Source organism: Hippoglossus hippoglossus, chromosome 1 (assembly GCF_009819705.1).
Source record: "Hippoglossus hippoglossus isolate fHipHip1 chromosome 1, fHipHip1.pri, whole genome shotgun sequence".
NCBI lineage: Eukaryota > Metazoa > Chordata > Actinopteri > Pleuronectiformes > Pleuronectidae > Hippoglossus > Hippoglossus hippoglossus.
In genome coordinates this window covers 706,818-850,996 of record NC_047151.1, presented here as the reverse complement: position 1 = coordinate 850,996, position 144,179 = coordinate 706,818, and the positions used below count along the sequence as shown (strand labels likewise).

The 144,179-nt window shown below is 39.4% G+C and overlaps 2 protein-coding genes and 1 long non-coding RNA gene across 7 annotated transcripts; 1 reads left to right on the top strand and 2 right to left on the bottom strand.

Annotated features, from left to right (window-relative positions):
* The first annotated feature begins 55,879 nt into the window (after nucleotides 1–55,879).
* hand2 (heart and neural crest derivatives expressed 2) lies at nucleotides 55,880–63,727 on the top strand. The gene is made up of 2 exons (XM_034608184.1): nucleotides 55,880–56,967; nucleotides 62,372–63,727. Exons 1-2 carry the CDS (start codon nucleotides 56,347–56,349, stop codon nucleotides 62,513–62,515), a joined length of 765 nt encoding a protein of 254 aa, XP_034464075.1. The 5' UTR covers nucleotides 55,880–56,346; the 3' UTR covers nucleotides 62,516–63,727.
* A 21,803-nt stretch (nucleotides 63,728–85,530) lies between these two features.
* On the bottom strand, nucleotides 85,531–143,934 carry LOC117772311 (glutamate receptor 2-like). Of its 5 annotated transcripts, none has more exons than XM_034603368.1 (20): nucleotides 143,679–143,931; nucleotides 122,052–122,192; nucleotides 119,607–119,846; nucleotides 118,494–118,615; nucleotides 117,665–117,739; nucleotides 114,902–114,955; nucleotides 114,436–114,594; nucleotides 113,859–114,026; nucleotides 113,213–113,317; nucleotides 112,941–113,048; nucleotides 110,945–111,008; nucleotides 110,610–110,752; nucleotides 109,309–109,524; nucleotides 108,387–108,541; nucleotides 106,953–107,151; nucleotides 106,358–106,605; nucleotides 100,762–100,876; nucleotides 97,383–97,517; nucleotides 95,160–95,335; nucleotides 85,531–86,711 (listed from the first exon to the last, which is right to left on the bottom strand). In XM_034603368.1, exons 1-19 carry the CDS (start codon nucleotides 143,746–143,748, stop codon nucleotides 95,165–95,167), a joined length of 2,688 nt encoding a protein of 895 aa, XP_034459259.1. In that variant the 5' UTR covers nucleotides 143,749–143,931; the 3' UTR covers nucleotides 85,531–86,711; nucleotides 95,160–95,164. The 5 variants fall into 5 exon arrangements, 4 of the variants coding, with proteins under 4 accessions (XP_034459259.1, XP_034459422.1, XP_034459510.1 ...); XM_034603447.1 differs by lacking the exon at nucleotides 100,762–100,876 and adding an exon at nucleotides 99,897–100,011 and having other exon boundaries at nucleotides 86,540–86,711; nucleotides 143,679–143,933; XM_034603531.1 differs by lacking the exon at nucleotides 95,160–95,335 and having other exon boundaries at nucleotides 143,679–143,932.
* Nucleotides 95,739–97,077, bottom strand: LOC117776745. The gene is made up of 2 exons (XR_004616490.1): nucleotides 96,925–97,077; nucleotides 95,739–96,849 (listed from the first exon to the last, which is right to left on the bottom strand). It is a non-coding gene; the product is annotated as an uncharacterized LOC117776745 (long non-coding RNA).
* Nucleotides 143,935–144,179: the final 245 nt, after the last annotated feature.

Sequence of the window (144,179 nt, the reverse complement as noted above, 5' to 3'; positions counted from 1 at the left end):
TTACTAAATGACCTTTGCCAGATTATCAAATTCAGGCAGAATTTTCTTTTCTGGCACAAAGAATACAAATAGCTGTGTCATGTCTCCTCTGAGAAAGATATCTCCATTCTTTCTTCTGGTGTAGTTAGAAAACATCTTAAGGTTTACAGAAAGGTACAATATGTTGATCTAATGTGTAAACAGATATTGGAATAAATTGCAGAATTCAAAATTGAAAATGTCCCTGATAACCGTAATTCTCCCAATATCACTTGAATTGTTCAATGTAATTCACTAAATTTTAGTAATCCTTTCCAGAATACCATCAATGTAATGTAATGACATTCGCGATGGGTGTTCATGATTTATCACGTTCATAAGAACATGAGGTTTCTTTGGTGTTTCTCCGTCAACTTTAAGGAAGGTTAATTGGCTCTCAGATGGGAGCCGACGACCATTATTCATATATAAAGAAGCCAGCTGAATCATAGAGCCGAATAGTTCACGACCAACACGTGAATACTCTCCATCATTGCCATTATGCAATATTTAGGAAGAAGCATCAAATAGTTGGGCTATAGCTGCTGGACATCAATGTGTAGCATTATGATGAATTAGCATTTTGCATTAATCAGTCTCAAACTAGAAGTCATTAATTACCAATTCAATGGATCTCCGTTCTCTTTGTCAAAAGAACACAAACAATGATGTAAAAAAAAATACATTTATTGACTAATATCTACTAGGAAGGGAATTTTTACAAGAATGATAACACATGAAATATGCAAATAGGTATAAATGAACCATATGGATTTATGGCAATAGAAGAGAAAGGTGGTAATTTGGGTGATGGTGGGATTGTGTAGTAATAACGTTAAATTCAACTCATCTATAAGTGAATGAGTGAATGAATGATCAAATCTATAAAAGTTCATTTATAGATTATAATTCTGGTAACAACATCAACCCAGTCATTAATACTGTAGTAGAATGGAAACATTGGACCAAGCCTTCTTGAGTGAGTGGCGCTGTGGTGAGGACCTCTTCGGTTGGAACTGTCAGTGGCTTGGTGGCTGGTAACCTCACATCTGGTCTCTCCTAGCCGGAGTTCTGTCAGCAGTCCCAGCTGTTCAGGGTGAGGCCTCATCTGCAGGCTCTCTCCTCCAGTACTGGATCGCTGACACTGTCAGTGCAGGCGATTGGTTGGCATATTTGATCATATGACACCAAATCTCAAAAAATAGATTGAAAAAGAGGATCATTAAATGCACTAGTTTTCTGATCAGCTGGCTGTTTATTTGGCTCGAAGAAAATAAAATATCAAACAGGAAAGTTACTTAAACATGTGGATAAGATGTAGTAATACTAGAGACAAACTTGAATGGTAAGACACAAGGAAAGATGTTAAGACCTAACTAACGCCTGGGACAGACTGGCTGCATGTGCACCCTGTGACGGCTGTGCCACTGTTATGTTGCATCTCATGGACATCTGTTTACACAGGGAGTGTGTCTGCTGCGTTTCTGCAACGGAGCTGCTACATGAGGTGCCTGCTATGACCTTAAGTCTCTGATATGACTGTATTTTCTTAAATAAAGTTAGGGCTGTGTACTCAATTGAATGCCCGGACAGTACGGTATGAAGCCATGCATCTTCTGGTCCTGCAATCCATTCAATCAAAACATTGTTAAAACAAATGACTGGATTTTTTTTCATCCCAGGGGGTCGGATGGATCTCTGGGGGCGGTCACAGTAAAGACTATGCACGTTTGGATGACAAGTAATGATTTTGTAATGTTTAATTGTGTAACCTAGGGGAAGGTCGCATATTCTATCTTCACCATGAACATTTGCCTTATGAAAACCCAAGCAATAAAAAATGTGAGGCAGAAGGTGAATTAAACACATTTGGGTTACAAATATAGGGAATCATTAAAGGATAAATATAAAACAACATTATAAATTGTGGAAATTGAGAATGGGCCTTATTGGAAAACTCTATTGAGTGGAGTGATTTGTATCAGCCCTCTCAGAAGAATGGGACAAAGTAGAACAATTCAAATTAGAAAAGAAAAAAACTAACTGGATGCAGAGAATGCTAAAACATCTTTCACAGATAAATACAACAAAATTTCATTGAACTTAATCAATTACTATTACGAAAGAAAATTAATGGAGTCCTAACATTTTTGTGTTTGGACAAAACTAGAATTACTGCACTGCAGTTGTATGACTCTGCCAACCAGTGCAGTTTCCGTGTATATATTTCTACATACTTTTTTTCCAGATTCATATAAAGGTCAGTTAACCTTTACCTTTGACAACTGAAACATAATCACTTTATCTTTGAGTCCAAGTAACAACTGATCAAAAGTTGAAGAAATTCCCTCAAGCAGTCTTGAGACATCACATTCAAGAGGCCAAAAACAAGTTTTTTTAAGCCACTGTGACCTTGACCCTTGATCACTGAAATTTTATAAATGTATTAGTGAATTGAAGTGAAATGTGCCAGATGTATTGAAATTCCCTACGGGCCATCCTAATGTGTTACATTCACAGTAACATAAGGTCACTGTGAGCTTGACCTTTGACCTCAAGGCATCAAAATGTAATCAGTTCATCTTTGAGTCCAAGTGAAAGTTTGTACCAAATTTGAAGACATTCCCTCAAGCTGATCTAAAGATATAACTTTCAAGAAAAACCTAAACTTTGTGAGGCCACCGTGACCTTGACCTTTGACATTGGGCTACCAAGATGAAATCCAAGTTCAAGTGAAGGTTTGTGCCAAATGTGAAAGAATTCCTTCAAGCAGAGATATCGCATTCAAACTTTATTTAGGAGGGCTTAATGAGCTGCACAGGTACAGTGGAATGACACCTTCGATGATGTAACGGCTGTTAGCAGGGCAGCTTTGGTGCTTTATCTGTGGATGTAGCTCAGAAATTCTGTGCGCTCTTTCAATTATCATGTGAGAGAGTAGCAGCTCCATGTCCAGAGTCTCAGGAAGCCACTGTTTGAGGAATGAGCAGCCGTTGTTTCCTTCAGTGCCCTCTGCGAGGTGTACCAGTCTTTAGTTCAATCTACTGCTGCGGCCCTCTAACTCGAATATAGAGGTTAGCGATTTTACCTTTATTTCAAGAGCAGTGGATATAGCCTTCCGGGATGATATTATCTTTGGCTTCTGAAAAGCGAACCTCGGCCTGCGAGATTCACCCTGTACATTCTCTTCATTCTCTTATTTAGCATTGTTCACTGCAGAATAGTTTGGCAGACTATTCAGCATCTGTCTTTTTGGCCATGAGGATATAATCAGAGCTCATCGCACAGGTCACACTAATTTTACATGTATATATTTCTGTATATCTACATTTATTTATTTATGTTTTTCTGTGACCATATGTTAATTTGGTAGGCAGGTTTAAAGCGCTGTGATCATCGGATCTACTGACTGTTTTGCATCCATATCTTTAAAGAAGCCTGTCTCCACCCACAGGGGGAGGGCACGGCTGTGCTTACATCTGGGGCGCTTGGTGCTCAATTACAGTTGATGGACAATGCTTCACAGATACAGTCAATATATTAGTTGGTCATTAGCCAGAGAGTGGATCGCAGTTCATAACGCTAGGCTTTACTAAAGTTTAAAAAAAATTTTGGGCAATTTAAGGTAAACTGAACTTCACTCCGTAACATGTGATACATGCTAGATATTGCAAATGGTTTAAGATCATAAGCAAACAATTTTTACAACAATGAACCCACCCACTGACACAGTTTTGTGTGGGAAAACTAATGGAGGATATAGTTCATTTTTGTGCTGATATGGATGTTGAAGACAACTTTAAATCATCACAGAGACAGAGGAAGAGACGTTTGGATATCCATCATAAAGTTTTTCAAATAACAAAAAAAAAAGTTCTTAACGTTAACTGGTACAGTATGTTATGGAGAACTTAGTTAAGCCTATATGAGCACAGAAGTATATAAATAACTAGAAATACAGAAATAGCCTTTTTCTTTGCAACCAATGCACACAGACACACACACACACACACACACACACACACACACACACACACACACACACACACACACACACACACACACACACACACACACACACACACACACACACACACACACACACACACACACACACACACATATATTTGTTTAAATGAACAGAAGCACATAACATGTATTGTCATTTTTTCGAAATGATGCTTCATAATACAAATATTTGAAAGAGAAAAAAAAACTATGGAGACATCCAAACATGGATTATTCACAAATCTATAGGCTTTAATGAAATAAATACACAATTTATACACAAAAAAATAATGATATTAGCAGTTTTTAGATGTGTAGCAGCTCTGACTACCTTTTTGTTAACTCTCTATATTGGTTGTGTGTGGTGTGTGGTGTGTGTGTGTGTGTGTGCGTGTGTGTGTGTGTGTGTGTGTGTGTGTGTGTGTGTGTGTGTGTGTGTGTGTGTGTGTGTGTGTGTGTGTGTGTGTATACAATGGATAAGAAACGATATCTTAACTCTTTCCACAATGAGGTCACCGAAGCACAAGCCCTGTGAAATGTTATTGTGTGGTGGAATAATTTCACACACAGTGGAACCCACAGTCTGGTTCCCATGGTAGTAGTAGTAGTAGTGTAGTGCAGGAGATATATATATGTGTGTGTGAGTGTGTGTGTGTGGTGCCAGTGTTATCAGCAAAGTTGTAGGAACAGGAATGTCTCTCATCAGTCCTGACACAGTCCAGCTGTCTTTTTTCCCCCTCTCTCTCTCTCTCTCTCTCTCTCTCTCTCTCTCTCTCTCTCTCTCTCTCTCTCACACACACACACACATTCAAACATAGGTACATTTTGGCTCTACAATGACTGTTAAATGAAAATTAATCCATAGATTTTTCAATTTGCCTCAGAAATACCATTGAAATCATTGATTCTGAGTCAGTTGTCTCGGACTCTAGTTGCTAGTTACAAATATACCGGGCTGTTTATGTGCAATGAATATAAATGTTGACAATATTTGTATTTGGGATTTATAAAAAGTGCAGTGGTGGAATGTAATGAAATACATTTACTCAAGTACCTTACTTAAAGGGATAGTTCACCCAAAAATGAAAATTCACTTATTATCTAATCAAATTCAAATTGGACTGGAAACGGTGTCATTTACACAATGTTTTTAGCCTAAATGTCCTCTGATATCCTCTGATATCCTCCTCTGTGGCCCCGTTCGCACGTGGATCACAGCGGACATTTAGGCTGAAAACATTGTGTAAATGACACAGTTTCGAGTCCAATTTGAACGCCGGGGCTTACGGAAACTTTGATTACCCCACAGGAGCAGTATGGAGGCATTTTATGGCTGCAATGCTGTTTACACCTGACATTCCAAAAATGTTTTGTGGCCATTTCTTCCACCCCTCCATCAGCATAGTTGTGAGTAGATAATGAGTGAATTTTCCCTTTTGGGTGAACTATCACTTTAAGTACTTGATATTGGTACTTCTCTAAGTCACACGATCGTGTTGTGAGTAACGGTAATTTTAGTCATGTTGTCTAGAATGTGACAGCTTGTGCAGAGGCACTTCCTCACATTGTATATAAATAATCCTAATTTTTTTGTTCTGAATGTTGAGCAATACATATATATATATATATATACATATACAAGCATGATTTATTTGACAGTCTGAGAAATAAAAAGGCTCATAAAGACACAGATGTTGGAAGAACAACTTCACAACTTGGAAAATGGAACCTTCCCGAGCCCCTTAATGCCATCAGGTTACTTTTGATAGAAACACATTAGTGAGAGCCCTCCGGGAACCCGTAAGAATTGCCATACAGTGCCTGCAGTTCAGAAAAAAATGCTTGAACATGAATGTCTATCAGAGTTATCTGGTTGATCTTTCAATTGATCTTTCATGATGATGATAATTATTAATTTGATCATATATTTATAAAACATTTTCTTTTCTGCCTGAAGGAGGGTGGCAACCTATTGCTCTGTATTAGCCAGCCGTCCTTGTTCAAACAACCCCCTGTTCCAAATTTTCAGATGACCTGCTATTGTTGTGATGGTCACTTTATGTAGAAAACATGTATTTTCAGATGTAGCTGGTTTCAGATCATTCACACCCACCCACTAGTTTTACACATGGAATCATTAATCCAACCCACTGCCACTACATCACTAGAGTTACAAATTGACATAACCTGTATGTATTTGAATGGAGGAAGAAACCAAAGGTACCCAGACAAGACTATGAAAACTCGACTCACAGCACTGGACTGCTGTGGGATTCAAACTCAGAAACTTCTTATTGCGAGTTGACAGTGCTAACCGCAAAGTAATGATCTATATCTTCACTCAAATTTAGGTCACATGGAATAAGAACTCTGGACATTATAGGAAAGGATAACTTCACAGAAGAAGGGATTGAATACCAACAAATACAACTCTATTCATTAGAACTTATTGTATTCTTATTTTTATATTTCTAGTATATTATTTACATTTCTTTAATTTAAAGGAAATAATCAGTAAAGAAAACAATTAAACATGTGTTAAGATGACCAGCAGTATGCTGTTACAGCTGAGCAGAAATATACCTTAGGTACTAAGTGCTGCACAGGCAAATGCTTCAATATTTACTGCAATTAGTGGAAATATGCCAACATCCGATCAGAACCAAGTATCGCTATATGGCATACAATAACTGCTCCAAATATGGTCACTTAACAGAGCAAGATTGAATAATTGATTTAGTAATAATGTGAAAAGAATCAGGATCACCAATTCAAAACCACTTTTAATACATTGGCATTTAGCCAAATCACTATTATAACCTACATTTGAACAGTTATATCCAATCCACATCTTCTCAGGGGGTTAAGGGACTATGCTTTGCTAAGTGTGTCCAGCTTGGATGGAGGTAGTTGTTGTAAACTTACCTGTTTTCGATCCATGAAGATGATGGCATCCATCAAACCAAACACAGGAAGCTGATTTGGCTTAACAGCATAATCACTGGCGCCAGACGTGCCACCAATGGCATGCGTCTGTGTCTTTGAGCGTGTGTGGAACCTCCAGATAGAACATTCAGAGAAGCATTTATTTCATTTGTTTTTTCTTATCCTGCCATATAAGATGCTTATCAAATACAATATGGTGTAAGTAAACCTTTCCCCCCAAAAATCCAAAATGGGTCATTGTTAATCCAGTAGCCTGTACATTTGTTGTCAATGCAATTCTTAAAAAGCACTGAAACGTTTGCAAATGTACGTTTTTTTGGTAAATTAAATTCCTCTTACTCTACCTTGTTTTTATAAGTAAAATGTGTGAAATGGAAGTCAATATTTCATCATGACTTTCTCTCAAATAACCTGATAAATAAATCAGTAAAAACATAAAAAAGGGAGAATTTGTAGTCAGTGTTTAAAAGGGCCATTAAGATGTTGCCCTTAGCAATGACCTTCTTAGTATGGGTCATGTGACCTATTGTCGTCCATTATCTAATAACAGGCAAGATAACAGACTTGTTTAGACTACACAGACAAAGAGACAGACAGAGGGAGAGGAATGTGTATGTGTGTGTGTGTGTGTGTGCGTGAGTGCGTGTGCGTGTGTTTAACATATGGTTTCTGATGACAACCGTTTAAAGGTGTCAGACTGGAGCCACAGCAAATTATCAAAATCAAAGGCACATAAAGACGCGCGCACACACACACACACACACACACACACACACACACACACACACACACACACACACACACACACACACACACACACCTTTCAGCAGGCATTTGTCCACAGCTAAATCCTCTTCACTTTGAATAGTCTAAGACCCCAAACAGCCATAAATTGCCTGAGGTCTCTCTTTGTCATTCTAACTGAATTTTTGAAAGATGGATAATGAGTTTTTGTGATGTAAAATATTAAAGCAAAACAAATCATTTTAGAACTTCATTTTTAATCTAGTATTGTTTTACCCAAAAGTGCCTTCAACCTGAAACATTGTAATATATATATTTTATGATATATAATATAAAATAAGATAACTCTCTGGCCCAAACACAAATATTATCTTCCTCTCGCAAACAAACGCAGCATCTCTGTCTTTCTCTCTGACACACACAGGGTTTGTTAATACCCACCTGTTATGATAAGGAAATATATGAATATACAGTATATAATAATAAGGAAATCATCCACCTGAACCCAACCATAAACTGCAAGCTCTATTTCTGCCCTTGCTCTCATGAAGAGGTGCAGGATATTGAAAGTTGCAATTTTGGATATTAATTTTCAAGTATTATGAACTTATTTATACAAATATAAATAAGTGCAAAACTCAAAAATTGTGTTACAAAATAATAAATAAGACCTAACCCAACTAAAATAATTTAACACTGCTAAATACAATAAAATACCCCAGCTCCCAGTTCTTGGCTATTTCTTGGACATTTGCTGCACGTCCCTGCACTAGCTAACTGTAGACCAACGTTACATGCTGCAAGAGCCAGGTACAGAGTGTGTTGCCACCAGAGTTAAGTGTAATGTTAACTAGGCACATGCTGTGATGTTCATGTTGACTCCAGGGCAACTATTTCAGTACATAGTTCAGGTACCTAAATGAAGCACCGAAGTTTGGGATGTGATTCGGACCAGAAGGTACCGGCCTTGTAGGAACCAGTCCGGGTTTCTCATGTTTATCATAATACAACAAGATATTTAAACTTTCATGACCCCTTGCCATTTTTTAATAAAGAATAAGAATAAAGATTGAAAACAAATTTGGTCCCAAAAATAAAACAAATAGCAGAAAAATAGAGACTGAGAGTACTGGCCCATAAGCCCTGTGGTTGCATGTTTGTACATAAGTGTGTGTTTGTATGTGTTTTGAGGGTCATGGAGGCCAATCGGGGTCAAGTGTTAAAACAGGGAGACAGAAAACTTCTGATCTTTGACCCTGGCTTGTGCCGTAGTCAGAAAAGGTAGATCCTTCCTGTTTAGCACACAAACAAACCTCCCTTGTTAATGGTTATGTCGTGTGGTGCAGTTCTGGGCTGTGTCTCTGGTATAAATAGATTCACCTTTGCTCCAAGACATGGAAAATCGAATGAGTCACTGAACACACCCACCCACACACACACACACAGACACACAACACACACACACACACACACACACACACACACACACACACACACACACAACACACACACACACACACACACACACACACACACACACACACACACACACACACACACACACACACACACACACACAATCTAGCAGTAACTTCTAGTTAACAGACCCATCCAACTGACCAACCATTACGTTAACCTGGACGAAGGCGCCCACTGATCCAAGGGGGTGTAATGGAGAACATCAGAAAAAGTATGAGTATTTACAGCATTGATTAGAAGAAACAGTTTGTAGCATAATGGAAGGTAAATTAATTGGTGGATTATTGTCAGTAATGGTAGAGTATCTGAGTAGACATATTGTATATCAAGCAGTCTTGTTGTAATCATAGTCCACAGTCAGCAGCCACCACGACCAGGAGGACCAGATTTTTGAGGACCAGATTGAGAAGATGCTCAGTAATGGTGTCATAGAGCCATCCTCCTCTGCTTGGGCCTCACCAGTGGTTTAGTCCCAAGGAAGGATGGGACTCCCCACTTCTGTGTGGACTACAGAGGAGTCAATGCCAAAACACATCACTATGCATATCTAAAGCCATTGGTGCATGACATTTTGGAGTCCGAGCAGAGCGCCCAGTACTTTAGCTCACTGGACCTCCAGAGCGGTTACTGGCAGGTGGCCATGGATGAGGAGAGCAAACAGAAGACCGCCATTGATCACACATCTAGGCCTACTCCGGTTTAAGGTTATGCCCTTTGGTCTGTGGAATGCTGGTTCCACCTTTCAGCAGCTGATGGAAACTGTCCTGGGGGAGTTAAAGGGCAAAATCAGCTTTGTCTACATAGATCATATCATCGTCTTTTCCAGGACTCAACAGCAACAACTCCATGACCTTGAGGCAGTGTTCCAAAAGCTGCATCAGGTCCATCTAAATCTTCTTCAGATTTAGCTCACCTTTCTAGGGCATGTAGTCTCAGGTGAGAGTGTGGCCGTAAACCAAGCTATTATAAGATTAAAGCCATAACAACCTATCTAGCGCCCACAGACAAAAGAGTCTCCAGATGTTCCTCAGGTTAGTGGGTTGGTATCACAAGTTCATACCTAGGATGGCGGACATTGTGGCCCAACTCAATAACCTCAAGAGTAAAGAGCATTGTGGGAGTCACCTGCACAGTGTCAGGCCGCCTTTGAACACCTTAAGAGCTAGTAGCAGTCACCACCAGTCACATATTGGGGAGTTCCCAACTAACTGGTGACAGACCAGGGCCCCCAATTTCCAAACCAGCTGATGTCCAGTCTTCGGGTGTAAAAGTCACCTAAGTTTGCTTTGTTGTATTGAATATGTGATGGGGCCTGAATTTAATGATAAGGGAATGGATCTCCATCTTTATTTTATTGTTGTTTTTCCTATTCAAATTTTATAGATGTAGAAGACTGGGATCAAACCGCCAACCTTCTGGTTCGATGACATCCACTCTACCCCCCAGCCACAGCCGTGAAGGATAGACACAAGGATAAGGGGAGGAATGACAAGAGGAAAGAAGAAGATGATGGGTAGTAAACAGAAAAGAGCATATATCCAGACAGATTGGGTGCCTGTCTTTAAACGGACTGACATCTCTCATAGAGATTACATCAACTGTAGCTTCCTTAGTGCAGACATCACCTGCAGTAGCCTGAGGCATGACACACATACACAAACATATACAGAGAGAGAGAGAGAGAGAGAGAGAGAGAGAGAGAGAGAGAGAGAGAGAGATTACTATCTCAAGTGGCTTGTGGCTCAAGCACTTTCCTTTGGTTGGTTAATTCACTCTGGGTTTTGCAGTGTCTCTGCTTTTGCAGAATCCTTAAATACATGCTTATATATGCATGCATTAATAATCTATGTAAATACTTCAATGTAAAATGCTGGTATAAACCTCAGTCAGTTGCATCCTAAGATTCTACCAAAATTCTCACATTTGTAAGTATTTCAAGTCAGATTTGAAATAATCCAAAAAATAGTTAATCCTCTGTTCTTTTGAAGACTACACTGGAGTTCTCTGTATCACACACTATCTCACAAAAAGAGGAACCCCATAGAACAGACATGTCAACTCAAGGCGCGATAATATATCATATGTCTATCTTAACTGGCCTGATGGTAAATAGGATGCACACTTTTGTTTGTGAAAAAAAAAAACTCCATAGGCTGTGCCACGGTGCGCAATCACCATGTCTCTAGACTCACTAAAACGTTTGACAGGTTTGAGTGGCCCTTCCTCTTCGATTATATGGTAAAATTTATAATAGGTGCAGAAATTATTGATTGGGGGAAGCTGCTGTACCTCTCCCCTAAAGCAACTGTTATTACTAACTCCTACTGCAAAGGTCCTCTTCCATTAGAGTGAGAAACCCGGAAGGGGTGTCCACTCATATCAGGCTTTAATGTGAATTTATCAAAAACAGAAGTGATGCCTCTTGGTGCTTTGGCAAGCTCCGTCCCACCTAGTGGGTTGTAATTTCATTAGCCATCAAAGGAGATAACATATTTGGAACAAGAGTGGGTCCATCTCTGAAAAAACAGATCAAATCTAATCTCAAACAAATCATAATGTGCATTAAGGGAGATTTGCATGGATTGGAAATCCTACCAATTTCCTGGTTAGGCATGATTTTGTGCTCAAAATGAATATATTGCCTCTGTTATCGTACCCCCAACAGATGCTGACAAACTCACGCCCCAACAGCTTTTAAATCTAGACAAAATGTAAGGTTACAATGAGAATTGGAAAATTGCAGAGAGGTCCCAAACATACGGCTCTATCACTAGGCAGCACAAATGTGGTACATATATGAATGGGGGAATCCAGAGGCTACAAATACATAAATTGACATGGAGTCTTAAAAATTGTGGTATACTGGCACTAAAAGGTTGTCCTTTAGTCAATCATAAGAAGGTGAAGTTGGAGGTTCAAAACAATTTTATTGTCCTGAACACATGGAGAAAGATAACCATCGGTTACCATTAAACTTAAAGATAATTTTTCACTCCTGGCTCCTATATGGAGAAACCCAAATGTGGTCGTTCTGGCCTTCCCTGACAGGGCACCAGATTGCTACTAAAAATCTGCTCAGTGCGACAAAAAATGAATTGACGCTGCGCGGAGCTTCGGGGCCGGGTTCACACTGGCGCCAAGAAAAGCTGTCCGCCTCCTTTCCGCCCCCATGTTACTCAATTGGGCTGTGCACATCGGCTGCGATGCGCCGCGCAGCGCCGAGGGCGGCTTGCGCTCTGCCCCGATGGTTTCGGCGTCTGGTCTATTTTTTTCGCTCAAATTACATATTATATATGATATAAATGATCAAATATGCATCCCAGGATTTCCCTGCCGTTCTCCTGGAGTTTCAATTTTCCAGATTTTCCCCCACATGATTAAATTTCCCCATCTGCCCATCCACTACAAGCACACAAGCAGACAGACAGAGAGAGAAAGAGGGGTAAATGATGAAGACCATCATTTACACCCGAACCCCTACATTGAACGGAGCATACAACAACTAGCGGAGAAAAGCAGAATGGCGGGCTGACCGGCGCAGACAAATGCGCGTCCGGTGTGAACAGCCAGGCGACTAGGGTTAGGGTTAACCCTTACCTTAGGGTTATGGTATCATGGTATCAAATGCTGCACTAAGATCTAACAAGAATCGGACAAAGATGAACCCTTTATCTGAAACTATATGAAGGTCATTTGTGACTTTTGCCAAAGATGTGTCTGTGCTGTGATGAACTCTAAAAAGTCTTTATGTACATTATTGTTCTGGATAAAGTCACACAGCTGATAGGTGACAACTTTCTCAAGGATTTGGGATGTCGATGTCCATCTGTAGTTGGCTTAAACCTGTGGGTGCAGAGTGTGTTCTTTGAGAAGAGGTGTAATTGGGGCTAGTTTAAGGGATTGTGGTACATAGCCTGATAATAATGATATATTGATTGTTTTCAGAAAAGTGGTGCTCATTAAGAGCAGAATTTCTTTGAGTAGCTGTTGAGAAGTTAATAAGAGAGACGCTGTCTGGATATACAGAAAATACAACATAATCTTCAGGGTGCAGCCAGGGTCAATTAATATAGTAACATTAGATTGCTTAATTTACTAAGATACCCTTGGATGGCAGTGATCTTCTGTACATTTCTATTTTTATTGTTTAAATTAGCCAAATTCAGTTTTAATGTGGCTAATGTGCTACGGATAGTGTATTGTGTTACTTCTGGTTTCGCTGGTATTTGTGTATCAACACCTGCTCTTCTTCATCTCCTCTAACTTTGCTACTATCTTATCCACTGAGGCTGTTTTCACACTAATATATCTTTCCGTCCTTAGCGACTCATCTGCTAATTCACAGTGGTTCTTTGATGCTCTTGTCTGGTGTTGACTTAGCAACGTAACTTCAGCAGCTAACTGGGGCTTTTGTCTCTCCTTCTGACTCCCCTGCTCTCTCCTGCTTAGTGGGCTTGATGTTCAGTTACTTCTCTGCCTTGTGATATGTAGTTTATTTGATAGCATGGAGGCGAGGATTAGTCAGTTGGAAGCGTGGCTCCGCACCATGGAAACTAAATCATTAACTGAAATAATTAGCCAGTCCCCTGTAGATGATGCAAGCCAAGCAACTGTAATATTGATAAATATACAGATAATAAAAGCAATAGACAGTCACTGCAATCACCCGCATGATGTGATAGAGAATGTTTTGTGAAATGATGTTTCTATAAATACAAAACCCTCCCATGTTGTATAATAATGCAGTCCTTCTGATCCCACCATGTGTCCAAGTGTGCCACTGGTGCACCCATGGAAGGTGTTTGGGATGCACTAGACAGGGGACATCTGATATTATTATTCTGATATTAATTAATGCTACAGTTATTTTTGATTAATTGATTTTTATCCAACGATTATTCGGGCAGCAGATGCTTTTCCTGTTACATGTACTATAGCCTAATATGCTGTCATTCTTGGGCGACCTTTTAAACCTAGATTTTCAAATGTCTTCAGAAGTCTGTATTCCTCCGTCTGTCTTTGACAACTGCTGAACCACAAGACTCCTTGCTACCAATGAAATGCTTTCCTCCCCACAAACACAGCCTCTTCATGTAGATATGTGAGTATGTGATTTGTGCGTGTGATAAATCACCACTGGGATTTGGTATCCAGAATCTTATTACCAAGACTTCCTGCCACTAAACTAACTGATATACCCCCTCTGTACACACACACACACACACACACACACACACACACACACACACACACACACACACACACACACAAGAGAGAGAGAGAGAGAGAGAGAGAGAGAGAGAGAGAGAGAGAGAGAGAGTTGCAGTTCAGTTGACGAGTTTTGTGGCAGATATATGGGCTGGAATGTGGCCACAAAAAAAAGGTTTCTGAGAAAGGGGAAATTGGCTGCATGGGGTGAACAAAAAAAGAGAGAGAGGGTGTTCAAGAGCTGTTTGGGTGGTCTGTCTATCAAGGACCCAAGACTTCTTGTCACCAGCATTTATGGTAATGACTTAATAATGTAAGACATAGTCATTACATTTTCTGTGAAAACCATTAAGTGGTTAATTCACGTTTTCATTTTCATCACATTAGAGTTTGCATAATGTTTTGTGTTGAATTTCTACAACAAATATTCTTACCTGCACATGAACTGAATAAGTCAGTTTTTGTCTTTTCAAATTAGTCCACCAACTGTCTGCAAATTGATTTTCATTGTAAAATGAAGCCACCTGAAGTAGATGGCTGTGTATGAAGAATTGTAACGTAACTCAAATGTGTAAATACCTTCAAATCCATCCCAACATCACACCTCATGCATGGGAATTTATCTTCCTTTTGGTTCCAGTTGTGTTATTAACAGACATTATTGTGATTGTTATTTCAAGAAGTACTGAATCCTGGATCGTGGATCTCAATCTTGGATCATGATCGTGACGGTGGATCCAAGATGGTGAATTGTGATCATGGATTATGATTCCAACCAGATTGCTTAGATATACACTATGCCTGACAAATATGAGACAAATTGTGATTTGTAAATATGGGCTATACAAATACAATTTGATTGATTAGGTTAGGGCACTGTTACCTCATGGCAAGAAGATTCCCAGTTTGAATCCCAGTTTAAATTTAAATGATTTAAATCATATTTTTCAGATCAATTCCAATTCGTGCAAATTAATGATGAGTCATCTGTGCGCACCAAAGTTAACCACGGTGTTCCACAGGGCTCTGTGCTCGGCCCGATTTTATTCTCATTATATATGCTTCCACTAGGAAACATTATACGGACACACTCTGTAAATGTCCACTGCTATGCGGATGAAACCCAGTTATGTAATCTGAACAATGTAATCAATTAACTAAACTCCAAGCATGTCTCAAGGACATAAAAACCTGGATGAGCCGCAATTTTCTCTTATTAAACTCAGATAAAACAGAGTTTCTAATACTTGGCCCTAAACACCTTAGAGATACATTATATAATGATATAGCTGCGCTAGACTACATTGCCCTTGATCCTGATTTATCCTTTAATTCACACTTCAAACTAATTTCTAGGACCGCCTTCTTCCACCTGCATAATATCTAAAAAATCAGACATGTCCTTTCTCAAAAAGATGCAGAAAAACTAGTCCACGCCTTTGTTACATCCAGACTTGATTATTGTAATTCCTTATTATCAGGCTCCAGCAGTAAGTCGTTAAAGACTCTGCAGCTTGTCCAAAATGCTGCAGCACGTGTCCTGACAAGAACCAAGAAAAGAGACCACATTTCTCCTGTATTAGCTTCGCTACACTGGCTTCAGGTTAAATCTAGAATAGAATTTAAAATTCTCCTCCTCACCTTCAAGGCCCTTAACAATATGGCACCATTATATCTTAAAGAGCTGTTAGTACCTTATCAACCCACCAGAGCACTGCGCTCCCAGAATTCAGGCTTACTTGTCGTCCCTAAAGTCTCAAGAAGTAGAGTAGGAGCCAGAGCTTTCAGCTATCAAGCTCCTCTCCTGTGGAATCATCTCCCACTTTCAGTTCGGGAGGCAGACACCATCTGTACGTTTAAGAGTAGGCTTAAAACCTTCCTTTACGATAAAGCTTATAGTTAGAGCTGGTCCAGGCTTGTCCTAGACCTGCTCTTAGTTATGCTGCTATAGGTCTAGAATATCGGGGGACACATGACACACGGAGCTTCTCTTTCCAGCTTCTCCTTCCTCTTCTCACTCCTTATCACATCAAAGAAATTAATATCTCATCAATACATGTTACTGACTTGACTTCTTCCCCGGAGTCCCTTTGCCTTAACGTCCACATATCCAGGGCCGCAGCTGTGGCCACATCGTAGATTATGATCTGTGGATCGCGTATCAGAGATCGTGATCGTAATGGTGGATCCAGTATGGCGGATTCTGTATCGTGCTGGCTGATCGTGATAATAATGTTGGATCCTGTATCGTGTTGGCATCTGATAATGGTGGTGGACCACGATCGAGGTGGCAGCTGATGGTGGATCCTGATGGCGGCAGTGGACAATGACTGTGGACTATAGTGGCATCCGATCTTGATTGTGGATCATGATCTTGCTGGCTGCTGACCATGGACTATGATTACAACAAGACTGCTTGATATACATTATTTCTACTCAGATACTCGACCATTACTGACAATAATCCATCAATTCATTGACCTTCAGTTATGCTACAAAGTGTTTATTCTAATTAATGCTGCAAATACCCTTATCTTGCTGATGTTCTCCTTTACACTTAACATCTATTGCACTTCTGTCCGTCCTGGGAGAGGGATCCCTCACATGTGGCTCTCTCTGAGGTTTCTATGTTCTTTTTACCCTGTTAAAGGTTTTTTTAGTAGTTTTTCCTTACTCTTGTTGAGGGTTAAGGGCAGAGGATGTCACACCTTGTTAAAGCCCTATGAGACAAATTGTGATTTGGGAATATGGGCTATACAAATAAAATTTGATTGATTGATTGATTTTTGCTAATTTATTTATATTTCCCTGCATTCTCTTATGCCCCGTGCAATTTATAAACTTTTCTCCCTGCATATATCGACCATTCCCCTGTGTTGCAATTGACTTTATTCTCATCACAGCTAATTATTTTACCTGAATTATGTTACCTATTTCCCCTGTGTTACAGGCCTCGGCTGATTCCTTGTTGCCATTTAAGATGTGGGGCAGTGTCTCTTATTTCTCCACAGGTGAAGGACTCCTCCACCCTACGCACCTCCATTACTCCTGGAGCACCGACCTACACAATTTCCCCCTGGGATCGATAAAGTATTTCAGATTTCTGACCTGCACCACCCACAGGCCAATAACCCAGTGGTACCCTGTTGTAGCTGGCTCCTCCTCCAATTATGCCAGCAATCAATCCGGCTCCCTTGTCCTCGTTGCTGAAAGAATATAAGGAACCCTGTTTGATGTTGAGGGGGCAGCTGATATTTAATGTGATCTGTCCGCCTCTGTGCCTCTCCTGTGTTAACTTGGTTGTGTGTGTTAAATAAGTTCAGATTTACAGTTCAGTTTAGTTAGCCAGATTTAGGAAGAGGGCTTACCTTTTGTTTATCATATCCTTTTTTTTGTTCACTTGTTCACTTTGGTTTATGCAAAGCATTTGAGCATATATACAATAAAAGGCTGCTTTGCCAGACACCATTGGCTCTGTGATGATAATATGATGCTAATACAATAGCCATTTCCCAGTGGATGAAATAAGAGCACATAGAGAAAAGGAAGATCAGCTGGAAGGAGCTGTGGGGAATGGAAGCAAGCAGGACAAGCCTCCTGCTTAAGGCAACCTATGACGTCCTTCCCTCACCCAAGAACCCACAGCAGTGGCTGAAAAAAGATCCATCCTGCCCACTATGCTCAACTCCAGCTACCCTCAGGTGGACGTGGGCCAGCGGCTTACAGTCCTATTACATATGATCTGATCACATCACCCCAGTCCTCCATGATCTTCACTGACTCCTGGTAAAATACAGGATAAACTTCAAAATTCTACTCACTACCTACATGGCCCTGTGATGGAAATTCATCTTGAGATTTGAAATAATGAAATTCTCAGACTGGAGTTGCCTTTGAGTCTTTTTAATAGTAAGCTCTGCAGAGGTTACACAACAAGCACGGGTGCTCAAAATGGAACTGGCCGCAAGTTCACAAAAGCCAGAACTTATACAAAGAGGCGTTTCATAAAACATAATATGAAAAAAAGACATGAAAGACATGAGATCATCTGTGTCTGTCCGTCCGCTGTAGCAGTTGGAAGAAAACATCACCAAATAAGGGCATGCACCCTGTTGATCAAGGTCATAGCAGTGAGACACCGCCAAATAAGGGTTCCATCCTGTCAGGTAGACAGTATCACAGCAGTGAGACACCTGGTCAGTGGGACTTTCCATTACCTTAGACACTGGTCAGTGCAATTTTCCACTACAGCCCTCAACAACCTGGCTCCACCCTACCTCTCGGACCTCCTCCACCAACACACCCCCACCCACCCAACCTACTTCAGGTCCCCAGAACTAAGTGCCGAACCTGGGGTGAAATGGCGTTTTCAGTCGCTGCCCCCACTCTCTGGAACTCATTACGACCCAACATTAAAAACGCCCCCACGCTGCTATCTTTCAAAAAGGCCCTCAAAACCTACCTCCTCAGACTTGCCTTCCCCAACTAACCCCCCCCGCCCCATGTTTTTATTCCGTTTATTTATATATTTTGCTTAGTATACCTTACTCTTTAGCTTTTTCATTGATTTTAAAGAGTATATTGATAGTTTCACTATTTTATCCCCCACCTATGTAAAGCGTCTTTGAGAACTTTGAAAAGTGCTATATAAATGCAATGTATTATTATTATATTGTCACTACCACCCTGAGACCAGAGCTGATGCTCTGGTCCAATACTTACCCTGGGAGGATGCTGTTGATGAAGTGATTGAGAGGAAAAGGCTGTGGTATGCAGACATGCCATTTGAGGCAGAGCAACGAGGCTGGAGAGCAATAGGTTGCCCTGTGGAGGTTGGCTGCAGGGGTGTCCTTGCAACATCCACCATCAGGTTGCTCAAAGATCTGGGGATCCATGGACAGGTCCTGCGCCAGACCATAAAAGAGGGTGTCTTGTGATTAAAAGGCTGAAACACCTGATGACGCCAAGGTACACAACTGACGTGATATCCCTAACATCCGCTAGTGGCTGTTAAGACCTCTACTGGTAGTTGGTAACTTCAATTGTACAGAAGACCTTCAAACGTACATTGGATATTCACCATCTAGTATTATATAATATTATATCCCCTGCATCTCAATGACTTTACCTACATCACTGCTGATATCTCCCCCCTAGCCATTTACCTATTATGCACTTAAATGTTTAACCATACTCATTAATCCTTCATTCATAAGGAATGAATAAATCATAAATTTAGTCTGACGATCCTTAAAAGAATTCAGAAGATCTGCTTTATGCTCTGTAAGCAGTAGCCAATCAAATATTTGGGCTCTGAGCTCCATAGCTGAACAACTACTTACCAAGATATGGCAAAATCTGATGTGGATATTCACTCAAGTGAAGATAATTTAGAACATTGATGATCACCCTTTAATTTTGGTGACCTTTTTACTGTGGCGACTAAGATTTTTGCAACTTTGACATTACATTATGAGTTGGGTATATAATACCAAACTGAGTTTGGTAAATGCCCAATGTAAACTTTGGATACAAAATGTCTCATCTAATATGTTATATATATAATGTGCCAATACATTTAATGATAGCATTTATGCACCATTTTGATTGTATTGCTTTACCTCTTGCATCATCCCGGGATTGATATATACAACCACACGAAAGTTATTTGTTTTGTTCACTTGCTCATGTTCCCACTGCCTGCCTTGTTAATCAAAACCTTGGTCAAAGCCTTGCTTCCTGAATTGTTCTTAGTTGTAAACAGAAGTGCAATTTGTAGATCCTGTTCTGCTTTACAATAAGGTGCAGCAATAAACAATTATGTGAATTCTTATCTACTAGAAATCTATTTTTAAAGATTGTGCAATCAATCTGTGAAATAGAGTGTAGTAGTAGAGAAGGAGAAAATATTATGTGTGAAGAACTTCCATTGGTCATCAGCTTCCTGCATGTTTCAGTTTTAAAGCTCAAACATATTTAAGTTGTAAAAGTTGGCAAGGCATATGTGTGTGCATGCGTGTATGTGTGTGTGCGTGGGTAGGGTGGTGGGGGGCTCTGCCTGGCTCGACAGAACATAAAAGCTGGGTGGCCTTCTATTGGCCTGGTGTCTCCTCCACTCAAGATCAGGGGCTCGGTCACCTGATCCTCATAAAAACAGGTTTATTAGATACTCTGAAGATAAGTAGGTGTGTGTGTATGTGTGTGCGTATATGTGTGTGACTATTCTTTGAAGGACCATACCAGTGTTTCCTTTAATATCTTAGTCATTTTATTATTACTGTTACTGACCATTTTCTTATGTGTGCTGTTTTTGATTTATAGATGTTTATCTTTTTATTTGGATAGCCTACAGTGAGTTTCCAGACTGTTTCTAAGTCAGTGCAACATTTTCAGACATTTAAAAACACATGATAGCTATTAAGCAAGTAGCCTTTAAGTCAGCAGTGTAGCTCTGACATTGACCGTTGTGAAATAAAAATTCTAAATTATTCGCCACACGTAAACATGTATGACTACTTTATTTCCTTGAATAAAGGTATGGCTATATACGCAACTAAATGCCAGGACACTTCTGTATGAAGCTGTGCATCTTCCAGTCCTGCAATAACAATAAAAACCTTGTTAGAACAAATTCATGCATTCATTGTACTGGAGTACTGCAATGCTGGAGGGCTTTTACTTTGAAAGGAAGTGCCAGTATTTGTGACATATCCGACAGATATAGATATTGAAACTGTGGTGAAAGATCATTTTCACTGTCTATTTTGCTGTGAACCACGTATAAACTGGACTCTCCAGAAGAGCAGTGCGCCTCACACAGGCAGTGTGGCCTGGGCCTCAGTGTTGAAAGGAGTTTTAAAAAGAAGACACTGATGATACTTGGCTTAATCCCAGCAGAAGGCTATTGTTGAGGTGTGGACCAGTTACAAGTGGGCCAACTGATTCTGGGGAAGGACTGTTCAATCAATCAAAATTTATTTGTACAGCTTATATTCACATATCACAATTTGGGGTGGTTGTGGCTGAGGGGGTAGAGGGGTCGTCCTCTAACCAGTATGGATGTATGTGTGAATGGGTGAATGGCAATACAAATTTTTAAAAAACTGTACTGTAAAGCGCTTTGAGTGGGCATCAGGACGAGAAACGCTCTATATAATACAGAACATTTACTTATTACAATTTGCCTCACATAGCTTTACAAGGTGCGGTATACTTTGCGGTATACTTTGCCTTCAACCCTCAACAAGAGTGAGGGATTTTTATTTTAGAATATAGGACAAGATGTTGAATGTTCCTTGTGCTTTTAAAGGTCTTCTGCACAATTTAAGTTACCAACTACCACTAGATGTTAGCATGTGTTACCGGCCACCAGCAGATGTGGGGACATAACCTCAAATAAGCTTTAGTTTGTCAGGAAGCATGGACTGGTTGAGGTTCTTAAGGCCATTGATGACATCCTGCTTCAGTTGCTAGACCTGCTCGCAGTCTTTGAGGCTTGTATCATAGCATCGTCCAAGGCTTTTTATTGGTTTCTCAGACACTGTTGGAATGGGTTCTCCATTAATGTAGAACCTATGGTCTGATCTTTTACCTTAGCTAATCGAGATATTTCTTGATTCTGATGGATTGATCCTCATTCTGGCCCATGTGATGTTTTCTTCAAGTTTCCCTAGCAACCATCTGGTGCATGGTGCTGTTGTGGTCAGGGTTGTCATGTTGTCCATGTATGCCGTTATTGGTGTTAATCTGACCTTTGTCCACTTCGAGAGTCTGCCATATGGTGGTAAAATCTGGTGTGGTAAAGCAGAATTGCAGATCTTTGAAGTAGGCTTTAACCAAATTCATGATGGGCTCAGGTACTTTTAAGAAGTCAAAAGCAGCACAGAGGACACTCTGTGGTACTGAACCAAATGCATTAGCGAGATCGAGGAAGATGACATGTAGATCTGTCGACTCACTCTTGGCTGATTGGATTTTGTGCCAGATCATGATAGTGTTTACAAACATCCAGAGAACCCTGGAATTCCAGCTTTTTAAATCAATGTATCCCCCAGCTTGTTTTTCACCAGATAGCTTGTCAACCTTCGGGCTATGACACTAAAGAAGATCTGGCCTTCCACATTGAGGAGATTGATGGGCTGAAAATGGCTGATGTTTGAGGAATCCTCCCATTTTTGGTACTCCTCCAGCTCTGTGCCAAGCTTTGGGTATAATTTGCGTCATCCATTCTTCTCTCATTAATTTCCACAAGAAGCATAGAACATCAGGAGCCTTCTTATATACCCTATACGGGACAACGTTCGGGCTTGGGGCTGATGACAACTTTGTCCGCCTCACTGTGTTCTCCACATCTTCCCATTTCATAGGTGTAATACTGAGCCCCATGGTGGAAGAAGGAGAAATGACTCGAAATCATCACCTGGTGCTTAAATTTTATTGTTGTCACCAGTCTAGTGCAAGTACAGATGTGCAAGCGTGTAGAGTTGAGAAAAATGGTGGGAAATCATGAAACACAGGAACAGGTCAAAGACAAACATAAACACAGGGATAGACATGAAACACAAGGAGGTAATAATCAAACTGAAAATGCTCTTCATAAAAGAATAAGTAGTTCAGAGTCATAACCATGACATTAAATATCTTGCCATCCCCTCAGGAGTGGACTGGGTCAATTATTCAGGCCGGGAATTTGACTCCTTTTCAGGCCCCCCTTTTCACGCACCAGACCTCTAATTTTGTAGGCTCCTCCTATTTGTTGATGAAACGGTTAACAGACTAGTTAACAAGTAGGCCATTTTTTCAATGACGTCATAAGAATCTCCTTCTCTGTTGCCAGAACCAAAACAGTGACAATATGATAATTCCAAGGGCTTTTACTTTAAAATTCTACATCAGATTGTCCTGATATTGTCTGGGTGACAATCTGAGGTTGTGAACAATCATCGTGAGGTGAAATAAGTCTGTGGAAACAGGTAGTTTCTTAATGACAGTCTGTTATTTTGTTGCTTGAATTTAAGTTTTTCTTCATTATAAAGTTGACTAATTATTCACAGAGTGGTAATGAGAAATCAATCATTTCTTATGTCTCAATTTTCTCTGAAATAGTTTCACGTGCAATCGTTTTTACCATTAATTTTATTTATCATTTATCATTACTTCCTTCAGTTCAATTAAAGTGTGTATTTTAATCAATTAATTAATTAATTTGTTACCTACCCATTCACAGAAAGGGCGAAATCACTCTAACACACTTGTAATTTAATACATAGAAACAATATATCGTGAAATGAATGGGGGGTAGTTTGACCCTGTGTTTCAGAGTTGAGGCTGGTTTGACCGCAGTCCTGTACTGCTGCACAGTGTCACTTGACTGACCTGGTCCCTTCCTGGCAAACATGTTGCTTATTTTGCAGTATTTAGCTGTGGAAAGTGCTTTTCTTTTCTTAATTCTCTCTCTCTCTGTTCCACCTTTTCTTTACTTGTTATAATACTATCAAAAGTGGGTGCACGGCTGCTACAACGATTTCAGTTTGCAGAGCTGTAATATCTTCGGCTGCTATGTGCGTCACAGAGAGACGTCACATCAGTTGCCAGATAAATGGATTTGAAGGCTTCGTCAACTCATTCCTGCTTACTATATTATTGCTGATCGAGTTATCAGTTCGAGGCCAAAAAGACCATCAGGCCAGCGGGAAATGTCCCACTGCTCCGGATGTGCAGTCAGCCACTGCATCCACTTGATGTAATGGAACAAAAGTTGGTGCAAACAATTGTCGTTCCTACATTACATATCCTAAAGACTTTGATGATTCCCTGATTCATATTTTACATTCACCTCAGTCTCAGCTGTACTTTGTGTTGATGCAACATTAGCAGCAAATTTAGTATTTTAAAGAAAATGTGTATGTGATGTGGTCACACATCCGCAAAGGTGATCCCTACCTAACCCATTCACTAATACCAACTGACACTAACACTGACTATTTCTGTGTCCTAATTGGCTGTTAAAACACTTTTTTTGTCCAGTCAGATTTAGGGGCGGGATGCGGGTGACACACAGACAAACTGGCAGTGCAATTAAAGTAATAACAGGACGACTGCTGCTCCTGGTGTGTGTGTGTGTGTGTGTGTGTGTGTGTGTGTGTGTGTGTGTGTGTGTGTGTGTGTGTGTGTGTGTGTGTGTGTGTGTGTGTGTGTGTGTGTGTGTGTGAGAGCGCAGCTTTAAGCTATTACCAGGCTTTCTTTTAAACCCTGACCTTAGTGATGTCTCCACACTGACACACATCCTGTGTTTCTGCAAGTAACTACAGCAGCAACCATGAATTGAAAACAGTCCTTTTGGAACTCTCTATTGTATATTACCTTTCCTTACCTATTGGAATACCTACTTACTTTTTTTAATTAAATTTATCTTAGTTTTAATACATAAATATATGCTGTATGTTAACATATCCATTCAATGCATTCATAAATACAAAACTGTTCGGAGTTGTAAATAAAAGACCAACATGACATTAGTGTACCCTTTTTCAAAAAGACAGTGTCTAGCATAAATGGAGAGGTGTGAAAAGTTTAAAGCATCTACACAATAGAAATTGTCTGACAGAAATTAAAGGTCCAGTTTGTAAGATTTAGGTGATATTGGCAGAAAATGTATATAAAGTAATCCTAGTGTTTTCACTAGTGTGTTTCATCTAAATTGTAAAATTGTTGTTTTCTTTAGAATGAGCCCTTTATATTTAAATACCTTATATTTACATTGGAAGAGGGTCCACTCTATGGAGGCTGCCATGTTTTTTTACAGTAGCCCAGACTGGACAAACAAAACACCTTTTGAGGTTTTATGACAACTGAAGGTTACCACAGGTTCTCTTTCATGTTTGGAAGGGGAGGGGGAGGTGAGGGGTATTCAGCTGCAACATGACACTTCACCACTTTATGTCACTAAATTCTTCACACTGAACCTTTTAGGGAGCTGCAATGACAATTGTAATGAAGATGTTTATCATATTGTTTATCTCAACTATCTAGATGTAATCATAATCCAAAATTAGGTGCCACCCCAATCATGTTACATAGTCCACAATGTGGATCCTGGATCTGCAACGATAAAGCATAAGGACTCCGGGGAACAAGTCAAGTTAGCTTGTATTAATGAAACATTAATTTGATTAATACAGAAAAGGGAGAAAAGGTAAGAGAAGGCTTATGTGTCATGTGTCCCCCGATAATCTATAGCAGCATAACCAAGAGCTGGTCCAAGGCAGACCTGAGCCAGCCCCAAACTATAAGCATTATCAAAAAAGAAGGTTTTAAGCAAACTCTGAAACAAAGAGAGGGTGTCTGCCTCCCGCACTGAAACTGAGAGATGATTCCACAGGAGAGGAGCTTGATAGCTGCTACAGAGTGCTAGTTGCTTGATTATTCATTTTTTATTAATGTTGAACGTACCACATGTCCAAATGTCTGCACTAAACACGGCACTGCACTTCCCAAGACCACTAAGAATACACATGGCAAGTATAAAATGAACAGAAAGACAGACAGGAGTTTGTGCAATCAGTAGGTAGTACGGAATTTATCAGAATGCCAATTAACTGTTTCAGTCTCTGTATTGTAGCAAATGATCATCAGTAGTATCAAAGCTGCACTAAGATCTAACAATAGAAGGACAGAGACAAACCCTTTGTCTGTCTCCATAAAAGGTCATTTGTGACTTTTGCCAAAGCTGTCTGTGTGCTGTGATGAGCCCTAAACCCTGACGGAAATCCTTCATATGCATTATGGTTCTGGAGATAATCACAAAACAAGTAAATAACCCCACTCACTATTTTAATCACACCCAAAACGCTCTTCTGACGGACCATTTTTAAATAACATTTGAATTTACAATTTCTGACAACACTGATTCTGGACAAAACACGTATAATAGTCAGTGTTTATCATATAATACTATCAACACATTTAAGGAAATAATTCCTCTGATATTTACACCACAGCCTTGTGGAAAGTTATCAGCACTTTACCCCCTATCTGGTTGATGACTTTGTAAATGGTACAGCAACCTCATTGCAAACAACCACTGACACTGTCACCCATTTGGAAAAGAACGTAGGATGTTAGCTTTTTGGTATAACTTTCAAACACATGCTTTAAAAAACAGACATTCCCCAATTCACATGATTTTCATCTAGCCTGGAAAGATAGCCTAATTTACAAGAAACCACCCTGAAATGCCAGAACTTCCTATTATTCATCATTAATAGAAGAACAACCTCAGGTTCCCCTTCAGCACTGTAGCCAGGCTGAAAGACAATCATAGCTCTACTGATGCATCTATTCCTTTAACGCTTAGGAGCAATGATTTCATGAGCTTTATTAGAAATAGAGTTCCACCAGGAAATAATTAACCACCTCCTGCCCATGAAAAGCACAGATCACTGTTCAGTACAGAAATCTTAGAGCCAACTGTAGCACCAGATTAGACCCCTTTTCTTCAATCGATTTTTCTGAGCTGACTTCACTAGTCTCTTCTTCTAAACCAGTGGTCACCAACCTTTTCGAGCCCAAGATCACATTTTAATTCCAAACGTAAGCTGAGATCTACAACCCAGATATCTTCCAAAAAAACAAAGGAGAGTCATGTTTGTTATTTTTTGCAATTTATGTTAAAGGCTGAATGTACGAGCATAAATATACACAAAGAAAGGCAATGTACAATATTCACATTAATATCATTCATATTTACACTATCTGTTCGGTGCACAATATTTAGCTTCTCAGCTTAACAATATATTCTGCAGAGGAGCTGCTACTGCGGCCTTGAAAATGGCCATAAATATGACTATTTCCTTGTATAAAAGTAGTCCTGTGTACTCAAATAAATACCGGTACTATACAGTATGAAGCCGTGCATCTTCCGCTCCTGCAAATATTTCACTTAAAAAAAGAAGTGTTTGATCTTGGGGGGGGGGGGGGGGGGGGGGGTGTGTGCCATGACCCAGAGCAATGTAGATCCATTTGTATGTGTCTTGTTATTGTTGTTCTCCCTCCCTGACTGAGGGTGGTGCTCTTCACCTGTCTCCCAGCTGGTGGACTGAATGAGATGGCGATTGTAAATGGTAAATGTTCTGTATTTATATAGCACTTTTCTAGTCTTGATGACCACTGAAAGCGCTTCACAGTACACAGTACTTTACAGTTTGCCATTCACCCATTCACACACCCATTCATACATAGCATCTATGGGCAGCACTTTTTTCTATGAGGGGCCATTGGGGGTTCAGCATCTTGCCCAAGGACACTTCGGCATGCAGATGGGGAAGATTGGGGTCGATCCGCCTACCTTCTGGTTGGAGGACGACCGCTCTACCGCTCAGCCACAGCCGTGGATTGGACTGTATACAGATGGCGCCAAGTTGAAAAATGACATCTGCTGATGCTGGTTGTCTCTCTCGCTTCTCCTCCCCCTGAATGTCCAACCCGACCATGCCTTGTCGTTTAGAAGAGATTTCATGGCCTTTGAATAACTCATTTAATGGATCTGAGTATACTGTTCTTTTTTAGTAAATATTGTTAATAATGTAAATAGTTATGGTAAACAGTCCTGATATTTATAGGGGTGGGTAGCCTTTTGTTTGAAAAGATCTTCTTTTTCTGTTTATTGTTAGGGAAGCAAGTAAAATCATCTGGATTTTATTTCTGTTTTTCTTTTGGGTGAGTTATAGTGGATATTGATTACAGAGGTTATTTTTTTATTTTGCCTAAAAAAATGTTTTATTAATAATAAGAATGATAAGACCATATATAAATTGAATTGTTAAATCTAAAGTTTTGCAGGTTGCAATACGTAAGGTGTTCCTGTATTTCGAGTTCATGGGGAGTTTTTTGGTGAGAGTTAGGGCTATTAGTACTGTTTGTTTTATTCACGTTGATTGTTGATATATTTTCTATTAAACAGAGTGTGGGGGACATTGGGTTGTGGCAGCCCCTGAGGAAAGATAGTGAGTCTGTAATTTTTCTCCAAAAATGATTAACTGGTGTGCAGTGTCATATGCAAATGTGGTAGTCTGTATTATTTTGTGTGCAATTTCAGCAAATTTGAGATGAGAATCCTATCATATAAATCTTTCTCCAGAGTAGTGCATTCTCTAGATCATTTTTTATTATCTGATTTTACTGTCATGAAGTAAATGTTGTTGCAAATTCCAGCCAAGAAGTCAGCACCAGGAGTAAAGGATAAATCTTGTTTCCATTTTATGGATGGTATGGATAGGGGTTTGTTGGATTATGTTACTATTCTATTTATTTTGGGGATGTGTTTTTTTCCTAAAAGAGTTAATTAGCTCTGAGTTTTAGGGAGGGAGTTCCAGGTTGGGCACAATGTTGCATTAGATTTAAGTTGATATATTTAGGTATATATTATTTTAGATATTTTTTGATATTTTAATTTTTAGTTCAATGGTGTACTTCTGAACCAGGTGGTTGAATGAAATCTGTTTATTATTATGGAAGATGAGATGTGGTTTCTTGTTACTTACAAAATCAGGATTGTTCCAGATGGGAGTGAAGTTTGCTTGTGTTATATAGATTTCTTTACAAACTGTTGTGTTATCTGAATGACTGGGAAGAATGCATTTGAATATGTATTGAAGTAGTAGATAAAGGTTTGGCGGTTCAAATACGTCTTGTGGTTTTTGGTTGCAGGGTTGCTAGTTTGATTCTTGGTGGGGTTTTTTCCAATAAAATGTAGATATTGAGTTTATAGAACTGAATCAAGTGAGGGACAGTCGATTTGGAATCATTTTAATAGAGCATATTCTTCCTTTAATGGATTGTGGGAGTTAAATCCAGTGGTGGAGCTCATCTTTCACTGTTTTCAGTGGTGGGGTCTGGCAGTCTGGAGGAAATATTAATGCCTAAATACTTTATGTGACCTGTGCATAGAGGGACTGGGGATGTGTGGACTGCCAATAATAGAAGATTTATTCCAGCGAATTGAGTAGTTAGAATTGTTTGAGTATGCGACTATAAGTTTAAAGAATTAGGGTTTGGTAGGATTCTCTGAGGCTTCTTTGTGCAGAATCTGTTTCCTTGAACATGAATATATTTATTAATTTAAGTATATGGAGAATGACCAGAGACTGTGTCATAAACCTTGGGATTTTGCTTTAGTTTTGGTCTGCTGTCATGTGAAATCATGTTTTAAATCATCGTAAAAAGCAATGATCAAACTGGAGTTAAGTCCAGCATGTCATTATACACACCAAAAGGAAAGATGTCAACTGTTGGCATTGGGCCATGAGAGGGATGGCATTTGTCACATTTTTTCCTGTTTGTGACAGTCATTGATATCAAGACTCTGCAGGGCTGGAAAGTGTCCAGCTTGATAACAATAGGGTGGCATCTCTTTTGTTTATAGAAGATAACTTTATCAAACCATAAAAGGTCACACAGAAGATGGTTGGCACCTCCAAAGAGTCAGTTGTTTTAAAGTGCAGTTCAAAATAAGGTCACCACTTGATTGTTTCTTTTGTAGATATAAAACTAAACAGACTACAGTGTTAACCTTGCTGGGATTAAGAGCAGAGCGGGACTACATTTCTCTGTGCTTGGCAGGACCATTTATAGGAGGCTGCTGGCAATAACACACCTTTACAACTCTACCGTGGCCCTATACAAAACAAGAAAACTGAAACTTCAATGCATGGATCAATGAGTGTAATTGTTTGGTCCTATTTCTAGCTTCTTGGGAAGGACTATATTGCTTTGGTTTGGATTTGAGATGTTACTCTTCCACAAAAATCTTTAGATTCATGTGCTTTAATTGTATGTTGGTCTGTGGGTGGAGCTAACTTGCAATAAAGCACTGATATATTTTCCCAGGGGAAAGGCCACATACAGTGAGTGCTTGTCTATCTTTTTGTGTCTGCAGGCTACATATTAGTAAGGAACACTAACGAAGAGTAATGATCCTTTGAGTTTCAAGAGGGTTGTATCGACTATACACAGACAACCACACTTCACATGTAGCTTGTCAGTGAGTGAATGGGGAGTGATATTTTCAGTCTTTCCCTGTCAATGATATAAGTGAGTTGGACACTAATCATCGCGGCGGTGCTCTCACACGGAACAATAGGCTGCAGTGTGTGCATGTGTGTGTGCAATGGTGGTCTGGCAATTCTTTCGTGGCTTAATGAGGTAAGCAACAACATGCCTGAGGCCATGCTGGAGACAGGAGACACACACACACACGCAGAGAAGCTTGGCTAAAGATAGTTTCTTCTTCAGTTGCCAAACTTCAGTGGAGTGAATCATAGCTCAGATAGGTTCCAGCCCCCCTGCGACCCGTAAACAATAAGTGATACAGATGATAGATGGATGGAATTAAACAGAGTTAACCTTATTTGCTCAGGTTAGTGATGCACTGCTTGTCAGTATTATTACCCTTTTACTTTGTACAAATTTCTTTCATTATCGCCTGCTTTATGAGTTTTCAGGGTTTTCAGTCTAGCTAAACATCAGATTAGGTGGAGAGCAGTACTAGATAGCAGTACAGAAATGGTCTTCATTTATAGAAATTTTGCTTCTCTGTGCTGCCCATAAGCAAGAGTGCAAAGGGTTGGCTTTTTCTTCTATTTGTATCGTATGTTCAGTGATGTTGCTAAGTACTTTTCCTGAGTCCCTGATGAAATACCGTGTGCACAGTCTCGCGACATGCTAGTTTAGCCACCACCACAACAACTAGCCAGTCACCACGGATTTCATTTCTACAATTAATCAAACCAAATTCATAACAAAGAAAACAAAGCAAAGAGTGATTTGCAGCACAGCAGACACCTGTCACACCTGTCACACCTGTGGCGGGTTATGCTACCAGTAAATTGAGTTATCTCTGTGATTAACTGCAGTTTTTCAAAACGAATTCTAATGCTGTAAAACCTGCCTGAAGTCTTGATAATTAGCTAATTGATGTTTGGTACCTAGCGATCACTTTAAGTAAATAGCTTGAAGGTAAAGTGATTAAATAGTTTGAACTCTTGAATTTAGGACATAAATGCAATCACAGATCAGGAGTCAGTGAATATTTTAAAGGGAGTTTATGACAACTTGAGTTGGTTGAGATTTGGCTAGAGTTTTGAGGTTTGGATTTTAGCTTACTATTTTCCAAATTGGGCAATACTCTTCAGTTTTGCATCTGCACAAAAGTCAATTCAGCCACCAAACTGGACTTGTTTCCGTTCCCTAGGAACGAGGACTGGAAAGACAGAGTGGGTTCAGATAAATTTGTAACCAGGTCCCTTTAACGCCTGGGCCACACTGGCTGTGTGAGAGGTGCGTGTGCGATGTAGAACGTATTGCTTTTCCTTGGCGCCCATGTAATCAGGTTAGAGTGGCCTGCATGAGCAGGCTCAGATGTGCTGCTCACGCAGGCAGTGTGGCCGCTATAACCCCTTCTAGAAGAGTCCTGGTCTCGCCTATTTACTCTGTGTGCCGTGTGGTGTTCACAGAGGAATAGACTGGAAATGATCTTTTACCACAGTTTCAATGTCTATCTCTCGAATATGTCACAACATGAATATTCGCAACACTCCTTGTACGTGTTTTGGAAGTTAATGCACTCCAGTGTTTCTGTTGATTAAATTTGTTTTGACAAGGTTTTTTATAGTTATGGCAGGACCGGAAGATCCACAGCTTCATAAAAGGTGTCTTGGAATTTAATTGCGCATATAGCTATACTTTTATTCGAGGAAATACAGTAGTCGTACCAGAAACCTCCCGGAGAGGCCTTGCTGCAGACACGCAATGTGGCCCGTGCGCAATACTACAGGCCTAAGAGATATACACACTTATGCCACTTGGGTTGCACAACACTCCTGCTACATTCCAGTGCCTCTCATGCCCCTCGTTTTCATCTGTTTGGCAGGAAGGCTGTAAACTATTTTGGCAAAGGCCAGGTGTGTCTGGTATAGGCTAAAATGCAGGCAGTTATTGACTTTCCAACCCCACAGACATAAAAACCTTTCTTGGTTTTTTTAGTAATTCCCCTGATCTAGTGGCACCTCTGACAAGTAATTGGAATGGACTGTTTTCTAATCTTATCAACCATTGGTTTATTGATCATATTTTCCCATTTACACACAGATTCATGCATTGTGGCAAGCAATTGGGGGGTGGCTAAGAACTGGGGATGTAAGGGTACACATATTTAATCCACAATTTTTGGTCTGGGTTTAAATGTTTGGACATGTGTGTCAAGGTCACTTTTTTTTCATAACTCTGATGTTTGAGGTGAACAATAACTGAAGCTTTTGACTTGCATCTGCTGACCTTGTTTAAACTAGAATTGTTTGTGCAGGTTATGCTCTGTTACAGAAAGTATCAACAGTATTTGCCTAAATTCCAGTAATGCCCATCTAAACAATAAATGCAGAAGTATTTCCTTCTTAAGACTATTTGTATTTATTTAAGACAAATAAAGGTGTCCTTATTTAGTAGTCACAAACCTTTATTGAACCTTCTTCAATATTCTGTCTGTGAATGGTTTTGCAACACACTGAGTATTTTAAATGTGCTAATTTGCTTGTTTGTGAATGGGCATTTTTTTCTTTTTACCTTGTTTAAAAAAAAGAGACTAGATCACACTAGATTTTCACAGAAATGTATACATGAGCAGAAAATACCAACTAGATTTGCTTTTCATATTGTCTGCAAACGGATTTTAGTGTGGTCTTGTGGACAGGTGTTTAATGGTTACACCAATGGCTACTTTGTACAGTAGCACAAGTACCACTCAGCATAAATTATGCTGCTTTTATTGTCAATGCACATTCAGCTTATCATAATGTCAACATTAATTTTTTTACTGTTTTACTGCTGGTAAAGAAACATTTTTATGTAGTGACATATGTCAGTATAGTAGTAAGAGTTTTTTTTCTCTCATGTGCTTTTGTAAATGGCTTTAAAAAGGAGAGTTTTTAACAGTTTTTTAATTTCTACATAAAAATTTGTATTTAGTTTAGATCAAAATTATTTTACAGTAATGTGTAAATTTTGCATTTGGTCAGGCATGGAGATTAAAATCAGATTCACACTTTACACTTCTAATATTTATAGGTAATAATAATAATAATATCTGTAAATTTGTGTCTTCAACAGAACGATGACCTTCTCAATATTGACAGTACACCATTCTGCTTGAGGCTGCGGTTCTACTGGTCAAATTACGTACACACATAGACACACATACAAAGGGCTATGAGGTAATTGGGGGTCATTAAGGGTCATTAGCCATGCTGACGCTGCCCTGTGCCATGAGGTCAGACTGCTAACTACATTGGTCAGACTTTGAACAGTACAAGACACTAAAAGGCCTCATACAGTAGTACTATACAGCAGGATAAAATAGATTATGTGATTGTGATAATGACCATTAAACATCAAACATGACTTAATAGATGGGACCACCAAGGGAGAGGCATAGAAAGAAAGAAAGAAAGAAAGAAAGAAAGAAAGAAAGAAAGAAAGGAAGAAAGAAAGATTTACAGGAATGTGATTGTACAGTGTATACTGTATTTTATGTGTCATCCATACATAACCACGTAACCTTCCATGCGTACATGTTTTGATTAAGTATTCTACTGTTCTTAATGCAAATGGTAAATGGACTGCATTATATGGCGCTTTATAGTCTTAAAACCCACTTCATGGGGCGGTTGTGGCTGACACGGTAGAGCAGTCATCCTCTAACCAGAATGCCGGCAGTTTGATCCCAGTGCTTCCCCATCTGAATGCCAGAGTGTCCTTGGGCAAGATACTGAACCCCAAATTGCCCCTAATAGAAAATGTGCTGCCCATAGATGAAAAAAAAAACTGTACTGTTAAGCACTTTGAATGGTCATCAAGACTAGAAAAGCGCTATATAAATACAGATCATTTACAGACCATTACTAGTCATATTCAATGAATACAGTGCTTCTACATAAGGTGCTTCTTTATCACACATCCCATTCACACACAGAGTACAGGGGCTATTCGGGGATCGCTATCTCCCCAGGGACACTTTGACATGTGAATTGGAGGAGTGGGATGTAACTGACCTTCTGATTATTGGATGACCTGCTCTACCTCCAAAGCCGCAGCCATCTAGGTGAGTTGAAAACTAAAATTTAAAAAAAATTAATGCTGTAATGCTAATGTTTCAAGAAACTGTACATTCACACACAGGATATGCAGGATGGTATATATGTGTATACATTGTAAAATGTAGTCTCATCAATTTTGTAAATTAATTTATCAGATCAATTATCTATTGACAAAGGTATAAACACCACAGTATAAATATGTGGCAAATCTGTGACATGTTTACTGTCATTGCCAAAGCATAAAGGCAAAAGTGTGCAAAATCAAAATGATTTCAACTTAAACCTTGGGCTAAAATAAACTGGACTAGATTTGTATGCACATGATGGATTCCTTTCAGTCAAACAATATGAACTGCTTGGGCTTCCTACCTTCTCTGCATGCTGAGGGGGGTGGTTTATCATTGAGTTCTGGTATGGTGTGAACTGTGGATTTAAAAAAAATTATTTTGATCTATAGCAGACACCAACTGAGGACGCTCTTTCACTGTCTATCCCCGTAACACTCTGGAAACACTGACTGCTGTTGCACATAAGTCGGATTATGTAGAAAACTAAATGCCAGGACACTACGGTATGAAGAAGTGCATCTTCCAGTCTTGCGAGAACAGTCAAAGCCCTGTTACAACAAATTCCGAAAGTGAAACGCTGCAGTGCTTTTACTTTGAAATGGGTTTGCGAAGTATTAATATAGATATTATAGATATTAATGTGAATATTGTACATTGAATAGATACAGTTGCATAACTGCCTTTCTTTGTGTTTAATAATGCTGGTACATTGAGCCTTTAACAGAAATTGCAAAAATAATAAATATGACCCTCCTAAATTGTTTTTTTTGGAAGATATCAGGGTGGTAGATCTCAGCTTACGTTTGGAATTAAAAAGTGACAAGTGGGCTTGAAAAGGTTGGTGACCACTGATAGGTATTTTTCGATTCCATTAAAAGACAACTGATTATTTAAGAAAGTAAAATATGTGGTGCACGGTGTCACTCATTTCAGATAAGTATATATAAGTCATAATTTTGCCAACTTTCCCAGCTCATGTTATAATGTTTTCCATGCGGGTCAGAACTTTCTATGGATAGGACTAACGTTACATTGAAATAGCCGATGTTATCGTGTTGACTGACTGAATATAATGTTAGTTGGTATTGTTTGTCACTGCAATACCGTTGGTTGGCTGCTGATGTTGTAGAAAGTGGTGTCCCAATTCCAAGGGAAAGATTTTCTAGCCCTACCACGTGTCTCCGTTTTGTAGAGGACACTACCCAGCAAGGGACTCTCCATATCAAGGGGTAACCCCATGTCTGTTGCACATTTTGTTTCCATCCTGTAAGCCTTCAAAACAGTCTCAGGTTTAAGGTTCAAAGGTCATCCCTGTGGCACAGGAGCCATCCACATATGTTACTCCCTGGGTCAAGACCTTTATGATGATGTCTTCTCTTTTGTCATTCAACAAGGTTTGAATTTCACCTTGCGCAAAGCACAGGCCCTCACATGTATACTTTCTATGGTGGAACCTGGATAAAATCTATCAAACATATTTAGTGACCAAATATTTATGTTAGCCTTATACACAATCATATACTGCAATTTGGACCAGCTTCAACCCAATTTGGTCCATAAGCAACATCATTTTCCATGTGTATTTTTTCATATGAACTTAGTTTGACTGTTTATAGCCTCTATATCACCATGAAGTGTGTGAGAGAGGGGGCAGATCTAATATGGAGTGGTAAGCTGTTCCACAAGTTTGGGGCGGCTTCTGCAAAGGCTGAATCGCCTCTGGTTATGAGCTTTAGACAAATCCAGGAGCAGCTGAGTGGCTGACCTCAGCTCTCTAGCTGGAGTGTGAACATGAGAAGTTCAGCTAGGTAATCCGATGCCAGTCCTTTAAGAGATTTAAAAGTTAAGAACAAAATGATTTGAATGAAATGAAATGAATTTTGAGCAGCTAATCTCTCTCTTTTCCTTAGGAATCTGTTCTTGCCTATTTGCGCCATTGTTGCTGTGGCTATGTTGGTGAGGTCAGGCCATTGTTGATGGTCTCTGACCTTTCTCTGACCAGGGAACAGTCAATCATACCACTGTATATTACAGTGAGTTCAGACCTTGCTTCTTTGTCTCCATCCATCCAAACACTGATCAACATAGGCTTTGATGCAACTGCTTAAATATGTGTGCTCACATAGTGTTGCATGAAGTTTAACGCCTGGGACACACCAGAGGCGGAAGGGCCGCGAAGCGCCAATTCTCGTGCAAGCAGCCGTCTGGCTGTTCACACCGCTGGTGGATGTATGCTCTGTTCAAGGTAGGGGTTTGGGGGTAAATGATGATGGTCTTCACAAGTGACTGACCTACGCAAGCCTATAGTCCCCCCCCCCCCCCCCTCTGTCTGTTTGTGTACTTGTGTGTGTCTCTGTCTGTTTAGACACAACTGTCAAATGTTTGGAATAAGTACATAATAAAAAAAAACAATGACAGTGGATGGGCAAATGGGGAAATTTCATTTTGGGTGGAAGAAATCTGGGAAATTGAAACTCCAGCAGAACAGCAGGAAAATGGGATGCATATATAAAAAAATAGAACAGACGCCGAAACCATTGCTGAAGATCGCGAGCTGGCCATGACGTTTCGCTGCCGGTGTTAACAGCTCAATTGATTAACATGGGCACCGAAAGGAAGTGGACAGCATTTAGCAGCGCTTTTGCGGCACTTCCGCCTCCGGTGTGGCCCTGACGTAAGCTACACATTCTTAAACAATTTTCTTCATTTAACACATCCTAGGAAACAAACTCTATTCTGGAGGCATTAGTATATCAAATAAATATCTGTGAAGATTATCAGTCTTCTAAATCATGGTATCTTCAGAAGTCTGAAGAACTGAAGAAGCCTCTTGGATAAGAGGTGAAAAGTCTTCAGGTCCAGTTACCTATGTGCACTTCATTTCTGAATATATCAAATATACTGTATATTCCTTCATTAAACAGGGATGCATATTTTCCATTGGGTTGAACAATTCTGATACTGATACAAACCTGACTGAAGTATACGACTGCTTTGGTTTAAATCTGTGGGAATTGATGGCATGTAGCAGTCCCAGCATAACAACATATAGCATATCATAATCCATTATGACAAGGAAATTTCAAAAATCAAGAAGAACTGGAACTGCCACACTGAGATTGTATTTTTATTTTTATTTGACCTTTGACAACCGAAATCGGATCAGGTCAAGTTCACAACTACGTGAGGTAATGTGACCTTGACCTTTTGACCCTCTAATCTAATCTAATCATTTTATTATAGTGAATGTTTGTACCAACATTGACATTCCCTCAAGTTGATCTTCAGACATGTTTAAGAACAACATAAACATACTTTGTATATTAGTTTATCCTTGAGTCCAAGTGAATGTTTGTGCCAAATGTGAAAATAATTCCCTCAAAGCATTCGGGAGAAAAGAACGGACAGACAGACAATGCAAAAACATAGTGCCTCCGGCCACTGGATATAATATTAAAATGTCAAAACACTAAGTATCACAAATACATTTTCAAAAACAATTTAATGTTAAACAGTAACTGTGAGAGTAATTAACAATGTAAGAACAAGATCAACATTAACAATAACAATTTATACAAGAAACCTGAACAATGGTAAGGAGAGCCATGGCTTTAAATCCGTCTATCCAGTCAAGTGCAGATCATCGTATGACACCTTCAAGTCTCTCCATTTCATATGGCTACAAGAAATAAGAGATACTCTTAATATTTTGAATAAGTGTTGTGTAAGATTAATTTACATACAATAGGACACAGTACTACTGTTCCAAGTCGTTTTTTGAGCTTCCGAGTGTGTTCACCCAGAAGGAAATGCCAGTGTCGACAAACAATATCATTACAGAAGAAGAGTTGCCACGCTGCTGTTGATTTGCTGATTGACAGAAACGCCTCAAAAATAATGGAACCATGGGAAGTGATCAACAGTCGAGGAGAGGGACCATATGCAGTAAGGACTCTACTGGGCTGGGTGATTAATGGACCTTTACATGGAAACAGTGTTAAGCAGTGTGAGAGTGGCTACCCTACTGTTACTGTTAATCGAATTGGTGTTGACAAATTGGAAGAATTATTGATAATGCAGTACAATCATGATTTCAGTGAGAACTTCTCTAATGAAAAAGAGGAGATGTCAATAGAAGAAAGGAAATTCATTGAAATAGTGTAAAGTTCAGTACAGTTTAAAGATGGTCAATACAAGTTACCTTTCAAGACACCTCATGTAAACATGTCAAACAACTTTGCTGTTGCTAAAGGACACTTACATATTCTGAGTCACAGAAACACAGTTTATTATAGGGAATTCTTTCAATCAGTAAATTTTAGTTTCTAATGTCATGGCTCCTTATGTAAAACCTATTAAGTATTGTTTTGTCTTCTGCCAGAAACAATTAGGGGCCGGTGTGTAAGAGCCATTTTGTTATTGTTTTGTTTTGTTAAACCTCCCACCACTTGGGGGACTAGTGCCGCTGTCACTGAGGCAAGAGGTTGATATAATAAGGGCGGTTACTTGACACAGGTATTGCTGGTAAGAAGCACACAGTTTTTGACCGTGTGGTAATGGCAGTGAAAGGAAGGTTTGATTTGTTTTGTCTATGTTTTGGGGGAAATAGACTTATCACAGAGAAAGTGGTTCTGCTCTTTTTATTGTGGAAACCCTGCCGATTATAAGCCAAAAATTGCCTTTGTTTTGGAAACTGAACACTTTGTCATTTTTGTACGCATCTTAACAATGAATCAGCAACCATGGTCACTCAATCATTCAATCAATCAATCAAAATGTAATTGTATAGCCCATATTCACAAATCCCAATATGTCTCATAGTGGCTTCTTTTGATTGGCAACGGGGTCACTACATGTTGCTTGAGACCAAGGAATCATAAATCCCTTTGGACAGACAAAAGCACAGGAACATTTGAACAGAGAAACAATTACAATAAATTATGGAATGGTATGTTATAGTAATGTCCATTTTTTAAATTTAATTTTAATTGCATTATTTTGAGTAATTGCTTTCAATCTCTATAAATTAGTATAAGTAATCTGTATTGTTTGGTTTATGGCACAATAAAGTTTGCAGTAACAATCCACTGCACTGCAAATGCACCTGTGTTGTGACTCTTAACGTGTGCAGTGACTGTTTTACGGATGGGATTTTGTTAATTGGGCCCTGAGCCTTTAACTTATTCCCCTCTTAACATCTGCTATTTATGTCAAGTTAGTTGCTATTACCCTTGCTGTTGCATATTTGCAACTTTGCTACTTTGTACTTTTAATTCACCATTGGTACTGTTTAATAAGTATTTTCTAACACATGTGAGAAAGTAATAAATTGTCTATTTTTGGAGCCGTCAGCCTCCCGTTCTGTTTATTCTGGACATATGTGGTGGAGTTTAACTGTCTAATCAATTTCGACCACTACAGTAACATAACAGATTATGAAATCATAAATCCACCTCCACAACTAAAACAACATTTTGAAATATGTATATATTATTAAAGTGTATAACCTAATATGACTTGGGTACACTTTGAGGATATGTTAATGTTTCTTACTATGTGTTGCAATAATGGTAATATTAGCTTTGTATGTGCCTTTACCTTTAGCAGTCACAATTGACAAATGTTGGTCTTCACATCACTGTCACAGAAAATAAACATTTTCTAAATAATCAAATTCATGACTGTCCCATTGGACAGACCTGACTTTTGCTTTAAAAATTTATGATTTACTTAGTCTTCAATGATGAATGACCTCTGGGTAACTGGCGCTTTCTCAGTCGGTGACCTTCTCAGTCTGCAGCATTGACCCCACACACACCATCTATAGCGCTATCCTGCGACTTTTTGACTAAATAACATGTGGCCTATCTTTTCAAATTACAAGTAGATGGAAACCATTGCAATTTGCAGAAGCTTAGTTTGCAGAAGCTTAGTTTGATCTCCATGTTTTCACTTTGGTAAAGAAAAGTGAGCCAGCCTAAGTCAAACCTTACACCACAGCCCGTCCACTCGGCTTGTTGCTCCCTCACTGTGAGCTAAACACTCAACAAATTCACGACTGTTTGCTGTCCTGGCTCCTAAATGGTGGAACGAGCTCCCCAATGACATCAGGACAGCAGAAAGTCAACACATCTTGTGGTGACAGCAAAGGAAGCATCAATAACACAACCTTAAACAACAATAGAAATCTGATAAAAGTCTTTGCAAATACTAACATAAAGATCATATACATTTACTGAAAGAAGAGTGTGAAAATAAAATGCACATTTCATGCTATAAATGTTATTAAAAACACAAATAAGTTATTTCAACTTAACATAACACTGGGGGATAGTTAGTATCTATCAAGATGTTAAAATCTGAATAATCACCATCTGTATGATTCCTACTTTAGTGGGGAGGAGGAAGGGGGAATACATATTACTATGGTAGGTAACAGAAAATGAGAATGAAGCTAGCGTAAGTTCAGTCAGGAAGACCTAACCTGCATATTAATCAGCTGATGTGGGTGTTCCTAAATGTCCAATCAGGTCTGCCGCGGTCTCTTTCAGCCAATCATTCAGCACCTGTCAAACTTTAAAAATCCCTTCTCCTCTCTTCCGCAGTCAGCCGTCTTTCAGTGACGCGCATAACCCCTCCTCCACCCCAATCTCCTCCAGTCTCCAGTAGAATATCATCACCTCTTCCGGATCCCGACCTCAACTGATCGTATGCATAATCCCACATTGTGTTGGCAGCGATCATGGACCTTGATGATGGATCCCAATAGTATCAGTGGATCATGACAATGGATCGTGGATTACGGCGGCACCCGATCATGGTGGCAGCTGATCGCGGACTAAAAAATCAACAAGACTGCCTGACAATATACCTATTACACATGGCATCCATTGCACTTCTGTCCGTCCTGGAAGAGGGATCCCTCGCATGCGGCTCTTCCTAAGGTTTCTACGTTTTTCCTGTCAAAAAGGTTTTTGTAGTTTTTCCTTACTCTTGTTGAGGGTTAAGGGCAGAGGATGTCACACTTGGCAAAGTCCAATAGGACAATGCTCATGAATATGGGCCATCCAAAACAATCGATTGACTGATGAACCACCACCAGTGTCTAGACCCCAGGGGGTATTCCTGTTCGATGCTCTGCTCCACCCCCTTCTAATCCGGTCCTCCTTGGTCATGGAAAACTGCGCTCACACACGGTATACAACAGAAACTGCCTATAAATTATAATAACCTCAAATTCCTTTTTCAATCCACCATACCCATCTCACATAACACTGCCACAGTTTATTCTGGGTGCAGTGTTCCTTATCGATTGAAATATTTTTCTGCAATGCTATTAATGCTTGTATTATTTTTAATGTGTTTTCTACATCAGGTTTATAGTTCACCTTCAATGCTCTCAAGATTTTACAGAATCAAATCTGTGCTTTGAGTAGTGGTATGTATGAGCTGTAGAATTAGTGCTACCCAAAGATAGAGTTGGAGAGAAGAGCAGTGTTAACTAACGGTGGTGGACTGGAGTAATAAATCAGAGTGTCAGGCTGTTTATTGAAAAGACTGCTGCTGGAGTAAGAATTATAAACAGTGTCTGTACTGTGTGTTAACCTCAATGAAATCAATCTATTCTATTTTGCTTTATTCTCTTCTCCATAAGCAGTCAATATAAGCGGTATGATTTTACAATAAACAAACATTTGACAGAAAAGGTTGGACCATTGTTTTCTGAGATTGAGCCCAAGTAAAGCCATGGCCTAGAACTGAATAAAGTATGTTCTGCTCCAAGACTCTCATTCACATCTTTTTTATTTCACTTCATTTCAATGTCTTACAGTACAGTTCCTTTTCCTTATGATTCTTACCTTACTGTAGTCTTTTTTCTTCTTTCTTCTTTCTCTCTCTCTCAACCTCTCGCTCTCTCTTTCTCAACCTCTCAACCTCTCTTAGCAAAGGGATGAGGTTTCCACTTTTTAAAAAGCTTTGTTTATGGTGAACCGGCCCTCTGCCAGAATGTCTAACAATCACTCACCCACTGACCTTCACATACATACACACATGCTTCTCTGTGGCACTGCTTTAAAGATGGCTTCCTGTGGTTTGAGGAGAATGTAAACAGAAGGACAAGGGAAAAGCTTACAATGTACTGAGGCTGGATTTTCAATGGATGCCCCATTCAATCTATAATCAATTGATGTCCGTATCTATTGCATCCTTCCATCCATCCATCTATCCATCCAGTGTGAGGTCAGCATGGTCTTCTTTAATGAAGACTTCATAATCATCTCAGTGTCTGTTTCACACCATGCAGCTGATTCAGAACGTTAACAGTGTAGGGTGTGCTTGGCCCAAGCCAATATGTGCTCTACCTGAGGCCAAACAGATCAATTGATCAAGAGAATAATTAGTCGGTGGCTCTCCCAGACTGGGTTCTAACCAGAGGACCTACTTTATGACAACAGCCCTGTTGATTATGTGTCTGCAGGAAAGATCATGTAGTAATTGTGATCAGACCAACGATCCTGATCAGGCTAGGAAAGGACTGTGGTCAAAACAAATAAAGAGGGTTGTGGGCAAACATCAAATGCCATTTGTTACAGGACATGAATTCAGGCTTCCTGCATGAATGTCAGACATTCTACATGCTTATGCATCCTTCCTTACACAACACCTATACTTTGTGCATTACTAAAGAAAAATAAGTTATTTACTTCATGCATCGGCACTAACTGTCAAAGCCAATTCCTAAGATACTAGCGTCCAATTTGTAACTATCAGACGCTCGGATCCGATAGAACATGGATCATTGTTAGCATACTGGCTTGTTTTTAGCATAGCTGCCGTGGCTGGGCCAGCCCCAGATGCAGATCTAGGTATGGGCGTCATGGGCAGCCGCCCAGGGTGGCATCATGTCAGGGTTAGGGTCCTAGTGAAAAAAAATGGAATGTTAACATTTGCACAATCAGTTTCTGTTGCTCATTTGCACATCATGGTACATTAATGATATCCCTGTGTGTACAAGTTAACCTTGTCACAGCGGGCACCCTATTTCCAGTGTGTGAGAAGCGAGCAGAGAAGCTGAGGTCTCAAACACTCAGAAGGAGATGGGGGGGGGGTTGCCCTCAGGTCTTCCAACTGGAAGGCTGAGAAAGGGGGAGCAGGAGAATCTATTTATCTAATCCAATATTTATAATATATATATAATTTTAACCTCCTTTCTAATGTTTTAAAGAACTTTGGAAAAAACAATTTCTATTTCTGCTGTCATTTACAGAAGTTTTTAAATGTCGTTTTATTTCATTTGAACATCTTGGTTTTACAATAAATTCCCAAAACCCCAAACTGATTCTAATAATTGACAGACCGCCCAAATTACTCTAATCCAACTCTAATCTATTCATTCATTTATTTGAACACTACTTTGTTTTCGACCACCTCATTGTTGTTGTCTTACTTTCTTGTCACATTGCATCCTGCTGATTGTTATTTCCATTGTCTTTGCTTTTTTACTTTGTTGTAAAAGCATTTGGAAAATCTGTTTTTAAAGGTGTCATATAAATAAAGTGTATTATTATTATTATTATTATTATTATTATTATTATTATTATTATCTAGAGTAATGCAAATTACAATATTAATATGAAAATGATTGAATAATATATTGGTAGATAAGAACATAATTTATTTAATACATTTTGTTGGTATTTTATGTTTTATCTTACACAGAGAGTCTCCCAACTTTTTTCAGTTTAAACCAAGCATATTAGGCTCATATAGGTGCTTGTATGCACAGCTGTGCAAGTGTGCATAAGAACAGTTGCCTCTTCCTTCTCTCCAGATTATGGTGGAAACTATGTAAGAGTTTTGCCATCAGAACAGATGACCACAGAGGATGTTAGGAGCACACTGTCAAATAGTGGGTGTGCAATTTTCCTGTCCTGCTGCCAAATACCCACTAAAGCCTGACCATCAATTTTACCTTGTAAAACAGATAGAAAGTCAGATCCAAGATGGGATTTAAAATCAACTGGCTATAAGCACAAACTTACCGTGAGTACAGGATGTGAGGATGGTGGTTTGGGATTTTGCTTTTGTTAATCATACTGATGACATGGGAACTACTGACAACAGAGGACAACACAGTTTTAAAGTTAATTTAGTGTGCAAATGTTTGCGTATGTGCTGTTCAATACCACCTTTCCCAATTTATCTTGGAATCTATCTCTCTTAACATACAGATGCCTCTCTTACCCAGTTCATAATTTGCACCTATGTCATTAGAGAGAGTAATTTACATGTTTAGTTTTCTAATTAGTTGACAGGGTCCAGTTATTTCAAAAGGATTTTAATTGTGTATATTTATGAATTTTGACCCAGTGGTAACTATAAGGTAAATACATGTAACTATGTCCATGTGTGCGTGTGTGTTCTTAAACTCAGTAGAAACCGTTTTTTGGAAACTCAAAGCTTAGATTGTACTCCTTTTTAATGAGCACTTAATCTACACAAAGCTAATTTGCTCCATTAATCATGATGCTGTGGAGCATTTTCTTGATGACAGTTCTCTAGCTGTGGTGATTCGGTCCGACTAGTATTCCAGTGTAGGTACAATAATAAATGGAATAATCTCAATATTATGACTAAAATGTTGATTCAAATATTCCAGCCAACAAAAGTTAGCAAACTATTTGAATCCCATCAGTGCATCCTTGAGCAATTAAGCCATTCATCTGGAAGCTCATTTATTACCTATAGCCTGTGCTGTAATGGAAAGGTTCTGTTCTCTGTGGTCATGAGTCCTGACAGTGTATCAACTTTTCACTCACAAATGCATGGTCTGCCAAATTATATTTCTGATGACTGAATCTAATCCTGGTGGATGGGTGCTTTTACCATGGGTCGCTCATTACAAAGAAAACAATTTTGATAGGGTGTTGACAAATTCTTAGGACAAAGACCAAAGCTTATGGGGACATAGTAATTTCCATTAAGTTTTTACACTTTGAAACATGAGATTCTGTTTGTCATCAAAACACAGGGACGGATTGTTCAAAGGACACTCCAATGTAAACAATGACAACTCTGCTAGAAACTACATTCCTCAGCTGTTGTTTAGTTGTTTGTTTGGAGCAGTTATAGAGTAGCAAACAGGACTAACTAGTGCACTTATTGAGAACAATTAGGCCCAATACCATTTCACCCCTTGGCCCTAGCCCTAAACCCTTCCCCTTCATTTTCCACATTCATGTGTATGGGTAGGCTTGCATTATAATCCTGTTTTTCTCGTAATTTCATGATTTCATGACTTTGAAGATACACAATGCACTTGATTTAACCAGCGTATAGCAGCAAGGTTACTGAACTGCTCCTCTAATAACAAAGCATCCTGGCAGGGTTTTATACAGACCACTGCTAGCAGCCTGTGTGCTTTTGATTTATACATGCAGAACATTCAAGCTTTTCAATTTCAAATGTTATTGATTCACCTGCATTAGCATAGATGTTATTAGGATATTATAGGTTTGACACTTTATTTACTGCAAACAACAGCATTGTTTTATTTAAAATCGCAACAATGTTATTACAATGGCATCCCCGGCAAAACTTTTTGTCTCGTCTGTTTACATCGACGTGTCGGGTTTTCGCAACAATTCGTAGGGGAAGATTTCAACCACTACCCCTTGTGACTCCGTTTCAAGGGGCAAGATAACCCTCGAAAACAAGGGGTAGGGGTAGGACCATGGGGTGAAATGGGATCGGGCCTTAATCTGAAGTTGAGGACTTTCAGGTTCAGATCAATACACATTTGATGCAGATTTACTAGTGAGAATGCTGGGTTTCTCTTTAATATTGTAAGGTATCTACCTTACTATGTAAAGTGCTTTGAGATAATGTATGTTGTGATTTGGCACTATACAAATAAAATTGAATTGAAATCGAATTAACACTTCCAAAGATGGCAGTTCGGTAGACATTGGTGGTAGAAATATAACCTGTGGAAGAAAGACAACTTTTTACTCTTAGTTCACCAGAATCATCAAACTTTTGAAGTGTTTTTTATCATATTAGACTTGAGATTACATACTGTTTCTATTTCTGATATTTCCCAAATCGAAAATGTGCAGTTATGGCTATAATATTTTAAAAGGAGCACTAAAGACTTTAATTACACAGACAATACTTTATTGTGAGATCAATAAATGATTGGTTTTGGTCTTGCCATGTGATTTGTTGAGAAACATATAGACTACCACCCCAGCCTTGTGCTGTAGGTCACTCTTTGTTATTTTGCTCCAACAAGTGCTGCTTGCTCTTGTAACCTTGCAGTTCCTTTACATTTACTGTAATTTCCCAACAGCCGGGTTTAAACCATCCTCCACAGGAGTTGATGTTTAAGGTTTGGGCAGACATTCAAATCAACGTTCTCATTATTTACATTATATATATCCAAAAAAACTTGAGCTCTCAGAATGTAACAGACAGTAAACCACTAAGCTGACTGTTTTAATTCAAAGGCAGTGAAACTGTCAGCACTTCCAGCCATGATAGAAACAAATATTAGAGAAAAGAAATATAATAATAATATAATAACCCTCTCACAATGGACCAACTCCCACCCTCTGGTCCTTAATTTGTGGTTGCAGCCTGTGGCAAGTACACCGGTCAGACAAAGATGAGATAACTAATTGCAAGGAAAAGAAAAGAAAAGAAAGAGGATAGGCTGTATTAGCTCTATCTGCCTCTTTCAGGGAGGCACAGGAACCTCTGCAAAACCCAAGTTACTGTTATTATTATTAGTATTCTTTTATTATATAGCTATATATAATATAGCTGTATGTGTGCTTATATGTGCTCATCACATTTTTTCCACCTTTTTTATGTTAGTCAGTCTCTCAGGACATAGGTCTACCATTAACATAAACAAATCTATACCAAACTCAAAACATCCACTTATATCTATTTTTACATCTTACATCTGTTTTCTGTGCGTGAAGTCTTCCAACAATACAAGCAGCAGACATACCAGACCTTTGTAATCATGGTATAACAAAAATGAACATGCAGTTGAGGCTGTTTATCATGGATAAATCAAACACTGACAGTGTTTTCCATAAAGGTCCTATGTTTGATTGACCCATCCATTCACCCCATCATTCTACTATGGCAGATTTTATTGCTCTATATTCTGCACAGACAATCTATGTTATACATGTCTTCATTTCTTATAAGAGGGCTGTCATATTTCGTTACACCATTAAAGGAAAAAAGATAGCTCAAATTTAGTTAATATATAGTTATTAATGTTAGAAATTAAATCTTGTCAGTCAACATATTTTAGAGACTCAGTAAAACCATCCCCCTGAGACAAAGGTAACAGATATACAACTGATCCATTTCAATCTGTTAATCCAGTGTTTCTCTTTAGCTGCATTAATGAAACTGTGTGACATCTGTGTTTTGGCCGTGAGAGAGTGTGCGATACAGGTGTAGGTTCATAAATCGTATTGTTTTCTCATATAGTATGCGGGTCTCTTCTCTGCTTTCACATCTCTCGGGTTTCAGGAGTCCTTTTCAATGTTTTAATCTGAGCTCTCAGTTTTACATAGACAGTAATCCGTCAGATTAACTGTCCCTTTGGTCTCTGACCATGTGGAGAGGACCTGAGGTTATTAGTTTGAGTCATTTTTGTGGAAGAAACGTGATCCTCAACTGACATGGGAACAGCATGCAAACTACAATATTTCACAGTCGAATTCTATTTATTTTACAAAATGAAGAGTTGTCGGGTTTTTGATAAAAAAGTGGGTTTTCCATTGGTCAGTTAGGGTTGCAGTCAGTTGCAAGGGTCTTGCAAGAACAACTGTGATACAACCTGTTTGAACCTGTTTGAAACTTACTTATTAAAATGGCTGCTATTGGCTATGAAATGTAGGAGACTACGCCAGGATTGCAGTCTGTGACAGTTGGAAACAGATACCTATCATCAGGGGTTTAAAACAAAGAGAGAAAGCATGGGAGGCATTGTGATTTGTTATATTATGTTTCAAATCAGTTTGTTTTAACATTGTCTTAACACTAGTGTTACCAGCTGTGGGCGGTTTCTGGCATGTGTGACATCTTGAACAAAGCTTCAAAAAACAAGCTTTGGTAAAAAAAAAAATTGGTAAAGAAGAGAAATTAGAGAAAGTATTGCACATAGATGCGCTGTGTGAATGTGTATATGAATGGGTGAATGGCAAAAACTGTATTGTAAAGCACTTTGAGTGGTGATCAAGACGAGAGAAGCACTATATGGATAGACCATTTTAAATACAGATTATTTTCAATCATATAACTATATAATCATATAACTAGATAACACTGCAGTTTCAGTTGTTTTTCCTTTGGCAGCATTTATAACCCTCAACTGAATCATTATTTTATTAGATTTTATAATATAAAGCTGTAATACACAACATCTGTTCTTTTACATACATGGCCATACTTTGTTTGATTTGTTTTAATTGACATATATCCACCTCTCTCAAGCGAGTAAAGTTTATTTATTACTAATAATAAAGTTTTCATTCAATTTTTACAATCTTAAAACAACTATATAATATTTAAGCATAATGAGAGAAAGGAAATCCACAGCAAGTGAGATTTCTCTGCATGGTGAATAACATTTCATAGCTTTTGTCAGTGTGATTACATTTTTTTTGATAAATGACAATATTGTCAAAGCTTTTAGCTAAAAACCCAAGATATTATTAATAGTGCCTGTGGATTGAAACATTGTTTCATCTGCCCAGTACGCTGGTCATGAATGAGCAAGAGCTTATTACTAGACAGATTCATATTAATTGTGGCATGGACATTCCTAGATTCAGGATGATTTTATTTTTGTTTTGTCTATCAATCATCATTTACAAACTGTCCATATGCAGAAAACCAACAGAAACACTGTGATAAAGGGATCAAAGCACATCACAAAATGAACAGAGTCTCTGCAAAGAAACATGAGCTTGCATGGAAAAGATCTGCTTTTTGCAGAATATGAGCACATGCACACTCCCGGGGGAAGAAATCTCTTTGATTTGAATGAGCCCCATGATCTCGTTTAGGACACAGTTTGCTTTAATAATTGTAAGTCAATTGTGTGTTGTTTATTTTGACCAACACCAGCATTGTACTTTATTTTTTAAACAGTTTTTTAACTTTTGCAGAATTGAATTTAACCATTGTCACTATTGTACATAATTATATGTATTAAAATTATTGTTTTTCTGAAATGATTGTTTTGATATTAGTGGCAGCTTGTCCCATTATGATGAACATCATCCAAATGCTATACCATTCTTTTTAATAACTTTCTTGTTGAGAATTACAACTGTACAAGAATGTGATGTTTACATCCCATAAAGTCAGTTGAGCTCAGTACATGATGACCATAGAGGTGGCAATATTGCTGTAATTGAGTCCAGGCATGCAACAGCACTTCAAGCTGAAAAGAAACTTCCGCTGCACTGGAATGTACCTGCACGTCATCACATGGCCTGACACACACACGCACACACACACACACACACAAGTCTACTACTTTTGCTCCTACTCTTTTACACACACACACACACACATACTCAGCCTTTCCTCCTCTGTGTAAATAAACCTGACAGAGTAATATATATATATATATATGTATGTGTGTGTGTGTGTGTGTGTGTGTGTGTGTGTGTGTGTGTGTGTGTGTGTGCGCGCGCGCATGGAGGGGGTAGGGGTGTCAGGAGTCTGACCAACTGACCTACAGTCTAATTATGTATCATTATCAGGAGACACAAACTGATCTAAATTACTGCAACAGCTCCCATTCACATAGATGGATTACATAGAGCAGGCTGACACACATACACTCACACACGCGCACACACCACACACACACACAGAGAGAGAGAGAGAGAGAGAGAGAGAGAGAGAGAGAGAGAGAGAGAGAGAGAGAGAATGCAGCCCACCACCCAACACTTAAAACAAATATAAATCATATGCCTATCCCCACAGAAACTTCCCCTACATATCCCCCCCCCCCCCCCCCCCCCCCCCCATCCTTCTCTCTTCAGGTCTCTCATACAACCCAGGAGAAATTCAACACATAACTTTTTATAATTTGTTCATAGTGAAGTAATAATTTATAACCAATTAGTGCCTGCAAAAAACGATCTGAGGGTACAGCAACCACTTTGAACTCATTAAATTTAACTATCAATCAAACCATTTTCTGTCTCTAAGCTAACCATTCTAAATTTGGGAAAGAGAAATTACAGTGTTTGTTATAACCAGTTACATTTGTACATATATGTCTGGCACTGGTAACCCACACTCATGACCCCATACACCTAAGGCAAACCTACTACTAATTGTTTTCTGATAACAAGTAAGCACATATATTCAAATGTTTCCTTTGATCTAAGGTTAAACAATCTCATGAAAGATTGCACATCACCACAACCTACTCCTTCAGAGCTCAGGTTATATAAGTCTATTTGCTCTTAAGCATTCTCTTTATTATGAAATTGTATCTGTTGTCCATTTTCCAAATAATATTCTTCTAGTTTTCCTTGAGTGATGTCTCTTAGTCCATCTGAGTCAGTCTTAAGGAGTAATACATGTTCCATGTCCTCATGCAGCTTAGTGAACAAGTATTATACACATGCAACAGTCACAAGTCAAGGGTATATGTGCATACTACATGGCAGTACTCTTTGCCTTTCGAACACACACTCTGTGATGTCAACATGTTGATGCCAAGTACAATAGCTGAGATTTTAGGCCTAAAACACAGCTCTCCATTTGAATCTCCTCAGGTCCAATGAGCATTTTAGTGTGTTTTATCTAACTGTTATGTTTTACAACCTTGGATGGTAAAACGGTTTTGGTCCAGTCTTGCCACATTCATTAGCCTAGTTTTCAGACCGACCTCATTGGAAGCCAGCTGGTGAACATAGTGGAGCATTTATCAGTTAAAGGGTTAGATATTTCCCTCAGTAGTTCTTAAAAACCAAAAAAGAGGAAACAGGAGTGATTATAGGATTTGCAGCTATCAGATGGACACAAACACGACGCCAAGTAAATGCTAATCACCATAACTTAAAAGGTGATAATATTAGTGTCCAGGACCTATTCCGCTGCTTCAAAGTGACCAAAAACAAACAGGCAATATCTTTTCAAGGTCCTTTACCAGGAGTGAGAAATGTGGTATGCAAGATGAGGGTCTTGATAATGAAGCCTTCCTGCCAACTGGCTATGACCAGTAACACTCTTCTTTCCAGTATCAACAACCCAAAGCCACGTACTCTCCATAACTCCCAGCAAAGCAATACATGTTTCGGATTATTGCTGTTGTAAATATACATGTTTGTCATTCAGACTCAAGATCATCTAGTACTGCATTTGTAAGGTCAAAAGTAGGGATTGACACCAGCCTGGAGAGTGCATTTCTGGAAAAACAATCCTCAGCATATAGCTTCTGCTGTCTAGGCAGCAGACATTTTTACTCAGAATCAAACTCAACAGCACTTCCCTGGGTCTAAATAACAAAATAGTGTTATCATTGAGTGGAGCTGATAACTAAGAAAGTGAGATGGCTCAGTATGTTGCTTGCATGCAAACATAAACAGAGTCACTCCAATGACGTAGTGAGTTCTTGAGTTTTTTCCCCCAATTACAGTGATCCTGGAGATATGTCCATCAGGATCCCTGAATAGGTCTTCAGGGGTCTTTGGGAGGTCTTCAGAGGTCCTCAAACGCTCTTCAGTGACTATTAAAGGGTTAGTAGATGTACAGCATGTCCCTTAAACAAATTTCAATTACATTGGCCATGACCAGACCTAAAGCTCAGGTTCAAATATGTTAAGCCAACTTAGTTTTTCCCTTTTCATACTTTGATTTAAAGATACACCTTCTCAAGTTTTGGTTGCTACTGAACACAGTAAAAAAAATTAGGGGGTGTGTCTTTAAAGATATTTTCATTGCTAATGTATATCTGAACATTTTCCGACCTAAAGTGACCTACTCATTCAAATAATCCTTCCATTAGATTTCTATTAAAGTACAAACAGCATTTTATACACTAACATTTACTAAGATATAAATTGTAACAGTATTACTGTTTATTGTAATATTCCAGCATTAAACATGTGTCACACTGAGTGCTTTATCCTAAATATTTAATCAATGGTCAGAGTCATTCATCAGCAGAGCAACATGCTGCTCCAGCTGTGCTTGCTGCAATTTATTCATTTATTTTTGAAAGATTTCCACCTAGATTCATAACAGCTTGGTCAATTTCCTTTTTTCTTAGCAGGTTTTTGGAGTGGCAAGAAAGCGTATATCAACTTGTTGGAAAGCTCATAAAGGCCATGATTTGGTACAGGATATATACATATACGGTGCACAGATGTTTCCCCACTAACTGAATATTTGTGGAGAATAATATTCCTGCATGTCCTTGTGATGGAATATTTAGCAACCAATTTGACTCCCTTGGGACTGCTAACAAAAGGGATATTAGCCTTCTAATTGTTATTTTAATTAAGATCAAACTAGAAAACTTGATTTATTAAGGTAATTTATTCTTCAGTCATAACAACCACAGCTCTTTGGGAAGTAATTTGATAGCTCTCCTTTTCTCTCTCTGGGCTGAACTGGAAGTAGCTGTGAAGACAGAACCGCGCACCTAAACTACCGATTCATATTTAAGTAAAAGAAAGAACGCTATATAACTGAATAGGTTGAGATAACTGTAGATGATATGAACATAATTGCCATAGTCTATTAGACAAGTTATAAAGAATAACCTTGGCCGTTGAATAGAGACAAATGAAAAGGAAGACTTCACGTAAACCTTGGCATAGCGGCGGACTTTTTGTCATGGGGAAGTGGTCACGGGGTTTGATCACAATATGAGCTCGGATGCCAAACTTTCTGTTAAAGCTGAAATGTAAAAGTTTTACTGTATGGAATGGCAACGACTATATCTCAGTGGAGTATGTGTTTCTTAAAGCTATTATTACTATTATAATAATTATTATTATTTTTATTATTTGGAATTATAGTTATTCGTTTTAAAACGCTCATTCATAAGATTATACTGCAAATGTTTAAGCTGCAATTTCTGAGCTTGGAGATGGTCTCATAGTAGTTTGTTCTGAATAGGGGTCCTCTGGAGGCAGTAGAAATGATTCATTTAGAGGGACAGCAAAGGTTAATCCAAACGCATCATAATATTTAATAATAAACCTCTTTTATGCATTCATGTTTTTTTAGCTAAAGACTTATAACGATATTTAACAAATTATCTATTCTAATTATAGACTGCAGTCATTTGGTACAATGCAATTAACCTACATTTTATCACAAATAAATATAATAATATGCTTATCAATACAGGCATATAAACATTAACAAATGATAATTGGGATGAAATATATTAGTATAACATTTTCATTTTGATGCATTTTAGCCAACAAAAACGAAGCTGCATTGCGATTTTATTCCAAGATTTTCTTTATTGATGGTCAGTAAGGAGTTATTTGGATTAACTTTGGATAAAACATTTTCCTCTTTCCTATATACCTGTGTGAATGTGAAACTAAATATAAACACATGTTTTAGCAATTTAATAAATGTGTTTAAGTAAAAAAAGAACTGTCATTCGTTGCAAAACGTGCTTGCTCCTGTCTGTCGGCCTTCAGAGTGTAACCATTCACACAAAGTAATAACACACAATCAAACGGGGCCCATCAGAATATACCAGCAGTGGCGGTGGGGGACTTTAGACAGACCATCACACAGGACACACTTGACAAGAATCGTGTAGTAAACAGAGGATAAATGATGCTGACTTGTAGAACTATACATGGAATAGTAACGATGACACATTATATTTATATAATTTGTAATGCAATACTCTGGGTCTAATTGTTTTAATTCTCTTCCAGATTTATGATCATTTTGTAGGTTGAGAGGATATGTTCGATTGTACAGCCAATGTCAAAGTAGCTTCAGCCGAAAATTGCAGTATAATTGAATAATATGGTCGCCAACAAGTAGACTATGACAAGAAAAGGTGAACATTGACTACTTTTTACTTTCCGCTCTTTAACTAAATGTTCGCAGGTGCAGGGAGTGCGATTAGATATCAAACTGAACAGTAATAAAATAGTGATATAGAAACATTTTAAATTCAGTGACATCCTTCAGTTGATCTCGCTGCAATACAATTGTGTCGGTCTGAGCTGATCACACAGAATTTGCCGACTTTAATTAGTACATTTGAATAAGCAAAATATGACTAATCAGAATTATCCTGCTGAAAAAACTCCAACGAGCCTCCTGTTGTATGTCCCTATAGCTTATGTCGCAGGACCTGACTGGTGTTTAAAGTACACTCACTGGTAGCTGTGCTGCTGGAGCTGCGCCGCTCCTCCTCTCTGTCGTCTGCGGTTACTGCTGCCAGATCATCAACTCTTTCAAGCTTTTGGATTTTTCTGGAGTGTAACTTCTTTCCGCTGAACTTTTCAGCCACACTTTTTGTGGAAAGCGAGCGTCCAGCAATCCACCGACGACTGCTTCGGTGTTTAAATCAGCATGAACACATAACCGGTAAGTGGGCGAGACGTAGGACTGAATTGAACTTTCCCAAACATAGGTCGCCTTTTAGATGTAATTTTAAAAGACAGTCTATCAATAACACAAGAAGACATTTCAAGAGGACCAAATAGAATTGGTTCAACATATGTCTGGTAATGTGGAGAACATTCGGCCTTGCGTGAACATAAATTTGCTTCAATTATGACATTATTGTCAAACATGCATGTACCTCGTTATAACAGGAGAGCAGCATTTCAAACTGTGTGCAAAAAAAAAGAGTTGAAAACTTTTAGAATACATTAATAAATAATTAGTTTTCATTTTGTAAACATTTCGGGCAGCCTCTTGCACATAAGCTACAGAACTCCCAACTCACTTACTCTTGACCTTGTAATGGTTGCAGTGGTGCAAAGGCGATGTGTGTGTGGCAGCAGGTCTATTTAGCAGGCCCACTGAAGTTTAGGACTAGCAAACAGACCACGAAGACGGGGTCGGGGTGAGATTTGCCATTGGTTGATGAATGTTGAGAAGTCAGTTTCTCCTCCCCGGTAGTAGAGATGACGTAGTAACTCAGACACGGTCTCTCCCTCCCTCATACAGACTGTCTTTAGAGCTCAGTATCGACTAGCCAGTGGTGACCCGGTGCTTGCCAAGAAAGGTTCTGCCTTGCCAGTGGGGACTCTGAGGCATACAACTACCAACTGTTACCAGCTGACTCAGAGAAGAAAAAGATGCATTTGCCCATAGAGAAGGAAAAGGAGTAACACGAGCTGCTGTGACTTTATTACGAGAGGTGGAAGGAGAGGAACAATGTTGTAGAGGAGGAGTTGTGTGGACAGAACCGAGCAGCCCACCATTCACAGATCTAGCCCGGGTGCAGCCTCATGCTGCAGACGTGACAGTCTGCATTCCAGTCGCTCCTGTCGGACCCCGCTGAGGAGCCTCCTCAAGATGCTATCCGCTCCGGACAACCGTTAAACGGCGAAGGCGAGCCTGCAGCATCCGACAAAGACGCACGCGTGTGTGTGCGTGTGTGTGTGTGTGTGTCTCTGTGTGTGTCTCTGTGTGTGTGGCTGGGTGGTGGGGGCTCCTGAGTGCGTGTTTGTGTCACCATGAGTCTTGTCTCGGGCTTCCCTCACCACCCGGCCATGCACCATCACGACAGCCATCACTATTCCTTGCATGCTGCGACTGCTAGTCGATGTCACGAGGACTCCGGAGCTCCTCCTTACTTCACGAGCTGGCTGATAAGCCACGCGGATATGTCTCCCACTGAGTACAGCCTTGCGCCCGGCTACAGTCCAGAGTACCATGGCAACAACAGCGGCGGGTCCACTGGCGGCCTTGACCCCCACCATCATCATCACCACCACTATGGGCCCGGCAGTTTGGTTCCGGGGGCCGGGACCATTTCAGTTAACGGAGCTACGGTCGGTATGCACCTCCACCACCACACACATCCTCGGACTGTGAAGCGGAGACCTACGGCCAACCGCAAAGAGAGGCGGCGGACCCAGAGCATTAACTCGGCCTTTGCGGAGCTGAGAGAGTGTATTCCCAACGTCCCGGCAGACACCAAGCTGTCCAAGATCAAGACACTGCGGCTGGCTACCAGCTACATCTCGTACCTGATGGACATCCTGGACAAGGACGGACAGCACGGAGACACACAGGCTTTCAAGGCCGAGCTGAAAAAGTCGGAGGTTCGAGAGGAGCGGAGGAAGAGAGAGGCGGTAAGAGCATGTGCACAGGGATATAGTTTAAGAACTTGTGAACTTAAGTGACATAATGTATCCTGAAAGAGCTTTGGTAATAACATGAGAATAAACATCATCGTTAAATGTTATAGTTCCGCTTTACTTGCAGATTCAGGCCAAAACTATCGTCACTCTGCATTGCTGCGTTTAGCCTAAAAGAACATGGGCAGTTCTCAGCAGGGTCTGACGATCACAGCTCGGCTATTCATAAAGGCAATGTCTGAATCCGAAAATGTTGCAATTGAAATATGCATTTTGTTCATTATCTTAAGGACTAAATCAGTCATTATGGTTCTATTAGACAGTGCATATTGCATATATGTAGAACACACACACACACACACACACACACACACACACACACACACACACACACACATTTGCATGCAGAATGTTAGTTTTACTATGTAAATATAATGTTTAAAATGTCAAATATTATAACGCTATTTCGACGGAATTCATGTGCGATCCTGCACGGCTCTTGTCAAAGGTCTGTATACAGCTTATTTGTCATCACTTCCCGGTGGGGTTGCCGCCACATTTCTTTAAATTATTTTCTATTACTTCTCAATAGCCTATTTTCTGCACCATGATAAAACGGCGTAATTAAGTGCGTTTTAAACCAGAGCTTTGCGGCACTGATTTGGCTCATTATCCACGAATAATGTGCCGAGTGGCGACAGCCTAGTTTACTGAGGACGGGAAGACAGATGGGCCTACAATAGTTCGCTCTCAGTGAAAGACATCCATGCGATGCGAGTAATAATACGACAAGACAGTGTTGAATTCTTCAGTAAGAGTTTTAATTTTCAAGTGGTTATTTTATAACCTTTTACACAAAATTCAACTTGACTCCCCACATTAATAGACACTTTTCTCTAAATCTCCAAAATCTTTTTCTGTTAGGCTACATTTTTTTCACCGTGAGAAGGAGAGACAGCTAGAGCTAAGATAACCTACACTAGGCTAAAAACATCAGGGTGTGCAAAGTAAACACCACTCAAGGAATTACACTCGCACATAGGCTAGTGCACTTATTAGGAGGTAATCTAATAGCCCCGTGCATTGAGAGAGAAATTTAAACATTCTGCACACCAGTACCTGCTAAGGGGAGAATTAGCAGTAACATATACGTGTTTGCCCAAATGCTACTTGTAATGTCTGTTATATTATCTACATAGTTTTGATCCCTATATTCTACTGCCCACATCCTATCGCTGCAGCTTAACAAAGCCCTACAGTGTCCAAATAATGAGTATTTGGCCCATCCAAGAGATTTAAATCAAATTCAAATGCCTTTGCTTGCCTTTTTCACAGAAGTACAATTGATATACATACATTGGTATACATCAATATGCACTCTTTTCAGCACTGCAGCCAAAAGTATCATACTGCTGCTATAATCATATTTAAGTTAAAGGAGATATCCTCTTTTTTTTAATTGCTGCCTAAAGGTCATGATTTACCTTTATACACTAAGAGAACTCTAGTATGCCTTTAAGCTTTGACAAAAGCTGCATGTTGTTTCCACACACATTATCTCATGATAAATGGCTACCACATTTTACTTCGTTCAGAGCAAACGTTCAACTTAAGACCATCAAGGGAGCTTTTATGTACAACCATATATGACAATACAGAAGGTCAGAATAGAATAGAAGAGGACAGAACAGAATAATTATTTCCTGTCCGCCCTCTAACGTGCTGCCTATAGGAAGTGTTGTGCATAATGGAAGCCAGAAAGCATTTTCCCTCACATTTCAAACTGCAATCACTAATAGGAGGATGTATTTCTTTTAATAACTCATGTCAAGTCTTAAATAAATCTCTAGTCCTTGATTTAAATACACACTCTCCTGCTACAACTGAGACACATATAGTGAAATAAAATATATTTAATATGAGTCCCATATTTTACAAAGAAAAATCCTTCAAATGTTATATTAAGCTAAAAAGTTTGAGCCTCATTGTAGTATAGGTAAGCCTTTACAAGAATGATCTAAATGTTGGCTACATAAGTGAGTTTGAGTTTGTTTGAATGTTCCTCTAAACTTTCAAATAAGGGGGTAGCTGATGTTTCCAACTCAGTAATTTCAGGAAGTTTACAATAAACATTTTTGTGCAAGGGGAAATTTATAACTAAGAACTACAATTCTTAAGATGTTTGTCTTAATCCACACTGTTCCGTTTTTGTTTGTTTCAGATTTGCTTGATGTGGATTTACTCAGTTTGTTGTTCTGTAGTGGAATAATCAATTGATTTCGTCTGTGATCAATTGACTTTACAGACAGGGTCGGGATCCTGCTGGATTTTACACAATGATGTTTTTCAATCACTTTTACTTATTTTAGGCTACAATTTGCATAATTTTATGTAGGCAATTACATTGTACATTTTTTATTTAATCTTTAATCCTAATTATATTATCACATCGCTGCTGCAAACTAATTTCGAATGTAAATTTAGACCATTATCTATACTATAACTACTATCTGATACAGGCAATAGATTAAGACTTATAACAGTAAGAATACTTTAGTGACAGACCTGCTTGTTATCGCCTGAATAACGACATGACTTCAATTTGTTGGAGACAAAACCGTTTTTATCGCTACCTCCGTGCCTTACCTGACGTTTGGTTCTCTGTGAGTAAATGTGCAAGATATAGAGATCTTTAATTTGTCATGTCAATGTCAAAGACAGAATAGTTGTTTACTTTCAGTGAAACCCGTTGGGATGGAAATTGCGGTAGGAGGACATAATGTGATTCGTAGCCTAGAGTGAACCTCAGTGTTGTTACATGAGTGGGACTAAAAACTGGTGTCACAGATGTGCTGCAAGAACTTTCAAAAACCCTCCAAGGAAGTGCTCACGAATAACTAAACACTGACTAAAGCCTTGTTCGGTCATATTCACACCACACGTCTGAGATTATAGAGAAGATCGAATGGCTGTTTCGACAAGGCGATTTAGTAAGGTTTCAGTTTAAACTACGAGACACTGTGTCCTTAATTATCATTTATTTTATTCTTTATCAACAGTGACTTATTATTATAATAGATGAACATCTTAGATGTTTATCAAATGATAACGTGAAATAAATGACCTGTTAATATTACTTAAAAATCTAGTGCTAGTGTAAAATTATAATTTGTTATTCACAGATCCAGGTATTATTTTATCGACGTGCGTTGTTATTGTATTATCTTCTCTTATCTTGTTCGCTTTTTAATATATCATATTTTATATAATATTTAGGCCTACTGTTTTTTGCTATTGTTTGGTTAAAAAAAGTAGAACAGATCGCATTCAAAGAGGGACTTGCGTTAGACTGTTATTGAAAAGTACATTATACAATTCTAAATAAAAATTGCGATTGGATGTTAACTGTGCAGATGTTGTATTTTATGCAGTAATTGCCTACACACACAACATTCGCATTTCACAATCCTATGGTTTAATTAATGCAACTGGATCGAAATGGTAGATTTGGTTGGTTTGATTTTTTTTTTTTTTATGGTTTTCTTGTAGACAGAGTCACTCTGAATTTATAGATCTGGCAGTTTAAAGCAAACCTTGATCTTGTATAGCAGCTTATTAAGAGCACATTTCTGGGACGGCACCAACATCAAGGACTGCTGAGCTCTCTTCTATTGAACTCTTTCTTTGTAACGTGTTTACTTAAAATTTCATTTAGCACCATACCAAGATTTATTTTCTCGGGTAATACAAAGTATTCAGATCAGTTACGATGATAAATATCATATATAACATATAAATAGTCGCCTATAAGTATAGTGGAACTTGGAAGAGTTCAAATGTTGGCTACTGTGTTGCATTTCGTCTCTATGATGGTGGCTGGAGGAATTTAGTGTGTTTACCGTCGTCGTCATATTTTAAAATGAGAAAAATGGAGAGTCGGGACAGGTGTAAATCCTAAAGATCTCGTCTTTCAACGCAAACAGACGGACTGAATGTGGATGAGCACATTCAACACCGTTGATGACTGCAACGGGAGAAGATCAAGGGGAATTCTTTGCCACTGATTGGTTGAGAAAATCCGTCCCATAATAGGTGGTGTTGCATTGTCAAGGGTTTGGCTGGTGCAATGGAACGAGTTTGTTCATTGCAGTGTTATTCAATATGCAGCATGCTAAATAACTTGACATCCCTTATGTAGCGTGTAGAGCAGCTTGTCATGTGTGTCAACAATGCACACCCACCTGGCGCTCACAACGATCTGCTCGTTATGTGCGCTCCCGTCACGTCCAGTGTACATATACTAATATACGAATCTGTCAATTGTGTTATTACCTAAAAGAAAAGTCAAAATACGACAAAACTGATGAATGCGGCAACTTAAAACATCTTGTGGGTTTTTGCATAAGGCCCAATGTGTGGATATGGTGTGGATTTTTAAAATCAGACTTATTTTGGATCGTATGGACTTGACGCGCTTGTACGCGCACACAAAAGCCAGCTGACAGAGCTTGAGGCAGGGTGCACCTGGCCAGTCTATGGCGCAACTGAAATATAGCGACATTAGAGTCTTCAGTTAGTCTTCGATGGATGACTTGTTAGCCTTCATCACCTTTATCATTCTTTGTGGTGTAGTATTATACTATTATTAGCTTACTAGGCCGATGATGATGGCTGTTATTATTAGCGTATATCCGTAGTAGTAGTAGGCCTCGTAGTATAGTCTATGATAATGATTATTACCGCTGGAGCTTATGCTTAAAGTCGTCTGTTTTTATTTTTAAGTTTTTATATATTTTTTTGACGGATTGGGCAAAAAATACCGAAGAAGCCGTTTCCTATGTGGAGTGGCAACATGAAAACCGTTCGATTATTCACATGGGCACACACACTAACACATATGCAGGCAGGCGGATGAGAGCAATTTACTATTATAAAATAAACTGCAGACACATTTTGTTCAATAAAGTTTGTTCATTCAATCAAAGGATGGTGAAGTATGGAGCTTTGACACGCATCTTAGTTCAACGTTGCAATATAAGAGTGTGTTATGTGTATAGCAATAAGTCATTTGTGTAACTCGTATTTGTTCTGGTGCATTAACCAAACGCTGTAGCCTACACAATATGGATTCCGGCTGCAGGGAAAGTGATGCTTTAGCTGGTGTCCAAGCAGACAGGTTCCTATACTCGCTTTCATCTGTAGGCTACACGATTCAAATCTTAAATGCATAGTGAATTAAGAGAAATGAGCAAAGTGAATAAAGTTATGTGAATACGGAATGATTTCCTCATTGTCTGTGTTCATAAAATAAGAGTGATACATGTTGCAAAAATGGGATTTTGCGTTAAAAAGCGCACCATATCGTCTCCATAATCTAAATACAAAATTGTGTCTGCAGGTGGAGATCCCAAAGACAACTTCATCGTCATCATCACCATCATCATCGTCCTCGTCGCTGTTCTCCTCATCAGCGGGCGATAAGAAGAGTAAAGGACGCACAGGGTGGCCTCAACATGTCTGGGCTCTGGAACTCAAACAGTAGCACTCTTGTTTCCACCATCTCTGCCCTCAAAGAGTGTGACAGCATCGACCCGATCTGAGGAACTGTAATGCAGCCATTGTCGTCTCAGCTTCACACAGAACCGTAGACGCTGTACAAACTTGTAGCCTAAAGCTCCCTTTACTTTATATCGATGAGTCTCCGAAGATCACTGGCGTGCTTATTGGGTAGAGATCACTCCCCTACTTTCATTAGCAGAGACCTCTTGTGCTGTGTAAAGGTTTAACTTTGAACCATCATTTCCTCGACAGAGAAAACTCCCATGAATCACATATTCTTTGTTCTGTTTTTTTGACTGAAGATTTTAATAGAAAACAATAACACAAACGGGTAATTTACATCTACACTTGATGTGGAAAATGTCAACCACCCCTTTCTAGTAATTCAATATGTTTGATGTCAGTGGAAGACTAATTGAAAATACAATAAATGTCTGTGGGCTTGAGCTAAAGAGCATATGTGCATTAGAGACAGATCAGTGGGGTCGGTGGGGTTAAAATAACATACTAACTATTAATAATGTGTATATTTGGCCTCATAAATCGATAGGGTCTACTCTTACAATCGTCGCGCCGCTGGTGCGTCTAACTTAACCAGTTTTGCGACAGATATTCTCGCTGTCAGCTTCTCGAAGACCTCATTAAATAATCTACAATGGTGTGCGGCAAAGAATTTTCCTCTGAGGCAAAACAGAATGCGCTGGGGATAGGCCAAACCATCTCTCTCTCTCTCTCTCTCTCTCTCTCTCTCTCTCTCGCCAAACAGCCACACACACACACACACACACACTGGGTGTTGACGCGCTCTTTGATGTACTTGATTATATATTTTTATGTGCAATTGGACCGATGGCCACAACAGCCTCTGAGTGACAGCGGACATTTACTGTTCCTCTTATTGTACCACAAGGTAGGCTTATGTGAAATTCTCCTTCTGTGTTTCCTCTAATAACTTTGAATTGTAAATGTGGTGACGTCACAGTAATGCAAAAGTGTCCATGTTGTGCTGTGGAAAATGTGGTAGGACTCTTCTAGTGTGGGATGTAAACAGTGTCATAAATTGAATAAACCACCACCTGCTTATAGTAACTGGTGCAAACTGGGCTTCTTTCTTACGTTTAGGTGGTCAATGACTGATTCAGAAATAAAACGGGCATAGAGCTCTACTGAAGAAGTAAAAGACATCTTTCAAATTTGTTTCGTTCAGCTTGTGAAAAGGGCTCCCTTTGTTAAAGCTGAATAATAATGTTCTCACATCATAATGAAAAAGCGTGCTGTCCAAAATTATGCACAGGCTAGATGATGTTCTTCACATTCAAAAAGGTGTAAAATCGAATTAAATTGGAAGGTGAATTTGAGTAATCCCGGACATTTCTTGCATTCTGTGATTTATTCCGATATCTGTTTTAGACATTAGATCAACATATAATATATGTAATTGTAGTATATAATAATTGAGATATCATACTCAGAGGAGACATGGTACAGCTTGAAGTGTTGTTTGTGCCAAAAAAGAAAAGTCTTCCTTAATTTCATAATCTGGGAAAGGTCACTTTGTAATCTGGGACACTTGTATTAGCCTTTAAAAAAGCTTTAATCAAAAAGCATTGTAAAAAATATTACTAAGAAAAAGAATAAGAAAGTATATTATTTATAGAAATGTCATTAATTCATATTGACATATAAAAGTCATATTTCTTTCATAAAGAACCCATAGCCTAAATATATAAACTATATAATCCATTAAAAACATTCTATTAAAGGTGTAGCACAATTTTTTTTTTTTCAATTGAAATTTAATCAACAGCAAGCAAAAATAACAACAACATTTTATTCATTGAGTAATTATATTGGGGCTACTCAGTGAACAAACAGTCCTTGCAGGTGAGAGACCCATCAGCCCCCATTGTTTTCTTCACATGTTTGGTAAAACCAATCGCTGCAGACCACTGGGCAGACAATCGTCTGTGCTTTTTGGATCATCTCTGTCTTAGAGAGCTAATTATGTGCTAGTTAACTGACCAGATCAGTTTAAACAGACAGAAACACACTATACCCACCATTGCAGACCATATGCTACATCTCTTATCTTATCATTTTATTTTACTTCAGGAAGTCCCTAAATGCATATTTACCCCATTTAGAGAATTGAAATGACTGTCCCAGATTACCCGAAGCATGCTGTCACGCTCTAGCCCCTCTGTGGCTGTGGCTGAAGGGGTAGAGAGCGGGTAGAGTTCGGGTTGAGGGAGTAGGGGGTGGAGCGTAGAGCAGTCACCCTAACCAGAAGGTCGGTGGTTCGATCCCAGTCTTCCCCATCTGCATGCTGAAGTGTCCTTGGGCAAGATTGTGAACCCTGTGTGTAAGAATGGGTGAATGGCAATAAACAGTACTGTAAAGTGCTTTGAGTGCTCATCAAGACTAGAAAAGCACATTATCAATAATTTTTGATAAAGTAGGACAACAACAACAAATTTAAAAACAAATTTTCAACAACTCAATGCACATTGAGTTGCTTGAATACATCACAAACAATTTGATACCAATTAGGAACATTGTCTAATTTATGACAGATTATATCCATAACATTAATCTTGTCACAATCCTATATCATTGGGGGAGGGCTTTTGATTGACATTTCTCCCGCCCCTTTCTGTGACATCAGCCCCATGAAGTCATGTGATTTCAGACACATGATATCCATTGTAACCTGTAGTAAAAATACTGTTGACTAGATTTTGTAAAAGCCAGACTGAGGTTTAGGGGTCTCACATAACCAAATGTCCCAAATTACCCAAATTCAAACTGGTAAATTTTTTACAATGGAAATGTTTTTTTGTATAATTTAATTATATTTTATTTTTATTTTATAATAATTGTTATCATTCTTGAATCATTGACTCATCCTGATTTTCACATCTTTAAGTAACCTTTTTAACATTTGAATTTATATTATATTCACTAATAAAAATCAAAAGCTCAAACTAATTGTTTTTCTCAACTGATAATAACCGAAAAATGAATGGTTTTACCTATATGTTAGCAAATATTATTAGAGCGTGTTGAAGTAAATACTGACATTGTTAAATCCATAAAAAGTTTCATATAAAGGGCATTTAAACTAGGCTATGTCCTGTTACACATAGCTCTACTGTGGAATACATGAGGAAATCATCACAAACACAGAAACATAAAAGATAACATTAAGATTACCCAACTCTATCAGATTTAAGCTGATTTAAGAAAACTTTTTAGAGACAGTTGTGTCAATTGCCCAATTCTACCCAGATATAAACTCAATTGCCATAACCAAGAAATGTGTATTTAGAAACCTAGATACTGTTTTCATTTTGAAAACAGAAATACTATACACATTCAACTGATCCCATAGAACAATATTGACATGTTTCTTGGTCTTAACGTTGCCAAGGTATCTAATGGAGCTGACATTCACTCAACCATTGATCAGGCCTTATCTCTCATCCCAGTTGGTATGCTGATGGGAGACAGGGGAAAAAAGCTTGAGAGGATTTTTCTCATTCTGACAAAGACTAACACAAGATGTAATGGCCTGAGTCTGGCCTCGGGTGAAGACAGGAGTGCAGATAATTAGTGAGAGAGCTGGCGTCAGACAGAGTCGACCCTGCAGTGACCAGGACACACACAGACACACGCATGCACAAACACGCACACAGGTCACAGTCCCACTTAAAGGCAGATTTGGACTAAAGGAATAAATTATTTTTGAATTAATTATGAAACCAGGACAGAAAATGATTAATATCCTGCTCAATTAACTCCAACAAGCTTCCCCTTTTGTCACTCTCTGCTTTGTCTCTATATAAGACTTGCCTGGTGTATATACTGGACTTGTCTTTAGCTGTGCTACTCCTCTTCTCTGTTTTGTACGGTTACTACTCTTCAGGTTTGACTTCAGCCACACCTCTGCATTGTTTTACTTTGTTATTCATGTAAAGTGACTCACACAGCCCAGTTATCAGGAGAGGAGACAGATGGAGACAGACTGGGGCGGCTGTGGCTTAGGGGGTAGAGCGGGTCATCCACGAACCAGAGTGTCTGTGGTTCGATCCCTGGCTGCTCCATGCTGCATTCTAGCTGCACATAGATGCACTGTATGAATGTGTGGCAAAATTGAAAAAACAATATCTATTGTCACAAACAGTTGAAGAAGAAGAATATAAACCTGCACCACTGACAACTGGTGTAATCATCATGCATAGTTTAAAACATAAATACTGCCCCACACTGCTATGCATGAACTATCAGTAAATGCTTCAACCAAATACAGACATCTGCTGTAATGATGCGTGTGGACAGCAAGTGAAAGTCTTCTAACTGATCCATTAGCACAGTTTGTGTTAACAACACATCATCCTGATATCTGCAAAGAGCTGTTAACTGGTGTTAGCCGGCAATGACAGACTGAATAAAGTAGACTCCAGACAGTTTACTTCACTTACATCTTGTATAGGCAGAGATTATATCTCTTCAAGAAACACAAACAGAGCTCAGATCAGAGTATGTACAATATTTGTTCTTTGTCTATTCCTCTCATAGATGTGATCTTTAGATTAGATAGCCAGAGTCATCCTTAATCATGACTAAGCCATGTCAAGCCCACTATAGACTGTCACTATTCACATCACAATTTACAACATTGTCATGACATAAGGCAGCTCATATAACAGCACGTTTTTGTACACATTGTAATGATTTGATTTAGACATTTTAAACATCATGCAGCCCTAACTAAAGCACTCACAACAAGTACCTTCTGCATACAGATAACATGAAGCACAGATTAGGGATACTGCTTATCCTTTGAGGGTCATGGGGGGAGCTGCAGCCAATCCCAGTTGACATTAGACGAGAGGCTGTGTGTTGTATTTCAACATCAAACACTTAGTCCAAGCGACCTAGCTGGGGCTGTTCACAGGCTCTTCAAGAAAGTACTTTGTTATAATCCCATATCTATCCCTTATCAGACACAGAGCTCAATTTATGGACGTCTTTGGGTTTGAGCAGGGGGATCAGGGTCTAAGGCCATAAAGTTGTTCTGGGTGTCGGGTTGTCTGGCAGTGATCATATTCCTTTAGTTTGAACCTATAGTTGGTGAGCTCTACAGTGGTCCTCACCCATTTCCTTAAAAAAGGAGTGTCCTAGGCAGTGTCCGAGGGAGTTGCATAAATGCCTGATTTGCTCTTTCCCTTGTAACCACCTCCAGAAGGATGCTGTACTGAAGCCTTGACTCACCTTGCTATTAGCCTCAAGAAGATTTGTGGTCATTTCACTCTCAGTAGTCTATTACATCATCTGCGTAGCACGTAAGACTTAAACTCATTTCCTGCTCCGGTGGTGTCTCAACTCGGCAGTGATTTTGAAGAGCCAAGTTGTTCAAGCTTCTCAAGTAGCTAGTAAACTTCCATCAGTTCCATGATGGGTGTATGGAAAACGAGTAATAGTGACAGAACACTCTGTTGTATACCATAGTTCTACATGCAGGTACAAGGAATATACCTGCATGGAAATTATATAAACCTGCATGTAGAACCAGAGGTGAAAGCTCAACAAATCACCAAACAAAGAAAATGTTGTGTTGTTTATACGATACAGCTCCTTCTTTGGTGCAACAGCATACTACCGTTGCTACAATGATAGCTAGTTGGCTGTGTCACTGCAGACTACTGACTAGTTAAGTCATGTCTATGACCAGTTGATCAGTTTCAAAGCTTATGTAATCTTTCAAGGTAACTCTTTCCAATTCGAAGAGTCTGTGAGTGATCATGCAAATTAAGTAAAATGTTATAAATCACTGTAGACAAAACAAAACATTCGATCTCTTTTCAAAACCCTGAGCATATACTACTCGAATGCATAATTTGCTCAGCAGTGCATGTGACAACATATGCAGTTATGAATCAATTAGGACCAAACAGCTTTCTCACAGGAAACACATTGTTTGATTCATTCTTAGTTTGAGTTGTTAAATTAAATAGTACTGATTTTGATTCTTGCATATCAGTCTATAGTCTTTTTATAACCTGCACAAAGTGTTGTGAGTGTCTAAATATTACGATAAGATGCTTAAATAATGCTGCAGTCATTACACTTGAATAGTATATTTGCAACATGTCAAAAACCTAAATTAAAATCACAGTGAGACATTTCAAATAGTTTTAAAGACCATACCAATATCTACATTTACAACAACAGCCCCCCTACCCACCCCTACTCCCCCAAACACACATCACAGACACACACTTATCTCCCTTCATGTCTCCTTTCTGTCTGTCTGGCGGATTCTATGTCCAGTCAACTGGTGAACATGATAAATGACTATGGCTGGAATACAATTTTTCCTTGCGATAATACCAAAACATCTGGTAACCATTACTTCATACAGACCCCTCCCTTCCTCCTTCCTCCCAATTATATGCTGTTGTGTTTTCCCTCCACTAGGTGGCACACTTTCTTCAAAGTGACTTTTTTTCTTTAAGGGGTCGCTTAACCCCTGAAAGGTAAGGACTGCTGACAACATGCATTATTGTAAAGCTACTTTTGATGCTAAATAAGCCACTGATTGTTGCTTCAGTATTGCATTATTGGCCAGAATGAACAGATGGTGGCTATTTCATTTAATTTGTAACTTGAAAAAACTATTTTGATAGTAGAATGGAAAAAGACGAAGACGCAGAGAAGGAGACAAAACAAGAGGTGGAGAGAGAGGAAAGGAGAGAAAAGGGTGAGCCTTTGGTCAGCCTTTGAAACAACCCCCAGGAAACTCTATTCAGCCCTGCTGTACTACTATCACACTATGTGTCACACACACACACACACACACACACACACACACACACGCACGCACGCACACACACACACACACACACACACACACACGCACACACGCACACACACACACACACACACACACACACACACACACACACACACACACACACACGCAGGCCTGTATGCAGACAGATAGGGCTTTCCATCAAAGGACGATGACAAAGTGTGTTTTTTCTTCCTCTAATCAGACTTTGCCATGAAGGCGAAGTATTGGATCCATTAGCAGCCAAACCAAAGACAGCAAGCCCATTGTTCTCTTTATATAGATGGTAGGGGAAAAGAGAAAAAGAAAGAACCAGGAAATAGAGAAAAAAAGGATCTGAAGAATTTATAGCTTCTTACCATATGGAGCCTTCTTTCAATTAAGTCTGTGGAGAGCAATCAATAGCACAGCATGTCTTCAGCCCATTGCTTGGGATATAACATGGGTCACGCTACTTTTCCATCTTTGTACCAATGCAATGAAAACAAAGAAAAATGTAGTCCTTTACTCTTTCTTCTTCGTGTCTCAGTTTGATTATGTTCTTGGGTGAAGATGCAGTTCAAAATGTAATGGCTCTTAACAAGATGCCAAAGGCCACACTAAAATTAATGTTTACCTACAAACCATTTATTTAGTAATGATTTATTAATTTATTCAAATAACATCAAGATATCATTATGAAGAAATTAAGGGTTGGGCAACATAACTAGTCAATTGACCCACGGAAAAGTAAAGACATTTAGATAATTGCTTAATTGTTTGTTCCAAGAAACAAATGAAATGAATTGAATCCAGTTTCTCAAATGTAATCCGATGCTTTTCTCTTTTTTGCATCTTTGACATGTTTGTATTTAAGACTACTGGTTTGAAGAGTTATTGATTTTAAGATGCCATTTTAGGCTTATTTCTGCCAGCCTAATCCATGGCTAACTGGAGACAACAAGGATAAAAACATATTTTTTTATAGTATATGAATATTTTATTGTGTATTAATAGTTTTTATTTTCAGGCTTTGCTAAGCATATGATTTATATCTTGGTCATATAAAACATTATTGAACTTAGTGGAAGTTTGGTATACCAAAAGAAAGACTGTGGCTTCTGAGTCATTATCAATAACTCAGTCTGATTGCATTATCCATAGTTACAAAATCAATTTCTGCTTTAATCTCACTACACAAATTATTTTAAAAATCTCAGTAAAGAAAAGGACAATACAAAACATAATTGAACTATATCTGTATTATAGTCAGTTTAAGAGTAGCTGCTCTGTCAAACGTTGGTTGAGGTGGTTCGGGCATCCGATCAGGATGCCTCCTGGGCGATTTCCTTTAACAGTTTTCTGGCACATCCAATTGAAAGGAGACCCCAGTGTAGAGTCTCCCATCTGGCCTGGGAAGGCCTTGGGATCACCCAGGAAGAGCAGGGGGAAAGCATTCCTGAGGAGAAGAACATCTGGAATACCCTGCTTTTCCTGCTGCCATCATGGAAGGAAGGGTGCTTTCACATTTGTATGAATAATGATTAAGGTACATTTTCCCTTTTCAAATCAACAATAATATAAACAATTAAATATGTCTTTACAGTTTATTACTTTAAAACTACACAGTTAGTCTACTCTATTTTAGTCTATTCCACAGTTCGTCACTCTCAGCTAACAAACATTCTCTGAATGAATACAGATTTATTCAATATTATTTTCAATAAATCTTGCCAACCTGGTTTCTTCCACATCGAGTATTTTTATTCCATAAGTGAGATGCACCAGCAAATATCATAATATAAACTACATTGTATTTGATAGTGCTATTTCCTCACTCATTTTGCACTAGTCAATACATAGTCACTAAAGGGGAAATGATGACCTCTGTGTAACTGAGCTTTAGATAAAAATTAACCCAGCTTAGAATCATCAAAATATTGTAAATTATCTTTAAAAAAAAACAAATGACCTGAATTCACTACCATCTTACTCACTCTCCTCTGTTTCTCTTTTACTTTGATTGACTGTAGTGGGAGTAGGTCAGTCGGGCAGTCAATTTGTTGGCCATTAGGTGCCATGTTGGCATGTCTCACACCTCTGGATTCTGGGTGGCCGTCTCACTACCTCTGTGTCCCTCACAATCCAACCCAAGTTTGTCCAGGGAGAAAACACATCTTACTTCCTCAGTTTCAATCATTTCTAACTTGTTTTTTAATCAAAGACAAAAGCGTCAATCTCTGCTGAACAATAGTCTCAATATGCAAAGTGTAGCATTAGTGTTGTCTTGTTTACACAACTTTCATAGACTGCGTCAAAATAGTGCAATACATTCTTGATGTTATACCACTGCACTAAAATACAAGGGGCCTCCCGATGTTACAGCTTTTACAGAAGGTTGACAAACACATCAAGGGAGCCAAATTTAGCAAATTTTTGTTCTAACAATATTACTGTTATTAAGTAAAAACAGTTGTCCCCTTTTTAGATTGCAGCTCGTAAATCTTTTTCCGTTTTCTTTTCTTTCTATTTTTTACAATTCCTCCTTCTTGAACTTGCTGCTTCTTCTTGTACCAAGGCATCGTATAATAATAATAACAACAATCATAACTAACTAAGTGAATAGTTTTTAGGAATGCTCTATGATGTTTTGTTTTTTCTCTTTTCTTAATTCAGTTTTAAAATAAAACTAAGAACCAAAAATTACATTACAAGGAGTATTGAAATAAAAACAAATTTGTGTTAAACACAATAAAACTTGACCTACTCTCACCAACCCGGTTGCGATTCACAGGTCTCAAGCAAATACATTTATATATAGAATAAAATCATAAGAAGAGTACTGACCGTTCTCAGAGCCTGATGTTGCTGAGCAGACAACAGAACTTCACCACCATAAGCATTTATCCTGGTCTAACCTTGTATAGCTGTGATCAACTTACTAGAAGCAAGAAGTTCGACTAAATGTCATGTCTTGGAAAAAGCGCAATTCCAGTTGATTCACTGTCGTGCTTTCACCTGAAAGGAGATGGGATCATTGCAACGCCTTTGGATCTGTGACACCCATCAAGCACACTTCATTTGGAAATGAGACTGTTGTAAAGAGATACAAATTATCCAGCAACATTAGTAATTAACAACATACCCCAGAACACAGACACACATACACACTTGAGAGGTCTGCTTAGCGCAGACCTGTCTACCGGTGTTTTTGATCACCAGGTCTGGGAACACATATAAAACATGGTAAAAGGTGAACACACACATGTGTGGCCATAACACTGTCAAACACAGCTACACACAAGCACACACATGGACAATAATGGAGCCTGGGTTTTATGCTTTTTGTTGTGTCTGGCAGTTAGTGCAGTGTGTGTCCCTAACACCATTACAGAAGTGTGTGACATGATGAGAACTAATGGGCTAACTGGCTGGCAGAGGATGGGGATTAACATGGGGGGGACACCAGGAACACATCCTGGACTAAATAGTGTAGTTGGTACAGGCTGCGGGAGCAACAATTGCATTCAAGCTGTCATTTATGCAGCACAATAGTTAACTCAGCTCTTACTATTAGCCCCTATGTATGAATGTGTGTAAGCTATGTATTCAGACAGATAAGGAAAGACATGAGGACAGTAAAAGTAATAAAAAAAAGACAAACGGAGGGAGAGGAACGAAATGGATAATTCATTAAAAAAGGAGAATAGAATAAATAAAAAATAGCACAAGATAAAAATAAGAATACATTAAAAACTTTATCACCATGTTGCATTTACATGTATTGAGATGAGATACAGCCATCATGTACACAAAAAGTTCTGCGCATTGCTTTCAACTTCCACTCCCTTAATTGTATTTGCTCCAAAAGTTAAGAGGTTCTTCCTTGGTCCATGCCCCAACCTTCCACCAAGTTTCAAGAAATTAGGATCAGCGGTTTTTGCACAATCCTACTAACAATTCTCAGTAGATAAAGAAAAAAGGAAAACCTGTCCTGTAGCACCACCCTGTGACTTCACAGTGCAATTCCCCTGATGTTTTTCAGTAAAGAGAATTAGAGTCCTATCTTACACCCAGTGCAAAGCAGCACCAGGTATACCAAAGGAGTGTTTGCACATTACATCACTAAACTAAACCTACGAGTCAGAGCAGATCTCCAGCAGCTGAATCCCAACTCAATAATCAAGTGTCCTCAAGGACATATTATGTTGCACCTTTCACAGATTGTCGAGCTCTATGAGGCCACTTGTGTTTTGTGAATATAAGCTATACAAATAATATTTGATAGATTGATTCAAATACTCTGCTTACTCTCCCCTCATTTCACTTAGTGTGCTGCTCTGCCTCCCTCTACTCCTAGGTAATCCCCTCTGATTACCCTGCCCTATACATTCTCCTGGATATGCCCTCGAGATCAGCTACCTCTGCCTCTAGTGTTTTTGGATGTTGCATAGTTTACTTAAAGGGGACATAGCATGCAAATTCCACTTTGTTAGTGCTTCTACAGGTTAATGTGGGTATCTGGCATGTCTACCAACCCAAAAACTCTGGGGAAAAAACACTCGCGCGTTTTGTTATAGTTCCTCTAAGTCAGAAACGTCATGCTTGAGCGACTCGATTGCGCTTCCTGGGTATTGTGTCGTAACAAGGCACTGGAAGTCTCCCTACATGGTCTTGGCCCACCCCCCCCTGTCCCCCCCATCCCCCGTCCCCCCACACTCGTTACTTCCGGGTTTACACCGGAGGCAGCGCAGCGCCGTTCCCAAGCACGCAGCCGGGCTGTTCACACAGGACGAGCATTTCTCCGCTGGTCAGCCCGCGATTCACTCACATGTGGCATTTGTCTGGATCGTTGGGACTGGGAGGCTGCAGCAGCTGCTCGGGAGCGACCGCTCGCTCTCCCGTGCGTGAGCTGGAATTTGTGTCAGCGCCACACAGCCAGCAGTGTGGAAGACTTCCGCAGTGTTCAGCTCTACTGTAACCCCCGAACCCCGACATTCAACGGGTACAACAACAAGCGGAGAAAGCAGAATCGCGGGCTGACCTTATATATACAGTCTATGGGGCTGACCAGCGGAGAAATGCTCGTCCCGTGTGAACAGCCAGGCGGCTGCGTGCTTGAGAACGGCGCTGCGCTGCCGCAGACTTCCGCAGTGTTCAGCTCTACTGTATGCCGGGGTACAGTAGTTACGCCGGGGTACAGTAGTTACGCCGGGGTACACCGGACGCGGAAGCGCCGCTGCGAGGCAGCGCAGCGGCGCTGCCTCGCAGCGCCGCTGCGAGGCAGCACAGCGCCGTTCTCCAGCACGCAGCCGCCTGGCTGTTCACACGGGACGAGCATTTCTCCGCTGGTCAGCCCCATAGACTGTATATATAAGGTCAGCCCGCGATTCTGCTTTCTCCGCTTGTTGTTGTACCCGTTGAATGTCGGGGTTCGGGGGTAAATGATGGTCTTCATAGCCCCCCCCCACCTCTCTTTCTCTCTCTGTCTGTCTGCTTGTGTGCTTGTAGTGGATGGGCAGAGGGGGACATTTAATTATGTGATTGGGAAAATTAAAACTCCAGGACAACAGAAGGGGAATACAAAGTATGGGATGCATATTTGATAATTTATATCATATAAAATATGTAATTTATATCGTTTAAAATCATGGGGGGAGAGGGGGGAGGGGGGAGCTGGCTCATTAGCATTTAAAGGAACAGGCACTCAAAACAGGTCACTCTGTGGAGGGCTGTTTTATACAGGGTAAAAAGGGTGCTGTTTTAAATGATCCTTGTGGTATTTTGACCAAAGTATGTTACAGACATTTCATTAAGACCCCAAGGAACCATATCAACTTGTGGTAAAATGGGCATGCTATGTCCCCTTTAAAATTGATCAACCGTATTCCGATGTTTTCCACCCCAAAGGAACCCACAGGTAATAATGAGGTCCAAATTAAGGCAATATATTATCCTTATTCTTCTTGCAGTCAATTACTTTGTATGTTGGTTTACATCAAATACTAAACTAAGTTAAGTTGCACTTATATGTATACTTATATATGTACACTTATTGGAAGTTGCTTTATTGGAAGTTTTTGGTTGGTTAAAATACGTACAGGCAATACAACAAGTCCTCCCACATGCTGAAGATGAGAAACAATAATTTCTTTTGCCTCCAGCTTTAAATTTGACAGCTTCATTATTTCAGGCACTGTCCTCTGTCGTAGTTACTCTCACTCGGTTTAACTTCAGTAACGCAGTAGTTAACAAACCATTACTATCTAAACAATCACATGGCTGGTTAGCAACAGGTTTTTCAAGGATTTTGGAAATGAAGGGCAGGTTTGATATGGATCTATAATTAGCTAAAACATCTGGATCAAGAGTGTTACATTTTAAGCAGAGGTTTAATTACCGCTACCTAAAAGCTTGTGGTACGTAGCCGGTTAACAAAGACATATTAATCTGATTTAATATGGAACTGTCAATTAGGAGAAAAACTTCCTTAAAAAGTCCAGTTGGGACAGAGTCTAATAGACCAGTTGATGGTTTAGAGGTTGAAGCATGTGAAGTCAGTTCAGGAAGATCTATGGAAGTGGTCCAAATATATATCTGGTGCTACAGGTGGTTCTATGGTTTCTGTACTAGACAATGTATCTAGTATATAGTGGGAAGCTCATGAAATCATTGCTCCTCAGAGTTAGAGGAATAGATCAGTAGAGCTATGACTCTGTCAGCCTGGCTATAGTGCTGAAGAGGAACCTGGGGTTGTTCCTATTTTCTTCTATTAATAAAGAATAAGAGGTTCTGGCATTTCTGAGTGCTTTCTTGTAAGTTATCAGGCTATCTTTCCAGGCTAGGTGAAAATCATCTTGGCTGGAGGAACGCCGCTTCCTCTCCAGCTTCCATGATGTCTGTTTTAAAACACGTGTTTGAGGTTTACCATGGAGCTAATCTCCTCTGATTTACTTTCTTCTTTTTCAGCAGAGCGACAGTGTCAAGGGTTGTTTGTAATGAGGCTGCTGTACTATTATCAAAGATATCAACTAGTGTGAGAGTGAAGTTTTGATAACTTTCCTGTATTGTACTGACACATGGCTGTAAAGTAAATGTCAGAGGATAACAGAATTTTTGCCCAGAATCAGTGTAGTCAATAATTGTAAATTCAAATGTAATTAAAAATGGTCAGACAAAAGAGAGTTTTGAGGAAATATAATTACCTTTTCAATGTCTATGCCATATGTCAGAACAAGATTAAGAGTTTGATTTAAACAGTGAGTGGGTTTATTCACATTGAGTCTATTAATGAGTTAAATGCTGAACTAAGGCTACAATTGTCAACATCTACATGAATGTTGAAATCATCTACTCTAATGACTTTATCTGTCTGACAAAAATTCAGAGAATTCCGATAAAAAGGCAAGGAGCAGGTGGACGATATATATAATTAGATATAACTGGGTTTTCACTGTGCAGAGAAAAATGTCTCACTGCCAATAGTCACTATTACTACTAGTATACTGCCCCTGTTAGATCGACCAAGATAGGAATGCATATGTAACTGATTAAAAGGCTGGCTAAAACAGTTGGATAAAGTTATTTCTCTACAACCGCTTAATTCAAAGATACCAATAATCCCATATCACACTTGTGTGCTCTCCACAAAAGTTTAGGCATTACATTGGATACCCTGGATAACTGCAGTTCATACACATCGAGGAGCATTTCAATGGAATTTGGAGGCCCATGACAAAAATGACTTGGGGACCCAGACTGCAGCGGATCATTCGGTCAGCTGAGAAGGTCATCGGCTGTGACCTGCCGGCTCTCCTACACCTGTTCCACTCCAGGACCAGGAAGAGAGCAGGCAAGATCATTGCTGATCCTTCCCATCCCGGCCACCACCTATTCCAGAGACTCCCATCTGGAAAAAGGTTCCGGGCCATCAAGACTAAAACCTCGCGCCACCTGAACAGTTTTTTCCCCATGGCAGTGGGGCTCACAAACAAGCCCCCTGCATCACACTGACTCTGCCCCCCCCCCCCCCCCCGCACATAATTTATAACTTATATATTATTGGCACTATCCCGGAACCAATCACTGCACCTTAGCACCGCACGTGCCCATAACATAACTTAGTGTTCTTTCTGTATATATTGTTGTTTTATGTCCGATTTGTTGTTATGTCCAAATGCACCAACCACACCAAGGCAATTTCCTGTATGTGTAAATATACTTGGCAATAAAAAGAATTCTGATTCTAAAACAGAACCAAACCTAACCCTCCCCCCAAGAAACACACCCCCAACCAAAACACATGATTCCAATGTTCAAACAATTGTTTTAGTATCAAAATTAAAGACAAAGTCCAAACTTTGCATACAAATAATACTGACAAGGCTGCTGCGTATCTGCTCAAAAAGTCTGGGTCAACCGCTTGATTCAAGCTTTCAAGCAGTAGACACTAAAAGAATGTTGTCACTGGCAGGTAATCTGACATCTTACATCTGACCCCTCTCATGTGTTACTTGAGGAATATCAGCTTCTGCCATCTAACAGAAGATTCAGAGTCCCACAGGCTTGACTGCACAGACTGAAGATCTCTTTTGTTCCTCAGTCTGTGAAATTGTTAAGTCAGAGTTTGAGATACAAGTAGGCCTTAGTGTTTCGGTGTGGTCGAAGTAATGCATTTTAAAGGAATTGCAGTACAGCCACTTTAAATGTTCGATGCAATGGCATCTCTTTGTGTATAATGTTTGTAGAAATCTTTTTTGATCTGTTGTGTAATCATATGTTTGTGTTTATGTGAAGCAATCTATGCCTTGGGATGCAAGACAAATTTCAGAAGAGATTCTTACAATCAAGTCTAATCTAATCTAAAATAAATAAGTGCAAAATAAGTGCAAAACCACCAACAAGCAATCTTAAGTCATTATAGCCTTCAACCAAACCTCTGAACATATACACTTTTTGCAGAAAGTTAGTAGCATGGGGTTTCCAACAATGGTTTTGTTTCTGTCTCCTTTACATAGCTTATTGTAGAATTTAAGTGGGTTCTCCCAAGATTGTTGTTGCTGTGAAGTAACATAATCAGCTGTCGCACCCCTTTTCACATCTGGTAAACAGACAAATTAATATCAGTAGTGTTGATTTTTTTCATTATCTGAGAATGTAAAGGATCACACTGCTAGAACAGAAAAATAGTCTTCCTAAACATGTGTGTACCAAAATTAAATATGGGTATGTTTACACATTTATGCATTTGTATTCTGCAGCTTGTTCAAATTAGCACAGGCATGTTTTTTATATTTGTTTATTTATCGACCTGGTTATTGTGTACATTACAATAAGTGGGAATTACATTCCATATCTGACCACATGGACAGTAATAAGAGCCATTTGTGGTCATTGAATGCCCTCTAGTTGACGTGAGTGTAAACTACACCGACTGACATTTAAATGATACCTGTGTTTACATTATTTCTAATCATGTTTTATTAATATTTATTAAAAGCCACACTCAACCACATTTCCACCATCCACCTTTCCAACTATTGGAAACCAACCTTCGGGAGGTTTCCTAAAGCTTTGTAATAGTTTATAACTACTGCGTCTTCCAGTTATGGGATGGTCTGACTTGCCATAATTGTATGAGTGTGTGTTTCCCATGTATTTAGCTTTGCTAAAAACTTTCTTTCTGTGTCCATGTGAATCACTGCCCACATTAATCCTGTCCAAAAATGGAAATAAGCTTTTCAACCAGTATTTTTGTAACTGGGAATCAAGTCCATGTTTGTTGGTATTTATGTGTTAATCTGGGTGTGGCACAGGACGTTGCCACTGGGGGTCTCCCAACACAGCCAGACACAAACCAATCAGGTTTCAACATGCTTTAGTTCATCATCTGCCAAATCAACAAACATAAATTCAAAAATAGCAACTGAAATCACCTGGCAGCTCAACTCTCTGGCTCTGTCCCCCGTGGCAGCTCTCTTAGCCTCCTTTTAAACTAGGGAGTAATCATTCAGCCAGGTCTAATCGTGGCTAATTCTAGCCAGGCTTTAATAAGCCTTGTGTCCGCCACCTGCATGCAGCTCAGAATAATCGATTGTAGAAAAGAAGATATAATGTCCCCAAAAGAGGCCAAATCCAGTGCGGTGTGTTTTTTCTGCAGTAGAGCCTCAGATGATGTTTGAGCTAAATGAACAATTCTAACTCATATTTTCAAAGAAAGGAAACATGTCATAATCAACAAGGCAAAGGAGACATCATGGTACTTGTCAGACAGAGATACTTGCATGAGCATACTATAGAGACTCATACTGAGATATTCTAAATTGTGGAAGGGCATCGAGATTTCTCTCTAAGAGAGGTAAAATGCTTTTAACTATGAAGATGCTGCTGGCAAGGGGGACGAGACAAGGTCAATTACTAAGAAGTCATCCAAAGAGTTGAAGAGAAACCAGCTTAACACTTCTGAGAGGGTGTTGAAAAAGCAAGGGCTACTTTGGTCACCATGTGTCAATGTTATACCAAAATAAATTGTACGGGTAAAATGACATGACTTAAGGCATCTGTAATATCTAGTCTCTAATTAAATTTCTGAATGTACATGGCTAGACAACACAGCCAAAAAGAAAGGAAAAAGATAGAGATACATTAATATCATTATGATTATAATTATTCATATTATTATAACCATCATTATCATTATTGTTTGACAATATTGATAATTATCACAATTAATGTTATATTGTTAATTTTTCTTTTAAGATTAAAGAGAGATTATTCATTTATTTATCTCTCTATCCTGGGTGAAGGCTGTGGTCTTAAAATTCTCTCTATGGGCAGAGAAGGACCTTTTTTTAAAAAGAAATTTTCACAAATGTGTTGTTTCAAGGACAAGTGGCATAAAACAGAGTTTCTAATACTTGGCCCTAAACACCTTAGAGACACATTATCTAATGATATAGCTGCGCTAGACGACATTGCCCTTGCTTCCAATGAAACAGTCAGGAACTTGGGAGTGATCTTCGATCCCCATTTGTCGTTTAATTCTCACTTAAAACAAATTTCTAGGACCGCCTTCTTCCACTTGCATAATATCTCATGAATCAGACATTTCCTGTCTCAAAAAGATGCAGAAAAACTAGTCCACGCCTTTGTTACATCCAGACTTGATTATTGTAATTGACTCTGCAGCTTGTCCAAAATGCTGCAGCACGTGTCCTGACAAGAACCAAGAAAAGAGACCACATTTCTCCTGTATTAGCTTTGCTACACTGGCTTCAGGTTAAATCTAGAATAGAATAAAAAAATATCCTCCTCACCTTCAAGGCCCTTAATAATTTGGCACCATTATACCTCAAAGAGCTGTTAGTACCATATCAACCCACTAGAGCACTGCGCTCCCAGAATTCAGGCTTACTTGTCGTCCCTAAAGTCTCTAAAAGTAGAGTAGGAGTCAGAGCTTTCAGCTATCAAGCTCCTCTCCTGTGGAATCATCTCCCACTTTCAGTTCGGGAGGCAGACACCATCTGTACGTTTAAGAGTAGGCTTAAAACCTTCCTTTACGATAAAGCTTATAGTTAGAGCCGGTCCAGGCCTGTCTTGGACCTGCTCTTAGTTATTCTGCTGTAAGTCTAGAATGTCGGGGGACACAAGTCACATGGAGCTTCTCTTTCCTCTTTTCCCTCATTATCACATTAATATCTTATCAATACATATCACTGACTTGACTTCTTCCCTGGAGACCTTGTGCTTTATCGTGTGAAGATCCAGGACCGCAACTGTGGCCACATCGTGGATCATGAAGGTGGATCACGAATCAGAGATTGTGTTGGTGGATCGTGGATCGTGTTGGCAGCTGATCGTGGATAGTGGTGGTGGATCATGATCGAGGTGGCAGCTAATGGTGGATCATGATGGTGGATTGTGATAGCTGCAGTGGATCATGACAATGGATTGTGGATTATGGTGGCATCTGATTGTGGTTGTGGATCCTGACCGTTGTGGAAGCTGATCGTGGACTATTATTTTCAACAAGACTGCTTAATATACAATATGCCTACTCACATACTCTACCAATACTGACAATAACCCCTCAATTCATTTACTTTCCATTATGTTACAAAATGGCCACACTGCTGTTTGGCATATAGGGTCTTCCTTTCCTCTTAATTGTAGGAGGTAGTCTCTCTGGCCTTTTGAGTGGAGGTGCCTTGTTCCAACAAGCTCTTCTCCCTTTTGCAGTGCTTAGAAACAAAGAAATAACAAATAACCAAACAAATATATTGTTTATACAACATGGTGTTATATAGGAAATATATTTACAGGGAACATTGCACATATTGTAAGTCATTACCTCAATAGGTCAAGTGCTTATCAATCTATCAACAAATGATCAATGGTAGCTTAATCAATGGCAGCTGGATCTTGGTCTTCTCCATCACCACAGTATTGTTTAAACTAACTTGTTGGAGGTGGATGTATGCTTTGTCAATAAGGCTCCAACACTCATGCCTGACTCATGAATCCACCTGGGTTCAACGCACTCCTGACAGAGTTCAACAAAATATTCCTCATACACATGATTGCAGTCAGGCCACTGTGATAGAATTCTCCCTCCTGCTATTGACAAAAGTATTGAGCAGCATTTGTGTTGGTATAAAAAGTTCTATAATAGCAGGCAGCATTTTCATGCTTGCTCAACAAAACATATCTACTACCCGGTACTCACCACACCAGGTGTGGTGAGTACCGGGTAGTAGATATGTGAGAGGGCGTCAATTTCATAGTTTTTTAATACATTTGGTCAATGCATTAGTAAATTAAATTATTGCTGTCCATCTACTATTTTTATTTAAATAAATGGAATTTTAATATACTATGCATTTAGTCAAAAGGGTGTGTGTTTAGATTTTCTAGGACAGCCAGGCCTTCATCATTTTTGCGTACGCATAGTCTGAGGACATTCCAAATTTTTCGCAGAGTACAAACAAATTTGGGTATGAACATATTGATGAATCCCAGATCCGTGTGTCAAACGTTCGTACGCACCGCTTAAGCACAGATTTGTGCGTACGCGCTGTTAGTAAATGAGGCCCACTGTCTATTTCCCTGTGTTTTCTCCAACATTTTCCTCTTCACTACTGTGGAGCATTTGTTCCCAGTTTATCTCCTTGTCTGGTTGAGTGTCTCAGGCCTGGTGTGTCTGACCTACTTGCTACTCTCCCACCAAACCATCACTGCTTATCATCTCTCTCTGCCGCTGCCTGCCTCATCGCAGTTCTCCCACTGGGAGCTGCTCCAGCAGACGTCCTTGCCTAGCTCATTTTGAATCCAGCCCAGAATTGCAGAGAGAGCGAGAGAGAGAGACTGACTATTGGAGGGAAAAACTGACTATTGGAGAAAAAAACAAACCGACTGTGTCCGAAATCACTCACTAAATGATTTTGCAGCAACTTCTCTTAGCAGGCCAAGACTGTGGTCCTTTAATTTAAATAAGAAGTTTGCCAAGTCCTGTCCTTCAATAGCCTTCAATATTATCAGGTCCAACCGAGTCCAAAATTAAACTACACTGGGCCTCAGAAGAGCGCATACCTAGTGCAAAGACCTGACAGTCCCTTCATGAAACCACATTTAATCCTCTAGATCTGGATTTTTATTTTTAAGTCCTTGATCCACCCTCTGATTTGGATCTGCAACAAAAAGTAATGGATTCCTGATTGAATCCCTCAACAAAATTTCTGAAATAATATTCTCATCGCAAAAAACAATAGTAGTAGATTTTGCATAATCCTGCAAACAGACAAACGCATATAAAAATGGAATCTCACTGGTGGAGGTCATGAATAGCATTTTATTTTAACTTTCAAATATAATGTTCATTTGAAGATATTATATTGACAACTTAAAAGATGTTCAAAACATTCTCAATTAGAATTCCGTTCTGAGAGTGCATAACTCCACCAAGGCTAATGTTCTATCTTGCAAACAGGACTGTTTGTTGACACAGGCTATCAACAAATATGTTAAATGCAGCCTGATATCACATGTTTGAATTCCGCTCACTCCAAACAAAAACAAAAAACTCTGCACCCCCCCAATCAATTTTATCACCAGCCGCCACTGACTGGATGTATCTCCTAACTGGATTATGCATTTGAAATAATGTGTGATAAATATAGACTACATTTGCATCAATGTAGGGCAAAGACCCAACTAAAATGGTTTACACACTGTAACAAGAGTTTAAAATGTTTTATCAGAAACTACAAAATGGCTGGTGACAGCATTAGTTGAAACTAGTGTGTAATAAAACATCAACATAACGCAGCAGTGCAGAAACACTCATGGGGCAGATAAGGAAACATCTAGTAAATCAGTTATGAGTGACTTATACTAAGAGAAGCACGTTGATAATCCTTATATGTGATGTGATAAGACATTTCCAATGTGCAGTTAACAAAGAACCATAATTCTGGACATCTGGACATCTGTCTAAAATACTCATGCACTTTAATTCAAGTTTTTTATAGCTGCAGCATGTTTTCTGGAGAAATCATGCTTGAACCAATAGATGTACTGTTTTGGACATCTTTGCAACATGTCGATGTGTTTATGATCTGTGATGCCCCTTACGTGAATGAGTCGTAGCCCCTGCCGTTATAGAGCACTGTTTATTCAAAATGTAATAATACGGAACATAAGAATGCGAGTCCTAATTGGCGATTGCCAATTTCACCACTGCACTTCCTTGGGCCCCAGCAACACACCAAGTTTAACGTAGATCAGATGATTTCAATGATCATTCATACATAAATACATACATCAATATGTACAGAGATTCATCACATTATAGTAAGATGTAGAACCATGTTGTATTGGACACAACCAAGAGCACAATTTAGGCAGTTACTGTGTTCACATGGTTCATGCAATTAGCCTTAACTGGAAATCATTGGTGTAATCACTGTTGTTGTTACTGAAGATCCACTTTTGAAAAACAACTTACAAAATTTCAGTCAAAATTGATGAGTTTAATAGAAAATGAAGTTATACCAGAGGCAAAGTCAGAAGTGAAGAGTGGTCATTTTCACATTTCACTCAGTAGTTGACATGTCTGGGAGCCGTTCTGTGGTAAATCATTTTCACTTGATTATAACATGAAAATATCATAATAACCACAAGTGTTTATTGCAAAAATTATATGAATCCATGAAAAGAAATGGAAGCATATAAATTGACATTTTCAGCTTCTCCTTACCTGGTGTTTATCACGTCTTGGGCATTTATCAGGAGAAGCCTTTCAAGACACCAGCTAGCTTCTATCTAGCAGCACAAATAACAGCTTCCTTGTGAAAGAAAGTAGCAGACTTGATTTATTAAAAGCATACACTATACATAACAAGAATCACATTAATACTGCAATTAATATTGTTAATATTATTATAACTATCATCATTAAACACTAAAATGCAGCCAGGTGCAAAGCTTCAGGCTGAAAAGTTCTTCTGAAAGAAAAAACTAAAAGTGACATGCAAACACTCTCTTCATCCATTCTTCATCCTCCTCGTCTTCATCCTCCTCTTCGTTGTCATCGTCAGTGCAGTATATGTATTAAAACAAAGGATTCTGTTCACAGTTTTTTCCACCTCACAGCAGTGAGCGCTCCCTATTGGCTCAGGTTTCAGTATCAGCAGCTGCCATCGGCTGAGGAAGGAAAGCTCTGATTGGTTCTCCATCGGTTTGGCACATCTTCCAGTTGGCTTTCGAACTCAAGACAACAGTATGTGTATGTGTGTGTGCAAATAAATGTGTATAAAATATGTCTGTGTACTGATGTATTGTATAGGTGATTGGGGATGTGTATTTGTGTCTTCATTACTGTATTAGTATGTTGACCTATATACAGGGATAGGCAGTATAAACATTTAAAGGGACCCTCATGTGGCATTATCTTATCGATGACAACAAATTCATTTCACGAATCATGGTTCCACACACATGCACGCACGCACGCACGCACGCGCACACACACACACACACACACACACGTGTGTGGAACCATGATTCTTGCATGTCCTGCACGACACTGCAGGTTTACTGTACAGTCGTTTGGCGACAGCAGACTAACACTTTATAAGCAAAATTTGCTTTTGTATTTCCCGACAGCACATATTTTTCACTTCAGTCAATATCATAGTGTATTTCTCACATGTACAACTATTAACAATAGTAGATATAGTAAAAAATAAGGATTGTGATAGAAAGACTAACTAAACCTACGGTTATGTAACACAATAAGCAGGTAATATTTACCAAACAAAGATGTTCTGCTGTAGCTGTAGATGTCTGTGCTCTCCACTCTCATATTCCTAATGTTCCAGATAACATTGATACTTAGCTTAACAATTTGAGTCCAGAGCCTCGACACCGATAAATGGATGAGGTAATGCTCACAAGTTGTGGATGCACTGCCCAATAGAAGTGTTGACAATATACATACTCTTGTTTTTAGCCAATCCCTGTGTAAGGCGCATGTGTTCTTATAATGTGTGTGTGTCAGTCCATGCATTTCTCAGGTCTACTAAAAGACTCTACTAATAAGGGATTTTCAGGCAGAATTAAGGAAAACAATTAGGAATAACATCATATTATTAACTGCTCTAGCAATTACTATAATTTCATTGATGTGATTTTTCAGGACATTTGTTTTTGTTCGTAGCACATAGTCAAGATTCTGGTTTTCTGCCTATGATTCCTGATCACATCCCTGATTAATGCTGTTATTGCGTTAATGTCAGCATCACTGTCCTAATTGTCTATACAAGATTAGTCTCCATGGCAAAAAAATGTACTGAGCAATTATGCACGTTTGTTTAGAAAACTGTCCCCTGTGCTTGTTTTTCATGAAATTGTACATTTACCAGCCATCACTCGCTGATGGTCAAGTGATTTTCTCCATAGGTGGGCAGGTCTTTGCTGACGCCTGACAGCCAAGTGATGGGAGGACAACATCTGTCCAGTCTTTCTAGGCTATATGTTAAAGAGCGAGATCAAGAGTCCTCAGAGAGTTATGATTGGTTAAACTCCAGATTGAAAGTCAGGGCAGATCAGCTTTGGTGAGTGGTAATTTGTCTCAGAAGGAGATGACAAGCATTTCCATTTCAGAGGGGAAGGAATATATGTCTTGACTGGCTGTAAGGCACTGACTCGGGTGTGGTCAGGAGAGGTCAGTCATGCTGAGGCTCATGGGTAATCCTGGACGGAGGTAAGCCACCGGGACACGACCATTCTCACTGGTCGATCCTGTGATGGATAGACGAGCTTTGGAGCGCATTGCATCTGTGAATTTCATCTGTACAAGGAAAAAATGTGTTTGTTAAATTTTAATCATAATATCAAGACTAGATAGAGAGCTACTTCTGGTCAATCATGGGCTAATGCTGAGTACTAACACTGCAGAAATTGTTCATTATTATGGGAAATATGCTTATTTGCTTGTTTCCAAGTGAGATGAGAAGACTGATGTGAATCTCAGGTCTAGCCAAAATGTAAAAACAGGGAAAAATAGGGAAAGCTACATTCCTTACTTCAACTATTTTTAAAGAAAAAAAATGTGTATCCATTCATCTAGCACTTCTGACGTGTCTCCAGCCATACAGCAGTTTACAAGCCCCCGTCTGTTCACAAGATATAAGTGTTGACAACAAGGGGTTGTATTCAACATGACATGGTGGGTAAATAGAACCGTTTTTCATAATCAGTTGTAGATGCAGAAGGTGACAATATCCATCTTAATATCTCAATCTCAAAAAGAGAGCATAGAAGCTAATTTCCTAAAATGTTGAACTACTCCTTAAACACATTGTCACATCCATGTGAAAATAAACGAGTGGTGTAAAAGTTAAATGTGCAATAGAAATATAACCCACTTTAATGTTGTTTGAGAATATAGAATGAAACATGAGCATGATGAATGAAGGTATAATACACAAGTTATTATCTCTGCATCACATTTGAAATACTTACAGCTGAGTGCTGTCCCCTCTAGAAATCTAAGCAGTTCACTCCTGAATTTGTTTCATGATAGTGTTGCACACACCGTACATTTACTGGTCAAGTATCAAAAATCTGTAGTATATCCTTTGTGAAGGAGAAGGTTGATTTACAATAAATATTTATGCTATATTCAGGAGTAGGATTTCCAGATCTCCATAGACTGCTGATGTCAGGCATATTCATCTTGTAAGGAATCAGGAAACCCAACTGTATTGAATCCATATTTCCTAGGCTTAATTGAGTGCTACAACATTGTTAAAATTGAAATAATTGAATTATAACCTGACACACTTCGTTTGAAACCTTTATTTTTAAGAATGAAGATGTAATTTTGATGTAGATACCCGTGGGGTCACTATTCTGTCTTGCTCACGGAGTCTGGTATAAGAGCAATGAAGAAGACGAAGTCAAGTGATGTATTGCATAGGCAATTAGGGATGTTAATGTCTGTCTTTGTTACTGTGTAAGTGTTTACCCATATACAGGGATAGCAATGAACATATTTAAAAGACACTCCACCCATTCAGTCCCCATCAGCAAGTGAACAGAGAAGTTTATTGTCTTGTGAGGTTCTGAAGGAGTGTTGTCAAGTTACCAGGGGATGTCATAGTCATGTTGCATTGACATCCCAACAGCAAACGATGCAGGCGGGGAAGGACAGAAAACAGAAGCGGGGGAAGTGAGCTGGGCTACACACTAGGCTAAAGGCTAACTCATACAGACCAGCGATCTCTGTTCCTCAGCAACTACAGGTCTCTTAAAAACAAGATGGATGGGATCAGAATGAGAATTACGCCTCATTGTGTCACTATCATCACAAAGACCCGGCTGAACAACCCCCCCCGGAAGCGGCGATCGAAGTGTGTGTTTACAGAGCGGCCAGAACGAGGGAAGAGCAGAGGGGGAAGTGTATGTCTTTACGTGCACAGCAGGACATTGTTTACGAACACTGCTGCCTAGACCCAGAGCTCCTCATGGTTCGGTGCAGACCGTTCATTCTTCCAAGGTAACTTACAATAATAACAATTATTGCAGTATGCATTCCCCCACAAGCTGAGGCTCAGGTAGTGCTTGAAAAGCTGCATGATGTCATCAACAAACAGCTGACAGCTCACCCATAAAGTGTGATCATTGCAGCAGGGGACTTCACTTTTGCAGATCTCAAACCGGCCATGCCCAAACATCATAAAAATGTGAATTTCCCAACCAGTAAAATAATAATAGCAATCATGCAGCAACAAAAATATATTTATTACCTCAATGCTTTGAATCATGCAGATAGCTGTATCCTTGTTTCACTCCTTCCAAAAAAATCCTGGCAACAGTGCGGCTTTTGTCAACAGAGGCGCCAAAATCAACTAAAATTAAAGGTTCCTTGTAGGAGCTTTAATATGTCGGCTATTTAAAATGTGTGTTAAGCAATTGATGCAAAAGCTTTGTAATTTAGCTCGATTGTTGCCATGATGGAGACCAACATCTGTGCTGTGTGGCTGTGTCAGTCCCATATGGTGAGATAAAAAATCATCAAACCATCAAAATTATGTGGTTGTGATTTTGATACAAAGATTCACGGATTTGTTCATCAGGAAACACTAGCATGATAGATTAACAATCAGGTCTACAGTGAACAGCCTGCCTCCTCCTCCTGTAAATATAAAATCATCAAGGCCAAAGAATTATTACTAAACAAGAAGTCTTTGCTCCGAAATAAACAAGCAAAATGAAAATGACTTTGACTTCAATACATTTTTGAAAAGGGAGAAGGGGTCCCTAGTGCTGTCTATCACATGGACCTTATATATGACAATAATTGTGAATTCCCGATGATAATTTGACAATTTTTAGTTTTTTTTTGACAGGGTTGGTCAGAAGTATTAATAGTATATTTTTCAAGTGTATTATTCAGTAGAGTAAGAAAAAATAATATATTCCTGTCTGGTTATTTTACTTTAGTAAAGTCTTTTCAAATTTACTTTGATTTCCCAGAAATGTATGGGGTGCGTGTGTGTGTGTGTTAGTGTGTGTGTGTGTGTGTGTGTGTGTGTGTGTGTGTGTATGTGTGTGTGTGTGTGTGTGTGTCTGTGTGTGTGTGTGTGTGTGTCTGTGTTTGTGTGTGTATGTGTGTGTGTGTGTGTGTGTGTGTGTGTGTGTGTGTGTGTGTGTGTGTGTGTGTATGTATGTGTGTGTGTGTGTGTGTGTGTGTGTGTGTGTGTGTGTGTGTGTGTGTGTGTGTGTGTGTGTCTGTGTGTGTGTGTTTGTGTGGAGGAAGAGAGAGGGAGAAAGTGAGACACTAGGAAAATAAGTACCTACAACCCACAACAAAATTTGCTGAAGACACTGAATGGAGCAAGACTGACTGTAGCATTATGTCATGAATGAATCGAGAATGTGTGTAGAAACCATGCAACAGGTTGAATTGTAGCTTGGAGGGAAGAAACCTCTTACATTATCTCCTTGATAATAAGAATATTTATTATCATTAGAATATTTCCACGGAGGCAGATGTTACTGCAGCATCTTATGTTGAGCTTTTGTTGCACTTAATTAGTTTCATTTAGAAACCAAATATTATGACCATAACATTTGTTCCCTAAAGGAGAGAAAGTACAATACATATCCTTTCTCTGTGTGGCCCTATCTAAAGACCTATGGTGACATCCAGCATTTAATAAGGAACACCTAGAAATACCTTGGCAATCCAATCAGCCAATCATGTGGCAGCAATGCAAAGAATAACATCCTGCTGATATAGGTCAGGAGCTTCAGTTGATGTTTTGTGCTGCCAGATATGCTGGTTTGAAGATTTCACATTTACATGTAGGGTTAAAGGCAGAGGATGTCACACCTTGTTAAAGCCCTATGAGACAAATTGTGATTTGTGAATATTACAATTATTACTATTATTATTATTATTAACAATAATTCCTATTATTAAATAATTATTATATGAATTGTCGCTGCTATCATTAATTACATCTTAACAATCTTACTGTTCATTATAACTAGTCAGAGCTGAAACCCGATGGTCCACAAGTATTTCTGGTCTCTCTCTCTCCTCGCTCCCCCTCTCTTCCCCCTCCCCTATTTCTCTCTCTCCTCTCCTCTCTTTACCATTTTTCCCTGCTCACCCCAACCAGTCGAGGCAGATGATCTCCAACATTGAGTCTGGTTCTGCTAGAGGTTTCTTCCTGTGTTTTTACACTTTAAAGTTTTTTCTCTCCACAGTCGCCAAAGTGGTGCTAGTTGTGTGAACTGTTGGGTTTCTCTATACATTTTAAGGTCTTGACCTTCTATGTTAAGTGCCTTGAGATAATGTATAATATGATTTGGCGCTATACAAATAAAATTGAATTTGAATTGAATATTCCACTTCCATATTATGATTTCATAATTTTCCAATTAAAATCTAGGATATGCTGATCGTAGGAGCCTTCTTTGGACAAGTGTTAAGTGCATTCGAGTGAACAGTTTGTGACACATGACATCTTGCCTGTTTAAGGTCGCATCTGTGCTTTGAAAAAAAAAAGCAACTTGAAAACAATTTGTAAGGGGTACACATAGATGCATATTAAAAAAATGTCCACATTTCTGGATGGAGACCGAAGCACGCTTACTTTTCAAAGACATTGAAAGACTGGGATATGAACTGACTTGAAGACACCTAAAGTCAAAATGAGGGCAAAATTAGAAGGGGAAATTATTGGACAAGTTCCGGTTCTCCATCACCAGAGCAACCCTCCCATCCATTACAGGGCAGCTAGAGCCTCAGAACGATCTTCAACTACAGCCTCAAGGACACTGCTGCCATCAAGAAAACTAGTGAAGAGCTTAAGGCATGGCTCACCAAGGTGGACAGGTCAAGCCTGCCAGGGAGTTTCATGGCCTGGATTTACCAGCACTCAATACTACCCCGAATGCTGCAGCCTCTGCTGGTGTACACGGTGCCCATCATCACAGTTAAGTCTTTGAAAGAAAGATCAGCAGTTACTTTCGCAGGTGGCTAGGACTGCCACATGGCTTCAGCACTGCTGCTGTGTATAGCACCAGTAACATCTTACAGCTCCAAATTAGTGTTCTCACTGAAGAGTTCATGGGGTTATGGACACAGGAAGCCCTGCAGTACAGGGAATCCAAGGACCCAAAAGTGGTAACCATAGGCATCCAGGTTTGAACAGGCATGAAGTGGAATCTCTGGAGTTGGAAGAGAGTCTCGACAGAGGCAGAAGGCACTGGTTGGATCCATTGCAGTAGGACAAGCTCGCGTTGGCTACTTCACAGCAACCAGGGTTGACAATACCCAGGGAAAGGAGCGGCACACCTTATTCAGGAGAAAGAGCAAGCAGGTGCGGAGGAAGTTCGACTGAGCAGAATGGTGAGGTTGGGACAGCAAGTGGCATGGATGAGACATGAAAGTGCACTGTAACGAAAGATCTCATGGTCTTACATCTGGCAAGCAGACTACGATCGGAAAAGGTTCTTTGTCAAAGCTTTCTACGTAGCCCTACCCAGTCCAGCAAGCCCTGATGTCTGGGGCAAGAGCAAAGCACCTTCTTGCCCCCAGTGCTCTGGAAGAGGCTCTTTGGAACACCTTCTCAGCAGCTGCCCAAAACCTCGGAGATGGGCACTATCATTGCCACCATGACCAGGTCCTTAAGGCAATTGCTGACAGCATAGCTTTCAACAACACCAAAGGCCACCACCAGCCAAAGAAAATTGCCTACCTAAGAGCCAGAGAGAAACCCTGCCCACAGTCTGGATCAAAGGCTGGCCTCCTCACCACTGCCATTTACTGGCTCATGGATGTGGACCAGGGCAAAACACTTCAGATCCAACTCAGATAACACCACCACAACTGCGGCCTGACATGAACTTGTTTCAGACTCCACCAAGAAACTGATCATACTGGAACGAACAGCAATCGGGGAAGAGCATAAGGATAAGGCCAACAAGAGGAAGCGTGTCAAGTACCAGGAGCTGGCGGATCCATGCCAAAGGAAAGGTTGGCAACATCAAGGCCATTGTGAGCCTGTGGATGTGGGCTGCTTGGATTTTTCCGGGCATTCACTCTGCAAAGCATTTACAATGCTGGGCATTACTGGGAGGGAACATTGCCTTCAGGTGTGTGTTTTCTAAAACAGAGAATTGTCTTTTTGTGCGCACAGACATTTAGAATGAACCATGCAGACTGTTTTATATATGAGGCCCCTGCTTTCTACTTTTATAAAGAGATTTGCTACATTTGGGCACACTGGTGAGCCCATGGCACAGCCTTCATTATATTTAAAATAGAAAGTTGCTATGATTTTCTTTGTATTACATTAGTAATAAGTGTATCAGTGTATACAAGGCAATGTTATTTAGCCCCCACCTTCACATTTTATTCCTCAGTTTCATATCTGCATGTCACCAGGCCTAGGTGTGACACATGGCAGTAAAACACAAATAATATGGGACATACTTTATACTCAACCAGCACAGTGAATGACCTGGAGGCAAATCTCCAGCTGAGAACAACTGGATGCTACTGCAAGAACTGTAAAATGTCCCCATATACCATTTATCAACTCAGAATGAACCATGCACACAAAGGAGCTGGCTTCTCCGAGGTTTCCTCAACAAATACAGTGCCAGTACTTCTCCTCTCCTCTCTTCTGTTGGCTTTCTCTGGTGAAAATATATAACGCAGCAACTTGATTGTTTCAGCCAGTTTTCCTCCTCTCTTCCAGAGGAGAACAGGAGAATACTTACCGGTTGTGTTTATATACATGATTCGCACGACTAACCCAAATACAAATAAATTATCCCACCACGCGTTTATTTATATTGGGGAAATAAGGGGATGTGCTGTTGGCCATTGTGATCCTGATTTTGTTAAGCAAGGCTGTCAATGAGCACCCCGCCAGATACACCACCTAGGTTTGGAGCATGGGGACAGAACAAAGGGTCTGAACGGAGCCTTTCTGCTCCTATAAAGTTTCTGTTATGGAAATATTGGCCAGCAGACTGAACAAAACACCCCAACACCAGTTCATGAGTTAGGCCTCAGCACAGAAAAACTGTGGTTTGGCCAACTCTGCCCTGTCACAATAATCTCCACGTGGACAGGCCTTTTACTAGTTCTTTAAGTGCACAGGAAAGCCTTACTAATGGCAGGGGAGATTTAAAAAAAGTCTTGGCCCATTTGTTTAGGACTTATACAAGATAAACCTGTACGTGTAAAAGGGAACTAACCAAACAGAGGTTTAAGCAATTAAATTAGTATTTGTAACAAAGGTGCCTAAAAATCTTCGCTCCATGGGTAGCCAAGTAATCAAATAAGGCTGTTGTTGCTAAATTCCAGTTGATTCTGAGACAGATTCTTCCTTAGCTAATAAAACATGAAGCTAACTAATATCACTCTGTTGTGTCAGGTGTTCTTAGCAAGGTGAAGAGCAAAACAAACTGTAGACTGTGGTGCCAAAATTATAAATGTCCAGGTTAGGCGATCTGTGATTAAATTGTTGATAGGTCTTCAATCAGGCCATACAATATCCCATACTGTATGTGTTGTAATGAGTAAGTCAACTGAAATGCAACAGTGGTATTTACCACTCTAATTACATTGGTATTTTGTTCCACTAAGATGCATAGAGATAGATGAGGACACAAGTCACACCATTCCATCTTTTGAATGAAATTATTGTGCTGCCTAAAGAAAAGCTGGCATTAAGATATAGATGGGAGTGATGGCCAATGAGTCAGTATAATAAAGAGGATGATTGGCTCAACGGTCAGGAAGGAATAGAAGAAACCGGGAAAGGACTGAGGCATAAGGATGGAAAGAAATAAAGAAATAAAACTGGGGATGGATGAGAAGATGAAGAGAGGAGGACATAAGAGTGGGTAGGAGGAGTGTCAAAGAGGAGAGAAGAGGTCAGGAAAGGTGGGAAAAAGGAATGAAGGGAGTGAGCAAGCTGTTGGGTAATGAGTGAACAAAGGAAAGGAGTATCACAGCCATGTACAGTTTTGACCAGATACTTTGCATTTACTGTCAATCTAGACTGTCATGGGTATTTTCATCTCCATGTTTTCATTCTTTATCAAGACCAATTGCTGTATTCACACAGTAAATCCTATTGCTCCATAATACCAGTCAACCTCAATGGCAAAATTATTGGCGTTATTATTGTGATGTTAATTAAAATACAGATTCAAAGTTAATGTATTTTAATGAAATCACTCAAATCAAAATCATGATGTGACCTGTTCATTGTTATGGTTTTTCATAAAAGAACAGGTTATATCAGTGAAAAGTACTACATGTAATATCACCATTAATTTAATCTTGACTGTCATTTTGTTGTGAATGATACATAAAACATTTCATCTGCATCAACAATAACTTTTACTTTGCCATTTCTTCAGTTGTTAAGAGACTGGTGTTGAAACTAAACCCTCCCTGGATATGTTTGGCATTAACATCAAACCAGAAAAAGAGGAGAATTTAACCACTGGAAGACACGGGCGACGTTAAGTTTCACTAATGCTAAATTAACAGACACTGAAAAAAAGTTTAAAGGTAAGCTTGAAGCTCAAAGAAAGTTTTGCACATGTGCAATGTTTTAATGAGTCAAAATGCAATTTGCCACTGAAGCTGCTGTGTTCAATCATAATGTGAATCCAGTTGAATACAAATTCATTGTCTAAACATGATTTATGACTGTGAGGTGAGGGAAGTTTTAGCCATCAATCATCACTCTCCTACCCGTGTTAGATCTTGACGCTCTCAATGCCGTAAACGTTGTAGCCCTCTTTATAGGTGGCGTAGTTTGGCTGGTGGCTTGGGGACAGCAGGTTGAAGTTGGGGGCATGTTGAGGAGAAGACAGAGTGTGTGTGTAGTTTCCTGTGTGCTGGGGGGACGACAAGGTGTTGGCTGCAACCTTTATGAAAAAATAAAGTCATCGTTACTACTATACTGATTGTATTTATGTAACAATGATGACTTAAGCTGTGCGACTGTTAGTGTGACAATAATAGTTTGAGAAGCAATAGCCCTATTAGTGCTGAAATACTGCAAAATCTAAATTGTATTATGAGCGAGAGAGAGGGAGAGAGGGACAGAGGGAGAGAGGGAGAGAGGGACAGAGGGAGAGAGAGGTCCGTCTTTACATTAAAATGTGGTATAATACATTAGCATGCGTTTGTGTGAACATCCCAATGTCATGTTAGAAACAATAAAATAATACAAGATGCCTATTACACAGAGAAGAAAAAAACTAAGACAACAGGTGAAAAGCAATGTATTTTCTAGAGGAAATTTTACTAAATATTTAACTTTTTGTAGCCTTTGTTCAGCACATTTCTGCTATCTGATTGGAAGACGGTATCATTGTTTAAGATGCTCCAATAACTTCCTAGTATATATATTCACCAAGAACTTTATTAGGAACATCTATACATATACTTATTGATGGAATTGTGTGAGTAGAAAACCTTGTGGCAGCAGTGCAATGTCTAAGATCAAAAGGGTCAGGTGCTTCAGTTCAGGTTCACAAACTGGAAAATTAAAAAAAAGTGTGATCTCACTCACTCGCTAGTGCCAGAAAGGCTAACTTGAGTGTGAAACTTCAAATTTCTGGGGATGTTTACATGCAACAGTCTCTAAAGTTTCAAATCAGACATAAACAAGGAAAGCGCCAATGAGTGGGAATTGTGTGGACAGAAATGCCTTGTTGGATAGAGATGAAGAAGAAAAGCCCATCCCAAGTCCAGAAGGTGACATGAAATGAAATGTCTGGTCAAAGAAAGAATGGCACTGGGGAACAGGTGGAGGAAAGCATCACAGAAAGAAAGAGATCAATCTCCTGCAAGTGGATCTAAATGAACACCCGGGTAGACTACACAGAGCAGTGAATCCCAGAGTTTGTTCCAAGAAGAAGAGAACAAGGACAGCTTTTATAACGGCCCCTTTAGATTTGTCCATCTAAAATAGTGGCTCCCTCTCATAATGCTAAAAATAGTATTATGAGAGGGAGCCAGCGGACAACTTGAGAGAGGCAGAGGCCCACTATTTTTAAGGGTAGCTTCAACTACAGAACTATATGAAACAACTCCGCACATATTGCTCAGACCCAGGAAACCCTCACCTGCTTTAAGCCAAAAGCCAACAGCCACCGCTGTCCCTATCACCTCCCTACTTGCTTCTAAAGAGGCTGCACCTGGCCCAAGCATTGAATCAGTAGTCTTTCTGCTGAAATTAAAGACCAATTGCCCCCCTGGACTTACCATCAGTCATTGACCCTCAAGTTGCCTTAGCCATTAAGACAACAAACTGTTTGGAAGGGGGATGGAAAAGACACTGTAGACAGCTCAGGCAGGTGTCCAGTAAAAGACCAGACTCAACAGTGAAGGAAGAGTTATTAGTGAGCCAGACTTTGTCTTACTTTGTTTGCTCCTTACCATTGACTCGTGCGCGATGAACCACATCGGGTAATTACTTATAGTAAGAGTTTGCAACTCCAATGTCCACCTCCGAGTCTCCAAGTATAACCCATCTCCGTAGTCTGACTCCCCTCATAACCCAAAGCCTATTGCTATAGCCTGATAGAAACATAATGCAGATGGGTTTGACCCAAATGTAGAACAGATACATTTAAATCAAGTTCAGACAAAGTCCACATGAATACAAATATAAATACATTGGCTTGATGTCCACATGGAGTTTTTTCCTTAACAATTGTACAAATATCAAGCCAGCTGGTATGGATTTCAGACATGGAAATACTACAATATACATCCCATTAACCACGCAAATTTCTGCTTGAAGATATATATTAATTTATCTATAATAAAATCTCTAATCACACAAATTCAGATTCAGATGGTATTTTAGTGAGAATCTTACTGGTCGAAGATTTAAGATACAAGTCATACTATTATATTATTAACATTTAAAATGGAAAGTGAGTTAAAACAAAAAATGTGTACCTTCATTTTCTTGGCTTCAGCCCGGCTCTTGTAGCAGAACTCTACCAGTGCTACCATCATGGCCAGACCCAGACCTCCAACCAGGATGTAGAAGACACCTGCTACGTTACTAAGAGACAGAGCACTGGTCTTCTCCTGGTACACACACACACACACACACACACACACACACACACACACACACACACACACACACACACACACACACACACACACACACACACACACACACACACACACACACACACACACACACAAGAAGATGGCAGTCACCCAGAGAAAAGAGGGGTTAGTGGGGTGTTTTTACGTTAACAGCTAAATTAAATGACTGACACACTATAAGTGAGTGAGTGCTGTAAAGAGCTGTAGATTAGCACAGTAAAAAGAGCACAGACCACTAAACTAAACCTGACCTGCAAACATATACACATATTTGAAACACAGTTTCTCTTTGTTGCTTTCTGTATCAGTAAGTCAGTGAATATATATTTTGTTTTGACCCCACTGTATATTTATACATACACACAACAATCACACACACACACACACAAACATATATATACTTATATATGCAATTAAACACACATTAGCTGTTACTTAAGTCCCATGTTAAAATAAAGAATAGAAACAAGGGGAACCATAGTTTTTCTACATTTGACTCGAGAGTCAAATATCTCTGCATTCGGCACAGTTAACAGTATTAGTTAACTGTACAACTCAATCCAGGTGTATTGGCTAGGGTCACCATGTGTTCTGTTGTACCTGCAACTACACACAGCAGTGATGTCACAGACAAGATCTTTGTTGTTAAGTTTCTTATTAAGAGTCATCAGCTTTTAGACTTTTGGTCGTCATGCTCCATTTACAAGTATTTACTCAATCAGTGGAAATTGAAGGCCAACTATTTGAAATAAAAACTTCCAGCTATTCTAGTAATGTTCTGAAACAATAATCCCGATAATCCCTTGAAAGGATGTATCATTATCATAATTAGTATGATTCATGGCAATCGTCCCCTCTATGTAATGGCTGGCTTTTCTAACTTCTTACTTTTGCTAACTACCAGTTATCAGAACTGACAATTCAAGATATCATTATTCCTCTCTGTGCTGTGACAGAGACAGCGTAAACAAAGATGGAATGATTTAGAGTCTATGAAGTTGGATGCGGAAAATATTATTTTTTTCTTAAGCAAAGCAGACCATGAATAATATGAGAGCTAGTCAAGGGATGATATTTATTAAAGAGAATATTACAGCTTACATTGATTTATTGTCAGTGGAGATGATACAGAACAAAGATCTGCATAAAAATCTTGTATAAACTGTTGTGATGAAAGGCAATAAAATAGTGTATATTGGCATAAAAGAAGGTTTATTTATAAAGCTTTCACAGACAATAGTCATGAAGTGCTTAAAATTATTAAACCAAATTGATTTAAGGAAATAGAACAAAGTTTAGGGTAAAGCGACTTGAAAGTATGATATCTCATAGATGATATGATATGATATTTCATAGATATTTAGATATTAAAGCTCCAAATTCCACTGACTCATTAAAGATGAATAAATAAAGATAATGATAAAAACCCAAGTGAGGGAAAAGCAAGTGTTTCCCCCTTGTGAGTAATATGTCATGATGACTTGACAAGTCTTGAACAATCATAGCTTTTGAGATAAAAAATTCTAAATTCAAGAAAATTTATGAATTTCCAAAAATTTCTTAAATTGCTTGTTCATACTTCTCAAGAACAAACATGTTCATACAACAAGTTCTTGCATGAGGCTCAATGTGCTTCCTTCCTAAACTATCATCATTGTCAAAAATCCAACCCTTTAAATTTCTTGGGAACCTGTATTGTGTACATCCCTTCTAAACATGCAACAAGTGTGGTTAGAAGCAAAAATATCAGCATTCTAGTCCCAACCATGTATCCGGCTGTGTCTAGTGTGTGAATAATGTAAATAAATCTACATCTTAATTTACAGACATTAAAAATATTTCTGTCTAAACAAGGTTTCAAACAGACAGACAGATGGATGGACAGGCAGACTTCAACTTGTGTTAAAACAGACAGAACAGCTGAATATTCAACAGCCAAAATACACAGTGGACTCAGTGGGTTTGACTTTATCCTAATGAATTGGACTGTTCTCAGGACACCAATTGTTTTTCTTCAATTCAATTGAAATATATTCAATTGAATTCAATTGAATTGATTTGACAGACTTTACTATGTAAATTGTATTTTACATACCAAAGTATTGTTTTGCTCTTATCAGCATTATACTTACAGTTTTGAGGGTTGAAGCTCCATGCTTCAACCTGGGGGTGTCACTGACATTACTTAAAACTGTAACTAACCTGTACTAACAATGCTGTGTTTGGTTTCTTTTTCAGTTTTATAGATACAGAGATATAGAACTACTGCAATTATAGAGCAAAGCTTACTGTGTGTGTTAAATATGCAAACAGATAGTGTGTTTAACTGATTCACAGACATGTACAACTAACCTTATTGGTCGAGTCCTTGAAGCCACACTCTCCTTTATCGTACCACCACTTGTTTTTCATCTTGTCTAGGGTCCCTTGCTCATTCAGTTTCAATACGGCAAGGTTTACTGGCACTCTTCAATGGGAATAACATAAATAACATCATTATCAATGTTATCTTATGTTATTGGTGAGGCAGTGGTTCTCACACTCTGCTCCATCAACCAAGAGAAAGGCCAACTCATGTTTGTCATGAATGCTTCAAGGATTAGTTAGCTCATTTTGCTGAGCAAATATTTAAGTTAAATTTCCATTGATGGAAATTTCAAATGGTGAATACTAGCTGTTTAAAATGAAGTGTTTTATTGTAAGGGCCCCTCTGTTTGGTCCCTGAGACAGAGGATGAGATGTTCTGCATTGAAAAGCCTTTCTGCTGCTGTATTTAAGCAGCAGTATACATCCAGTCCAGCCAGAGCCATAGATAAGTAGAGTTTGGCTGGGATGCACACACTCTTTATCAACAACTCTTCTCTTGCACTGTTGCTGCCATCTGGTGTGAGGTCACCTGACCCTGGCCTTGCCCCTGAAGCCTGCCCTACCCCTGACCTCAACCAAACAGGGTGCAACACAATGGTGAAAGAGGCAGCACAGACTACAATGCTACCTGTTGGTGGTGCTGATCAGCAACAGCTTAATATAGTATCTACGTGCAACATCTATGCACATTATTTCGTTCTCACATTTATGAGACATTGCTTGACATTGCTGTTTAGTGTTCCCATGTAGCATTGTTACTGTGCTGCTTCTTTAGCTTTTTTTCTACCCACATCATAGCCCAGTGTTACCTTCATGTTTGTGTGTAGTGTGCATATGTGTGTGTATTAACCTTGCTCTCCCCTCCTCCGCTGCCGCATTCTCCCTTGTCATACCACCACTTGTTTTTCAGTTTGTCCAGCAGCCCCTGCTCGTTCAACTTTAACACCGCCAGGTTCACCGCATTTCTACATGAACACAGGGGCTGTTAGCAGTTCAGTTGTTGTCACTTGAGTCTTCCTGCTGGTATGCATGTAAGCAGCATGAACTCTTAATCCTGAGCATAAACAGAATACAAACAGCTGAAATGGTCCCTTTCATTAGCAGCCAACTCATCAATTGTAGATAAGTTAAGCTTTAACATGTCTTGGCAGCTATGATCAACCTGCTGAATAAATTTAAAAAATAAATAAATGTTTTTCTTTTCAGTCAAATTTAAATGATAGTTTTAGGGTTAGGGAGTCAACGGTAAGGTTAAAGTTATGACTGTATTAGATTAAGGTGGCCAAAGGTCACCTGTAACGTCATTGAGGCACCACTCTTCCAACATCACTAGACATAAATACCATGTCTCTCTGTAGAGGATCTTGCTGTGTCATGTCAATTTCAATTGTCTAAATGTCTCATATAGACTTCCAACAACAACTTTTCAGTGACAGCTTAAGATGATCTGCTTCTCTATCGGGACTTTCAGATTCACATTTGTATCCATAATGTTCTAGTATGTTTAGACTAAACAAATACCTACTCTGGGCTGTCCCACATGACCAGACCAGGAACTGGTTGCACAAAGTTAGTCATTAACTAGAGTTGATAATAGTATGTAACAAAGTATCCTTTTCAATATTTTGCTAAGCAAATAATCACTTTATGCAGGTCCCTTAAATCATAGGAGGATGAATACTATGGGAGTAGTAGAAAGATAACAACTCTAAAAATAGAAGGCTCTTTTTTTAACCAAACATGCTTGGGACGCCCACTCCTTCTGATCACCATGGTTCCTCTGCTGATGGAGGACAAGCTGGGTGGCAACAATGCAGAGAGTAATGCACGGAGCTCTTTGACATGGTCAACTTAGACAAAAAGAGGGCTCACTGCATCTTTCTTCTCCAATTTTCTCCTTATTAAGAATGCACTGTTTATCTTTGACCACAGTTAAGTGACATGTAGTCTTTATCTTTCTGCCCTTCTTTCTTATAGACTGCATCAGGGCTCTCTGATGTGTGCCCGCAGCCCAATCCATATTTCCCAGGGATGTTGATTCAGTCTGTAGGTGCCCCACAGATGATCTTTCATCTTTTCGCCAACCACCATTCTTTTAAGTATAGGAACAAAGGCTCAACACATTATGCCCTGTGTGGGTTCTGCATGTGCATGTGAGCATGACAGCAGGATTCAGCAAAGCTGATCATCCTTTTTATGGCTGTAGACAAGTACTGAATCTTTGTGCAACCAACCCAATGGTTGCTTTATTGGGTCCTCTTTTCATGTCAGTGATTTGTTTTGTATCTAAAAGATCCTCAATCCAGCAGGAAGCGCGTTCTGTATAATATTATTGATGTAATGGTACGACAAAAAGGCGGTGAAATAGTTGCGAGTGGTATGTAAATTCAATGCATAAATCAAGTGAACCTGTCAATAGCGACCTTTGTGTGTAATGTATTGATTAATGAAGGCTTATGTTCTGTAAGACATTAAAAATACTATAATAACATTATGTGGTCTAAAAACAATTCTGATAACCAGGCATGGGTTCAGATCACAACCAATTTGATCAGTTACAAGCACATGTGAATTAAGCCCTTCAGTTTTCAGCTTTTGTTCTGAACTGAACCCAACATTTACATTATAACATTAATGATCCACTTTGACCGCAATAGGGGCAATATTAGAATATCAACTGACAACAGTTAGATCATGCCAGGAGCAGAGACATGAGAAAAGTGGAACTCATGTTCAGGTATTCAGTGCATTATTCAAGCACTTTTGATCTATCAAGAGTTTTACTGACTGAAAAATGTACCGAAAAATATGTCTCTGGTTCTACCATGATATAGGACAACAGCAGTCATACACTAAATTTTTGTTAAACTTAAAGCTCCATTAAGCGATATTTCTGGTAGTAAAATTGAGGGTTGCCATAGTAACCAAGGGTCTTCTCTATTATCCTGATTCTAAAGCCCATCCCAATAGATCTTACTGACTTATCATCCAACTACCATCAGAGCCAAAAGAAAAGCTCTTCACCAGCACATGATCTTATTGGATAATCCTTGCATTGAAAAACTAAACAAAAAATGCTGTAAAAGCAAGTGTAAGTAATGAGTAGTAAACTGAGGTTAACTAACCCAGCATAACATGATGTAAGCTAACTTAAAGGATCCTGTTCATTTTCATCCAGCTAACTTGGTTCTTCTTGCTCTTATAACAATAGAAGAAAGAAAAGGAAAGTGGTCTGCCATCAAAATAAGTTTACCATCTGAACCTCAGCAGAACCTCAGCAGGTAAACCTCTGCTTGGTCTTATACATAGACTTTGGCAATATAAAGATCTACAATGCATCGCCACTATTGGAGTGTGAACAGTGGCGATCGGGGGATGGAGCCCCAGTGGCAAAATCGTAACGATGCACACGCTTAACCAATTGTGAGTCAGTCTGAGCAGTCAATCATGATATTTTTAGCATCCGATAACTCATTAATTTATTAATTTGGTCAATGTACCATCTGCTAACATGGAGGAGGAAGGATTTATGATCTATCCGGCAGTCAGCCACTGTGTGGCCATTAAGACGATTTGGCCTTACTTCTAGGGAGCAGTAATATTGTCCATACAGTCTATGGCCTTACAACACAGGTGAAGGAGATGTACTGTATATGGAAACTAACCATTAGTCCTCTGCAACTCATTAGCTGCACATCTTTTCAGCTGTATATCCATGCCCACATTTGAGATCCAATCACCACCAAAGGATTTGATTTAAATCTCACTATTGACCAAACCCTGTTCACACTGTTCATGTTTCATTCATAAATATGTCATATTACCTATGGCACTGTAACCATTCCACTGTGGCTTCATTGATCATCCCGCATCATCCTAAAACGAGAACTCCCATCTACTTGCTTCTACTAGTATGTCCCATCTGGAGCTGTCTCTGGTCTGTAGTCTGCATACTTGTCCTAGTTCCTTTTGGTTATTTAGTGAAGAGGATTTCTTTTGGCAGTTCAGGTTGTTCTGTTTAAGTTAATACATCATATTGAACTTGATTCGTTAATATGATGATGTTTGGAGACCCATTACTATGAGTTGTGACTGCCCTTTTGTCTAACAAAAGAATTGCTTAATGCAGCTTTAATTGCAAATTTGAAGATTAAAGGAAATTGAAATCATCATTAAAACATTCTGCAGGCCAAGGTTAAGTTTCAAAACCATCTGACAGATACAAAGAAGGAGAGAGAGAAGGCAGGGCAGACAGAACCACGCAGCCATCAGTGTGCTGAAAAGACACAAAAGTGGGAAACAGTGACTAGCATGCAGCTCAACACAAACAAAACAAACAAACAACAACACACACACACACACACACACACATTTCACCTTAAAATTTCAAAAAGGAAGTGTGTTGCAGTCTGTAAGTAGTAGGACAGTTAGACATTTTAATTGGATTTTCTTTATCCCAGTATATGCACTGCATATGGTTTGTACAGAGAGTTGTTTTTGCACCTGTTTGTATCATATATTTATTTCTAGCTACACTATAGGTTTTATATTTATAAATAAATCTTTAACACTTTCTGACTTCACCACAATGTTGACTGTTCTCATTTCCAAGCCCACAAGATTGTACTTAAAATAAGTTTTAAAATGGCTCATAATGCTATAATTTAAAAATCTTTAACTGTGAAATGTAAATTGTTTGTACATCTCTGCAATATATGCATTGTTGTACTCTGCGAGACAGGAGGGTGATCATATATTTATAATTGATAAAGGTTGAAAAAGGGCCTGCAGTGTATTTTGTAAAGGTGTTTTGTAAAATTATGTAAGATTCAATCTCAATGTTGTCCTCTCAACGTTCCTAATTCAAGATCTCAATATTTAAAAAAACATCTTCAGAGGAGTGCTGAGATTGGTTGAACATGGCTCTGGGGGCACAGGTTGAGCACTGAAAAATAATTACATTCATATCTTTCCATGTAACAAGTTTTGTGACACTCTAGTGTCATGTCAACCTAAGCATAGATGTATCTTATCTTGACTTTATGTAGGCCCTGCAGTAAATTTGAGAGTAATGCGGTAATATTATTATGAATACTCTACAAATAATATAACTTTAGTAATGATAATTTAGTCTTAATATTGAGATTTGATAGCAGTTGGAAGTAATGTATAAACATTGAAGTCTCTATCATTGCAGAAAATGTTATGATAACCAGTGGAGGCTAATTATTATGATTTGCTGCTGCTGACAGCAATAGGCACAGACTATGACTGTAGGACATTTCAGGTTTGCAATTAGTAACAGGTTAGAGTTGTTTCTGGGAAAATTTCTAGAGTTACTTGGCTATTCTAGAAAAATATGGCACCTGTAAATTAAAATATTACCTAATATATTTAAAGGATTTTTACATAAACCCATCCTTTCCCTGGCTACCAAAACCGTTAGCTTATGTATTGCTGAGAGGCTACTGTAACAAAATATCAAATAATCTGAGTTTATTTATTCAAATAAAACTGTAATAAAAAGGTTTGTGGCTAAAATTTTATCTTTTTAAAAAACAAGTCTATTTATTTTGGAGGGAGACACATGACACATCTCATGGAAAACAAATGTAGACACACATAGACAAACATACACACAAAGATGCACACTTAAAAGTGTTCAGGTCATAAACTCAGAAAGAACAATCCCTTGAGCCAGGTCTTGAAGAACCAGCTCATCACAATTGTAAAAAAAGAAATTGCAACCAAAGTCTCCCGATTGTGAACAATATTGAATCACATTTATTCAGTGTATAGTGTTCTAAAAACATAACACTACAACGTAAAGAAACTATATGATACTATCTATACCCAATGCTGCACATCTGTCGAATTGTTGAGATGAAGTATTTCTTCAAGACCTGAAATCTCAAATTCAATCAGCCCACCCACAGTCGTCAGGGCAACCACCACTAGCCATTGGTCAGAGGTGGTAGCCATGGTACAAAATACAAACCACTGGGATGATGTCATCAGGGTAGGTGGATTATTATAACAACGAGTAAGCCGCCATGCCCCATTCATCACACTCGCATACTGCAACACCCAATTGGCACTAAGGCTTGGGACCAGACTATATCGCTCCCCATGGTGGGATATTTTCTTGAGCATGGCTGCACATAACCACAGCCACAGCTCACACTGGCTAATCACCATCTGACTACTATAGCAGACGGTCAGCCAGTGATTTCTGATCATTACTGCAGAGCACTGAGGGAGGGACATTCTGAATCCACTCACCACCCTAACTCAAAGCACAAAGCAGTTGCATGAATTGCTCTTTCCAGTGAGGAGGAATGAGCTGTGTGAATGGGGAGAGGGACAGAATGCTAGGCAGCAGGTTAGTAGCGTGAATGGTACATGGCAGTGTAGGTTGGCTAGCATTGTTATACTGATCCACCCACCTTAATGGGGATCCTTTGGGTGTCGCGATGCCGTAGCCTTTGGAGTCCAGGTTTCCTCCCACTTTCATGGTGTCGCAGGGCTTCCTCTGCTCAATGTATTCATTCATGGTGGACTCCAGTAGGTAAGCATACTTCCCTTTGGACTTCCGCACACGGAGAACACCTTCTGATGTTTTCTTGACGAAGGGTGAAGGTTCTGCTGATTTCATGTACTGCCACATCTTGTCAAACAAGGCGATTTTTGAACGCTTAAAAAAAGAATAGAGGCTATTACAACTTAATTTGAACATCTGGGGTACCATTTTATACTCTTAAATACTAATCTAGTCTTTTATATACCACTCCAATGTTTCTAACAGAGTGCACAAAGAGGGCACCTTGTGAGAAACATCAAAAGAAGGGTGCTGCTCCTATTGTTCTTTTTTTGCATGGGCATGTAATGGGGGCATAGGCATTATAAAATAATACCCTCCTCTAACTCATTAGAGGAGGGTATTATTTTATTTTGTTTAAACCAGAAGCTTACCAAAAACTATTTAAAACTATAGGTTGCATTTGTGGCAACCTACTTTCTATTAGTTTAAGAAGTCCTCACCCTGAAGAACTCCTTGGTGGATCCAGAGTCCAGGGTTCCATATGCAATCTCTGTCTGTTTAGCCAGGTCTTCAGCACTCTCGATGGGAGAAACCATCCTCTCCACAGTCAGAAAGGCAGCCAGGTTGGCCGTGTATGATGAGATTATGATCAGAGTGAAAAACCACCACACACCGCCTACTATACGACCTGACAGGGACCTGCAGACAAGAACACACACACACACACACACACACACACAGAGTCAAAGACAAACAGCCCAAACTATGCTGTTATTATAGTTTCCAAAACTGAAATTCATGGGCTAGCTAGGAGGTTCAAGTAAAGAGTATAATTGAAGGCCTTGAGAAGGAGCATCCCTGGTCTCCCTGGATACAAAAGTCATTATGTTGCTTTGATAAAAGAGAGCAAAAATCCTTAGTAGCTTGTATAACATCATACAATCTCTAATTCCTCTCATGAGTTTTATTAAACTTTATACATCCTTACTTATACTATTGAAATCCTTGTCTGGAAAAATGGACTGAACCACAAAACCTAATGTTATGTATGGTTACAGGGCTCGATTTTGATTAATTTGTTTTCTTACAAATGTCAGTATGAATTTGAATGAGGTTATCTTTCTTGCACAGAACATTAAAGTTTCACCTTTTCTTTGGAGAAACATGGAGTCTTTGTCTTTATATAGATTATAATAAGATATAATAATAAAATAATCCTTTATTCGTCCCACAGTGTGGACATTTCCAGTTAATAATTTATTAAAGTATTTAAAGCAGAAAACCTGGTCAGTCCAAAGGGCACACATACTTTTCTTGCCTTTATTCTTCTTTTGTATTTGATATTCACATCCATGCTTCTTGGATTCAGTATGATGAAGTAGGTTTTATAACTAATGTGACACTCAGTGTGGCACATACCTCGGCCAAGGCCCAACAGTCCCTGTAAATTCCATCAAGCTACACCAAAGTTCACACACTCATAGATACCAGTTCCCTAAAGGTGTCTGATTTGTTTCAAACTGTGAAATTGTTAAAAAATTAAATAAAATATTTTACTGGATCTGCCTCTTAACCCACATCAGCACCAGAATGTTATGTATTCCACCAAGTTCCGTGGTAATCTGTCTAGTAGTTTTTGTACAGTCTTGCTTACAAACCAACCAACAATCAAACTGACGGGTGAAAGCATAACCTCCTTGGCAAAAGTAATGATATAGGGAAAATCAAAACTTGAGAGGTGACCTAACATCCTGGCAACCATATGTAGATTAATTTGAGGTATTACAAAACCTGTCATTATAGAGAAGTCAAACTATAACAATCTCAGAAGAAAGCACCTCTGACAGTGTTGAGAGCAACTCTGTGGCAAACCATGTTTATGAGAAAAGATCAGAAACTCATTCATTAATACTGAAGGAATGTACCATACCAACCTTGGTGAGATGTCACAACCTTGCCGCATGAAAGCACCCAAAGAGAACCAAAGGGAGTTAAAAATCCCAAACTCATTGGTGGATTCAGTTGTTAATGGCAACGCTCCGTCCTCTGGCTCCTCTAGTGTCCACTCATAGGGGCTGAATCTGGATACCTACAAGATAACATTAGTATTTAGAGCTTTGATTTTCCCTGTTGCACTGTACTTAGATGAAAACATGCTCTGTTACTTTGGTAGTAAGGTGTCATAGAGAAGAATAAACACAAGCAAGATGTGTTGACAAAAGTTAAATGCGCAGGCAGCATGAAAGGTTTATTCACAGTTATATCACTATGACATGTCGTCTGACAGGCAGCTGTGTATTAGTTTGGTGTGTGAGACTGCTGTATCTGGACCAGCTTCGGGCCCATCTTTCACAGCCAGCTGCTGTGGCCGAATGCCACCGTTTTTCTAAGGTCGTGGGTGAAACTTCATCCAGCCACATATCTTTACATGAAAACTATTTTGTATAGATGTATACCACACAGTTTTGGCATCTCACCTAGTGATGCATGCAGTTGAAGCAAGAATAGACAGAGAAAAGATCTGTCGATAGTGATATTGATATCATTGCAGTTTAGTGAGTTAGCAGCCCTGCACTACAACGTAGGAAGTGTCCCTGGCATAATACATATAATACTCACATAGCTTACATTCATCTCACAGTCATCACATACACAAAAACGCAGTTGTGTCTCTCTATCCACTCAAGTTATAAGCTTAACTATCTTGTTATTCAAAAAAATAAAAACAATGATTGCATGTTGTGTATCATAGGTAGAATATCCCTGCATGTGTGTAACACACCCATATTTGGAACCACTGACAGCCTGTTTGGTGGGAAGAAAACACATCTACACCCAATCAACAGACTCACTTACCAGAAAGAGTACAACACTAACTCCTATATAGGCAAAGACAATGCACATCCAGATCTCATAGGCCAGTGGGTCCAGAAAGGAGAAGACTCCTGGTTTTGATTTCTGTGGCTTTTTGATCATGATGGAGATTCCCAAAGACATGAAGGGTTTGGAGAAATCGATCACCTCTTCACGAACCAAAGTGATTGTCAGGGGAGCCACTGCTATGTCTGCTTTCTGTTGGAAAGACAAACCCAGAGTGAGACTGTTTGATGGTGTGATCTCTTCATAGACTTGAGTCAGCTGTTGGAAAAGATGCAAAAAACACACACAACAAGACCAATGTAACTGTAGAACTTATTTTCTATATTTGGTGTGATGCCTCAGTGTTCCAGGCTACAAAACCTGGTTCATGTGCACACAACCTCGACAGCACATCATCCATTCATTCAAAAGGTGTGCATAGATGTTTGTTAGTTTTGTGTGGGCCTCAGTTGTAATAGACTTCATTTGTTTTGAGCACATTCTTGCTCTAACTCCCTCCTTGTAAAACTACCAAGGAACAGATGACATTTGTAATTTTACTTTTATTGTATTTATTGCATTACAGTGAAATTTAAGTGTTGTAAGCTGGGATGCCAAAAATAACCATGCAACATCATAAAGTTGAAAACATTTTGACTGCCAAATCTTCATTATGTACATACTGATGCACCGAAAGCTGGACTTGCCAGTGTTGTTAAAAGTTGTACAAGTGAATTTGAAGTTTCAACATTTAAATTTTGAATTGCTTCATTATAATCCATCTAACTACCTTTCTATAGAGCTGGGCAACATACAGCCTATGATGATATAGCATTGTTTTTAGGCTATACAGTAATTCAAATCTTGATATTATGAAATCTCTGAAGCACAATTAATTTTCAATAAAAAATCCTTTTAATGTATCAGTATGGTACTGATGTGTATTTTTGTGATTCCAGGAAATTACAAAAAAATTGGTTTTCGCTGTCTTTCACATTATAACAAAAATATTTTCTCATTATACAATTATACTTTTCATAATTCATATTATCATGGAATGAATTCCTATTATATATATAAATAAAATAATAATAATAAAGCTTTATCTCTATACTAATTTTCTTAGGAATGTTACAAAGCTTTGCAAGTCATATATGTGAAACAAATTTTTGAATTAAAAAAATGTGCAGACAGTGATTGCTCATTTACAATTTTACTCCATGCTCGGGTTGAAACATGGCAAGATTGGAAAAATCATAATGTAATATTATATTTTCTGCATGTGGATTAAGGCTTACCCCATACACCAGCTCTCCAACCATACCATTCCAGATCTTAGTTTCCGCATCTCTTGCACCGTATTTGCCATCTCCCACAATCCTGAGCTGATAGCGTATGCCACAGTGCTTTGCGATCTCTGCAGCAAGGTCAACGCAGTAACCTTATATCAGTCCGAAAAATAAAATAAGACGAACACACAGAAGCACATCAGCAAACACATCAGCAATGTTAGAAAGACTTCCAGACTTCTCTCTCTCTCTCTCTCTCTCTCTCTCTCTCTCTCTCTCTCTCTCTCTCTCTCTCTCTCTCTCTCTCACACACCTACATGCACATGCACAGTACAAATACATACCTTCGTAACGGTCATTGTCTTGAAACAGCTCAGAATTTTTCTTCAACATCACGTAGGGGGCTTCCTAGATGCACACAAACATACTTCTACTACTTTCATGCACTCCTCATTAAAAATAACTCAATTTAACGTAATTAAAAGAGACGTAAACAATCTATTTACGAGTAATAGTGATATATTAGACTATTTTATTTCATTTTTATATATTACAGTTTTTCTTAATTTCCAAAACATTAAACTCCATTCTTTAAACAAAACTGGCAACTGGCAAAACAACTTTTTCAAATCAATCACACAGTTGGTAAAACACACAGTTAGCAGTGTGGTGCACTTTGACCCAGACTGACATACACAGGCCCCAAAGACTAAACACATCAAACTAAACTGTTTTCATTGTTAAAACACCACCACTTAAAATATAACACACACGTGTCCAATCAAGTTATTTTAGGGCCATGCAACACTGAATGTTTTCTAACATTTCTTGATGGTCTATGGGATGCTTTGCTCAGACATGAGCAGAGAGGTCATGAGCAGGCAGAGCTTCCTGTTGATGTTGTCATTTGGGTTGTGAGCTGTCACTGTGGTAGAATGTAAATGAAGTCCTTTGGTCTGACCCGGCCCAGAGTCATAATGCTGAGGCAGAATGAATGAAATATACAGATTTAGGTTCAATCCCATTTCACCCCTTTCCCCTACCCCTTAGACCTACCCCTCAGTTTAGCAAGTTCACCTGTAGAGTTAGGGTTTCCCGATTCTTGTTGGAATGGAGGGGTAGGGCCAAGTGTTAGGGCTATAAAGCCCTAGAAACAGAGATTTGTCAGACCCACACTTCAAACCGAGGGCTGTGAAAATGTCCCAGGCTGCCTCTCAATAACCAGCACAAATGTAGTATTTCCTCCATAATAGGAATCAAAAATTACATTAATAATTGTAAGATCTTAGTTTAGTTCTTTCACAACAACCTTTAAACAATAATCGCTACCGTAACACCTGCCAATGTCTTAGTAGCTATTATGCTAATGTTACATCGTTATTGCTGAATTATGCATAATAAACCCGTATTTTTATATAATTCCATGTCGCACCACCCCTCTTTGAAGATACACATTGCACTTAATTTAACCAGCGTATAGCAGCGAGGTTACTGAACTGAACTGCTCCTCTAATAACAAAGCATCCTGGCAGGGTTTCATACAGACCACTGCTAGCAGCCTGAAGCTGTGTGCTTTTGATATATGTGAAATAATGCAGAACATCCAAGCTTTTCAATTTCCATTGAATGAATGGCAAATGTCATTGTGCTATAACATTGTTGCCATAGTAAGAAGGGAAAGCAGGAAAACATGTCCTAAGCATTTACCTGGTAATTTGATTCACCTGCATTAGCATAGATGTTATTAGGATATTATAGGTTTGTCACTTTAGTTGTTGCAAGCAATAGCATTGGTTTATTTAAGATCGCAACAATGTTATTACAATGACATCCCCGGGCAAAACCTGTTTACATCGACAACTTCTGATGATGTGTCGGGTTCCCACGGCGACCACTGATGATGTAACGGCTTCTTGAAGTACTGTCCCAATTCGTAGGGGAATATTTCAACCACTAACCCTTGTAACTCTGTTTCAAGGGGCAAGATAACCCTCGAAAACAAGGGGTAGGGGTAGGACCATGGGGTGAAATGGGATTGAGCCTTAGTGTGTTATCTGAAAGCAGTGTTTGGGTTTGGGTAAAGATAAAATAGCTTTGAATCAATTGTTTGATTTCGCAAGACAAGTTTTTGTGAGTGTAGCTTGAATTTGGGGTTTGTGTTTACTGTTTTGAGAAATGAAGAGTAAATTTCAGGAAATGTGTTTTCGCAATTCAGAAAAACTGTGATGTTTGCTATTGTGCCCCCTAGTGGCACATTTTCTTAATATTCTTAAAATCTACCCAACAGCTTGAGTATCTTTGCTTATTTTCACTCCAAGTGTTGAAATAATGGATAAATACCAGTATAGTTGAAACAATGACAGTCTTGTTTTCCATCCCCATGGTGTCATTGGGGTAAAGGTCTGACTTTGTCACCACCATCTTATCCACCTCATTCCAGTAGCCAATCTAGAAAGACACACACACACACACACACACACACACACACACACACACACACGCACACACGCACACACGCACACACGCACATACACATACACAAAGGTTATATATCTTCCACATAGCTCCATGCTGTCATGGTAATACTGATGGCAAATTGATTGTTTAGTTACCTTTATAGGCCCGTTGTTCTTTAGCTCCATGACTGTTACTGAGTAGTTGATTCTCTTTCCATACTGGTCAAACTGAATGTTCCCTGTCAACCCATCCACTCGCACCTATACAAACAAATACATATAACACACACACACACACACACATACATATGACAAACACACTCACAAATTCATGTTTCTATTCATGGGTTATAATTTATGGTGGAAAATGCTAATGTGCATTTTATTAGCACATGTGCATTTTATTAGTTTAAATAATAATAAAGAAGTCCTAGTAGCAGACTAGTACCTAAAGTAAATCTGAAAACGAAATTTTTTTAGCAGCTGTTTTTTTGTCTGGAAAGCATTATCAATTAACATGACCCCATGAAGCGTTCATATACAAGAAACATGTAAATGCATCCCCAACTCCCTCTCTAATGTGTATACTATGTTCATGTTACATGGTAGAGTATGGCCTTTCATTGTAGACATATGAGCTTTCTAACAGTAAACAAACTCAGGAGTTTTAAATGCTGACTCTCATTTCAACTTCATTAAATAGAATATCCTACACACAGGCTAACCACTAACTGTTTTTAATTTTTATAAAACTAGGTCAGTCTATCTCTGTTGATAGGTCTGTCTGCTGATCCATGGTTACCTGTTTTAGGGCACGTTCAATCTCCACCCCTTGTGCCCAGGGCACTGCGGGATTGGCAAGACAGTCCCCATTGTTGCCACGACGACTCATGTCTATTCTTTGCTTATGCAGGAAGCGAAATGCCTCAGTCATTACATGGACAGCATCAAATGTAAGGGCTGAGGTATACTGAAAGATACAGACACATTGGCAATGTTAAATCTTGTAGACTATATGAAGACATTTGACTTAATTCAGAGAGCCATCATCTACTGTGGCTATTGTAGCTTGTTAAACCACATCCGTCTCTCTAGCAGCTCATTATTACAAACACATGTCAGTTAAATGTCAATCAAAAAACGTCTTGGGCAAGAGTAATGATGAATATGTGCGTGTGGAAAGTGTGGCCACAAAGTGCTTCACATCAAAATATTATATACCGGAAGCACTCATACACATAGTTTTGTTAGATGGTAAAACTCAATATTAGCATTGCTTCATGCTAAACTGATCCTTGGCTCGAGCTGAATCTTCCTACATATATTCCTATTTCTGGAGCAATTTATACTACATAAGTGTCAGAGAATCCCATTCTTACTCTGATGCGTGTATCAGCTCCAGGATACTCCTTCTCTTCCAGAGCCTCCCATCGTTGGTCAAACTTTGCCACAACAGGATCATCAAAATCTACTATCTGAAACCCAGACACATTCGCTCCACCATACTGGATTTTAGAGAGGTCACCATCTACAAAACCCTGAAACAAGAACAACAGAAAATCATTTCAATTGAAGGCTTCTGACTTTTTCCTACATTTGCTGCTATTAACGATAGAAAAGCATCCTTGGTCTTGATATCGGTGATCCTGGCCTGGTAATACATAGTATCAGATCAAGACCATATTATGTCGTACTCCCACTTCTACTGCCAGCCAACTGCTCAAGAACAGTTAAACGCCTGATCCAGCAAGGTGCCTTTTAACAATAACTGGCTTTTTACCAAATTTTCATATTAGACATAAGAAGTGTTTGGACAGACTGAGCTAGAAAAAGCCGGTAACTCACAAGGTTGGCGATGATGTAGTGATATCCCTTTACATGTTTGCCTATGGTGATAACCTGATGGGAAAATAGAACAGGGTAAGTCAATAACATCCAGAACAACAATGACAACAAAATTAAAATGCACAGCTGTGTTTTTAAGGTTTTATCACTCTGTTGTTGCTGTCTTGTGAAAACCATGTTTTACCTACATTTACAATTACATGCAGCAAAAGGCTCAGGCAGTATTAATACCATGATCTAGCCATGGTGCTCATCGTCGAAAACAGCTCAAAGGCAGCCTCATTCAGCGATGTACTGTATGCACTGCATTGTTACTATCTCACCATACCCCGTAACTGTTGCCACTGCAGAGTGCTCTTTTTCAAAACTAAAGCTCTTCAAGACCCATCTAAGGAGCAGCATTGGACAAGAAATACTCAGTGGCCTGGCAATACTCTCAATAAAGAACAACAGAGCCAGGAATCGGAACTTTAGGAGTGTTGTCAGTGACTTTGCTGAGCGCAAGGCCCGGAGGATGAACTTTTAACCTGTGAGTACAGCTTTTTCTTCTTTGTTATGCAGTGGGATTGGGAATTTAAATCTATGATGGTTGAATAATTACCTCTGGAATGTTAGAAAATGCTCACCTACTGTAATCTGTGTCTGTGATGGCCTGTGCCATTGATGACAAATGATGTATTCTATAAATACAGGTGATTGTGTGTTCAGGTGCTGTGTCATCATCCATTCATACTGTATGACCTGTAGCACAGTTGCTGTGCTTTTCTTGATGGCTGTTCTGTGTTTTTTGACTTAGTTTGTGTTGCTTTATTAGTGTAGTCTGAATTTAAAGCTGTTGTGGATGAGCCTCATAGTTGGTGAAATGAGGCTGTGATTTTTCAGTCCAGGGCAGCTGTTAGATTGAATGTTTCACTTGTGCCAGCCTTTGTCTGTGGTGTCTGCGTGTGTGTGTGCATGTGCGTGCGCACAAGCATGTACTTTTTATGGAAGGGAGGGCCCAAGAAAAATATTTGCACCGGGACCCATCACAGTTATGTTACGCTGCTGACCCTTGTGTTATGTTTGCCACTGTGTGCTCAGTTAAATGTTTCCCTGTTTGGACTGCTTTCACCTCTGTTCAGATTTTTGTACTGTTTTATCAGCTACACTCATTCTGGACCAAATTACTGCACTGCGGTTGTATGCCCCCGCCAATCAGAGCAGTTTCCGTCTACATATTTCTCCAGATTCATATGTGAAATATAATCACTTTATCTAAAAACCTTGGTCCTAGTGACAACTGATCAAAAGTTAAAGACATTCCCTCAAGCACTCTTGAGATCATCACATTCAAGAGGACAAAAACATGTTTTTGGGGCCACCGTGACCTTGACCCTTGACCACTGATATCTAATCAGTTAATCAATCCAGGTGAATTGTACTAGATGTAATGAAATTCTTTATGGGCCGTCCTAATATATCACATTGACAGGGACGTGAGGTCACAGTAGTAAAGGTAGTAAATCAGAGGAGATCCCTTCCCATTTCTAAAGGAACAGCACTAGGTTGGTTTAAATCCTACGCATCAGATGCTGAGAAATTAGTCCATGCTTTTGCAACCTTTAGACTGGATTACTGTAATTCTTTATTATCAGGATGTCCCAGTAAGTCAGTGAAAAGCCTATAATTGGTCCAAAATGCTGCAGCACGAGTGCTGACAGGAACTTTAGGTAGAGATTATGTTACTCCTCTCTTAGCTTCTCTGGCTCCCTGTAAAATTTTGAACATAATTCAAAATCCTGCTGCTCTCATACAAAGCCCTTAACAATCAAGCCCCGTCGTATATTAAAGAGGTCATAGAACCCTAATATAATATTTAATAATAAACAAATTACCTTTAGCCACATAAGGTCAAACACTGGACTGAAATTATGTTGTGTATTATGTGGGCTATATGAATATGTAGTTCTTTTCTTATTGTTAACAAACAGGAGCAAAAGGGGACAGTCATGTCATGGTTCGCCATGACCTCGATGTTTTTTCCTGTCTTAACCTTTGTTTTTCGCCCTCCCTTGTGTCTCTGTGTTTTGGTGGGCGTGGCTTCTCTCTCTCTCTGCTGAACTGCTGAAGTGGTCTAACCTGCATCTAATCTAACTCTTTCATGCCAGTTCATAAACCCCGGACCTTGCACTCACACTTCGCTGGATTGTTCCTTCCACTCAGTGGTACAGTGCGCTCTAGCTAAATTTGAGAATTTTCCACCTAAAATGTTTTTACTTGCTTCGTTGTTTTTGCCTCGCTTGTAACCTGTGCCTTTTCCCAGTTCACATCCACTTGCTGCAGCGTGCTCATCTGTCAGCTGGCTCTCTAGTCTTCACTCCTCAGTAAAACAGACCAGGCTTCTTTAACCCATTTGTTGGAAAATACATTTTCTAAGTCTGCGTTTGGGTCCAGACCTTTGCTATATTATCACAAGTCATTCAGCAATAGATTTGGTAACCTCAGAGATAAGTTGAGTGGGTATAGTCAACCTAGAACCAGACCCTGAAAAAAACACTATTCCTACCTTCTGTATGTAGCATGCAAGCACATTCCATTGCAAGAAAATATTTGAAGAAAAGTTGGCACGGTAAAAGTATTTAGTACTAATGCTGACAACAAAAACAAAGGAGAAACAATTTACAGGAAGATATCATGCAGGGGATGACTTTATAGCAGATTAAAAGAGGAGGAAAAAAACAATTTTCTTTTAGTAGTAGCAGAAGTGACAAGACTGGAGTCGACCTGTTCCATGATGTCTTTGACTTTGTCTTGTTCACAGTCCAGGATGATGCGTCGCTCTTTACGGATCTCTAGGTCCTAAAAAACAAATAAAAAAATGCATTTCACACTGTCCAATACTGAAGTCCTTATTATTGTGTAGGTCTGCAGTATGAATCCTTGCTCCGCAAACACCTAGAGGTGTTTTCCGGAAGTGCAGCAAGGTTCCAGACTGGTATTTAGGTGCCTTCTTGTAGGATGAGAGCATGTCATCCAGCTGCATGCTGCAGTTTGATTACCATTCTCTGGTGTTTGCTATTTAAAATCATTTGGTGGATAGTTTACAAGTGTAAAACAACTATTTTCCATACAGCTAGCACCAAATTCATTTCCAAAAAACCTCAATTCATTAGATATTCTAGATGTGCAAAAAGTTGTTGTCTCACACAAGAAGGAGCTTATGTGCTGACGGAAGAACTAGTGTATGTACTCTAATCTGGAGACAATATTTACATTAACATTAAATAGCATACATTCTTTTACCATTTATTTTTTATTACATTTTCCAGTTCCAACTGCCCTGCTGCCTTTATTACTGCACTGTTGGACTGGAACAGGCTACTATGCCACATAACACCAGCCACTCTGGTGGGATGACATAACGGGGAAGCTCCACACTATCTCCTGTGGAAACAACACTACTGAGCTTCAGATATCACAGTCAGAACTAAACCTTTGAACCTATGGTGGCAAGTTTTGAAAGTGGTGTCTGTTTTTGTGCATCTTCGTAATTTCTAACAATAGAGTGAGATCCAACATGGTTCAGTGCTATGTATGAGCAGAACATCTGTACCTGAAACAGGGAGCGGTAGGCTTCGTCCTTCCTCTCATCTTTCAGGTTTCCGACATTTATTGCTGTAACAATCCATTTTTTCTCAGCTGCTGTGTCCAGTATTACCTGAAGAGTAGAAAGACCTATACAACCAATTCACAAACAGGACATGGTTAGTAAAATGAGTACATTGTACATGCATTACAGGTAAATCTGAAATGCAATCCTTTTAGTATTCCTGACAATTTTCAGAGCTTGCCAGGTAAGGTGAAGTTCCACAGCATTTTAACAAACCTGACTACAATTTCAAATCTGCTTATCAAGTCTGAATCCATTTATATCCCTTATCAAATATATCCATATTATTTATCATATTTATAGATTCTGATTTAAGCTTTAGTGACTCCTAAATATAACTATAAGTCTACAGTTGAGATGGGTACTTTTGTCATCTGTAAATAAGTAGACAAATCTGTCAATGTGTGCATTGACTTTTCATCCATTAATATCTGGAAATACAGACAAGCCATCAGTTCCAACACAGAAAGGCCTCTCAATTCCTCAATACATATCTCAAGTTTCAGAAAAGTAGCCAAATGTACAAATGAGGTACTTTTACTTTCAAAACCTAAATTGATAAAGTAAAAATGTTTGATCTCGGATCTAGTCAGATTTATTATGAACTCAATTATGTTGTCCAGCAACCCAAAATAAAAGAATACAGAATAGAATAGATTTTTTGCTTCCAGTAAGTTTGCCAATTCAAGCAAAGGTCAGAATATAGGTGCGCTCCAAAATCATGAATGTAAAAAAAACTGTATATTCTACGGCCAACTGGTCTGTATAGCCACTGAGACACACAGACAATTCACATACATTTTAAGGACATGACGATTAAAATGCTTTAAACTAGATCAAGGCACTTTATGACTTGATTATTTCAACATGATGAAAGCTACTATGACACAACATTGTTTTTCTGCCAGAGATTGTAAAGTCAGTCAGTTCCTCTCAGTACTAAATTCTTGTTAGTTTGAAGAACTAAATTAGAAATCCTTTAAAAGTTCACAATTATGCAACAGCTCCACTAAAATCACATGTAATGTACGTGATGACTCACGAGATCCTCATTACCTCTGTCACTGTCGTATAGATAGGCAAATTTCTCCCATTTGTAGTACTCCACTAATGAAACCAGAGGCCCCTTGATGTCTGGCCTCATCTGGAGAACAAACTGATTCATTCCTTCTGCCGGGAAAGATGGTGTGATGAAGGAGACATGGAGTGTCTCACAGAAGGATGTGATGGTGTTTACGGACTTCTTGTCGTAGAAGCCAAATATGGCATACACACCTCGAGAGAACTGAGAACAAACTAGAAGAAAGACAGAGAGGATTTTAATATCACTTTAAACAGAGACAGACAATCAGAGGATAAAGCAGGACAAAGGCAGGTTTTATGTAACAGAAGAAGAATGTCCCTGCACTCAGCACCTCGCAGTAATACTGAACTACTCTTAAACCTTAAGATCTCGAATACCTTTAGGCTTCTCTGCATCTGATCATCACACAGATTATATTATTACAATGATAATCCAAACTTGGATTCAAAACTTTTGTAAATAGTTGAGTTGTGCATGTAGTTAGATTTCAAGGTGCATTTCAGGCAAAGACAGAGGCTACTCAGACCAACCAGCTGGTGCTAAGCTTTTTATTGCAGAACCAGGCCTGTGTTGATGGTGTCTGACAAGAAACCTTTTTTTCAAACATTCTACACAACCTTTCATCTTTTAACAATTATATTTGCTACTCTAAAATTATCACATTATTATCATATATGTTACATTTGTTGTATTGTGGACGTCCGCTGTTTTACTTAGAGGGTAGACACAGAAGTCCTTTGTGCCTGTTTGGCTGCTATATTTAGCTGTCCTACTTCAGTGACCTTGTTCTTCACTCTAGAAATAAAAAGTCCATGTTCATGTCTCTGTGTAAATTGCAGCATTCATGTACATCATATACTGCAATAATGCCTGACATCATTATGTTAAGGGCCCTAAATTAAGGGCCTTTAACATTTTAAAAGACACCTTTAAAGACTGGTGTGACAGTCATCATCAGATTTTTAACATCAAAAAGACGAAGGAGATGATATTCAACCCCAGAGAGGGGAGAGTCCATGACCCGGTCATAATCAGTGACAAAGTTATTGAGCAGGTGAGCACTTTTAATTATCTGGGCATACGGCTGGACTGCAATCTGAAATGGAGTGTCCATGTAGTAGTTATGTGTGGGAAGTTAGCTTCCTATGCATTCATGTCGATATTCTACACTACTGTGCTAGAAAGCATAATTAGATACGGAATGGCAGCATGGTTCGGCACTCTCACAGTCCAGCTAGAAAATCAAGAGAATATGGTAAAAAAACGTCTATAAAGGTGATGGTCAAAAAGGACTGTCCTTCCCTTCAGACCATCTACGGAGGTTCTATGGTCAGATTTGCACAGGGGATTCTTAATGACCCGTCACACATACTGTTCTCTGTATGTGGCCGGTTACCTTCAGGCAGATGTTACAGAGGCTTTAAGTGTAAAACCAACCGCCTCAGGCTCTCATTCATCCCAACGTCCATCACACTAATCAACAGTAGTTTTAGAAATTCAAATGTAATTTTGTGTGTCTCTCTCCCCTTCGCTGTGTGTGTGTGTGTGTGTGTGTGTGTGTTGATTACAGGAGTGGAGTCAGATGTGCAGGAGTCAGGCCACCAGCTGCCAGTCATCACCATAATCCTTCTCAGCTACAAATACCTGGTTCCTCCCTCAACAGATTGACTCTGTTCATTCAGTCTGTTGCATCGCCAGGCATTCTTTGAAATATATCATTCCTTGTTTTTGCCAGCTAGTAATCTGTGTTTCTCTGTAGCTGCAGTTCCTCAACCTGCCTCATGATCTCAGGAATCCAACCACCACCCTGAACTCTACTATTCACCACATTGCTCTGGATCCTCCCTCAGATCGGCCCCCCTCCGGCACCCAGCTCTGACACAGTTCCATCGTTCACAACCTGACATTTGCAAGTTTCAAGAAAGACTGTTTACCTATGCTATCCTATCTCAGTCTCTGTGTTCCGCTTTTGGGTTCTCTGACCAGCCCCTAACACTTTGTACTAAAGCAGGTCCAGAACAAGCGTGTAGATGGCAGACAAAGGGAGCTCAATGTTAATCCAATGCACTGCACTGTACTTGTATAGCAGAGCTTTAAGCCTCAGGCCACCGTTACATCATGCTCTGATGAAAACAGAGTATTCTGCATGCATGAGTCCTCGTTCCATTTATTTCTAGTCTTTGTTGCACAGTTACTGGATCTCAAGTATAAAATAACGCTAGTGTCTTGTTATTTTTAACAGGGACACTGGGCTCATATTCTTCTGAAGCATTTATACCATAACATTTGTAAATGGATATTAGATTGAAACAATACAGCAAACACATCAGTCTCTACACCTCTAATGTTAATAATTATTAATATTTTTAACATCTGTAATTTTTTTTTGTTCGGAATAAGAGAAGAGCAATACTTACAGCAGTTAGTGACAGCAAAGCTATTGGCCACCTCCAGGTTATCTATATGTGGAGTCAGTCTGAAGTCTGCCATCCCAAACTGAACCATGCCAACTCTGAATGCACTATACTCCTGATCTGCACCTCTGGGGAATAAACCACCTGGGACAGACAAACACACAGGACCAAGGTAAGAGAGACATGAAAACAAGAAAAACATGAAGATAAACAGCTGAATATATATTAGATTCTAAAATACACATTACAAGATCACAGTTTTGAGTATGAGGTGTTTTTGTGTATGTCGTACTTGTTTTTTAACTGTACTGCTGCACTTAATAAAGTGACGGCTGTCTCTCAAACTGTAACAGCCTTGTTCACTATCGTTACTGCAGTACCATCAGGGGGCAGTAGAGGTCATTTTGACTTTAATTCAACACCTAAAGGGTTATTGTTGTGTGCTCTAATAACCACCAGGTGGCATCTGATGTGGCCCTGGAATATGGACCTTCTGTACCATGTAGTCCTGCAGTATGATGCATTTTAATGCAATATTTTGCCTGAAAAGAGGAAGAACAGCAACACAATAACAGACAGACAACTGACCCCAAACATGGAGTAAAGTGTGGCAGGAAGGCAAGAAACAGCCAGGAAAATTGTGATTTACAGCAGTTTTTTTTTACACAAATAAGAGTTTGTTCTAATCTAATGTTGAACACATTAAAAGGAAGGAAACATTAAACATAGGAATTTCACAAAGTATATAAAGTTTCCACTAATTCAAGGAAAAAAACTCCTGGAAAAATAAAGGTGCGTTCATTGACATAAACATCTGCTCTGTTTTTGTATACACCACATCAAATGGTTATCCTAATAGAAACTGACAACAATCGGAATGTGTTCAGACAGGTGCTGCAGATGCTGGCTGGGAGAAACTCCCAGAAGGATACTTATCACTGCAGCACCTAACCGGTCAGAGCTGAGTTCTCAGACGGAAGCATGTCCTCAGTGAAAGACATATCAGTACCTGAAGAACTCTCAGACTGTGTAGGAAGAAGGCCCCTACCACCCCAGCCATAAACTGTTCTGCCTGCTGCCATCTAGCCGACGGTACCGCAGCACCCGGGCTCAGAGACAGTTTCATCCCCCAGGCCATTAGACTTTTAAACTCCTCCAATCTGCAATAACTCCACTAAAATCTGCACCGTACCATATTTGCACTTCTGTTTTTTTTTAGGTGTATATATTGTTTTATATACCAGGTGAACCAGGTAGTTGAAAGTTGGGAGCAATTGGCCAATTAGCGCTCCCTGCTGAGGCGCCAGCAGAAACGACTGGCAATTTAATTTAGTTGAGTTTAATTTATGTTTGCTCCTGTGATGAGTAATAATATGCTGAAAAAACAACTCCTTTGTCTCTGGCTGTGTGTGGGAGACCCCGGTGGCATCGGACATTGCCACAGTATGTCAATGTCTGTTTTACCTTATATTTTCTGCAAAGAAATGTGTTTTCTTTGTATTAGGTGTTGAGTGTAGAGTAGACTAATGAGGAAGCAATCAAATAGCTGCAAGCTGTAATATAACTAAATGACATTGCTTTTCCTTAGTATGTTTGAAAAGACGTGTGTGTGTGTATGTAAAGAACAATAAGCATCACTCTTTCTTTTAAAACATCAAATAAATATAAATAATCCTCGCTGGTTTTTGAAGTGAGGTCATGCAACATCATCAGCTAGAGCAACGACACTGATGCTCCATTAGTATTGCATGGAAACTGAACTGATCTCAATAACAGCTTGTGGAATCCCTAAGGATTTGTTCCTCCCTGCTGCTATTATTATCTAACTAACTTTGATCAAACCTGGGTTCTGTTTCTCACCTCACCACAAGTACATAAACGTTTTTGTGTGTACAGCTGCACATTTCCTGGCATTTCCCAGCATGTGTTACACTATTTGCAGCAGTCTTAATGCATGTGCATTCTTTTAGCGTCTTTAAACCCACCAGCAGCAGTCGGTAGATCTCTCTGTAGGCTTATTTCCACAGTTTTACGGGAACCCTGAAGCACCTCACAGCACAGGAGCCAAAACGTGGCTCTGCCCTTCAAAGCCACTTTATTTTGGCTCAGGCATGGGATATGCTCGAAATCGTCTGAATCATCACATGTGGTTAGATGCATGTTGCACATAACATTTTGATCCCCAAAATGTGTCTCATTTAGGCTTTTGTAGTCAGCTGATTTTATATTGTGCATCTGTTTAAAGTTAAAATCAAACACACTTCTCAGGTTTTCTCCGGAAGGACAAAATCTAGCATAGCAAATCTCTTTTAGCCGTGCTTAAATTCCTGAAGAATCAAGTGCAAAAATAGATCTTTTATGTGGGATGTTGAAGTCTGATGTTGTGTTGGGTTCATTGCTTTGGTTGAAATAGTGAGAAGGATAATGAAAAACAACAATCCAACAATTGGGACAAGGACAGAGAAATTGTTCATGTGTGAAAGACAAACTGTGGAGTAGGTCTGGACCCTATTCCCCAGGGATCCTCCACAGGACACGCCATGTCAGTAGTAAAAATAGTATACAAAATTAGTAGTAAATGTTCATGGAACAACTCAAACATCATGAGAGCAGGCTCAATGTATAGAATGATGTGAGAGGCTGACAGTTTTTGTTATTTGGTCATAAAGCTAGGTGATCAAACAAAGACTTAAATAAAAACTATAGGGGTGCTGTTGTCCCATGTCTCACGTCCTGTGTCTGTGCCGTTCCTTCATTATCATCATTATTTCTGCCATGCATCAAAGCTCTCTGTGTAACAGTATGTAATGATAACTTCACTGCCCTTCCCAAACACACATCTTAGAGAGGGCTTCTCCTTTATGTCAGCGTTCTGCAACAAACACCCAACAATGATTTAGATATATTTGGTATAAAACGTCGTCTGATCAGACCATGGAATAAGCTCAACTTTGAACTTAAGATAAATAAATAGATTCCTCAAAAAGGCTGTTTTGAATCCGACTCCACCTCACCCAATCTAAACATTCAACATTATTATTCAGAAAAACAGACACATTCCTCCTGTGAGGAGAAGCTGTGCTCTCCCTACATGTCCTCTGACTGCACCATCAGTCAATTGGCATGCGTAGAAACTAGAATACAGTGAATAAGTTAGAATACACAGAGTAGATACAAAACAAATCATTTCAGTGTGCTTTACATGCTTTACGGGCAAAGAATATAATCTAAAGTAGAGTTTGGTTACATGTGTTAGATATGTAATTCATTGGTAATGTTTGAAGGTCTGTCTTAAATTATCAGACAGTCGGAACAGAACTCAAACATGTTCCAAACATGGGGGAAAACTAAAGGCTGCTTAGCTTTGCATGGTTCTGACTCTGGCAAGACTAAACTTGCCTCTGGTGACCTGAGGACTCCAGATAAATCAGTAAAGTAAATCAGGTCCAAGAACCCTGTAGTGGTAATGCTTTTAAGACAAGTAAGATGATTTTAGAATCTATCCTAACATAAAAGAGGCCAGTGCAGTTATTGAAGGTCGGGTGTAATGTACTCCACTTTCTTGGTGTTAGTGAGGACTCGCTGTCTGGTTGATTTTTTTCTTTTTCTAAAACCTGTGAAGACACTGTTACAACAGTTTCACCTGCTGAAGATTTTCCTTTAATCTTTGTTGTGTTTTAAAGGTTGGATAATATTTAGATATTGACATTTTTTTGCGTCATGGATTTGGGCTGAACACTTAATTCGAATTTTATTCTGGGGTCAAAAACGATTGTTCCTGTCTTTCCCTTATCTCATACTATATCCATCATGAAATGAGATGTGACTGAAGCAACTCAGCAGCTGACACTGATTGATTGAATCGTGACTTTGCAGCAATTAGTCGCAATAGCAGGATACACTGCGAAGAAAAAAGAAAACCATCAATCTTTCCATTGGGAGAAGTTGAGGCAAACACAGTTAGGTGGGGTTGTGAGAGGACAACATGGGGTTTCAGGTCAGAAAACAAACTGAAATTAAGTTTGATAAACACAACCTGAACAAGGTTTTACAAAACAGAGTCTGCACAGAACTGAACCTGTTTTATTGTGATAGTTAGCCAGTAATGTATATTTTACAAGTAAGTTTGCATTGCTGGCCATCTGGCGCAGTAGTGAATGTAGTGTGGAACCATGTTGTAAAGGAACACAAGCATCTGTTGAGTGCATACCTCCACCAAGGCCCAGTAGAAATGATATAAATAGAAATCATATGTCTATCCGTTCCCTAAATATTCCTAATATTTTCCATCACTATCCGTGAATTATTCCATTGGAAATTAGTTAAAATTTGGACAATCTCGCAATGTTAAAGATTTGGAAAAAAAATCCTGGATCCGCCTCCTGAACGGGTTCTGCACCAAAATTGAAAGGGTTCTTCGCTGACTCATACTGCATCATTCTACCATGTTGTGTGGAGGTCCACTGCCTTGCTTACAAACATACAAACCAACCTGACAAACGGAAAGGGGTGAGAACAACCTCTTTGGGAGAGGTGATGAACAGTACTTGAAAACACATTGCTTGGGAACTGAACTACTTTCTTATGTACCAGAAGTATGGCAACTTAATTACCTGCAGAAACAAAGGTGGATCATACTTTGGGGGAAATCAGAGCTCTTCTTCTTTTAAAGACAAGTCATTAATGAAATAACTCTGCTCCTTTAAGTCTGCCAGACTGTGGTACACTGTCACAGGCCTCCAGGGTTCTCTCTGCATGCACTGCTGTCTGGCTGCATCGACAGTCCCACTCTGTCCCAGCAGCAGCATCTGGAGCCTGAGTGGAGCTGCCTCACTTTGACATATCAGCCAGTCATGATGGATGATCCATTGAAAACACTATTTCACAAACGTTTATTTTTTTTCGTCTTTTTCAACTTTTTTAAAAATATTTTTCAGTTAGATTTTAGACCTAACCAAGCCATTTATAGTGAATGAAATGTAATCACTGAGCAAACCAACATGTGTTTGCAATTCAGTCTCTTTTTTCAGTATTATCAAGCACGCACTGACGGGGGAAGAAAAAGATCTTTAGCAATTTAAGAAAATAAATTATACCTCAGCTCAGCTGCAGTAGTTGAGGTGAAGCTGGCAGAATGAGGTCATAGTTGTACACACTGACTGATTGACCGTGAGCAGTGAGAGTGGTGTTGTATGAAGAAACCATGGCTGCTTGCACTGACTGCGGGACTGTCAAGTCTGAATACACTCGCTGAGCTTCTGCCAACAGAAACAAGGCCACCATTAATAATGGTCATTAACTTAGGCTGGATGTCACGTGGGCTCCTGCTCCTGCTCCTCTCCTACTATCAATATTTTTATTTTGTTGTGTAGGCAAATTACCTTGGTGAGTAAGGGCCCTGTTTCACTTTCCAAAAGATCCTCCCACCATTGTTAATGTTTCCTGGAAACTCCACTGGACAAAGAGAAAACCCTCCCTTGCTCAATATCTGTAAATAATATGAACATATTTAGTGGGTACAATCTGGGTCTCCATGAATCACTAAAAATTGTTCATGGAAAATTATCTTCATATAACCACCAACGCACACACATTTGAAACTACCCAATTTACAGCAAACATGGAGGGTAATGATGAATGATGACATCATGGTGGACTATGTCTGTTTGAGTCTGGGTCAGTTAGTAAATGGTAAATGGTTTGTATTTATATAGCGCTTTTCTAGTCTTGATGACCACTCAAAGCTCTTTACAGTACAGTTTTACATTCACCCACACATTCATACAGTGCATCTATTAGCAGCACTTTTGTTGTTCTATGAGTGTAACCAGTTGGAGATTAAAACATGCAGTGTGCTGGGTTTAAGGACTGTTGTTGTTTGTCCTCCACTTGCTCTCATAAAGATCATTCTATTTCATTCTATTTATGAAAGGAAGAGGGACACATTTTTGGGCAGAAGAATTAATTAATAAGAGAGTAGGTTTCACCAGAACAGCACATGCATACAGCTAAGCATATAAGACACACATGTACAGGCTGACTGCATACACTGATGCTCAAACTGGAACACCTGAAGCTAAGTAAACAACAACAAAAAGCAATGCAGTTGACCACACAGTCCGAGCTTCAGATTATGGCGCAGAACTCAGTTATTGGAGTGTGAGATGGAATTGGGTGCTGGAAAGGTTAATAAACACAGTCCATATCCTGACATTTTAAAAATACTGAGGTAAACACAACATTGTAGAATACTATCATGAAAGGGGCAGAATTTGAGTAGCTTTATTATAGCCAATACTGTTAAATCAAAACATGCTTATCTTAGCCCCAGTGTCAAGGATATGAGAACCATGTCAGTTCTCGAAGATACATCATTAAGACATGGGGTTCATAACATGAAGGAACACTTCTCCAAGGGGAGATGTATTGGATAAACAGCATATACACAAAATACTGTATACTCTAATGTATTGAGTGAGGGATTAGACCATGACATTAGACCTATTTCATTTTTTATTTACTGTCCTTATATTACAATATTATCTAGTATGTTGGCACTCATGTGCACTGATGTTTGTTCATGGTAAATGAACTGTAATTAATGGCCACGGTTCAGTCCACCATGCTCCGCTGAATGGGCGAAGACTGTGTAGTAGTCATTCTGGGTGGCAGCTGATGGTGGATCCTGATGGCAGCAGTGGACAATGACTGTGGACTATAGTGGCATCCGATCTTGATTGTGGATCATGATCGTGGTGGCTGCTGACCATAGACTATGATTACAACAAGACTGCTTGTTATATAATATTTCTCCTAAGATACTCGACCATTACTGACAATAATCCATCAATTCATTGACCTTCAGTTATGCTACTCAGTGTTTATTCTAATCAATGCTGCTAAAACCTTTATCTTTCTGATGTTCTCCTTTACACTTGACATCTATTGCACTTCTGTCCGTCCTGGGAGAGGGATCCCTCACATGTGGCTCTCTCTGAGGTTTCTACGTTCTTTTTACCCTGTTAAAAGGGTTTTTAGTAGTTTTTCCTTACTCTTGTTGAGGGTTAAGGGCAGAGGATGTCACACCTTGTTAAAGCCCTATGAGACAAATTGTGATTTGTGAATATGGGCTATACAAATAAAATTTGATTGATTGATTGTTTGATTGATTCTGCATCTCCCATCTGTCACTTTAACAAATATAAGATAAGATAAACTTTATTGATCCACACACCAGGGAAATTCACTTGTTACAGGAGCAAGCATTAAAGTAAAATTTTAAAATGATAAAAAGCATTCTTACACTGTGGGTGGAGCAGTCTGCTGCTGAATGAGCTGCTAAGGGCCCCCACAGTGTCATGCAGGGGGTGAGAGGTGTTGTCCATGATTGAATTCAGCTTTGCTAGCATCCTCCTCTCGCCAACCTCCTCAGCGGAATCCATAGGTCAGTCCAAGACCGAGCTTGCTCTCCTAACCAATTTATTTAGTCTTTTCCTGTCCCTCTCAGTGCATCCACAACCCCCAAATATGATGAACAGGGTGGACCAATCTGTCAGCACTGTAATGAAATTACAACGAAATTGCCAGTGTCAGAATCCTGACCCAAGCAACTAAGCTGCTCCATTGGCTTTAAACTACTAAGCCCCTCTGACAGCAAATGGACAGTGGGGCACGAAGAGACAGTGTCCAGTGACGAGCCCTCCCGAGTAGATCTGGTTGGTGAATGTCCAGTTATGAATGTGAGAATGCTGGAGCAGATTATGCCTCGCCTTGTGGACACTGGCGCACATATCACTATGTTGAGAGAAAGCACCTTTCACCGAGTGTTTGGTGAAAATGGTGTAAAACTGAGAGGTCCTTCCACATGGCTGACTTTGACTGCTGCAAATGACTACCCCCTATGTTGGTTGTGCAGTGCTGGACATCACTATTGGACCTGTCACAGTGGAGTGTTGTGAGAAGGTCCTAGACAACTATGTTCCAAGATGGTGCAGTGCAACCACAAGAACTGCCATTGGAAGCCAACCCGCTGGGGCAAATAGCCAGGAAAAAAAGATGGCACCCTGAGATTATGTGTTGATTATCGCAAGGTAAATGCAGCTACTCGCAAAGACGCTTTTCCATTAAATGGTAAATGGTTTGTATTTATATAGAGCTTTTCTAGTCTTGATGACCACTCAAAGCGCTATACAGTACAGTTTTGCCATTCACCCATTCACACACACATTCATACAGTGCATCTATTTTTTTTTTTTTTTTTTCTATGAGGGGCAATTCAGGGTTCAGCATCTTGGCCAAGGACACTTCGGCATGCAGATGGGGAAGACTGGGATTGAACTGCCGACCTTCTGGTTGGAGGAAGACCGCTCTACCTCTCTACCGCTCAGCCAGAGCCACCCCGTTACCCAGTTATCAAGAGTTGAAGAATCACTGACCATCTTGTCCCAGGCAAGGTTTTTTTCCACCCTTGTCCTGGCCATCGGATACTAGCAAGTGCCTGTCCACCCAGATGACCACCAGAAAACTGCATTCACAACTCCCATGGGCGTTTAAGAGTTTGACAGGATGCCTTTTGGGCTGTGTAATGCTCCTGCAAACTTCCAAAGATTGATGGAATCCTGCTTAGGTGAGATGTACATTGAGTCTCTTTTGATTTATTTGAATGATGTTATTGTGTTTTCCTGACTTTACCAATCACCTTAAGTATCTTGAGCAGGTGTTCACTAGCTTGGCTCAGCATGTCACCTATTCCAGCCATCTGTCCGTACCTGGGCCATGTGGAGACGGAGAAAGTTGTCACCCTCATGGAAGAGAAGGTGAAAGCTGTATTAGCGTGGCCCCAACCGAGAACTATGACTGAGCTAAGGGGTTTTCTGGGATTGGTAGGTTACTACCACCGCTTCATTTAAAGTTTTGCTAGACTAGCTGCCCCACTACATGCACTGCTTGTTTGACGCCCTCAAAAACAAACTTTCAGAGCCAGCCCTCCATTGACAAAATGGACCTCTGAATGTGAAGCAGCATTTGAAGGTTTGCAGGAAGCCTTGAAAGAAGCTCCTGTTCTTTCCTTTGCCAACTTTTCACTACCCTTCATTCTTTACACAGATGCCAGCAAGTGTGGGTTGGGGGCAGTGCTAAGCCAGATTCCAGATGGAGTGGAAAGGGTAATTGCTTTTGCCAGGGGGAGCTTGCACCCAACTGAGCATTAAAATGGAGCAGTAACAGAACAATTTCACAAGTATCTTTTGGGTTCTCGCTTCACTGTATTTACTGAAAACAATTCCCTTTCTCATCTGCAGACAGCCAATCTGGGAAGCCTGGAGCAGAGATGGGCAGCCAGGCTGGCAAGTTACAACTTTGACCTAAAGTTCCTGGCTTGAAAGGCCTATGCCAAAGCAGATGCCCTGTCACAAAAGCCCTTGGAGACAAGTCAATCAGTAAATACAGATGAAGACCTTCCTGTGTCCCTGCCTGGAACTATTCCCACACTATACCACAGCCAAGACTATCTGGAAACATGCCATTCAATTTGTAGGTAGCCCAAGGAGGTTTCATTCTGATCAAGGGGCTAACTTTGAATCTGCTGTCCTGCAAGAGTTATGTAGTTTCTATGGGAAAACAAAAAGCATGACCAACCCCTATCACCCGTAAGGAAATGGGGTCTGTGAACGTTTTTAAGCACACTCTGCTTTCTCTCCTTGGTACTCCAGAGGAGAATCAAAAACTGCGGTGGCCTGAATACATACAGGACCTGTCGTTTATGTATAAAAACATTGTTCACTGCTCTACTGGACAAACCCCCTCTTACCTCCTGTTTGGATGGCACCCACGCCTTCCCATGGATGTAATGCTCTGCACTCGAGGTGAACCAGAGGAGCCTCATACAGACTGGGTCAAGCTACACCACAAGATACTTAAACTGGCATACCAGCAAGCAGCTGAGAGACTGGAGAAAGTTCGCCAACAACAGAAGAAAAGCCTTGACAGAGGGAGAACAACACCATAAATTACACACATTCAAACATTATGACTCAGTCATAACACAGCCAGGAGATCCTGTTCAAGTGACTCGAATCGATCCAGATTCATGGTCCCAACACCATTGCTTCATCACTAAATAAATGTGATCGTCAGTTTGTGTGTGAAGAGCGACAGAGAGGAACAGACACACACACACACACACACACACACACACACAGACACACACAACCCTAGTGAACACGCTGAAAGACTAATGTAATACAATACAAACCTAAAAGCTCATCTAAATCGTAACCATCCTGTTAATTAAGCTGGTAACATACATTGTGGGCCAAATGTTTAATATTTATTCAAGATAATATTTTGTTAACAGGGCCAGAGTCCATTTTATTTATCGTTTTAGTTGTGTGTGGTTTATTTTATTTAGGTTTTATTTATTTGGTATATTTTAATATCTTTAATTCTAATTCAAATGTCAGACTGAATATTCTAAAGAATTAAGTCCATTGCTCTTTTGTGTACTTCCATGATTATGCTATAACATTCTCATATTAGTGGTATAATGGTTACAAAATAATATAATTTGTCACAATACTTTCTGGTACAATATATCAGCCAAAAAAGTTGTTAACATGACAGTCCTACTTTAATATTTTTAATATTGCAATAAGTGAGTGCATTTACAGCTTTAGTTCTCTGAGTTTCTTTCAAATCAAAGAAAAATTGGTATTGTACAATGAAATACCAAGGCGGTTAAATGAGTCAGTTATGTTCAGTCTACTTCATGAACGTCTATACAGAGGGCCGAAACTGCCAAAATGCTGGACATTTTAATTATAGTTTCTTATTTTCAATGCTTAATAAAACTGCAGTTTATGTGCTGGTTTTTTGTTTTGTTAGATTTTTCAATACATGTAGGTGTGTTTTACAATAAATTAATACCTGTATAAAGTAATAGTTGGATCATTGTAAATGACCTTTAAAAGGTTCACAAATCAAATGTCCTCTTTGAAAGTTATATATTCTTACTGTATATGTGCCTTATAAATGGTAAATGGTCTGTATCTATATAGCGCTTTTCTAGTCTTGATAACCCTTAAGGCACTGTACTGTGAGAACGGCACAGCTGTCAGGGGCGATCTGTATCTGGCCCACAGTTCATTTCAGTATCCTGCCCATGGAACCACTGAGCTTCTGGTTAGAAGATGACCCACTCTATTGAAGAAGAGGACATACACAGACTTGACAGAAGTCATTTTCTAGTAATAAAAATGCTTTTACTAAACAGTTTTAGCTGGTGCTGTGGGTTAAAAGAACGAACATGCTGATGGTTCATTAGATCAAATGTGACAAATCAACTTGATGACAGGCCTAAATTAAACTTGGCTGTTGTCAGTTTGTGTGGTCTCTGCAAAGACATATACCTGTCTAAATATCCAGAACCTCCTCTTTGGTAGTTCACTCTCCCACGACAAATTTTGCCATGACACACACACACACACACACACACACACACACACACACACACACACACACACACACACACACACACACACACACACACACACACACACACACACACACACACACACACACACACACACACACACACACACACACACACACACACACACACACACACACACACACAGAGAGAGCTCCACAGGACTAAAAAAAAAAACACAGCAAGACTGTTGACAATAACAAAATGTCAATACATGTGATAGGGAAATAAGTAAAGAAATAAAAAGCAATCAGCACAGTATCACGAAAGAAAGAACATACTTAAAATAATAAAATACATACGAACAAGTACTTTTGGGGATATTTGAAGTTTTGTATTGAAGTCTATTTCGCATACCATATGTTCACTGAGTTACTGGCTTTTGAAGTCAATCCTCCTGTGCATGGTGGCCATGAAGAGATCCCCTTATGCCATGACAACAGTTAAAAAAGATGAAGGGCCATAGTCAGTCCTTGTTCTGTGTATAAAAAGACATTCTGAAGCAAAGCTTCAGCAGTGATGTCTGAGGCAAATTCAGTGGGTAACTTTCCTTTTTCTGTGTGTAACCCGTGCAATGTTTCTTTGTTGACTCAAAGTCATTGGAGTAATTCAACAGCAGTTAACCTGCAGTCACCAGGATGAACATGCCAAGTTGACTTGTTTAACTATGACTTCTCAAGGCTCATCTTCTCTTCAGCTACACATATGATTGCAGTTTTATAGAAAACAAATTTTCCATTATTGTCACACAAAAAGGATCACATCACAGCTGTTTTTAAAACAGGAGGAAAGGTCACAGCAACACATTATTCTCTCAAAGTACAGTTCATATGGTTTGTGAGTGTAATATTCAAATGGGCATGAAATTCTAAATGCATTCAAATGTATTACTACTATTTATTATTATCCACTCCTCAGCCCAGTTGTAGTTCAGGGCACCAGAGTGGCCCGGTCACCCTGGACTCCTGTAACAGCCACATTCGTCTCACATTATTATCTTTAAGGCACATTTTAATAAATTTGTGATGTGACAAGTATATTTCTACGCAGTTAAAGTCCTGGTACAACATATAGAGCCTACTTGGCTAACAATGCTGTTAGCAGTGGACAGTAGGCTACATAATGTTTTACAAACATCTGGTTCAAAAGTAGTGTAGCCAGCATTCCTGTATTCAGCTCCGAAGCTAAAGCATCACAGCAGCACAGAACCTTTATTCCTATCACCCCTCTCTGTTTCCATAACTTAATTTGGTAGTTGAGTAGTGTTAAGAAAAGCCTCTTGACATGTACAGCATGTCATGCACATATACTGTGTTGATCAAAGTACCTTCAGGGGCTTCTCAGTTGATAATTAGAATCATTAACATTAATGTCGCAGGCTTACACCACATTAAAACTCAGATCAGTATCAGGAGAAAAAAACACATTAGCCCTTTGATTTTACCAGTGGCGCCGCCCCCTCCAACATGCTGAGAAAAAAAAGCCTATTTAAACATTTAAAACATAATTTAATTAGATAATAATAGTTTACTCTTACAATGCGCCGGCCAAACAAGAGTGAATGTAAGTGAGTTTAAGAAAGTTTTGGCAACCACAGGACCTGAGGCTGTTCTTTAATTGGTTGTTGCAGATTTTCCAAGGGACGCAGCTCTCTGCACCCCAGACATTTATGGACAATGACAGGGGTGCGAGACCTAAAACATCTGCTGAAGTGTCCTTGGGTAATCAATCAATCAAATTTTATTTGTATAGCCCATATTCACAAATCACAATTTGTCTCATAGGGCCTTACACATCAATAACACCTTTGGTCCCGTTCATGCAGACTCCAGTGGATGTTAGTGACATATCTTCATTTGTGTACCTTTGTGTCATCAGGTGTTCCAGGCTTTTAATTGCAATAGCGTTACAAGCCGGACCTGAGGGTACACTGAGGCCAACTGGCTTGTAGATGCTGAACCCTGAATTGCCCCTCATAGAACAAGAAAGTGCTGCGAATAGATGCACTGTATGAATGTGTGTGTGAATGGGTGTATGGCAAACTGTACTGTAAAATGCTTTGAGTGGTCATCAAGACTAGAAAAACACTATATAAATACAAACGATTTACCATTGTGTGTTGTATTGTTTTTGAGTCTGGCCTCAGTTTCCCCCAACACTGCGCCGGCCCCAATAAATTGATTCCCCACTGCTGCCACTGGATTTTACAATTGAAATTGTTGATAGCACTCTGTTGAACTCTGGCCTAATGACCCCTGGATGTAATATTTGACAGATGGGTTTGGTGGGTTTTAACCATGCTTGGGAAACAACTGTCGACAATTTGTCCACCAATTTGTTTAAGAGGCCAGTCAACTCATTGGTAACAAACAATTATAATGAACTGTCATGTAACTTCAAAATATGTACAGCAAAATCTATAGGTAGATGCTGGGGTGGAAGTGGGGATTTTGCAATATTTTCGGGTGAGCAATGTTGCAGCAAATAGATGAGAGGAGTTTTAATCAAAGCAGTTTAAATACGCTGCCATGATAATAAGGGCGCACTGGATATGTATTTGGTGTATGGTGATCCACCTGAAAACAGTATCATAATTAATTAGCTATTAAGGCTAAAAGTCTGGTAGTTTTAGTGTCTGTTTGATTGACACATAGACTCACCGATGATTGAGAGGCAGAAGTGTAAATGTGACTGTGAATTACAATGCTAATCAAGCTAGCTAGTTAGCTGATAGCTTTTTCCTTTGACTTAATTTTTTCTATTTTAGAGGTGGTAGTAACAATTCTAAAGCATAATTTAAAAACTATAAAACTAGCATTAGTTGATGGATCACGTTCGACAGTCACAACCTTCAAAGGTAAGTGCTTAACAGTGTGACATGAAGAGTCTTCAATAGTAAATCGCTGGAACTGCCCAACCAGAAGTTCACCTGGATTGAATGTGACTATACTTGCATGGACCCTGCCACAGCCATTCAGGCTGTATAGGATATTGACTAAATGAAGATAGATGGATGAATGGATGTGAAGGGCGAGTATGAAGATGGATGAAGAATGTCTCTGTTAGGCTGAACTGGGAGGATGAAGACTCAGAGTGGGGGTTCCCTCTCAGGCACATTTCCGCCCAAGCTGATGTCAGACCACCAGACAGAACCTAGGGAGAGACATGAGAGAAATATGCACCAGATGAGCTGAAAGTGATGTAGGTAGGGATGGAAATGGATGAGGGGAAGGGAGGGTGCGTCGAGAGATCTGAGACAAACAGAGCAGGATGGATTGACCAGGTATAAGAAGGGTTGATAGGTAATTAGAGGAGTGGTTCAGGCGTGGTCCCGCTCCCGAGCCTAAGTTTAATTACTATTTTAATTTCACTAGTATGGACCACTCCACAACCATGTATCATTAAATCATTTGATGGAAATTCAGGCTGTATTGTATATTGTGGATGGATAAATGGATGTTAAGGGGGAGGATGAAGATGGATGAAGAATGTCTCTGTCAGGCTGGTCTGGGAGGATATGCTGTGGACTGGGCAGATGGAGACTCTGTGCGGGGGTTCCGTCTCAGGCATTCGCCCAAGCTGATGTCGGACCACAAAAAGAGTCAGAGGGACAGGTGGTATGTGGTGTGAAATACCTTGAAACAATTCTGGCCAGTAAAGTAGGCTGAGAGAGTGCTTGGGGCTGTTAAGGATGGCTTCGTAGGAGGCATGCACGATGATTTCCAACTATGGAGCTGGTGGAAAATTGTGGCTGAAAATGGAGGGACTGGAATGGGGTGAGTATACGATTCTGGGGCCAAAAGCCCCAAAAACAATTTGTCTGGATGGATGGGCAAGACTTTAAAGGCGCTGGTGATGTCGGCTTTTGACAGCCAAGCTCTCTGGCTGGCCAAGTGGATGAGAGTGATGGCATGGTGGATTGTTGCACATTGCATGGAGAAATCAGAACTGGGAATGAGAGGTTAATGCTTGGAATGTATGAGCCGTGTAGGGAAGACAAGTCTATTATTACCCTCCTTTTACAGGAGTATTTTCGTGGGCTTATGAACTGTCGAATGGGCCTATAATGATCCTTCTTGACCTCTTTAGCCAATAAGGTGTCAACATTATGAGACTCCAACATTCAGTTGGAGTCTCGTTGACGGAGTTTGAATGTAAATGCCGGCGAGGCTGTGGTATTTTGACCACTAGGTGCAGGTGGCTCGGCTGAGACTTTTGGCTGTTGCCTAACTGAGTGATGGCATTGAGGATAATTGGCTTCGAACAGGTCATCATACAGGTTGTCTCCGATTCAGGTGTGCTGATCTGCATTCTTTTTTTTTTTAAGAGCCGATCGTGAAGCTCGGTCTGCCTGTCTTCAAGAGATCTGAGACAAATGGAGCAGGATGGGTTGACCACGTATAAGAAGGCTTGATGGGTAATTAGAGGGGTGGCACTAATTCACATTAGCTTTGACATGCTAACTTCAGCTACAATTAATTACTGCTCTGAAATATAATATGGAAATGTTTACAACAAGCTTAGATTATTTTAACATTTAGCTATGAACTTTACCTCAGAGGACGGAAGCTAACTGTGTTAGCAGCTACATTTCACAGCACAGTCGAGAGCTTGTGTTGTTGGTAGCCGGTGTAAGTGGGTGTGTCCGGCTCCAAACTGCCAAGATGGCGCTAATCCAATTTGAAACTCTGCTGCAGCTCTTCTTCTGCCTTTTGAAATTTCATCATGTGGGGTAAAAATCTGGGAAATTGAAACTCCAGGAGAACAGCAGGAAAATCAAAAGCATGGGATGCATATTTGATCATTTATATCATATATAATATATCATTTATATCTTTTAAAATCTATTTCAGCGGGTTTTCTGGCCCGATTTGCTCGCTGCCAGTGGAAAAAATAGAACAGACGCCGAAACCATCGCTGCAGATGGAAGCTACTGTTATCCAATAGTTGCTCTCCAAACATCTTAAAATGTGCATGTTTAGATCGGGGAAATCCCCCCAGAAATTCCTGGGATGCTGCCCTCCGACCCCCACTATTACTTAAATCCTGGCTACAGGCCTGCTGACAGAGCAAAGCATCATACCATCCAGTCATAATCAATCAGCCTATAGTAGCCACCAGTTTAAGCCTAACAACAGTGTAGATAGCTACTTGACCAGCTTCATAAGTCTTAGTTATCTGTCTAACTCTAATGAAACAGATTGTGACTGAACAGTCACAGTTGTTGCCGGGTCACAACCAATAGTCTACTACATAATTCAGATCGGTCTCTTTGGATGAGAGAGAATGTAAACTTTATATAAGGTAATACAACATTTATGAGCAGGACTTAGTTTGGAAAATGTCCCAGTGTGACCCTTTAAATCTGGCATGTACACGTGGCATCTATTGCACTTCTGTCCGTCCTGGGAGAGGGATCCCTCACATGTGGCTCTCTCTGAGGTTTCTACGTTCTTTTTACCCTGTTAAAAGGTTTGTCTTGGTCGTTTTTCCTTACTCTGGTAGATGAGGGTTAAGGGCAGAGGATGTCACACCTTGTTAAAGCCCTATGAGACAAAATGTGATTTGTGAATATGGGCTATACAAATAAAATTTGATAGATAAATGGTCTCTAGTCAGGTGTGCACACACGTATCTTCAAAGACAGTGCAGCCCTATGCAGTGTTCAATGCAGAAGGTTGTGATGACAGTGAAGACATCGGGTGTAGAGCTGCAAACCTGTGCTTTTCTTAGCTGCCCTGTGTGTCCAAAGAAACATCTGTACAGCTTTCAGTAACATTAGGAGCATCACACTGGCATTTCAAGAACTCTCTTTTCACAGTGAAGGTTAACAACTGTCATTAAATTACAATAATTTACTTAAAGGTACATGCTCAAGAGCTTATGAGGCACAAATTTAAACACATTGAGTTCACCTGCCACACACAATAAGAGACAAGACGTGACTAGAACGATCCGGATTCATGATCTCACACCATCGATTAATACCTAAATAAATGTGATCGTCACTTTGTGTGAAGAGCGACATAGACAAGCAGGTCAACACAGATACAAACACTGAAGCAGATAGAAAAGAGGTTCTTCCCTCAGATTATGATGCAACGCAGTGTTTTAACTTCATTGTTGCAGAAGAAGCGATGCCTCGTTTATCCATGAACATGTAAATATGAATTCAACAAGTTATTATAAAGATCAGTTCTACATGGGAGTGATTAGAAAAGAGCAGAGAAGCAGAGTCATACGCCGGGTAATGCACGTCAATACAGTGGCGCTGCCAAGAGGGGGCCAGAGGGGCCACCTGGATGCTATAATGGCTATAATCAGTTTTTCACCACTGAAACCTTAGTGCATTTATGTGGAGAGCGTCAAAATAGTTTAAATAATTACATCACTGTTCATTTATATATTATTATTATGCTATTTAGTCAGTAATATCATTGCAACCAACACCCAAGCTTTCCATACAGCACTGCACACACCAGAAACACACAGCACGCTGTCATCATTAGTTATTTTTGTCTTTCCAACTCCCCTCCCTTCTTTTACATTTATTTATTTATTTCTATTGATTATTAATGAATTGACTCACTCATTTATTCATTGATTGGTCTTGTTTTCACTGTTCCTAGCAACACACTCCCACCCAATCCCTCCTCCCCTCTCGGAGGAAAAAAAAAAGAAGAAAAAGGTCTTCTCCCCACTGGGCCTGAAGGATGCAAGTTTCCGTGAAGGAGTTCTGGGTTCTAATCTCCATCGGCTAGCTCCCTCCCCAGGGTGTAGGCGCAGCTGACGAGATCAGGCCCCTTTTAATTCTTGTCCTCATTTTCAAGTGGAGGGGGAGGGGATGCTGTGAGGATGGTGGTATCGGTTTTCCACCCCCATGAAGGGCAAGGCAACTTTTTTTTTCTCTCTCTCTTCCCTTCAGTTTTTATTATCCTCTCTATTTTTATTTCTAATTCTATCCACTCACCAACACACCTGCACACACTACTATAATATCTCTCTATAACAAATAGTGCCAACTCCCAGTTTTTGTATGTCCTCCCTCCTCGTGTCAATCCTGAATGTTCATCATGTCTTGTTTTGTACTTTCTCACAATAAAAAATAAAATAATAATAATCATTCTGAGGAATTGAAAGCTGTAAACTGTTAAGGAAACCTCTAACTTGGTGCATTATTAAAAATATCGAGGTAGGCCCTTCACAATAACAAATTCTGTTGGACGACATTTTGTACAAGAAATTATTGTGATAGATGATATTATTGTCATCATTATGAAAAGATTTGAAACCACTGGTACAATGATAATATTACAGCATAATCATGCAAGTACACCCTTTCAAAGAGCAATGAACTTAATTCTAAAGAATATTCAGTCTGACATTTGAATGAGAATTAAAGATAGTAAAATATCCAAAATAAATAAAAAATAAACCACATACAACCAAAACAATAAATAAAATGGACTCTGTTGCTCTGTTAACAAAATTGCTCTTAAATTAATATTAAACATTTGGCATAGGATATATGTTGCCAGCTCAGTGAACAGGATGGTAATGATTTAGATGAGATTTTAGCTTTGTATTGTATTAGGTTAGTATTAGAGTGCTTCACCTAGGAATCTGTGTGCGTGTGTGTGTCTGCTCTTTAAATATGTGTTTCATAATCTCTCCAGCGACACAAACAAGCACAAAAATAATGTACTATTCAGGTCCTAATAACTTGTGATTGGTGTTGGCGTTTATAGTTAAAGTGTAAAGTCAGCGCAGGTCAGCATGAGTGAGGAGGTAGGACACCCAGCCAGAGACAGTACAAACCAACCACTGCTTCTGCTCTGATCCTAATCGTTTTACAGCGTTTGTCCGTACTGGAAACCCTGTAATCAGTTTTTGTTTCCACGGTTCGACATACATCGCCTCGTTCACCTCCTCTTCTCCGCTTCACGTTTGTCAGTCTGTGAGTGAGTGGGGGCGAGTATAAAGTCCGCAGAGGAAATGAGATGAGGAAGCGACACAACTCGATCAAATACAGAGACACACCAGCTAAATGTTTGCCGCACCGGTGCGACCAAGGAACATTTTTAGTCGCACTTCACAGATGTTTGTACACATGTACAACTCACTATTTATATACACAGGTCCCCAACCCCCCACCCCAATTCAGAGAGTCGTCCCTCTCAATATCAAAGCAAACATAAGCCTTGATATTGCCTACATACATTTTAATAGTAATACAATATGCACTGACTGAACACATGATCGCTAATTATAGGTGCAAAAATAATGCATTCTTAAGATTTGACATATTGCACCCCCCCTCTCCATCCCTCACAGTGGTTTGTACATTGCTCACCCCCCGCCCCCCCCCCAAACACTATCTCTCTCTCTCTATCTCTCTCAGAGCGATGTGCTCCAGTTTAGTTTTCCTGTAAGTCGCAGCTCTGCAACAGTTGTTGTCAGAGGATGTGTAAGACACATTGCCTTAATTCTACTACTCAATAGCAAAAAACATATATTTTTAACCACACTGCATATTTTTGTTTGTTTTACCTCACAGTTGAATCTTGACTCTACATACCTGCATCTTTTAATGCTCATGTAAGGCATGAATTCTCATCCAATTTTCAAGCCGTTTGTTTTGCGAATGTCAGATGTGTATATATGATACAGAATGCTTGGTTACAATAAAAATTAAGATTTTCATACAAAAATATGTGATCTGTTGTAGATAATAAAGTAGTATCAATTTATAATATTTAAGATGAACTTATCCAAAACAATTTGGTTCTAAGTACATTGTTTTTTCTTACTGCATGTAAAATGACTACCATGGTGCAATTACTGTATTATTTTTTAAATAAATGAAGTCTTAATTCATTGAAACAAGACAAAATTACAACAAACGCTGTTATATAGGTTCAGTGTATTGTAGGCTTTATAATGTTGTGGACTTGTACACATTGACAGCAAAACATTAGAGATGTGCTTCTTCAGGAAAACTAAATCTAATTAGGCATATTATTTGCTTTAGCATGGTTAATGGATGTACTACTATAAATAACCTGCAAAGAGGAGGTATCCAATATTTTTTCACTGCACCAAAATGACAAGTAAGTATAAGGACCCAGATATATCAAATGCAAGTTGATATAAGAAAGTAATTAAGTGCTTGTGGAAATGTTTCACAAATGTGTCATCAGGCAAAGGCAACTCAGAGAGAGGAGCTGGCCATAGACAGGCAGGGGCAGTCAGGCAGAGGGCGTCTCAGGTAAGCTTGTTAGTTTTTGTAAGGTAAAAAGTAAAGTGATTAGTTGTTGTTGTGTTGAACTGTGTAGGAGTATGGAAATCACCTTATTTCTATTCTTTGAGACATATATATATATATATATATATATATATATATATATATATATATATATATATATATATATATATATATACTATACTGGTCCCCTATGGTGTCCCCCTCCAGGAATTGTCATTGAAGAAATGTCTTTGTTTATCAAAGCAATGAGTCTTTTGAAGACAAATTGTTGACTGTGACAGAAATCTTTGTAATGATGAGTACATTTTTCAACCACTGCGTAAAGAGGATAATCCACAATCCTTAGTAATACAAAATATTCGGATCACTTGATTTTATGTTTAACAATAGAAACAGCTAACAATAGAAGAGCCATTCGTGCAATTTGTGTCTAATTGTATAGATTTGAATGAGATGGAATGCAGCTGAAAATCCTGTCCTGTAGGGGTCGTCATACATACCTGTGTTTGAAGGTCCAACAATGAAACATGTCTGAAGTGCTGAATTTGAATCATCTAGGATGTACCTGCCTTTAGCTTTGTGCCAGTTAACACCTTGAATACAAACACGCGTATACCGCGCACACAAACCACACACTGCAGTGCACGCGCATATAATAACAGCCTACATATATAAGATCAGAATGTTGACAGAATTGGAGCAGTCCGTAGTGAGATGAGGCCTCTCCTCAGTGACAGTGGTACGAAGACGGGAGAGATGAGAGAGGCCCACACTGATGGTTGGGAGACATGGATACGATGAATGAGAAAAGAGGAACAAGCAAGAGGAACAAAAGGTACAGATGACAACGGTGACGCGATGGCACAAATGAAAATCCTACCGATCTGGACGCTCGGAGATCCGCACAACGCCTCGCGCCATAAGAGTGTCACCACAAACAGCAGCTTCATGGTGCTGGTATTGCTCCTCGCGCAACGTCACCGCAGCCTACGGCAGGTTCCTACCAAAACATCACCGACATCACACGCTATGCGAGTGCATGGCGTGATTCCAGGTTCGCTCTCGAGCGTCTCGAGCTCTGCGGATGCTGTCTTCTCTCTCTGTGGAGATGCGCGTGCCACCGCTACTGCTGGACTGGGGCGCGCGCCGAGGGTTGCTAGGAATACCGATGAGGCACGACAGCTGAACGTAAAGCAACGTTTATGAAACCACGGTGAGGCCACAGGAACCTGAGAGTTCACTACATTATAGCTAGAGGAGTTTATATAATGACACCGCACAACAAGCATGTGTGGACTGGCTGCCAGCTGGCCTCTGAACCGTGAGTTGATGAATTCATATTAAGAATAATTTAATACTATGACATACGTAATTAACAAAA

Excerpts from the sequence above, each read along its gene's own strand:
- hand2 (XM_034608184.1), top strand. The coding sequence starts at position 56,347 with ATGAGTCTTGTCTCGGGCTTCCCTCACCACCCGGCCATGCACCATCAC. Across the intron at positions 56,968-62,371 it reads AGCGGAGGAAGAGAGAGGCG|GTGGAGATCCCAAAGACAAC; the intron begins GTAAGAGCATGT and ends TTGTGTCTGCAG.
- LOC117772311 (XM_034603447.1), bottom strand. The coding sequence starts at position 143,748 with ATGAAGCTGCTGTTTGTGGTGACACTCTTATGGCGCGAGGCGTTGTGC. Across the intron at positions 114,027-114,435 it reads GAGCTGATACACGCATCAGA|TATACCTCAGCCCTTACATT; the intron begins GTAAGAATGGGA and ends TGTATCTTTCAG. Across the intron at positions 97,518-99,896 it reads TCAAGGACTCGACCAATAAG|GAGAAGACCAGTGCTCTGTC; the intron begins GTTAGTTGTACA and ends TGTGTGTACCAG.